General features: G+C 39.4%; 3 protein-coding genes and 3 long non-coding RNA genes across 6 annotated transcripts; all 6 read right to left on the bottom strand.

Annotated features, from left to right (window-relative positions):
* Nucleotides 1-1,035: 1,035 nt before the first annotated feature.
* LOC132829222 (actin-like) lies at nucleotides 1,036-2,271 on the bottom strand. The gene has a single exon (XM_060846589.1). It carries the CDS (start codon nucleotides 2,269-2,271, stop codon nucleotides 1,036-1,038), a length of 1,236 nt encoding a protein of 411 aa, XP_060702572.1.
* A 5,193-nt stretch (nucleotides 2,272-7,464) lies between these two features.
* On the bottom strand, nucleotides 7,465-8,613 carry LOC132829221 (actin-like). The gene has a single exon (XM_060846588.1). The coding sequence runs from the start codon at nucleotides 8,611-8,613 to the stop codon at nucleotides 7,465-7,467; it is 1,149 nt and encodes a 382-aa protein (XP_060702571.1).
* Nucleotides 8,614-63,724: 55,111 nt separating this feature from the next.
* On the bottom strand, nucleotides 63,725-114,552 carry LOC132829220 (mucin-16-like). Its single transcript, XM_060846587.1, has 46 exons — nucleotides 114,545-114,552; nucleotides 113,671-113,840; nucleotides 113,486-113,512; nucleotides 112,718-112,878; nucleotides 112,503-112,570; nucleotides 111,564-111,733; nucleotides 111,380-111,406; nucleotides 110,597-110,757; nucleotides 110,383-110,450; nucleotides 109,470-109,639; nucleotides 109,304-109,330; nucleotides 106,027-106,181; nucleotides 105,845-105,912; nucleotides 104,982-105,151; nucleotides 101,252-101,406; nucleotides 101,094-101,161; nucleotides 99,410-99,579; nucleotides 99,237-99,263; nucleotides 98,204-98,358; nucleotides 98,049-98,116; nucleotides 96,695-96,864; nucleotides 95,852-95,878; nucleotides 94,551-94,699; nucleotides 94,394-94,461; nucleotides 91,629-91,798; nucleotides 91,435-91,461; nucleotides 90,353-90,504; nucleotides 90,193-90,260; nucleotides 87,435-87,604; nucleotides 87,230-87,256; nucleotides 86,459-86,613; nucleotides 86,301-86,368; nucleotides 84,595-84,764; nucleotides 84,389-84,415; nucleotides 83,417-83,571; nucleotides 83,260-83,327; nucleotides 82,681-82,850; nucleotides 82,477-82,503; nucleotides 78,362-78,522; nucleotides 78,191-78,258; nucleotides 76,581-76,750; nucleotides 76,063-76,235; nucleotides 74,569-74,636; nucleotides 73,699-73,859; nucleotides 64,511-64,623; nucleotides 63,725-63,911 (listed from the first exon to the last, which is right to left on the bottom strand). Exons 1-46 carry the CDS (start codon nucleotides 114,550-114,552, stop codon nucleotides 63,819-63,821), a joined length of 4,968 nt encoding a protein of 1,655 aa, XP_060702570.1. The 3' UTR covers nucleotides 63,725-63,818.
* Nucleotides 114,553-114,621: 69 nt separating this feature from the next.
* LOC132828866 (uncharacterized) lies at nucleotides 114,622-115,630 on the bottom strand. Its single transcript, XR_009646171.1, has 3 exons — nucleotides 115,603-115,630; nucleotides 114,835-114,995; nucleotides 114,622-114,687 (listed from the first exon to the last, which is right to left on the bottom strand). It is a non-coding gene; the product is annotated as an uncharacterized LOC132828866 (long non-coding RNA).
* Nucleotides 115,631-120,983: 5,353 nt separating this feature from the next.
* On the bottom strand, nucleotides 120,984-121,992 carry LOC132828920 (uncharacterized). The gene is made up of 3 exons (XR_009646179.1): nucleotides 121,965-121,992; nucleotides 121,197-121,357; nucleotides 120,984-121,049 (listed from the first exon to the last, which is right to left on the bottom strand). It is a non-coding gene; the product is annotated as an uncharacterized LOC132828920 (long non-coding RNA).
* An 11,718-nt stretch (nucleotides 121,993-133,710) lies between these two features.
* On the bottom strand, nucleotides 133,711-134,718 carry LOC132828919 (uncharacterized). The gene is made up of 3 exons (XR_009646178.1): nucleotides 134,691-134,718; nucleotides 133,907-134,067; nucleotides 133,711-133,759 (listed from the first exon to the last, which is right to left on the bottom strand). It is a non-coding gene; the product is annotated as an uncharacterized LOC132828919 (long non-coding RNA).
* Between the last annotated feature and the right edge of the window lie 9,461 nt (nucleotides 134,719-144,179).

Below are 144,179 nucleotides of genomic sequence, written 5' to 3'. Positions count from 1 at the left end.
CTTCCGGTCGTCAAATTCCAGCTGTCCGTTGCAGTGGCCGGTATATTGGGTCCAAGTCGATGTGCTTATTGATTAAATCTGTGGATGAGTGCCATTCCTCTAGGAATTCCCTGGCTGTTCTCTGTTTGGCTTGTCCTATAATAGTAGTGTCCTATAATAGTAAGCCACACACGCAGATGACAAGCAACATGAATTCGACTGGGACAACACTACTATTATAGGACAAGCCAAACAGAGAACAGCTAGAGAATTCCTAGAGGCATGGCACTCATCCACAGATTCAATCAGTAGGCACATTGACCTGGACCCAATATACAGGCCATTGCAACAGACAGCTGGAACTGACAAACAACAGCGGCAGATTCAAACCACTACAAATGCCGGAGGAAAGATCACAGAAACGCTTCACAGGAGGCTCCCAAGCACTGAGGATGTCACCTAGACAGGGGACGAAACGTCTGCAACATAAATTCCCTGAAACCTCTATTCTTCCTACCTCTTTCAGACTTCTTTAAAAAATAAAAATGCCTATTATCTGATGTGTATCTATGTGAGATTGCCTTTGATAATTTCTTCTCAGGGTGAGTAAATAATACTATTCTTCTTTTGTTCACTGAAGAAAATTTTGCAATTGACTCTTTAACTTCGGCTCATACATTTTAAGTGTGTGATTAAAAGAAATAAAAATATTTACTGCAACCGAGACAGCATTAAAAAGAGAAATGACTTCAATTTTCTCAACTGGTTGTAACAAATGCATGTTAGTTTTCTGATGATTACTTATTGAAAATAACCTTGATTTAATATTTGCTTTTTGGCTTTGGTGTATTTGAATACAGACCTTGTTAGTTGGCTTCTAAAGAATTATGCCAATCAGATCGGCATAAAGGCAGAATAACCAAACACACTACGGTTAACTGTTGTAAAACTATTTATTGACTTTACTGACATTTTCTATCTATGCAGTTTCGCATTTTTTCATGAATGAATCAACCATCCCTCTCTCAATTCTCAGTGCACGCCAGCGAACCAATCTCAGAAGCAGCGACGATGCACAATGAATGGGCCTCGTTCTTTATAATCTTCTTGGCGAAGCCACAAGGACTGGAAGGCGTGGAGAGAGGCCAAGATGGAGCCACCGATCCAGACACCGTATTTCCTCTCTGGGACAGCGTGCACATTGGTCTTGGTGTCTTTGGAAACCATTGCAAATATCTCTCGACAAAACCGCGAGTAAAAGCCCTCGAACATGGTGGAGCCTCCGCACAGCAGGATGTTGTCGTACATGATTTGCTGAACCTGGGGTTGAGTTTTCTTCAAACTGTTGATGGTCATCATGTGGATACCTTCTTGGTTTGACCCCATGACCGATGGCTTAAAGAGAGCTTCTGGACACTTCATTCTCTCCTTGCCAATGGTAATGACATGACCATCAGGGAGCTCATAGTCCACAAGGTACTCTTGTTCAGAGACGCTGGTCTGTTTGTCCTGATCCACAGCCACATAGCAGCATTTCTGCTTGATGTCTTCCACAATGTACCTGCCTTTCTCATGAAACGCGTTGCCAGCCTCACTCAGCAGCTTGATCAGGTAAGTGGTGAGGTCGTGCCCCCCCAGGTCGATGCGACTGATGGCATCGGGCATGTTGTAGCCCTCATGGACGGGGACGGAGTGGGTCACGCCGTCCCCAGAATCGACCACCAGCCCGCTGGTTTTACCGTAAGAATAGACGGCCAGCACCGACTGGTAAGAGACGTGCATGGCGGGGACATTGAAGCGCTCGAACAACAGCTCGACGATCTTCTCCCTGTTGGTGGTGGGGCTGAGGGGAGGGTCTGAGATCAGGATGGCGTGTTCCTCCGGAGACACCTTCAGATCCTCATAGAACACGTGGCGGAGGAGATCTTCCGCCGCGGTCCAGTCCACGATGATTCCTTGCCGAGTTGGCCGGATCAGTTTGAGGTCAGGCTCGGTCGAGACCGTTCTGCCCACCGTGATGCTGTTCCGCTTACTCCTCCCTCTCGGGTAGCCCACCACGGACCCAACCAGTGACTGTGGCATTGGGTCGCCGGCGTAGCCCACTTTACAACTGCCCGAGCCAATGTCCACCACCAGTGCTCCCGTCCTTATCACTGAGATCCGGGGCTGGGTCACCGTTTCTGGCTTATCTTTCGGTTTGACATCCTTAATTGTTCCGGATAACGAAGGCGGTCTTGAGATTTTCGCCTTGTCCACTGTGCGAGACGGCGGCCGTTGTATTTTCTGTAACATTTTCGGAGTCTTCGAAGGACAACCAGGCAGGCCGTGCTGTATTTGATAGCCAGGGATATCACTTTGGTAAAAACACTAGGTGTCTAGATGTGACATTTGTTAAATCCACCCTTATAAGGCCGGACATCACAGTCGCAATTTATTTCATCAATTATGACGGTGCTGAGATACAACTTACAGCCTCAGGCCATTCTGGCAACATTTTCCTGTCTTTAATCTTTATATCTGAAAATGTGTTACTTTTTGCTAAAATAAAACGCCGCCTTAATCTGATTAAAATCTACTGTTCCTAACGTGCATCTAATACCTCGAAAATATTTATAAAATCGATTTTTTTTCCCACATACAAAATGCTGAAGACATGAGAGAGGACTGCTTTTTTTAACCACAAAGTTGCTCTGTGATTTTTAACCTTTGGCACATGAAGATAAACCTATCAAATGACTCTGCACACCACAATCTCACAATTCACTACTCTGTATGACCCGATACAATGCCAACACCTCCCCTTGTGATTTTTAACTTTTGGCAAAATATTTCATAATTTACTTTATAAAATAAGTACTCATTTTATTGTACTGGTGAACTTAATTTTAATGTTACTTTTAAGATTGTTATGGCAGTCTAGAGTTCAATCATAATCTAAATAGATGTACATTACGGTGGCTGTATGGGAATGTGTACAATTTGTTAAATTCAAAACTGGCTTCACACCAGTGGCCCGTCCTAGTCTTGATTCAGGCCAGAGGTGAACTGAGTGCAGCTGTAAGTGCAGAAGAATGACGGGATCAGGCAATCTCTGAAGCACGTGTCCTTGCTGAGGGAGCCAGATAGATAATTCATGGTTGAGTCACTCTGCTCCCCTATCAAAACTGCTCCCATCACACAAGGAGGCAATGATGACAACTTGGGCCATGGCATAGATATCTTGGCACAACCAATATCACAGATGATTAGAGCACACATGAAGATAAACCTATCAAATGACCCTGCACACCACAATCTCGCAATTCACCACTCTGTATGACCCGATGCAATGCCAATATCCTCCCCCCTCCTCCCCGCCTTGATTTCAGCAGTATCCTCCACCAGGGTCAGGCTGTAGAGGTTCAACACACTGCATCTAAGATATTTCCTTAAATGTTATTTTCTCAAACAGGATGAGAGAAAATATACAAAAAAGCCATGCTCCCTCACCTCATCCAGAAATGACATCCAAACACAGGTTGTTCCCCTCAGTGATGTTGCCTTCTCAATTTCACCTCCAATGAAAAGGTTGCTGTTGTCTCAGAAATATCACATGATCTGACAAAGTTTAAGAGAACGGTGGGAAGTCAGTCTGCTTAGGTCATATGTATATCCATTTGTGCAGGCTTAGAGACCTATTACTGACATTTCCTGATGTGTCAGATTGTTGAAGCTCTTTCTGTACCAGACCTGTGTCCTTCTCTGGCTGCTGATGTCCGTTGCCAACTCAGCCTCTTTGTTCCTGTGGATACATTTCTTCTGCTAGAGGATAGTGTGATTTCATAAACTTCAGAACTTTAATAATTGTTCATTGATTGAAAGAAGAAACAATAACTCTGTCTGGAATAAAGTATTAAAGGACAGGGACAAACTTATAAAGTAATTGAAAACAATTAGCCATGTCAGGAGAAGAAGTAGTTGAGGCCACATAAACAAAACATTTTGACATCTGCTTAATGAATGACTGCTTTATGCCACAAGGACAACTGATTGCCTTGCAGAAGAATTTAAGGAGTTAACTGCAGGAAAGTTTGTCTTCAAACAGTGAACACCAAATGTAACAAGGAATCCAGGAGTTACTTCTGATAAGGAAGCAAGCAGCAGACTCGGGGATTCCAAAGGAATAATCAATATTTTGGATGAAAGAATCTAAAATCTTCAATATTGTCACACTATAAACCTGAAAAATGAAAATTTGTATAAGAAAGCAACTCCAGAACCCTTCATTAGCAGAACTTCGAAGAACAACACTGCACAAGGACCAAACCCAGGACATCTGAGACAGACACTGTTGGTTAGAATCGTAGCTAAATTCCACCATTAATCAGGTAATAGCCAAGTTGATTTGTGTTGCTTAACCAGCTTACTTGAGAGGTCTTATTTTGGTTGTTACATGCAATAAAGTTTAAATCATTGTTTCAGTACTTAATTGAGAGATTTCTTAGTAAGTAGAATAATTAAAGATAGCTCATGATTATTTACCCACAGCAATAGAAATGAGATATCTTTAATGGGCTGGAACCATCTCAATTAACAGCTCAAGAATGCAATGAGAACTTGGTACTATTTGAGGACCTATGCCCAAACTGACAGTGACCTTTGAGGATCCTGCTGCTCCATCATGACTGCCATTCACTGTTTCAAATGGCCTTTGTTTAACTATGCCTTACCTCCATGTTCCTCCTCATGCTGCTAATTGACAACTTAAATGGTCTCCCCTTTGGACGTAGAAATTGCTAATGCTGACACAGAATAAGGATTTGAAAGTCCAGCAATGAATATTAGAATAAAACAAATCAGAAACTGTTTGCTTTAAACTTATCTTCTGATTCCTAATTCCCAACCAATTACCAATCTGTCTCAAGGTTATGTCCGATTCCTTGTTGTTTCATTTTTGAGAATATGCAAAATCCTATTTAATTACTCATGATATAGAGGCATCCAAGCATACTTTATAATCCATCATGCTAGTGACTGCCATGAAAAATCTTAATTAATCAGAGACAGTTGCAGAGGGTCAGTTAGCTGGATAGCTGATTTGTGATGCTAACAGTGTTGGTTCAATTCTTGCATTGGTTAAGGTTACCATGAAAGACTCTCCTTCTCAGCCCATCTCCTTTCCTGAGGCTATCCCATTAAACTTTCACCCATCAGTTCTCTTTAACAAGAGGACAGGTCTATGGTCTGATAGAACTATAGTGACTTGATTTTATGTGGATTCTCTTTGATCAAGCCGTACCATTTTACACAATGAAGTCAATCTGTATCTGATGACAGAATCCAGTAACTTCCCCATATTTACTTCTGGAATTTACACAATGATTTGCCATTTCTCATTTACAAGTTGCCCCTCGAGAATATCACTCCAAAAAAAAATTGCACGTACATTATGACAACACACAGCCGTCTATCCAGCATCTTTATTGACACCTCTATTGCATTAGATTTTTCAAAATGAAGACATCTAATATTAAACATGTAGAAATATGTTCCAAATTAATATGAGGGAACTGATTCATTTCCAACTTCACATCCTCTCCATTTCAAATACTATTTCCACTCCTTAATGTCAATCTTCTCCACCTTTGCATTGGTCCATCTGCTGTCCGAACACTGTTATCTGTAAACTTGGTCATCCCACGAATCTCCTAACTGGTATCATATATTCCACATTCAATAAACAAGTGCCTTTGTCCTAACTTACACAGTGTCCCATCCATCAGTCAATTTAATGCTTGCTGATGTACATTGATTCCCAGTTCAACAATGATTCTGATTTTAAATTCTTATTTTTGTGTTTAATGCCTTCTGTGTCGCCAGGTTTCCATGTTCTGTGAAATATCTTCAGCTCATTAAACCTTTGTCACCTCTGCATTGTTCCAATTCTGGCCTGTTGCTTAATTGCAGCATTAGCAACTATGACTTTGACTGTCTCGGAACTAAGCTTTGGAATTCCCTCCCTAAACCTCCTTATTGCTTCTTCTCCCTTCTTTAAGAAACTCCTTAAAATCTTTGATCTAGCTTTTGGTCACCTGTCTTATTAGGTTCCTCTGTATGTTGTAAGTCGGATGTTGTTTGATAATGTCTCCATAAAGCATTTTAGAATGTCATGTCACCTTTCTGCTGTTAGACAAATGGCAGTTGTTGCTGCAATTTCAGTATGGTATTTCACCTAATTTGCATAATAACATTTGCATTGATACAGTGAACAGTGTACAATTTAAAGTATGGTTTATGTGTTCTGCCCGAGGACAGGTTTTTGGCCCATTGCCGGCTGATACTTCATCCTGAACTGATTTCTTGTCACCTTTTTGCCAGTGGTGGTATTCCATTATCTTCTCAGAGGCATGGCAAGGAGGCAGTCTTCAAATCTACCTTCACCAGAATGGAAATGAAACCCACACTGTTGACATGGTCCTGAATTTCAACCAACTAAGTTAGCCAACCCAACTAAGGCTTTTGCAGAGCTGACTATGTACTGAGTTTGATTGGCCATTTGGGTAACAAAGTGGCCATGATTTTTCAAATCTGGTACATATAATTTATCACCGGAATTGTACAGCATTGAACAAACTGTTGCAGCTTCTCAGATTAAAAACTAGAGGTCACCAGGAGCTGCTGCCAGTAAAGGTCTGAGCAGTGGAGTGTGGATTGTAACCACAGGGCAATATTTTCATTTTCAAAGAAGTATCATACCAGACTTGAAATGTTAACTTGGGTGTTTCTCACTGCACAGATGTTGCCAGACCTGAACATCTGAAGCACTTTCTGGTTATATTTCAGGTCTCCAGCATACATGATAGTTTGATTTTTTTTGTGTTCCCTGGAAGTCCACTCTTGCGCCACTGAAATCATCCGAAATATGTCCAGACTTACCCTTACAGCACCACTGTTCTCTCATTAGCAATGGAATTATTTAATTCAGGTGGTATCTGAAATGGCAATCAGAGTCCCATGTACATAACAAGACCTCAACTTCCACATTAAACGTAGAGCACTGCTTGAATCAATGAACACTTTGAATACACTGCAGGAGGTCACTTTTGCTTGAGTTGAAATGTAATGCTAAATTTTATTTGACAGCTATGCTTTCAAACCTCATTTGAGCACTTTGAGTGTCAGATCAGCTTTCTCAAACCTTGGAAAGTCTTACATTCAACAAGAAAATAAGCAAGCTATAGGCACTTTTGTGTGCATTTCTTTGATGATTTAATTCCTTCAATATAATTTCTAACAAAGTATTTTTAAAGAATACATAATATGGAAGCTCACTTGAATATATGAAGAAATATATTTGAGTGTGATATGACTAGTTCTGAATATTTGATGGCTAAAATTAAGAAGAAAGCTGATATACTATCTTTTTTTAAAAAAATAATCCTAACACAAAAATGACAAACTTGAATACTTTTGAAACGATAATAGGTCAAAACAGGTACATGACTCTCAGTAGCATCTCCGGTGCACTATTAACGGGCCATCTACTTCATAATCCTTTTGGCGAATCCATAAAGACTGGAAGGAGTGTAATGAGGCCAGTATAGAGCCACCAATCCAGACAGCATACTTCCTCTCTGGGACAGCGTGGATTTTGGGTTTAATGTCATGGAAGGCCAGAGGAAAAATCTCTTTGCAGAAACGAACATTAAAGCCATCGAATAATGTGGTGCCTCCACTCAGCAGAACATTATCGTACATTACCTTTCTGATCTGGGGCTCGACCCGTTTCAAACTATTGCTGGTCATGATGTGGATACCTTCTTGGTTTGACCCCATGACCGATGGCTTGAAGAGAGCTTCTGGACACTTACATCGTTCCTTGCCAATGGTAATGAGATGCCCGTCTGGGAGCTCATAGTCCACAGGGTGGGTTCCCTCGTTTCTATAATCCACAGCCACATAGCAGCATTTCTGCTTGATGTCTTCCACAATGTACCTGCCTTTCTCATGAAACGCGTTGCCAGCCTCACTCAGCAGCTTGATCAGGTAAGTGGTGAGGTCGTGCCCCCCCAGGTCGATGCGACTGATGGCATCGGGCATGTTGTAGCCCTCATGGACGGGGACGGAGTGGGTCACGCCGTCCCCAGAATCGACCACCAGCCCGCTGGTTTTACCGTAAGAATAGACGGCCAGCACCGACTGGTAAGAGACGTGCATGGCGGGGACATTGAAGCGCTCGAACAACAGCTCGGCGATCTTCTCCCTGTTGGTGGTGGGGCTGAGGGGAGGGTCTGAGATCAGGATGGCGTGTTCCTCCGGAGACACCTTCAGATCCTCATAGAACACGTGGCGGAGGAGATCTTCCGCCGCGGTCCAGTCGACGATGATTCCTTGCCGAGTTGGCCGGATCAGTTTAAGGTCAGGCTCGGTCGAGACCGTTCTGCCCACCGTGATGCTGTTCCGCTTACTCCTCCCTCTCGGGTAGCCCACTATTGATCCGAGAACCGAGTCGGGTCTCGGTTGCCCGGCGTAGCCCACTTTACAAACGCCCGATCCCATGTCAATGACCAGTGCTCCCGTCCTCCGGGTGCAGCAATTCGCATTGACTCTGCTCTCGTCTTTCATCCTAGAGTGTGTGCGCCGCTCCTGGCCCATCGCCAATGATAGAGACTTCCAATAACCTTTAGACATTTCCTTCCATGCAGCGGAGAAAGAATGCAGGAGTAAAACTTTTTATTATCAGAAAGAGGTACATCACAAAGTCAAAAATCGGACCGATTGTGACGTGGGTCGGTGAACATTTTGTTAGTCGTTAATTTTATTTATTTTTGCCCATTCTAGTGATAAAATACATACATGTGCCATGATATGTAAAACCAGCATGATGCCCAGACACTGATGGAATACAAGCACAATTATAACTGAACTGCCCCTTCCCTTCCGAAGGTTGAAGACTTCCGGAGAATTGCGGGAACATGGAACAATACAGCGCAGAACAGGCCCTTCAGTCCTTGATGTTGCGCAACCTGTGAACTAATCTAAACTCATCCCTCAACACTATCCCATCATCATGTGCTTATCCAAGGATTGTTTACACCTCCCTAATGTGGCTGAGTTAACTACATTGGCAGGCAGGGCATTCCAGGCCCTTACTAATCTCTGAGTAAACTACCTGCCTAGAACATCTGTCTTAAATCTATCATCCCTCAGTTTGTAGTTATGCCCCCTCATACACGCTGACACGATCATCCTAGACTTTCACTGTCTACCCTACCTAACATTCTGAACATCTTGAATGTCTCCATCAAATCCCCTCTTAGCCTTCTTCTCTCCAATGAGAACAGACCCAAGTCTCTCAGCTTTCCTCATAAGACCTATCCTCCAGACCAGGCAACATCCTGGTAAATCTCCTCTGCACCTTTTCCAATGCTTCCATATCCTTCCTGGAATGGGGCGACCAGAACTGTACGCAATATTTCAAGTTTTGCCGCACTAGTGTTTTGTATAGTTGCAGCATGACACCATGGCTCCAGAACTCAATCCTTCTACCAATGAAACCTAACACACTGTATGCCTTCTTAACAGCACTATCAACCTGGGTGGCGACTTTCAGGGATCTATGTACATGGACTCTAAGATCCTTCTGCATACCCACACTACCAAGAATTTTTCCATTGACCCAGTATTCTTGCCTTGCTGTTATTCTTCCCAAAGTGCATCACCTCACATTTATCTGCATTGAACTCCATTTGCCACCTCTCAGCCCAATTCTGCAGTTTATCCAAATCCCCCTGCAACCTGCAATATTCTTCCACACTGTCCACTACTCCACCAACTTTAGTGGCACCTTCAAACTTACTAACCCATCCACCTATGCCTGCATCCCAGGTCATCTATAAAAATGACAAACAACAGTGGTCCCAAAATAGATCCTTGTGGCACACCACTAGTAACCGGACTCCAGGCTGAATATTTTCCATCAACCATCACTCACTGCCTTCTTATAGAAAGCCAGTTCCAGTCAAAACTGCTGAATGACACTCAATCCAGTGCCTTTGCATTTTCTCCAACAGCCTACCATGTGGAACTTTATCAAAAGCTTTATTAAAGTCCATGTACACCACGTCAACTGCTCTATCCTCATCCACATGCTTGGTTACTTTCTCAAAAATCTCAGTGAGGTTTGTGAGACATGACCTGCCCTTCACGGAACCATGTTGACTATCTCCTCTCCTGTTTTCTAACCTCAGTCCATACTACCTCAATAGACGAGTCCTCATCAGAAGTTCTTTCAGCCACCATTATAGTATCCTTGACTAACAAGCCACACCTCCCTCTCTTTTATTGCCTTGCCTGTTCTTAATGAAAGATCTAAACCTTGGAACCTGCAACATCCATTCCTGACCCTGCTCTATCCATGTCTCCGAAATGGCCACAACATCGAAATCCCAGGTACCTATCCATGCTGCAAGCTCACCTACCTCATTTCTCAAACATCTGGCATTCAAGTAGACACACTTCAAAACAGCTTGCTGTCTGCCAGCTCCTTCCTGCGACCATGAAATCCTGCCCATGCTCTCCCTACTCTCAACCTCCTGTGCACTGAAACTACACCTCAGATTCCCATCTCCCTGCTGAACTAGTTTAAATCCAATGAATAGCACCAGCAAATTTCCCACGCAGGTTATTAGTACCCGTCTGGTTCAGTGAAAGGCTGTCCTGTTTGTAGAGGTACCACCTTGCCCAGAATGTGCCCCAATTATCCAAGTACCTGAAACCCTCCATCCTATACCATCCCTGCAGCCATGTGTTCAATTGATGTCTCTCCTATTCCTTGCCTCACTATCACATGACATTGGTAGCAAACCAGACAACAACCCTGTTTGTTTTAGCTCTCAGCTTCCACCCTAGTTCCCTGAAATCTACTCTATCCCTCTTTCTACCTATGTTGTTGGTATCTACCTGGACCACGACTTGGGGCTGGTCACCCTCTCCCTTCAGAACCCCAAAGATTTGATCTGAAACATCATGGACATCACGGACTCTAGCACCTGGGAGACAATACACCAACCGTGAGTCTTGTTCATTCCCTGAGAGATGGCAAATGGAGCTTAATGCAGAACTTTTGAGCTTAAATGTGAGGTGATTCATTGGGAATGAGTAACAGGAATGTAGAGTTAATGGTAAGATTCTTGGTAGTGTAGATAAGCAGAGAGATCTCAGTGTTCAGGTTTATAGATCCTTGAAAGTTGCCACCCAGATTGATAGGGTTGTTAAGAAGGCATAAGGTGAGTTAGCTTTTATTGGTAGAGGGGATTGAGTTTCGGAACCATGAGGTCTTGCTACAGTTGTACAAAACTCTGATGTGGCCACATTTGGAGTATTGCATACAGTTCTGGTCACCGCCTTATAGGAAAGATGTGGAAGCTTTGGAAAGGGTTCAGAAGAGATAGGATGATGCCTGGTATGGAGGAAAGGTCTTACGAGGAAACGGTGAGGGACATGAGGTTGTTTTCATTGGGGAGAAGAAGTTTGACAGGTGACTTAATTGACACATATAAGATACTCAGAGGGTTAGATAGGTTGGACATTGAGAGCCTTTTTCCTCGATGGCAATGGTTAGCACAAGGGGACATAGCTTTAAATTGAGGGGTGATAGATGTAGGATAGATGTCAGAGGTAGTTTCTTTACTCAGAGAGTAGTAGGGATGTGTATGGCACTGCCTGCAACAGTAGTAGGCAACTTTAAAAGGCACTTAAATGGTCATTGGATAGATGTATGGATGAAAATGGAATAGTGTAGGGTAGATGGGCTTCAAATTGGTTCGAGGTCCGAACGACCTGTTCTGCACTGTAATATTCTATGTTGTATAACCAGTTGGGACAACTTAAAGGGTCTGGCAGGATCTGTGGTGAGAGAAAAGATCAGCCTGGATTTTCCAATAGCCTGATGGTCCTTATTCCAGCGCAAATGAGTGTTGAGCATTGGGGCCACCATCTCCAACTCCAGAGGAATTGCCTGGGAAGTCCAAGACTCCACTGGTCAAGTTCCTCATGCCTGGAAAAGTGTGGGAGAATCAAGAAAGTTGCAGTGAAATTTAGCAAATAGTTACGTAGAAAAAGTCAGGAGGAGTAAGTCATCTGGCTCTTCAAGCCAGCTCGGCCATTCAACACCATCATCCAACTCAGTGCTCTTTTCCTGCTTTCTCCTCAAATCCTTTGATCCATTAGCACCAAGAAGTTTGCCCAACACCTTGAAAACATTCTAAGTCTTGCTCTCAAAACAGAGAATTTCATCGGTTCGTCACTCTCTGGGTGAAGAAATTTCTCATTGTCTCAGCCTTAAACTCCTGAGTAACTTGTTCAACTACCTCACACTGGGCACCTCAGCACCTCACTCTACCGCAAACCCACGCATGACCTCTCAATGCTACACTTCTCCAGCTTCCACCCAAAACATATTAAAGCAGCCATCCCCATGGACAAGCCCTCCACATACACAGGATCTGTTCGCATGAGGAACTTGACTGACACTTGGTTGTATTCAAGGATGCCCTCATAAGAACAGAATACAATGCTCAACTCATCGACCACCAGTTTTGATGTACCACAGCGAGAAACCGTAATGACCTCCTCAGGAGACAGACATGAGCTGCAACCTTCAGGGTACCCTTCGTTGTCCAGTACTTCCCAGGAGCCGAAAAACTATGCCATGTTCTTCACAGCCTGCAACACATTATCAATGAGGATGTGCACCTTGCCAAGACCTTCCCCATAACTCCACTTCTTGCCTTTAAACAACCACCAAACCTCAAACAGATCATTGCTTGTAGCAAACTGCCTGGCTTTCATGACAACACCATACAACCTTGTCACGGTAAACGCTGCAAGCCGTGTCAGAGTGTCAACACAGATACCACCATTATGCATGGGGACACCTCCCACCACATATGGCACAGGTACTCATGTGACGCAGCCAATGTTGTCTATCTCATACACTGTAGGCAAGGATGCCCTGAGGCATGGTACATTGGTGATACCGAGCGGAGGCTACGGCTACGGATGAGTGGACACTGCACAACAATCGACAGACAGGAATGTTCTCTCCCAGTCGGAGAATACTTCAGCAATCTGGGACATTCGACCTCGGACCTGCAGATCACCATCCTCCAAAGCGGACTTTGGGACAAGTGACAACGAAATGTGGCCAAGCGGAGGCTGATAGCCAAGTTCGGAACCCGTGGGGATGGCCTCAACCGAGACCTTGGGTTCATGTCATACTACAGGTGATCCCACTGCACTATACATACACAAACAGATACAGACACACATACACAGGCACTCCTGCACACATACTCCTACACATTCTCTCTGTCTCACACACACACACACACTCCTACAGACCCATACACTCATGCAGACCCTCTCTCATACACTCACACATATATTCCTACACTCACATATGCACCTTCACACAGACGTATATCCCTTTACACTCACACACACACACTCTCTCACAGACACTCATAACCTGCCCCACCACACACACACACATATACACACACACACACACACACACACACGTTTGTGGGGTGAATTTGAACATGTGGAATTACATTTTATTGTGCTCAAAAACTGCATGAATCCATGTAAGATTCTGTAAATGTGTTTTTTTAGATTGGAATCAATCTGACCATTGTATCACAGACTGTCTTACACAGGGGCAGCTCACACCTTCAATGCATTATCTGGGCCGACATGGCTCCAGTTGTTAATGCTTACTTGAGAATGTATCTTTTAGAAAAGTTCTGCAATATACATATGAAAGAACTGAAACCATCATGTTCATTCTAAAAGATGAGAGACTTAAACAAACAATCCAGGTCTTTTTCAATATATAATTCCAGTTGCATCACACTGTAAACTTTTGCTATAAATTTTGTCTTACAATCTTATACTTCACAACTACCTGAAGGAGCAGTGCTCTGAAAGCTAGTGCTTCCAATTAAACCTGTTGGACTATAACCTGGTGTTGTGTGATTTTTAACTTTATCTGACACACTGCCAATTACACCTCCACTCTCTTCCTCTCTATACCCTGAACCAATCAGAAACTTACTTCTCCTACAGCCGAACCAACCATTCCTTCCACCAACTCCGAACTCAATCCCCCTTCTCAGTGATGATTACATTCCCTCTTTGCTCTGTACCCGATTTCCTTTCGCATCCATTGGATACAATCCTCCCTCCCCAGTAGCCACTCAACGTCTCCCTTCCTTTACTGTCAGATCCAATCCTCCAGAATCTGATACCCACCCTCCCTGACCCTCCTTTCACTGGACCCGATTTCTCTCACTCACCCCAAACTATTCCTAAACACTGCATCACATCGCTGACACTCCTCCCTCCTTCACCCTCAAACCCTCTTCCCAGGTGGCACCCTCCCCCAGCTGGCACCCTACATAGAGTCATAGAGAGGCACAGCACAGAAACAGATCCTTCAGTCCAACTTGTCCATACCGACCAGCTATCCTAACCTAATCTCGTCCCATTTGCTAACACTTGGCCCATATCCCTCTAAACCCTTCTTATTTGTATATCCATCAAGATGCCTTTTAAATGTTGCAATTGTACCAGCCTCCACCACTTAAACAGCAAAGGCAGTAACTGTGCAGATTCACGGCTATGTCAGTTTTCTTTCTCTCTCTCCCTCACTGACCATGTCTATTATCTGTCCTTCTCCCTTTTAAAAGTGCCATTGTTTTGACTTTTTTTCTTCAAAGTTCCAAAACAATGCAACAGCATATAAAATGTTAGTTGTTCCTCCTGGAATTTAAGGAAATTACCTCCAGTACCTAAAATACCTCAAAAAGGAGCAGCTCCTACAGCCACAAATTTTTTCTGTCCTCCATCTTGGATTACCCAGAATCCCTATGTACTCAAAAAATTAAAAGAACTGCTGATGCTGGAAATTGGAAACAAAAACAGAGAAAAAAAAATTTTCATGAAGGATCACTGCCCTAAAATGTTAACTCAGCTTTCTCTCTACAGATGTTGCCAAACCCACTGAGTTATTGTAGCAAATTTGGTTTTTGCTCCCTACCTCTACTCAACTGGCATCCTATCCCATGGCACCATACTCTTAGCAAACTGGTAGCCTAATTACCAGGACATACCTCTCCCTTGACATTGCATTTACATTATGTGCTTATGGTTTGATAGCTACCAAAGTGATTGGACCTTTAAATGCTAGGTTAAAGCAGCTAACTGCTGTGATTGGGAAACGTTCTTCCTCCAACATTTCTGCAATATGAAAGAACTATAAGCATAGACGTACAGCTCTGCATTTCTGAAGCAGCTCTGGTCAGAATTGCCTTTCATAAGAGCATGCCACTCCTTGGAAAATATAGCCTTTCATCTTCCATCAGAACTGGGAAATATTAGTCATGTAATAGGTTTTAAATAAATCAAATGGTGGAGGATGAAAAAAGCACGAAAATGAAGCTTTGCAATAGAGCAAAAGACAAAGATTCTACAGATGTAAAAGGGTAACCAGAGAAAGTGTAGGGATTCTTAAAGATCAAGGAAATCATCTTTGTGTTGAACTCCAGGAGTTGGGAGAGATACTAAATGAATACTACACATCTACACTGTGGAGAAAGAAATGGAGGCAAGAGTAATAAATTTTGATCTTTTGAAAACAATTCACATTTCAGAAGAGGATGTTTGAGAGGTCTTAGAGAATACAAAGGTGGATAAATCTCCAGGACCTGATCTTATGTACCCCAGAACACTGGGGGAAGTCAGGGAGGAAATTGTGAGACTACTTGCAGAAATATTTGCAACACCTATAACTACAGGTTTTGATTAGATTCCCTACAGTGTGGAAACAGGCCCTTCAGCCCAACCAGTCCACAATGACCCTCCAAAGAGTAACCCACCCAGACCCATTTCCCTCTGACTAATGCACCTAATACTATGAGCAATTTAGCGTGGCCAATTCACCTGACCTGCACATCTTTGGATTGTGGGAGGAAACTGGTGCACCCGGCGGAATCCCACACAGACAGGGGGGAGAATGTGCAAACGCCACACAGACAGTCGCCCAAGGCTGCAATCAAACCTGGGACCCTTGTGCTGTGAGGCAGCAGTGCTAACTACTGAGCCACCGTGCCGCCCCCCCCCAGGTCAAGTCCACACCGACCCTCCGAAGAGCAGCCAACTCAGACCCATTCCCCTACATTTACCCCTTCACCTAACACTATGGGCAATTTAACGTGGCCAATTCACCTGACCTGCACATCTTTGGACCATGGGAGGAAACCAGAGCTCCTGGAGGAAACCCAGACAGACACGGGGAGAATGTGTAAACTTCACACAGACAGTGCCTGAGGCGGGAATTGAACTTGGGTCTCTGGCGCTGTGAGGCAGCAGTGCTAACCACAGTGCCACCGTGCCTGATGAGGTGCCTGGTGATAGGAGCGTGGCTGATGTTGTACCTTTGTTTAAGGTTGTAAGGACAAACCAGGGAACTATAGACCCATGAGTCTGACTTCCATTGTGGATAATTTGTTGGAGTGATTTTAAAAGTTAGGATTTATGGATATTTAGAGAGGCAAAAATTGATTAGGGATTGTCAGCATGGTTTTGTGTGAGGTAAATCCCAACACCCAATTTGGGTGTTTCCCAAATTTGATTGTGTTTTTGAGGAAGTTATCAGGAAGCTTGATGAGGGCAGAGCAGTAGACATTGTTTACTTGGACTTGCGTAAAGCTTTCAACAATGTTCTGCATGGTAGACTAATTAGTAAAGTTAGGTCACTTGGGATTCATGGTGATCTTATCAATTGGATATATAACTGCCTTAACGGCAAGAGGCAGAGAATGATGGTGAAAGGTTTCTTTTTGCACTGGAGACGTGTCACGGGGATCGATTCAGGATCCTTCTATGGTTGTCATTCATATAAATGATTTGGATGAGAATATAAAAGGCATGGTTATTAATTTTGCAGATGACACCAAAGTTGGTGGCATAGTAGACAGTGAAGAAGGTTTTCTAAGATTACAAAGTGTTCTTGATCAAATCAGTCAGTGGACTGAAAAATGGCAGATGAAGTTCAATCTGGATAAATGCAAGGTTTTGCATTTTGATACAACAGACAAGGGTAGGATTTATACTATTAATGGTAGGGTATTGGGGAGAGTTGTAGAACAAGGGACCTAGGGGCCCAGATACATACTTATTTGAAGTTTGCATCACATATAGATATGGTGGTTAAGAAGGTGTTCAGCATGCTTCACTTCATTGCTCAGTCCTTTGAGTACAGGAGTTGGGAAATCATGTTGGGGTTGTAAAGGAGACCTTATCTGGCATACTGTGTCCAGTTCTGGTCACCAGTTATAAACTGGAATGGGGGATTTCAAGACTAAGGGGCACATTTTTAAGGTGAGCAGAGAGAGGTGAGGGGCAATTTTTTTTTACACAGAGGGTGGTTCACATGTGAAATGAGCTTCCTGGGATCTTCAAAAAACATGTGGACAGGTACATAAAAAGGAAAGGTTTGGAGGGACATGGGCTAGGAGCAGGCAGGTGGGAATAGTTTAATTTGGGATTATGTTCAGCAAGGACAGGTTGGACTTAAAGGTCTGTTTCTGTTCTGTATGACTGTGACAGATATTAGATGACAAAAATGTGGTGGACAGAGTGAATCTTACTAGTTGTGTTTATTGGTCTGAAGGCTTTGGGTCACATTGGAGTTATTATGTTAAAATTTGACTCGCTTCTGTTGTGCGATTATTACTTTCCTAAGTACGGTTTGTGTGCTCTACTGTGGCTGTACAGCAGAAGCTTGTAGCAAAAGAAATAACTTGGATTCTATTATTCCTCTGATAGTGCTTGGTGCACAGATGTTTTTGGATTATATTCAAAATAGTAATATGTCTGCAGGCTCACATGCACTTAATGCATCTTCTGATACCACTAAATGTCTGTCTCATACATGTCAAGTGATTCTGGGAGACATCATTTTCACTCGGTGATCTCTGTTCAAATGACCATTGTCTTGTGCCTTTGGAAAACCTTCATGATATCAGATTTGAGGTCTCCAAGAAGGCAAAGACTAAACAGAAGAGCAGAGTTGAATACTGAAAAGTCTAAGTTTTGTAATACTTTGTTAATTAAAATTGGTTATGTGGATTATGTCACACCCTAGGTGTGTGTGTGTGTGTGTGTGTGTGTGTGTGTGTGTGTGTGTGTGTGTGTGTGTGTGTGTGTGTGTGTGTGTGTGTGTGTGTGTATTGTTGGGTGGTGGAGGAGGGAGAAGCCCAGCAAAGGCAGATTAAAACAATTGTTATCCTGACCATTTACTGAATGGAAATTTGAAGGAGCAAAAGTTGCGTAGACTACATTGGAACAAATGGCTGATGGGGGAGAAGAGTGGTTCAGTGGAAACAGTAGCATCACGATTTACTGCTGGATAAGTAGTGATTACTATGGTTTAAATCCAGTTTCCTCCCACAGTCCAAAGATGTGCAGGTGAGGTGAATCAGCCATGCTAAATTGCCCATAGTATTCAGGGATGTGTAGCTTAGGTGCATTAGCCATGGGAAATGTCAACAAATAGGGTAGGGGAATGGGTTTGGGTAGGATACTCTTCAGAGGGTCAGTGTGGACTTGTTGGGCCAAATGGTCAGTTACCACACAGTAGGAATTCCATGAAATCCCTCCATGGCGGCTGGGAAATGAAGTTCAATTAATTAAATGAGTCTGAAATGCTTCAAAAGAAAATTAGTTATGGTGACTATGCACCTATCAAATTCTACTTCTGCTCGCAATTTATTCCATATGCAAACCAATCTCTACTTAAAGGCATTGCCCTTTATGTTCCCTTTTATTCTTTCCCCTCTAACCTTAAACTGATTCCCTCTAGTACTCAGTTCCCCAACCCAGGGAAAAAGACTGAGTGCATTCACCCTATCCATGCCTCTCATGATCTTATAAACCTCTATCAGTCTCCTACGGTCTAAAGTAAAAAGTCCTAGCTTGTCCAATAACTCAGGCCATTGAGTCCAGGTAACATCTTTGTAAGTTTTTTTCTGCACTCTTTCCAATTTCGTAACATCATTCAATGGACTGAACTCCCAACAGGGTGACCAAAACTGAGCACAATACCCTAAACTGTAGCTGTACCAACATAACTTCCCAATTTCTATACTCAATGCTCTGAAAGGCTTCTTCACTGATCTGTCTACCTATGACTCCAATTTCAGAGAACTGTGAACATGAACTCCAAGATCTCTCTGTTCCACTACACCCCTTAAAGCCCTACCATTCACCATGAAATTCCAAATTGCAAGACTTCACATTTATCTATATTAAACTCCATTTGCCACTTCTCAGCTCATTTCCCCAGCTGATCAAGGTCCTGCTGCAATTTCTGATAACCTTCCTCACTCTCCACGATACTGCTTGTTTTAGTGTCATCATCAAACTTACTAATCATGCCTTGTACATTCTCATCCAAATCATTGATATAGATAACAAACAGCAATGGGCCAAGTACCGACCCCTGAGGCACACCACTACTCACAGGCCTCTAATCCGACAAGCATCCTTCCATTATTACCCTCTTCTTCCTACCATCAAGCCAATTTTGTATCCAACTTGCCAGCTCGCCCTGGATTCCATGTGATCTAAGCTTCCAGAACCTTCCTAGCATGTGGAACCTTATCAAACGCTTTACTGCAATCCATATCGATTACATCTACTGTCCTTCTCTCATCAACCTTCCTGGTCACTTTGAAGAATTAGAACAAATTTGTGAGACATGATCTCCTACTCACAAAGCCATGCTGACTACTCCAAATCAAACCCTGTCTTTCCAAATGTATGTATATCTTACTCAGAATCTTCTCAAATAACGTACCCACGCAGATATTAAGCTTACTGGTCTATTGTTCCCAGACTTTTCTTTTTGCAGTCCTTCTTGAATAATTGCACAATATTCTCTACCCTCCAGTACAGTGGCTAAAAATGATGCAAAAAGTGGAGGAGACTGATACAATTGCAACATTTAGAATCATAAAGTAATAGAGATGTACAGCATGGAAACAGACCGTTCGGTCCAACCCATCCATGCGGACCAGATATCCCAACCCAATCTAGTCCCACCTGCCAGCACCCGGCCCATTTCCCTCCAAACCTTTCCCATTCATATATCCATCCAAATGCCTCTTAAATGTTGCAATTGTACCAGCCTCCACCACATCCTCTGGCAGCTCATTCCTACTGGATGGGTATATGAATAGCTTCTTAAATGTTGCAATTGTACCAGCCTCCACCACATCCTCTGGCAGCTCATTCCTACTGGATGGGTATATGAATAGCTTCTTAAATGTTGCAATTGTACCAGCCTCCACCACATCCTCTGGCAGCTCATTCCTACTGGATGGGTATATGAATAGGAGGGGTTTAGAGAGTTATAGGCCAAATGCTTAAAATGGGACTAGATTTAGGATATCTGGTTGGCATGGACGAGTTGGACCAAAGGGTATGTTTCTGTGCTGTACATGTCAACGACATTGTGAGAGAGCCAACATAAAGGAAAAACCTGTTTGACATTTTCATCACTGAAACAAATGTATCTATCCATGACAATATTGGAAGGAATGATCCCTGCCATGAGTGAATACCCAGTTCGAGGATATCCAGGATATTATCAGGGAACTTAGGGTGCCTCTTACCTTTATCAATATCATAGCCAGAGACAAAGAAACAAAGGCAGATGATAAATCTTGCTGATAGAATGGAAAGTTGAGATCTGCCTGTGAAAGTTATCCAAGATATAAGTATTTAAACAATCTAAAAGAAAAAAAATTGAAAATATCCTCAATCTAACAATTCTAGAATATTATATCATAGCACTTTACAATGTTAGGTAACATCATTTTCCCCAAATGCAGAAATTTGGTCATGCACGAACATTCACTGCCCTTATGGTAATGAAGAGAAATGGTTAGTTTTTTTTGCATCTTGATAAATCTTATATTAATTTAAAATTGTAAGTAATACTTCCATGAAGTAATAATTTTGCATGTTAGCCAATGTTCGTTCACAGTTTTAAACCTGTTTCACAGCTTTTGAAATGTGAACCTGATGTTATGTGGCAGAAACTGCATACGATTCGTTTGTTAAACTTTTAAATAAACAGTATCTAAATGAGACATTGCACCGGCCTCACTAAAATAGGGAACATCAATGAAATATTTCATGCTGTAGGAATAGTGGGAGTACAGCAGTGGTTTTGTACATTAATCCTGGGAATAACATGACTGTTCTATGAGTTTAAAACAATGAGACATGACCTCATTAAAACTTGCAAAATCCTTAAAGGGCTTGACAGAATGAATCTTTCCTCTGGCTGGGACTCCTAAAACCAGACAACAATGTTGGAATAAGGAGTGCGAATCATTTAGGATGAGATAGAGACAAATGTGTTCACTTGGAATATGTTGAATCTTCTCTGTCCTGGAGGGCTGTGAAATCTCAATCATTGTTATGAGCATGAAAAGGATTGATAGATTTCTAGAGACCAGTGCGATCAAAGGATATGTACATAACATGTGAAAAATGCCTGTGAGATTAATGATCAGCCATGATCTAGAATGGCAGAGGAGACTCAAGGAGCTGAATGGCCTACATCTGCTTTTATCTTTCTAAAGTATGTAATCAGGAGGAGCTGAAAAAGCCTAACATTTTCATATACTTAAGAAATACACCAGGTGGCACCATAGAGACACATATGAAAGATACAGTGGTGATTCTCATACAAATTCTCATGACAACTTATAAATGTTGTGTGGTACATTGCTTCAGTGATACAGGATGTGACATTACTGTTGACTCTTTAATCTAAAAACTTTGTATAACTGAACAGTGTTTTAGATGTGCAAATTATTAATTTATGAGCAAAACTAAAAGTGATTGAAAGATTGTTTGGCTTTAGGAACTGCAGGTTTGATCACAAATTGAATGTATATTTAATTTAGTCCGGCAGTACATTAATAGCTAGTTTTGTGTAATGTTAAATTAAGCTCACTTCATTGCTAATAGTTTGGAAAAAGGTTTGTGGTTTCTTTTAACAAATTTATTCTTAATATTTTTACTCTTTCCTATCTTTGTCGATAGCCTGATACAGTAAATAAGGAGACACAGTTTCCACTGGCATGGCATCAGTAACCAATGGATAGAAATTCAAGGTAATTGGCAAAAGAAAAAGACAGATGAGAATGTCTTTTACAACAAATTGTAATGAGCTGGAATGCACTGCTTGAAAGATTGGTAGATGGTCGAATTGTAAATTTCATAAAGCAATTGGACAAATACTTGAAGGGGACAGTTTTGCAGAGTGACTGGGAAAGAATAGGGAAGCTGCACTAATTGGATGTTTCTTACAAAAATAGTGTGCACAGGCATGACTGACCTCCTTTTTGTTGTATGACTTCATTACATAAGGAAGATTTTGCAGTTTCCTTTGTCATTTTATCCTTGAATGAATCAATTGACTGTTGTTGTGTTTTTGTTCGCTGAGCTAGAATTTGTGTTGCAGATGTTTCATCCCCTGTCTAGGTGACATCTTCAGTGCTTGGGAGCCTCCTGTGAAGCACTTCTGTGATGTTTCCTCCGGCATTTATAGTGGTTTGAATCTGCCACTTCCGGTTATCAGTTCCAGCTGTCTGCTGCAGTGGTCGGTATACTGGGTCCAGGTCGATGTGCTTATTGATTGAATCTGTTGATAAGTGCCATGCCTCTAGGAATTCCCTGGCTGTTCTCTGTTTAGCTTGTCCTATAATAGTAGTGTTGTCCCAGTTGAATTCATGTTGCTTGTCATCTGCGTGTGTGGCTACTAAGGATAGCTGGTCATGTCGTTTCGTGGCTAGTTGGTGTTCATGGATGCGGATTGTTAGCTGCCTTCCTGTTTGTCCTACATAGTGTTTTATGCAGTCCTTGCATGGGATTTTGTACACTACATTGGTTTTGCTCATACTGGGTATCAGGTTCTTCGTTCTGGTGAGTTGTTGTCTGAGAGTGGCGGTTGGTTTGTGTGCTGTTATGAGTTGTAGTGGTCGCAGTAGTCTGGTTATCAGTTCGGAAATACTCTTAATGTATGGTAGTATGGTTAGTCCTTTGGGTTGCGGCATGTCTTTGTTCCGTTGTCGCACACAAACTAACAGCCACTCTCAGATAACAACTCACCAGAACGAAGAACCTGATACCCAGTATGAGCAAAACCAATGTAGTGTACAAAATCCCATGCAAGGACTGCAAAAAACACTACGTAGGACAAACAGGAAGGCAGCTAACAATCCGCATCCATGAACACCAACTAGCCACGAAACGACACGACCAGCTATCCTTAGTAGCCACACACGCAGATGACAAGCAACATGAGTTCGACTGGGACAACACTATTATTATAGGACAAGCCAAACAGAGAACAGCCAGGGAATTCCTAGAGGCATGGCTCTCATCAACAGATTCAATCAACAAGCACATCGACCTGGACCCAATATACCGATCACTGCAGCGGACAGCTGGAACTGACAACCGGAAGCAGCAGATTCAAACCACTACAAATGCCGGAGGAAACATCACAGAAGTGCTTCACAGGAGGCTCCCAAGCACTGAGGATTCACCTAGACAGGGAACAAAACGTCTGCAACACAAATTCCCAGCTCGGCGAACAGAACCACAACACAGAGCACCCGAGCTACAAATCTTCTCACAAATTTTGAATCAATTGACTCTTGTGCAGTTGACTAGATTGCACCTTTTATCAGTGTGTTCCAGACCTTAAAAATGTGCTGTGTAAAATATATGTTCATCTTCCTTTTTTTGCCAATTACTTTGGTAGGGGCATCACCAACCTGTGGTATTAAGGCCCCTGCCAATGGAAACAGTCTTATTTAATTTGTCAAACTATCTAGAAAGGTTGGAAATTATCAAACTAACTAAACAATTTTATTCCCTACTGGTTTGGGTTTGTAACTAGTATGGTCTTTGAATATTTCAGTCTGAGTTCAATATTAATGTAATTTATAATGGTAAGAAGCACATAGAGGCAGCTTACTTTGGGTGGGAAGGTAATTTTGACACTCCCTTTATTCTCCTCATACAAACAAAAAACATTAACACTGTCAGTTATTCCGATTTTCAACACAAAGTATAAATGACAATGTGATGACAGTAATGACAGGTGTGTATTTAAAGGAATGTGTCAGCTTTAGTTCACTATCGTGGAACCCATATGAATATTTACATGTTTCACTTACCAGATTTTATTTTTAGTTATAATCAAAGTCTTTTAGAATCTACTTCCTAGCAATATGCAAGATATGAAAACAATACGATACTGGAAATGCTCATCATGTCCAGTGGTTTTTGTTTTTATTTCAGCTTTTCCAGTAGTCAGTGGGTTTTGCTTTTGTGTTAATATGATAGGCAAGTGTTTTATTTAAAAGGCAAATCATCACCCTAGATTATTAAAACATGCAAGTGTGGAAATTGCAGGTGCTCCAAACGTGATTTTGCTGAGCTCTCTCAAATCACAAATTGTTCCTTTCAACTAGATGGTTCTCAAAGACAGTAAACTATTTAAGACAGATAAATGACAAAATTTCTAGGCTCATTTGTTGTGAGGAAGTTAGTGGAATTTATTACCCAAAGGTGATCTCATCAGTGAATCTCGCACATCTTAACGCCCTGTGCTTAAGGGAGGATGGCAAGTAAAGCCACCACGTGTAAGTTGGTGGCTCCTCAATTCAAATCCTAATCTTATTAGCCTCAAGTTTTTCATTAAAAACACAGGTGGAAAGTTTCAATTTCTTAGCCAATGAATTAAAGCTTAAAATTTTGCTATTTCACTTTCGGTTAGAACACTAAGCTGAAACGCCATAGAGAATTTTGCTGAAAGATCAGCAACTCCTTATTCCCAAAAAAGTGAAAACTGATGATGGCTTCCACTAACATGTTAATAAATAATAGAAGCTATTAGTATCCATACTGATAGCAATAACAAATATCAAGTCCCTCATGTTGGAAGGAAAGCAATCCTAAAAAAATGAGGTGAACTTTATTTTGTCATGATGAAATGCCTGTGTTGGGTGAGAATAGGTAATTGATTTTAATGTGATTCAAACTACATAGTTAGGTAACACCCATAAACAATTTGTTCTTTAAGCACATGCTCTTGTAAAGTTATTTAAAAAGCAGATTCTCAGTGATTTGGGTAGTAAACTTGAGGACTCAGTTACATAGAGCATCATCTTTATATAAATTAGGAGCAGGAAAGAGTAGGCCATGTCTCCTCAAGGTCAGCCCACCATTCTGTAAAATTATCCCTGCCTACCACTGATAACTTTTCAAAGACTCAAATATTCAAAGACTCTGCTTCCTTTTGAGGAAGAGAGTTCAAAACCGTTGGAGAGAAAATTAAGGATTGATAACAAGAAGGCCAGGATTGAAATTAATTTGGAAAATAAGCAAATGCAGTGTGAGAAAAGGAATGTACTTTCTGAATGTGTGGGAATGGCAGTTTCCATTTAGGCATTCAAGATGGCATTTGATGATTCTATGAAGAGAAGGATGTACAGGGTTGTGGGGAAAAAGCAAGAGAATTGCACTAAGTCATAATTCTTATTTGAAAAATGATGAACACAGTGAGCCAAATAGCCTCCTTCTGTTGGGTAACAATTCTGAGCTTCATCTCTGTAATAAATGGACAATTCCATATTTTTAAACTGTGAACTCTCGCATTGGGCTTCCCCACAGAATGAAATATTCTTTTCCCATCCATGATATCATAATTCCTCAGAAACTACATTAAGAACAGAAATATTGGAGAAACCCAGCAGATCTAGCAGCATCTGTAGAGAGAGAAACTAAGTGAATGACTTATGTCCAATATAACTCTTTTTCGGAACTAATCTTACATGTTTCAATCAAGTTCTCTCTTCCAGTTCGAAACTTGAGTATAAAGCAGGCACAAGCCTTGCTTGTCCAAACTTTCCTCACAAGGCAACCTGCCCAATGCACGTATTAGTCCAGCAAACATTCTCTGAACTATTTCCAACACATTTACATCCTCCTTAGGTAAGAAACTATTAACCCAATACTGTACATAGTACTTTAGATTTGGTCTCACAATGCCCTGTATAACTGATTCATAACTTCTAGGAGAAAGTAAGGACTGCAGATGCTGGAGATCAGAGTCAAAAAGCGCCACTTTTCGACTCTGATTCATAAGTTTGCCACTTTTCAATTTAATTCCCTTTACAATAAACAATAGCATTCTGCTAACGTTTATAATTACTTGCTGTAGCTGTCTGCTAACCTTTTGAGATAAATTCACTTGGACAGCCAAATTGTTTTGCATCTCAGAGCTCTGCAATCTGTAACCATTTAAATAGTATACTTCTTCATTCCTCTTGCTAAAATGAACACGTTTACATTTTTCCCACATTGTACTCTCATCTGCCAGATGTTTGCTCACTCAAGTAGCCTGTTTTGTTCAGTGACCTTCAGCATGACATCTGGTCAAATGCTTTCAGGCACCACATTGATATATTCCCCGTTATCCACATTGTTTTTTGCCTGCATAAAATGATAAATTGGTCAAAGACTATTTTCTTTTCATAAAAGGATGTTGACTTTTCCTCATTACAATGAAATAGTCTTCTGTCATAACCTTTTTAATAGTGGTTGAATATTTTCCCGATAACAACTTTTAAGCCAACTGCCCTGTAGCTTACAGTTTTCTATTTCCCTTTTTTTTGCATAAAATGGATTTATTTGTTATTTTCTATACAGCAATTAATTATATTCTGCTATGTTCTCATATTTCCTACAGAGGCTTTATAACCAACATGATGTTGAAGAGGAGAATAATAAAGAAGCCCTGTTAGAAGCAGAATGTATTCGAGTTGAGTTCAGTCATATATTTTGTGAATATGGAATATCTAAGATGAATCACCTAAAGTTACTCAGTTGAGTACTGTGGGGACAAAAGTTCTCAATCCGCTCAGAAGAACACTGTAGTTCACTTTGCCCAGTGAGAATATTAGTGCTGAAATTGTTGCTGAATTGAATAGTTTTGAATATTGTCTTCAGAATGTCAGCTTTCTATTTGGAACATGGAGAAGCTTGGCTGGGAAGCCCTTAATTGTGATAGACTACATTTCATAGTGCTGCATGAAGCCTCTTACCTAACACTGGGAACCTAATGTCTCATGGGTAGAACCAACAATGTGGAATCTCATCTTCCTTTTTTGTACATTGTTTGGGGAAAGTAAGTGCAAGAATTACAATGGATGATTCGTTCGTGCTATTTGTTTCTGAAGCATGCAGTGTATGAACTTCTTCTATCTAAGATTGCATTGGCTGGACCCGTAAGTGCAAAACAACCTGCATTTTATAAAGGGGATATATATATATTTGGCTGGAGCAGGTGTTGGAATTCCTTGCACATTTTAGTATGTTATGGGGAGCACATAGGAATGGTACAACATAGCAGAGAATGGGATGTATGCTTCTGTGTCATTGCAATGTCACTCTTTGATTAGGAGGTTGAGAGGAGGAGAGGTTCCCTATTCATAGGCAGCCCCCCAAACAAACACTGACAAGGCAATAAGAACAAATAACTGTTCAGGTCAGTCTCAGCAGTTTATCTGCATGGGCCTGGGTGCAGTGCCAAATGAAGGCCAATATTAGAGAACACATTTCCACATGACAAATGCTACCAATTGCATCACTGGTTCATTTATGATCTAACAGCAATTCTCATCGACCACATCTTATACTTAACATTCAAAGCTTCATTTCACCCTGCAAGCTTCACATCCAGTTTCATAGCTTGCTTGCAGTGCTAGCTGTTCAATCATGACACACTAGCCAAACGCGTAGTACCACATTCAGAGTTACACTTTCCTGTGTCATGCAGGACAGGATGGTGGACAACTAAAGGCAGCAGCAGCAGCTACTTGGAGGGAGGTGTAGGTGTATGTCTTCAGGCATGGGTGTATATCTTCAAAGTTAAAATGTGGGAGGCTGGAAAAGCACAGTGGTCAGGCAGCATGCAGGAGAGTCAACGTTTCGGACATAAGCCCTTCATCAGGAATGGTGCTCACTGTCATTGCAGCAGCTGTGATTGAGGATGTGGCCAGCAGTGAGGTTGGAATGATCAAAGATAATGCACGGTCACGCTTAATCTTCTTGGTACTTCAGCCTCATCAAGGTTCCACTGATTTTCAAGCTGCTGTTCTTTCTTTCTGTTGTTCCCCTCATCACAGCCTTCTCCTTTGCCTCTCTTTTTAGATGTCTGTAATTGTAACCTGACAGCAAGGCAGTGGGTCAGGAAGACACTGATGATGAAATACTGCCACTGTATCTTATTGGACGATATACTTGCAGGTACACCCACATATACTGGCACTCTGCATACCTTAGAGGGGAGACATGCCTGTGATAGACACACCAGGCATGTGATCTGCAGTTAAGAGAGAAATAAAAGGTCATGCATTTGCCAATTTGCCAGGGGGTGAAATAAGAGAAGAGTTCTGCTAAAGAGATTCAGATGAAAACATTGATGAGATAGGAAAAAGCTAATTGACATGTATAAAGAAAGGCTTAGTGCCTGTTAAATAGCTTGCAGTTATTGGTGCAGTTTTTCTGTGGAGCTCAGAATTCATCTTTTCCAACACCGTGGGCAGCACGGTGGCACAGTGGTTAGCACTGCTGCCTCACAGCACCAGAGACCTGGGTTCAATTCCCACCTCAGGCGACTGATTGTGTGGAGTTTGCGCATTCTCCCCGTGCCTGCATGGGTTTCCACCGGGTGCTCCGGTTTCCTCCCACAATCCAAAAATGTGCAGGTCAGGTGCATTGGCCATGCTAAATTGACCGCAGTGTTAGGTGAAGGGGTAAATGTAGGGGAATGGGTCTGGGTGGGTTGCGCTTCGGTGGGTCGGTGTGCACTTGTTGGGCTGAAGGGCCTGTTTCCACACTGTAAGTAATCTAATTTCATACATAAGAATGGAGACCTGGAAGCAGGGAGGTCAATGCCACAGAAATTTACAGACTAATGATGTTCAAAGTCTCAGTTTCAATTGCAGCACAGAACATCAGTCATCTCAGCTGTGTACTAGAAATTCAGACAAACGTCTCAGACGTTCAGCTTGTGATCATGCCAGTGCAGCAAACTGCCACGATATTTGAGAGTGCCCTTTGCTCTTTGAGTTCATTGTGCAAGGCCTCCTGCAGGTTTTTCCACTTAAAGTCAGCAATGTTCCACCAGGCATGCTGAAACTTGTGGTGTATGTACCATGAGGCCATGCAAAGGCAGAAGAAGACAGGCTCTAAGAGAATGGAGGAGGCAGATTAGTTGAGTTGGCACTGCATTTTACAAGGGTTTGTGGGATCTAGGGGAAGGTGGGGGTGCTTTTCAATCCTCTCCTCAGTAGGAGAATCAACTGGAATCCAACTTGCTTCTGACAAGCACACCCCATAGGCATACCACTCTGTGGGAGGGATAATTGATTGACAGTGGGATTTCCACCTCTCATTTGGTAGTCCTGCCCTCAGGGGCTTCCGGCACCATCAGAGCTGGGAATGGAGGAGTGTCCCAGAGATGATCTAGGATTTTAGGGCAGTATGGTTATCCCAGAGTCTACAGACAGGGAAGAGGGAGACTGTTTTCTGGCAGGTAGCTGACTGGAGTTAAGGGGATATGACATATTTGTGGGGAGAGGGGAGGGTGTGCCTTGCTGCACACAGATAGCCCCTCCCCTCCCAAACAGAAATATCCCATTACCTGCCATTTCTTTATACAGACCATTAAAAAGAACCTGCCCATTCCTGTCCAAATGCCCATGCCAGCAGTGTCTTAATAAGTGCAGTGTATTGCTCACATCAGTAAGTGACTCTTCAATATAGCAGATGGACAGCCAATTTCAGCACTCATCTGCCTTGAGTACTAAGGAGCTAAGATCAAGTTTGGGCCTGATATTGAACTTAATACCTAATCAATTTTAAGTGCCCACCCTTCCACTAATGCATCCAGAGGGTATTTGTTGGTAAAATTATGGGATGGTTTGTTAGATAAAAGGATATCTGTTTAATTGGTGATAGTTTTTCATAGAATTCCCACAGTGTGGAATAAGACCCTTCAACCCAACAAGTCCATACTGACTCCAAAGAGTAACCCACCCAGACCCATTCTCCTACTTTTACCCCAAACTAATAAACCTAACCTATACATCCCTAAACACAATGGGCAACTTAGTATGGCCAACTCACCTAACCTGCACATCTTTAGATTGCGGGAGGAAACCCACACAGACACAGGTAGAATGCGCAAACTCCACACAGACAGTTGCCTGAGGCTGGAATCAAACCTGGGTCTCTGGCGCTGTGAGGCAGCAGTGCTAACCATTGAGCCACCGTGCCGCTGTAGAATTCATTTCAGAATTGTGGTTACAAGCAAAGTGGGAAAGTGAGAGCAGAGAGTGTGGAAATTGATTACTGAATGGGGTTGTGTTCACAGGTACCATAGTGGGTTGAACTGATCTTTGGCAGCAAAAAATCGCAAAATACCACACACTTGCCTCTATGTGCTAAGCAGGGTCACATTTAAACACATTTAGGGAGTGAAATCTCTTGTAATACATATTAGATGCAACGCCCACAAAGCAATTTTTAATCTCAGATGAAGAACATTTTGTGAATAACTCATTTAACCATATTATTCTTGATTAGCATTATTTTCTTATTTTTAGGGTGAATTTGTGCAGCATTGCTCATTTCTAAGTGTTGACAATCTATGAACGTTTCCAAAATCTTTTGATAGATTTTAATTGAAACTAAAGTGAGGAATTACAAACATTAAATAGTTTCAGAATGTAATTCTGAAGGTTGACCATCGTTAAGTTGTCTGTCTTTAAAACGGATTGATTGCTTAACATTTAGCTGTTAAAAATGACAGAATGTCATTCCACCCAAGGGAGTAGTTCGGGCGTAGATTTTTTTATGTTTGTGAGTAAATGTATTCTGGAATTATTTCTTGTGTTTTAATGACTGAATTTTGTAACTCTGCACTGTTAAGTGTTATTTTAATTGAGAATATGGAAAAAGATGGAAATAAATATCAATCAATGTGCACCTTTACACTGCTGTATTTAACTTTTTATGTGTTTCCATTTCTAAAATTGAAAATCTAAAAGAATGCAGGATTCAAGATGTGTACTGTTATGCAATATATTTAGTAGCACAGTAAAGGTGATAGATGGCAGTCCTGTTCTTTAGTAACAATGGGATAGGGACCTACAAGCAGTGCTACTAGGTAATGGTCCTAAACTTTGGTAGCTGACAAGTTGATGGAACTGACATAATCGTTACAATGTCTGAAAATAGCTGGAAGCCGTCTGAAGTTTGGCAATGTGAAGGGCTGCAGTGATCCTTTGATGCAGCATCAATATTGAGGGGAACTCTTTGGTTTTCACAAGGAAAACTGATAGTAGGGATTAATTAATGATGGACAGCTGGTATGTGTTAGCAGTGAGGGAAGGTGGAGGTTTTTACCTGATAGCAGTTGCACACCATGCCTGGTGTCACTGTCTTCTGATGTTTCATGATTCTCCATGAGCAACAACATTGTGTTTTCTGATTGGTTGCAGGACATTTCTACTTTGCATTTTTGCTCCGACTCTTTGGGGTCAATTTCAACACAGATCCATGAATGAATGCCAAATTAGTATCTACTCTGCTCCACTCTCAACCTAATTGAAGGCTGAGCTCATTGGAACAAACACAGAGAATGAACGAGAAGCTCACTAGGCCTGGCAGCATTTTGAGAGAGTTAACAGTTTGAATCCAGTACTACTGTTATTCAGAACTGAGCTAGTTGGAGGCACGGGCCTCATTAGTCTTTCATTTGTAAGCTGTAGATGTCTAATGTGCTCACCATTACAATTCATCTGTTAAAGAAGATAAAAATAGTCTTTATGCCAATCAGAGCTGATTGGCAGCTTGGACTAAGATTGATTTGGAGATGCAGGTGTTGGACTGGGGTGTACAAAGTTAAAAATCACACAACACCAGGTTATAGTCCAACAGGTTTAATTGGAAGCACACTAGCTTTCGGAGCGATGCTCCTTCATCAGGTGATCACCTGATGAAGGAGCGTTGCTCCGAAATATAGTGTGCTTCCAATTAAACCTGTTGGGCTTTAACCTGGTGTTGTGTGATTTTTAACTTTGGACTAAGATTAGTAGAGTTTGGAAGAAATGTTACAGATTGTAATAGAGTTGTCTGCTCCTGCCCCACTAAAAGAAATGTTTCTCAACTACTTTCTGAGTGGCTTCTGGATCTGTAAAGGGTGTTGATTAAGATTCAAACATGTGTCAACGCATTACCTGTTTGTATTTGAAACCTGTATTTAGAATACACTGAAAGGTGTAGGAATCGCTCAATCATTTACAAGCCCATTGCAAAGGTGTAAAAGACCAGCCTTAGAAATGAAAGCTGTCTGTTAGAAGATAGCATAGATAATGAGATCATTTAAAATTCAGGGTTTTTTTTAAAGCAAAGCAAAATTAACTTAAGAAAGAAGTTTACAAATGCATTTCTGTATGTCTGTCAGTTTTCAATCTAATGACACTTTTCAATTTAATGGACATTGAATAGTGTGTAAACAGTAGATAGCCAGTCATTTTCTTCACTTTGTGTATAAATGCATCTTCATTGTTTCAGCTTCATAGATAAGTGCTTCAGTATGAGATCCTGGTGTCCTTGTCAGAATATATCTGATTGCACCCTACACTTGTAACTCTACAAAAGAATGCTATGCCCTAACCAATGCTACACAGATATCTATCACCTTTGTGTCAGATTTTAAAAGTTCTAAATGTTATTGGCCTTGTTCATGGTTTTGGCTGTATACACTTGTGCTTTCAAAGGACGGCACGGTGGCACAGTGGTTAGCACTGCTGCCTCACAGCACCAGAGACCCGGGTTCAATTCCCAACTCAGGCGACTGTCTGTGTGGAGTTTGCACATTCTCCCTGTGTCTGCGTGGGTTTCCTCCCACAGTCCAAAGATGTGCAGGTCAGGTGAATTGGCCATGCTAAGTTGCCTGTAGTGTTAGATAAAAGGGGTAAATGTAGGGGAATGGGTGGGTTTCACTTCAGTGGGTCAGTGTGGACTTGTTGGGCCGAAGGGCCTGTTTCCACACTGTAAGTAATCTAATAATGTATTTGAGCCACAAAGTCTCTCACTTAGTTGATACATTTCGATATCTTTTGGTTGAACTTAAAATCCTGAGTGAAAAAAATATTCTCGTTCTTCCAAAAATGTAGCACCTCAACTTACCTTTCCAGTAAATTACTCCAATCAAATGTCTGTCAATTCCATTAACCTGCTTATAATGTTTTAAAATATTTTACCATCCTCTACCTTTTATCAAAAGTATTGTATGTCAACTGTAAGTTGCAATTCTTTATTCCAGTTCCAAAGCATCTAACAAATAGAAAATGTAGGTTGACCTACTAGCCTTGACCTTTCTAGTCGTCTGATTCCAACAAATTTAATGCCACCAATGGTGCCTAAAAAGGTAATCACATTTCAATATTAGGTGTATGAAGGCCAATGGACATCTGCAGTTATTTGTAATCTAGTTCTGGTGTAACCAGTGAGCAGTGACCTCAAGTCTGCCTCTGTATCCTTCAGTGATGAGATTTGAGGGCAGGGCATGTGATACACCAGGCAAAGTCTCCTTCACTTTAGTTGAGTTTCATTTGCTAAACTATTTTTCAACTATTAACAAATTGGGTGTCACATCCCATATTTTCTCATGTTACCATTTAGTTCCCTTTTCGTTGTCAGGATATGCTATTGAATTGAAATTTCTATGAAGCTCTTGCTATGGCTCAAAAGTTGAGTTCTGCAACTTGTCTTCCATTGTTCACATTCCTTAACAATTTAATTGCATGCAATTTTCTTAGCTGCAAATGTGTTGCTGGTCAAAGCACAGCAGGTTAGGCAGCATCTCAGGAATAGAGAATTCGACGTTTCGAGCATAAGCCCTTCATCAGGAATAAGAGAGAGAGAGCCAAGCCGGCTGAGATAAAAGGTAGGGAGGAGGGACTAGGGGGAGGGGCGATGGAGGTGGGATAGGTGGAAGGAGGTCAAGGTGAGGGTGATAGGCCGGAGTGGGGTGGGGGCGGAGAGGTCAGGAAGAGGATTGCAGGTTAGGAGGGCGGTGCTGAGTTGAGGGAACCGACTGAGACAAGGTGGGGGGAGGGGAAATGAGGAAGCTGGAGAAATCTGAATTCATACCTTGTGGTTGGAGGGTTCCCAGGCGGAAGATGAGGCGCTCCTCCTCCAGCCGTCGTGTAGTTGTGTTCTGCCGGTGGAGGAGTCCAAGGACCTGCATGTCCTCGGTGGAGTGGGAGGGGGAGTTAAAGTGTTGAGCCACGGGGTGATTGGGTTGGTTGGTTCGGGCGGCCCAGAGGTGTTCTCTGAAGCGTTCCGCAAGTAAGCGGCCTGTAAGGCTACTTTCCTGCACTGTTCAGATATGCACTTCGACCTGTGAGTCAATATGCAGAATTGCCTAATACCAGAAAAGTACTTCATTTTAGCAGGTTACTAATCTGGTGATATTTATTCCAGTTCTTAATTACATAGACACAACTAACACTCATTTAAGAAAATTAAGTCTTTTGTCTCTGTCTTTAATGTAAAACATTCTCGAGGCAAGTCTGCAATAGAGAATTCTAAGAAGGGAAATTAATGTGAACTAATTTTTCATATGTCAGTCTCACAAGCAATATATTTTGAATAGACCTGCAAAACCTGCAGATCAGTTGGCAGAGCATAATGTGATTAGCAACTTACTTGTTAAGACATGTACTTGTCATAACACTTTCCTTGTTCCCACGCCTATGGCTGACTTTTGAATTGAACCAGCATGTTTTACTCCACTGGGAATTAAAAAAATGTAGAATGTTGCAACCTCATTTAATCTCTGTGTAGAACATTGAATCATACAGCATAGAAACAGGCCCTTCAGCCCACCATGTCTATGCTGACCAATAAGTACAAAACTACACTAAACTAATTTACTTACACTTGGTCCATAGGCAAAGATGTCCTGGCTCATCCAGATGTTGCAAGAATAGTGCCTCCAGCACCCTCTCAGGCAGCACTTGCCATATTTCTACCACCCTTTAGGTGCATTTTTTTCAGGTCTCCTTTAAACCATTTACTCCACAAACTTATGACCTCTGGCCTTAGATCTTATCTGCCAAAGGGAAGATCTATTCTACCTGTCCCTCTCATAATTCTGTAATTCATAATGCCTCAACCAGATCGCCTCCTCAATCTCCTCTGTTCCAAGGCAAGCAAACCCAGTCTATCCAATCTCTTCTCATAACTAAGACTTTCATCACTTACAACATCCTGATGAACTTTCTCTGCATCTTCTCCAGTACAATCATATCTTCTGATATTGTGGTAACCAGAGCTGCACACGGTATTCCATTTGGTCAAAGTAATGTTTTATAAAGTTGTAACAAAACTTCCTTATTCCTATATTCTAAGCCCTGGCTCATGATGGCAAACATTCCTTCTTCATTACCTTGTTCATCTGTGCTCTTATCTACAGGAATCTATGGTCTTGTACACCAAAGTTCCTTTGTTCCTCCAGACTCCCTGATGACTTACCATTCATTGTGCAGATCCTGCCCTTAAAATACCTCTCAAAATGCATCACCTTGCATTTATTGAGATTAAATTCTGTCTGCCATTGCTCTACACAATTTACCAGTTGATCAATAACAGACTGTAGCCTAAGACCATCCACCCCAATACCAACAACACATGTGTTTGTGTCATCTGCAAACTTACTAATTGAACTTCTACATTGACTCACATTATGAGACTTTTGCATATCCTGACCTCAAATGCGACCTTTCTTACCTTGTTAAATCCCTCCTGCCCTCTCTCCTGCTGTGACTGTGAAAACTCCCTCTGTACCTTGACTTTTACAAATTGGACTCACATGTGGACAATATGATGGGCCTGTGCTGATACATGAGGAATTTTTTGATTTGGTAAAGTTGACCATTGTTGGCTGTTTAAGAAGTTATAGCAACAATGTTCATTATTTCCAACTGGGAAAAGCTCCTGGAATCAATTATTTCTGATGGGTGTTACATGCCAATTACCATAATACTTCAACTATTCCAGTTCAATTATTTTTTTCTTACAGGATTGTTTCACTTTGAAAGAAATGCATATGGATAGTTCCTGGAGAGAAAAGCTTCCGTCTAAACCTTCTGAAGTACTAGTAGAAAGTCTCATCCTGCCAGTTATTATTGAGTAAAGAACAGAAAGTCTTTAAGTTATGATACTGGATTAGCAACCTCAAGGTTGTGGGTTCAAATCAAACACTGAACGTAGGTTTGGGAGGTGGTGATAGTGACAGCAAAATCAGTATTGAATCTCTTGGATTGAGGGAGTAGCTGGATGTGGCACGGTTTTGCTATACAAAGAGGCTTTAATGTAGATTGGCAAGGGATGAGACCTGTTATCAATGTTTGCACAGTGACTGTGCAGAGCAGCAGCTGTTGCATCAACACGAACATAATATTACAGGAAACCTATTGTTAACTGCAAGACACCTTTACGACAAACTGTTGATCTCTAGCTCTCCCTGACATGAGTTAAATGCCCTGCCTATACTCTCTCCCTGTCCATCATTGGTATGTTCCCACCTCTCTATTGTGTGCAACCCAGCTCTCATTTATTCTTCTTCACCCATTCATTCATCTAAAACACACTTCCCACGCAACACAGCATGAATCAAACAATGTTTTTTTCTGTCCCTCCTTTATGATTCATGTGTTTTCAGATTATTGACAATGTGGTTTTCCTCAGTTGTTCTTAATTGTATTCAGGTTCCTATAGTTACTATATACAGGCTAGGTTACATATGACGTGTAAGGTGAGTAAATACAACGCTGAATTTCTCAAACTGATTGAGCCTTTGTATTGGGGCAAATAGCTTGGTCCAACAGGTTTATTTGGAAGCAATACCTGTTGGACTATAACTTGATGTGTGATTTTTAACTTTGTACACCCCAGTCCAACACCAGCATCTCCAGATCATGTAATGGGGCAGCTGAGTCCTTGAGTAGACCATCTCCCAGGGACTGACCAGGGTGATTGCATGCGTTGCTATCCAGAGTGACAGGCAACATCAGGCCATCAGCTTCCAGGCATGACAAGCCATTAGCTATAATTGATTTGCAGGATGGTCAAATTACTGTTGACTGTCAAACCCTGCAAGGCACAAGGTCAAGTTGTCTTCAGCCATATTCCAAAAGCTTTGAGACCAATGAAATTGTCGTTTTCAGGCTTACTTGCATGGACTGAGTGACAGCAACCCGCATATCCCTTGAGGTTATTTTGGTCTCCGAAACCTTTGTGAGTATGTCTGAAGCTGCTGGATACTCCAGGCTGTGAGCTGCAGGGCAGTACCACCTTACTTCATGACTCCACTTATACTAGCAATAGCCTACTCCATTGTTGTTGCTCCCTGCTGCATATAGACATAAAGAAAATGTCATGAGAAATGGAATCACACTAATCTCACTATACAGCTCTAAATAGAATTATGATTCACCAGAGTCTTTGTGCACTTAATAATTCTTCTTTATAGCCTTCAAGGGCATAATTGATACAATTACATCACATACAGCAGGTCATAGAGTCGTAGAGATGTACAGTATGAAAACAGACCATATGGTCCAACCTGTCCATGCCGACCAGATATCCTACCCAATCTAGTCCCACCTGCCAGCACCCAGCTCTTATCCCTCCAAACCTTTCCTGTTCATATACCCATCCAAATGCCTCTTAAATGTTGCAGTTGTACGAGCCACCACCACATCCTCAGGCAGCTCATTCCAAACACATACCACCCTCTGCGTGAAAAAGTTGCCCCTTAAATCTCTTTTACATCTTTCCCCTCTCACCCTAAACCTATGCCCTCTAGTTCTGACTCCCCCACTCCGGGGAAAAGACTTCATCTATTTATCCTATCCATGCCCCTAATGATTTTGTAAACCTTTATAAGGTCACCCTCAGCCTCCGAGGCTCCAGGGAAAACAGCCCCAGCCTGTTCAGCCTCTCCCAATGGCTCAAATCTTCCAACCCTTTTAAGTTTCGCAACATCTTTCCGATAGGAACGAGACCAGGATTGCATCTACTGCATCAGCATATCAAAAGCTGAATGTTTTTGTCAAAAGCTGTGTATTTTTGTTTATCACTAAATTGGTGATCCAAATTGTTATGATTGTTAAAACAATTGCATACAGTCAATATTAGGGTGAATGTAATTATAATATGATGGCAACATGGCACAAATGATTGGCTGCCTATAGCCTGTACTGACTAATGTGAATCTATATTTGGCTGAATAATGCAGACTGCACCCAGCATAGAAACAATCCAATCTGCCCAAATCAGTAGATGCTGGTGTTTCTCCACGCAAGCCTCCTCCCATTTTTCTCCATTGAACCTATCTTTTTTTTTATTATATGGTTGTCTAGCTTCCCAGGAGATGAAAAATTATCTATGTGATTACTTTATCAAAACCTTTCATAAGTTTAAGCACTCTATTCAGTCAGCCTTTCTTTTCAAGAGAAAAGAGAGCCAGCCTGTTAACGTTTTCTGTTGTCATCTTTGCAAATCCTCCCTCACAAATGCCTGTATATCCACTTTCTAATATGGCAACCAGAACTGCACACAATATTTTAAAGTGTGTCTAACCTGGATTCAATACAGATTTAACATACTTTTCAATTCTATCACTCTAGAAATGACACCTTGAGCTTGGTTTCCTTTTTATGGCCTTGCCACGGGTCACACAACTTCTGTGATTGATGTACTCTGGAGATATCTTTGCTCTTTCAGATGACCTAAACTTGCAGTTTCACAGTAATAATTATATCTCCAGATGGCTGCCACCTCAGATGCTGATTATTAAGATATTTGTACCAATCATAAGTTGTTGACTGACAAATTGTATATTGAGTGGGTCAACCTGACTGCGTTGATGTCAGACTGAAAAGGTATATTGTAATGTAAGGAAAGTACACTCATCCTTTGTCTATCTATGCAATAGATGAGCAACATTCACAATTTTGTGGTGCTTTGTACAAATTACAATTCTATATTCAGTAGCACCCAGCTTTAGCTATGTATTCACTTTTAGCATTGGCCAAGTGCTCTTCGAGGTGTTGAAATGCTGCAGATGACCAAACCTCTTCTTCTGGTCTACTGTATTCATTTTCCTGTCCACAACATAAATGTAATAACACTCTTGCCCTTACTGGTTAAAAGAAAAGTGTTTTCTGGAAACCTGTCACTGCCTTGATGAACTATCAAGGGAGTAGCAGCAGTTGCCCCTCCCTTTGTGAAGCAATTCGAAGAGTTTAACATGTTGCTCAAACTGTCTCATGCAACATTAGAATGGCACAATATATTGCATAATCTTTTGATTGCCGTTGATTAAATATTTTGTGTCTGGACCAAAAAGATTGATTTTTTTTTCTTTTGCATTGAGCATAATCTCATAATCTCATATTGAGTTTTTCAGAGGCTTTTTTTCACTATGACACCCCAGTGAGTTCTCTCACTGTATCTTACCAAACTCAACTAATGAATTATCTACCCTACCTCTATTGCATCCATCATGTCCAATTCCAATGGTATCTTACAATGTACCATTCCCAGGGTAACTCAGCACTCAATAGATATTTGCCAAATGACTGGCATCCCTCATGGCTGTGCCAATTTTAAAAGGCCACTGAGTACCTGAACATGTGGCAGCATTCGAAAACTGCACTGCTCACTCAATGATGTTCGTGAAAGATTTCAGAAAAGGGGATGTAGGACCACAGTTCTCTGATAGAAGTCTGGATGTCTTGGTTGACGGGGTGGTGCAAATGAGGACAGAAGAGGAAGCCATGCCACCAGACCTTAGCCATCTGTTCGGAGGTTGCCACTCAGGTCTGTGGCACACCTTTGGCCAGGAGGAATGACCAACAGTGCCAGAAGAAGGTCAATGATCTTCTCCATTGCTCCAGGGTAGGTACCACACTGCTCTTTCTGCTATCACTCAATCTGTGCTTCTGCATCACCTCCTACACTTGGCTCCACCACTCTCACTGTCGCCTGCAATAACTTTCTCATCCACTCTTTCACACCCCAACCTCCCAGACTCCCATATCCTGCATGGCCTGTGTGCAACCTCCTCACTCTCTTGTAACACTTCACCAACTTTCAATCACCTGCATAAGGACTAATAGGCTTGCCACCGACTTTCAGCTCACTCAACTCTCAATTCTCCCTTCCTCTCCTGAAGGGACAACCCGTAACAGAGCAGGGTGAGCCCATACAAGTGGAGGGGTGCCCTACATTTGGCTCCTTAACCTCTATGAGGGTAGAATCCTGAACCTGAAAACCCCTGATGAAGCTTTTGCCTGAAACATCAATTTTACTGCACCTCGGATGCTGCCTGAACTGCTGTGCTTTTCCAGCATCATACTCCCGACCCTCACAGGGAAAGATTGGGACTACTGCTATCGGGTTGCAGAGACACCCTGTCAAAAGTAAGTATGACTCTGCCTTCCACTGTAACTCTCACATAAACCCCACTGTCAGTCTCATTCGTTGCACATCACTGCTAAAGCCCTCTCTGTCTTTTATCTTGGATACCCACCAGCATCTTCCCCACCTTTATGGTGAAACGCTCAACTCCCCCAGAAGACATCTGCTGGAGCTCTGAGGATGAGACAATGAGATCACTGGGCTGAGAAAGTGTAAGGCTACAATCTGGTGAGTTCCTCACTACAACAGCCCCTTAGCTGGGTGATGAAGAAATGCCCATGGTCAATGGCATGTGACGGACTGCAGGAATCAAGCATCTACTCAGCCACATGCATGAGAGGATCCTGTGGTGTCAGCAATCAGTGACTTGGTCCACGTGCACAGGGAGGAGGATTGCAAGTGCCAGACTGGAATGTGGGATGCAAATCACATAACTGTCTGTCTGCCATGGAGAACCAGGCCCATCTCGCTCAGAGTCTACCAGAGAGGCACAGATACTTCGACTCCATTAGCCCAGCTCTCTCAGACACTCCGTCATTATCTTGCCTGCCAGCCCCCCAACCTTGGAACCTCACGCTGAGGATAAAAGCAAAATAATAAGGGGATTTAACCCTTCAACAAGAGACTTAACAATAAATAATATCCCTTAATTCACAACTCACCTCGACCCAGTGGTGTGAAAAGCATAAAAGATTGAGTGAGATGCTTCCAATTTTGAGATGGACTTTGTTGGACTTCTCTCTAATTTTATCATATATCTCACTGTAACACATGTTGCTCCAATCCATGCCCATGGAGCTCTTTCTCAGATTAATATTTTACATTAAATTGTGAGAGTTTATGCATTGCGCTAATAACTTCGATGATTTACTTTCAGGAAATTATGTAGTGTACTTACATAAAGTGCTGTGGGCCAGGCAGCTAGACATTGCTGACATCACAAATGGAGGGGCGAAGGACCTAGTAAAGGAGCTGCACACTAGGAAATTTTCAGATTGAATCATCATTAATTTCTCTTCAGTTAAAGTGCTGAATTTGCCTTACTGCCCAGCTCAGCAGAAAGCCAGCCAAGAATCCTGCAGCCTATCCTGAGAATACTTTGGGAGAGCAAGATTATAGTTGTTTATGGCATGTCCTTTTATCAGTTAACCAGCTGACATTTACAAAAATATTGCTATGGATTTTCATAAATTAAGTTTTAAACATGTTTTGAAATTTCAGAAATCACATATTAGATTTGATTCGATTCCTTATAGTGTGAAAACAGGTCCTTCAGCCCAACAAGTCCACAATGACCCTCCAACGAGTTACCCACCCAGACCCATTTCCCTCTGATTAATGCTCCTAACACTACAGGCAAGTTAGCATGGCCAATTCACCTGATCTGCACATCTTTGGACTGTGGGAGGAAACTGGAACACCCGGAGGAAACCCACGCAGGCTCAGGGAGAATGTGCAAATTCCACACAGACAGTCGCCCAAGGCTGGAGTCACTGAGCTAACCAATGAGCCACTGTGCTGCCCCTAAAGGAGAACTATATGAGATCATAAGAACATAAGAAGATCATAAGAGGAAGAGGAGTCGGCAATTCAGTTCCCTTGTCTATTGTGAAATTGGATAATGTCACTGTGATCTTATCTCAGCTTCAACTCCACTTCCTGCTTGCTCCCCATAACCCTTTAACCTGTTACTAATTAAAAATCGGTCTATTTCCTCCATAGATTTATTCAGTATCCCAGCATCCACTACACTCTGGGAGTGCATAGATTCCTGGTCCTTTGATAGATTTGCTTCCTCCATGTCTCTGTTTTAAATCTTCCATTCCTACGATTCAAACTCAAGTCTCTCATTCTGGATTGCCATCTAAGGAGAAACATCCACCCTAAGTCTACTTTATCAATCTCCTTTAGCATTTTAAATGTCTCAATTAAATCTCCTCTTTTTTAAAAACTCGAGTGACAATAGGTCTAATCTGCTCAATTTCTCCTCTGAATACAACCCTTTCACCTCTGGACTCAACCTCATAAATCTTCTCTAAGCTATTCCTAATGCAATTACATCCTTCCACAACTAAGGGGACCAAAAGTATTGTCTGCAGTTCTCTAGGTGCAGTCTCACCAAAGCCTTGTACTGTTGCAACAACACTTCCTGACTTTTATACTCTATTCCTTTAGCAGTAAAAATCCATTTGTCTTCCTTTTCACCTACTGTACCCCACCTTACTGGCTTTCTGCACTTCATACAAAAGGATGCCCAGATCCCTCTGCATGGAAGCAATTTGAAGATTCTATCCATTTAGATAACAAGTTACCTATTTGTTCTTTCAACCAAGATGAATAAACTCACACTTAACCAACTTTAAACTCATCGACTAAAGTTTGGGCACATCAACCTAATCTATACATGTCCATTTGTAAATTTTTGATTTCTCATTTCAACTTACCTTCCCACCTATTTTTATATTATCTGCAAATTTGGCCATGGTACTTTCTATCCTTGCAGCTAAGACATTAATGCAGATTATAAAGAATTCAACCTGAGGGCCAAACCCGGTGATATCCTGCAAGTTACAGCTTGCCCACCAGAACAAAGAATCATTTATTCTGACTTTCTGCTTTCCGTTGGTTAGTCAAACCTTGATCCAAACTAACATATAACCTTGAAATTTGTGTGAATGTAGCTTGTGAATTAACCTTTTGTGTAGCATCTTATCAAATGACTTCCAGTAGTCCACATAGTCACATTATTTACTTTGCCTGTTACATATTGAAAACTCCAGCAAATTAGTCAAACATGATTTACCCTTCATAAAACAATAAAGACTCAAATGGATTGTGTTTTTTCTTTTCAAATGTCCTGTTACTTTTTCCTTATTAATGAGTTCCAACAATTTCCCAATGACAGATGTTAAACTAGCTGATCTGCAGTTTCCTATTTTCTGCCTTTCTCCCTTTTTGAATAAAAATATTCGCATTTTTCCAATGCAATGGAATCAGGGTAACTTTTGGAATATTATAACCAATGCATTCACTTGTCAAAGCCTGAGTTTGAGGCTAAGGGGCAGAATATCATAACCAATGCATCCAATGCTGCCACTTCCTTTAAGATTCTAGGATATAAACCATCAGGCCTTGGGGAGTTTGGCAAATGTTTTGACAAACAGAAAAGGTTTAGGGTTAAACATAAGGTTTAGGATTAATGCACATTGCTCTGATTGAAGAAAGGTTAGAAGTGAATCATGCTGCAGATTGTTCTATTTTGTTTTTAATGCCTGTCGGAAATTTGAGGATGTCAAAACAGAAACTGGTAGTGACATTTTCTAGAGATGAATGATTACAGCAGTACAATTCTGACATACTTATACCTGTCGTAGATCTGTTCCTCTGACATCCTTAAAGGTGAAGTCTGCAGGGGTAAAACCTCAGTAATGTTTGGGTGTATCTGCAGCAACTCCTTGCCAAAATGAAGGATCCTGAAAACTCTAAAGAGTAGCAGGCTGAAGGAAAGTACCGACTTCCTCAAAAGAGGAATCCTGTTATAAAAGTGCCCTATTTAATGCCTCCTCAAATATTTATGTTCTGCTCACATTCAAGAATCCAGACCTGGACCTGGGTTTTACCCCATCGAGAGATCCATGTGTACCACAATAAAACCTGATTAAAGAAACTTCCAGCCTTAATCAAATATCAATGGCTTTTACAGGTTATCACAGGTCCATCCCCACAAGATGATCCTGAATATTTGCATGATGAAAGCAAGGCTATCCTGATATAGAAAGGGAATAAACTGTATTAGCTGCGCAATGTCTGTTTTTGTATCAGTGGCACTGAATTGATCTTAAATATGAGAAAAACTAATAACAATTTTAATCCACAATGCCCACAAACAAGTTGTATTAGATCTAGTGACAAGCCCAGGGAAGGGTTTGTACACAATGTGCACAATGACTTTGTTTAAATATAGGCTGTGACCTTTGGGTAACCATCTCTGGTATTCTGAACTATGCTGGAGGGAGGACATCAAATACAGGAGCAGAGATTCACCTTTGGTCTTACTTGGCAAACAATTTTTCCAGCTATGCTTGAAAATGCATTGTTTTATTAAAGTAAAGGGATAATTGAAATTAATTTTCATAATCACAAGTACAAAATCTTTCATGAACCCATGAAATTGGTCAATACAACAAAATGTATCTATTTATTGGTGTACCTTAGAGTGATTATTTGGTGCAGTTTTATAAATATTGCTGAAATGGGTGTATTATAAAATAAAAGCGTTCTCATTCTCCAACTGTAAATAATCTGATTTTAAAGTACTGTTGAACTACCCTCACAAATATCGAATCTAATGTTAATCTCGCTTTTTTACACCTCCTGTACAGTTGAAACTTTGTATGCCTCACTCTGTTCAGTCGCCCTATGTTTTGTATGTCCTTGTACTGTGTGGTATAATCTGCCTGAATTGCATTCAAAACAAAACTTTTCATTGTACTTAAGTACATGTGACAGCAATAAATCAAATCAAATTTCTGAAAAAGCCTGAAACAAACATACCAAACTATTTGTTCATTTCATTGTTGCATGCTAGCCATTTTTTTATTACAGTAAATTCAATAGTTTTTACTTTGTTACACTTCTAAGACAAGCCTACTATTGCCTGTGCATCTAAGAAAAGAATTAGCTCAATTTAATGAACTTTCCCAAAAGATTTGAAATGGGCACAATTGGTGGAGGTTCTCTATTATTCTGACTTGGGGAGTGACCCGTTTTGCAGAGGCATGACAAATGGAAAAAGCTCAATGTGCAATATTTTTAATATAAGGATTAACAATTATGGAAACTCAGTTTACTGATGACAGAATCTGCATTTAAAATCCTGATATTTGTTGTACTGGTGTGCCCAATTTCAATTGCTTTGCACTGCTATAACCAATGCAACTGGTGGAAACTCTCACATTGTCCAAATGTTTATTGCATTTGCAAATTATATAATTTTCTCAATCACGACTGCAAATACCTAGATGGTGTGTTTCAGATCTCTCTAACTACTTAGTGGAGCTTGAGGAATTTATCAGACTGGCCGCCTTGAATTTCATAGATTTTGAAAAGCCATAATTCTGGCAGCTGAATAATGAGGCTCGAACAGTTAGTGGTAATCAATTCATTCTGAAATTATTCTGAAGAATGAAGATCAAAGCAAACTCTATTATATATAATGAGGAGCGTTAGACTTTGAAACTAGATGGGGACTCATAAACAGGGGGTGGAAGGCTGTCCATTTACTTTATTTTATGCGTCCCCTTCATCACCTTCAAGTACACAGGCAGGAAGCAGTGGATTTATAATTCCTTCAAAGGTGATTTTTAACCTGATCTGTTGAGGTTGCTGATTTCATTTTTCAAACATCTGGCTCAAAGGCAGACCACCTACTTAGTTCATGAGGGGGCAACTAAATTTGCTTCCCTACTTACCTGCTCTGGAGATGGAGTAGATCAAGTTATGACACTGCCAAAAGCCTGTGGTGTTCTTTTTAACATTTACATATCAGTGACCAATGATGCTGAGCAAGAAATAGCAATGAATTTACTGCTAGATCAAGCCAGCATGGCAGAACTGCATCTCCCGATGGCAAAACTCCACAAAATGTTGTATCAAGAAAAACATTTATTCCCAGTATTTATCTATTTACTTCAAGTGTATGAGGGAATTTTTTTTGGTGAATAATGTAGCAAAGCAAACCTAACAGATGGATGCAATATCCATTGCATTTCTATCAGAATATCTTGTGCTACAGTTGTGTCAGTTCCTTCACCTAATGCAATGATGTGGCAAGGTAAATCAGTGCTTTAATTGGTAACAGCAGTCCTTAAGTTAATGTTGACTGTCTTAAAACTCTAATACAAAAAGGAGGTGTAATTGATGCAAGAATAATAGAATGACCGAGGACATGGTTCCAGTTCGAAAAGGGGAACAATGACCATAATATGCTAGGGTTTAACATTTGGTTTGTATGGATTGAGCTGCAGAGGAAGTGTGGAGGCTGATATTATAACAACATTTAAAAGATGTCTGGCTAGGTATATGAATCGGAATGGTTTAGATGGATGTGCTGGCAAATGGGATTAGATTAATTTAGGATATCTGGTTAGCATGGATGAGTTGGACAGAATGATCTGTTTCTGTGCTGTACAACTCTATGACTCTGTGGTTTGAAAGTGAGAAACTTGTGTCAAAAACAACTGTGCTAAACCTAAAAACGGCCATCAACCAAAAACGGGACGATGTTTTCTTTAGTTGGATTGTACTGGGAAAAGAGTTTCACTAAAAAGATGGCTGAGGAGCAATGGAAGCATCTAAGAAACTAGTTAAGACTCACAGTAAAGATAAATCCCAAACAGAAAGAAAGATTCTAGGAAGTGAATAAATGGGCCATGGTTAACCAAGTAGTTAAGGATAATATCAAATTGAAAGAAAAAAGCTTGCAATGGGATGAAGGTCAATGGTAAACTAGAAAATTGGGAAGTTATTAAAAGCCACAGAAAATGATCCAAAATAATAAAATGGGAGAAAAATTAACTATGAAGCATACTAGCAAGTCACATAAAACAGACAGTAAATGCTTATTTTAAATATATAAAAAGGAAAAGAGAAGCCGAAGTGAACATTGGCCCCTTAGAAAACAAAGAACAATACAGCATAGGAAAAGGCCTTTTGACGCACCAAGTCTGCATTATGTCTTATTTAGACATATTACTTATTGCTCATGCATGGTTTCTATCCCCCTGTTCACCTTCTGTTCATGATATCAAGGCACAAGTAAGGAGTGCCTTGTAGATGGTTTATCAAGGTATGCCAAATTGCTAATTTGCCTGCTTCTACCACCTCTACTGGCAATGTGTTCCAGGTACCTACTACCCTGTGTGTAAAAACTCTTCCCTGCACCTCTTCCCTAAATTTTCCTCCTCTCACCTTGAACCTGTGCCCTCTTGAACTTGAAGTTTGGGAAAAAGACTCTGACTATTTACCCTATCTATGCCTTTCATAATTTTGTAGACCTCTATCAGATCACTCCTTAGCCTTTGTCTTTCCAGTGAAAACCATCTGACTTTATCCAACCTCTCCTCAAACCTTAAACCCTCTAGGCCAGGCAACTCCTGGTAAACCTTCCCTGCACCCTCTCCAAAGCATCCACATCCCTCTGGTAGTTTGGCAACTGGAACTGAAAACAATATTCCAAATGTGGCCTGACTTAAAGTTTTATGCAACCGTAACACAACTTGCCAACCATTGTATTTGATGCCCTGGTTGATGAGTGCAAGCACAAGGCTGGAGAAATAATAATTGGGGACAGGATTTGGAAGAGGATTTGAAGAACCGCCAAGGGCTTATGCCTGAAACGTCGAATCTCCTGTTCCTTGGATGCTGCCTAACCTGCTGTGCTTTTCCAGCAACACATTTTCAACAAAGATAGCTGTAAAGAACATAAAATGCTAAATAATCAGTAACCTAAGAGGAGGAGGAATTAAACACAATAACAATCACAAGAGAAAAAACATTAGAAAATTTATGGGACTAAAGGCCAATCCTCTGATTCTGATGGCTTACATCATAGGATTTTAAAATCTAAATAGTGAATGCTAATGAATGGTAGTAATATTTGCCAAATTCTTAGATTGAGGTAAAGTTCGAGAGGATTGGAACACTGCAAATGTAACACCTTTCTTCAAAGAATGAGGAAGACAAAAAGGACAGGACAGTTAGCTTAGTATGTGTCATTTGGAAAATGCTGGAGTCCGTTATAAATGATGTCGTCGAGCATCTAGAAATGCATCATGAAATCAAGCAATGTGAGCATGGCTTCATGAATGGGGAAATCATGCCAGTTCGTTGAGGAAGAATGAAGCAAGAGAGATAAAGGGGAACCAGCAGCTGTAATATTTTTGGAATTCCAAAAGGCGTTGAATAAGTTTCTAGTTATGAAGAAGGGTCACTGGATCCATCACATTTCTCTCCCAGAAGCTGCCAAGCCAGCTGAGCTTCTCCAGTAATTTATGTTTCTGTTGAAGAGCCCATGGTATATTTTTTATTTATTCATTTTTTCATGAAGATATGGGCATTACTGGCTAGGCAGCATTTATTGCCTTCCTATAGTTGCCCTTGAGAAGGTGGTGGTGAGCTGCCTTCTTGAACAGTTGCAGTCCACCTCCTGTGGTTTGACATTCGGAGATTTTGGCATTAGGGAGCATTCCAGGATTTTGACCGAGTGACAGTGAAGGAGCGGTGATGTATTTCCAAGCCAGGATGATGAGTGGCTTGGAGGAGATCTTGCAGGTGGTGGTGTTCACATGTATCTGCTGCACTTGTCCTTCTAGATGGAAGTGGTTGTGGGTTTGGAAGGTGCTGTCTGAGGATCCTTCATGAATTTCTGCCATGCATCCTATAGATAGTCCACACTGCTGCTAATGAGCATTAGTGGTGGAGGGAGTGGATATTTGTGAATGTGGTGCCAATCAAGCAGGCTGCTTTGTACTGAATGCTGGCTTGAGTATTGTTGGGGCTGCACTCATCCAGGCTAGTGGGGTGCATTCCAACATACTCCTGATTGTTCCTTGTAGATAGTAGCTAGGCCTTCAGCGGTCAGGTGATATGTTACTCTCCGCAGTATTCTTGGTCTCTGACCTGCTGTTGTAGCCATTTATGTGGTGAGTCCAGTTAAACTTCTGACCAATGATAACTCCCAGGATATTGACTGTGGGAATTCAGTGATGGCAACACCTTTGATTGTCAAGGGGTGGTGTTCAGATTTTCTATTATTGGTGATTAGAGATATTCTATTAGAACGGACAGAGTTATAGAGTCATAGAGATGTACAGCATGGAAACAGACCCTTTGGTCCAACCCATCCATGCCAACCAGATATCCCAACCCAATCTAGTCCCACCTGCCAGCACCCGGCACATATCCCTCCAAACCCTTTCTATTCATATACCCATCCAAATGCCTCTTAAATGTTGCAATTGTACCAGCCTCCACCACATCCTCTGGCAGCTCATTCCAAACACATACCACCCTCTGCGTGAAAAAATTGCCCCTTATGACTCTTTTATATTTTTCCCCTCTCACCCTAAACCTATGCCCTGTAGTTCTGGACTCCCAGATCAAGGGAAAAGACTTTGTCTATTTATCTTATCCATGCCCCTCATAATTTTGTAAACCTCTATAAGGGCACCCCTCAGCCTCTGACGCTTCAGGGAAAACAACCCCAGCATGTTCAGGCTCTCCCTATAGCTCAGATCCTCCAACCTTGGCAACATCCTTGTAAATCTTTTCTGAACCCTTTCAAGTTTCACAACATCTTTCCAACAGGAAGGAGACCAGAATTGCACGCAATATTCCAACAGTGGCCTAACCAATGTCCTGTACAGCCACAACATGACCTCCCAACTCCTGTACTCAATACTCTGACCAATAAAGGAAAGCATACCAAATGCCTTTTTCACTACCCTATCTACCTGCAACTCCAATTTCAAGGAGCTATGAACCTGCACTCCAACGTCTCTTTGTTCAGCAACACTCCCAAGGACCTTACCATTAAGTGTATAAGTCCTGCTAAGATTTGCTTTCCCAAAATGCAGCACCTCGCATTTATCTGAATTAAACTCCATCTGCCACTTCTCAGCCCATTGGCCCATCTGGTTCAGATCCTATTGTAATTTGAGGTAACCCTCTTCACTGTCCACCACACCTCCAATTTTGGTGTCATCTGCAAAGTTACTAACTCTACCTCTTATGCTCGCATCCAAATCATTTATGTAAATGACAAAATGGATAGGGCCCAGCACCGATCCTTGTGGCAGTCCACAGGTCACAGGCCTCCAGTCTGAAAAACAACCCTCCACCACCACCCTCTGTCTCTTACCTTTGATTCAGTTCTGTATCCAAATGGCTAGTTCTCCCTGCATTCCATGAGATCTAACCTTGCTAATCAGTCTCCCATGGGGAACCTTGTCGAATGCCTTACTGAAGTCCATATAGATCACATCTACTGCTCTGCCCTCATCAATCTTCTTTGTTACTTCTTCAAAAAACCTCAATCAAGTTCGTGAGACATGATTTCCCATGCACAAAGCCATGTTGACTATCCCGAATCAGTCCTTGCCTTTCAAGATACATGTAAATCCTGTCCCTCAAGATTCCCTCCAAGAATGGGTGGCACGGTGGCACAGTGGTTAGCACTGCTGCCTCACAGCGCCTGAGACCCGGGTTCATTTCCCGCTTCAGGCGACAGATTGTGTGGAGTTTGTATGTTCTCCCCGTGTCTGCGTGGGTTTGCTCCGGTTTCCTCCCACAGTCCAAAGATGTGCAGGTCAGATGAATTGGCCATGCTAAATTGCCTATAGTGTTAAGTAAGGGGTAAATGTAGGGATATGGGTGGGTTGCGCTTCGGCAGGTCGGTGTGGACTTGTTGGGCAAAAGGGCCTGTTTCCACATTGTAAGTAATCTAAACTTGCCCACCACTGAGGTCAGGCTCACTGGTCTATAGCTCCCTGGCCTGTCTTTATTGCCCTTCTTAAACAGTGGCACCACATTTGTCTGGCTAGCTAATAGAAAACAGAGTTGGGATGCAGGGGAATTTTCGGCAGCCTGTACCTAGTGGAGTCCCACAAAAATCAATGCTGAGCCCTCTGTTATTTACAATACATGTTGATGACTAGCTGACAGAAAAGAATATACTATTGACAAGTTTGTGGAAGACTCAAAACAAATAGAAAGACAAACTGAGAAGCACATGAGTCTACAGGGGGAATATAGAAGGGTTAAGTGAATGATCAAAAACTGATTAGATGGAATATACTGGGGAAAATGGGATGTTTACTTTGGCAGGAAGAATAGAAGAGCTTAATATTATTTAACTGAGGACATACTAAAGAAGCCTGCATCACAGAGGGATTGAAGTAACCTCCTGAATGAACTTCACAAAGCTGCCATGCAAGTTCAATGAGTAATAGAGAAGACAAATAAACTGTTGACCTTTTATTTAAAGGGATAAATAAAAAACAGGAAGCTGATGCTAAACCTAAAGCAGTAGTCAGACCACACCTCACCTGGAATGCGTGCACAGTTTTGTCCTGTTATTTAAGGAAAGATATTTTTGGCATTGGAGGCTGTGCAGAGGATGTTCACTAGGTTGATTCCGAGTACGGAGGCTTTATTTTGAGATGAGGTTGAGTTGGTTGGGCTTATATTCATTAGAGTTCAGAAGAATAAGAGATTTTATTGAAACATATAAAATTATATGCCTGTTGACCTTTCAATAAGACCTTGATGAAAGTGCAGAGTGGATGATTCATCTCATGCTCCTCCAGCAATCCCTACCATTAGTATTAATATTTAGCTGAATCAATTCACTTTACATCAGGGAGGAGAAAGTGAGGACTGCAGATGCTGGAGACTAGAGTTGAAAAGTGTGGTGCTGGAAAAACACAGCAGGCCAGGCAGCATCCGAGGAGCAGGAGAATCAACGTTTCGGGCATAAGCCCTTCTTCAGGAATCCACATTCTATCAAGAAATAGCTGACGGCACTGGATATAGCAAAGGCTATTGGGTTTGACAATATTCCAGCAATAGTAGTGAAGATTTATACTCCAGAACCAGTTGTGTCCCTAATCAAATTGCTCCAGTACAGCTAGAAACTAACATCTACATCTCTATCATGTTTGCCATCAAGTTTAATCAAGATGGTTATTATCAAAGTAAAAGCTGAAACTGCAATAGGTGCAGTCATATTTTTTCACAAATGAGCTCCTATCAGAAACTGGGCTTCTCATTTTGTTTTTACATCTTCTTGGCATTAATCAGCATTAAACAGTCTCCATATCTTTTACATGTTCCATCTATCCACAACGTTTTCCAACTTCTATTTGAAAATTCACATTTTGTCAAAAGAAATGACATATTATTAAAATAAGATTTCTCCATATAATTCCTGTTTGGGAATATACAATCAGGAGTGGGCCATTGACCTCACGATAGAGAAAGTGAGGACTGCAGATGCTGGAGATCAGAATCAAGAGTATGGTGCTGGAAACGCACAGTAGGTCAGGCAGCATCCAAGGGGCAGGAGAATTGATGTTTTGGGCATAAGCTCTTCATCAGGACTGAGGCTTGTGGGTAGGGGCTGAGAGATAAATGGGAGGGGGTGGGGTTGGGGGAGGTAGCTGGGAAAGCGATAGGTGGATGAAGGTGAGGGAGAAGGAAATAGGTCAAAGGGGCAGTGATGGACAGATCTGGAGGGCGGTGTTGAGTTGGAGGCTTGGGACTGGGATAATGTGGCACAAGGGAAAATGAGGAAGCTGTTGAAATCCATATTTATTCTATGTGGTTGCAGGGTCCCAAGGCAGAATATGAGGCGTTCCTCCTCCAGGCATCGGGTGGCAACAGTCCGGTGGTAGAGGAGGCCCAGGATCTGCATGTCCTTGATGGAGTGGGAGGGGAAGTTGAAGCGTTCAGCCAAGGGGCGTTGGGGTTGGTGGGTGTGGGTGTCCCAGAGATGTTCTCTGAAATGACCCACAAGAAGGCATCCTGTCTTTGCCCATTTTGTCATTCAATGAGATCATGATGAATCTGTTAATTTAATACCCTTGGTTTTGCAGTATTTTGTTTAATGCTTTTAGATGATAAAATCTATCTGTCTCAGATTTCGTGTTTACAATTGATCCAGCATCAATTTCTGTATTGTTGAAGAGAATTTTAAACTTCCTCCATCCTATGTGCACACAAGTATTTCCTGACTTCACTCCTGATAGATCTGACTTTAATTTTCAGACAATGGCACCTAATGCTTGACAGCAGACATAGTTTGTTGCTACCTATCCTGTCTGTTCACTTTAACAGTATGAAGACTTCATTCACATGTCCCCTCAATGCTTTAGATTCCAGGGAATATGATCCCAGTTTGTGTAATGTGATCAGGAATTTAAACCTTGGATTGCAGGTGTTATTCTTTCATCCTTTTCCTGGGCTCCCTCCATAAGACCATAAGTCATAAAAGTGGAAGTAAGGCCATTCGACCCATTGAGTCCACTCCGCCATTCAATCATGGCTGATGGGCATTTCGACTCCACTTACCCGCATTCTCCCCGTACCCCTTAATTCCTTGTGACATCATGATCTAGCCCTCCACAATGTGTGCCGGAACTGCACATCGTATTTTTGGATTAAGGGGACACGTGAATGAAGTCTTCATACTGTTAAAGCGAACTGATAGGATAGGTAGTATTTTAGGTGTAGTCTATCCACAGCTATCTATATTTGTAGCATGATCTCTACCTACTGGTATGCTAGACCTTTTAGGTATAAAGGCCAGCATTCCATTTTGCTCCCTGAACATTTTCTTGTACTTTTTCATAACATTGTAATGAGCAACATGCCTGAAATCCTATATTTCTTTGGACATTCAGTGTTTCTCGCTTTTCACCATCAGAAAATGCAACTTTTCTATCTATTTTAAGTGTAATTTGTCGGACTACATTTCCCTACATTGTCACAGTTCCTCGCATTCACATAGTTTGTCAATATCTCTCTGTAATTACACATCTCCAACTCCATTGCTTTTTATGATATCTGCCTTTGGGCCGCCAGCATATTTAGATTTGTGGCTTTCTGATTCATCATCTTGTCATTAGTAAATGAAGTGAATTTGTATCCTTGGTATCAAGAGTACATCCTGCCATTTAGAATATCTGACTTTTACACATATTCCCTGTCTTTTCACATATAGTCAATTTTTTTTTAAAAAAGCAAATAATTGCTTTCACTTATTTCAGCATTAGCTAATAATCTCTTGAGGGATTTTGTCATATGCCTTCTCAAAGTCCATACATTTAACAACCATACCTGTACCTGTTACTTTAATCCAATTATATTTGTCAGACACATGACTCTATAAATTATTTACAATTTTATGCTCGCTCTTTCTGAGCAACTGAACATTTTCAAGATGTTTGGCCATGCCATCTTTAATTTAAGAATTTCACATAACAAATGGGAGACTTACAGACCTACAATCCCCTGGTTTTCCTGTCTCACTTTTCTTAGATGGTGAAATGACATGTATGCTATACGAATCTAAAGAAACGGCTCTTGTATTGAGAAAACTTTGCAAGGTAATAGATAGTGCATCAGTGATGTTCTGCTTTTCTTCGTTACTATTATTTTCCTTCTGTTAATTTTAGGAGTCCCTGTCTCTAATGATTTCTGCCATGCTCACCCCTCCTTCTACTGATTGTCAAGGCATAATGATTATTCAAAATGTACATGTTTTCCTTATTTTGAATACCAGTATCATTTTTATAAGTTTTTAAACAGGCCCTCCTAGCCACTCTCTATTCCCGAACATAATTAAAAAAAAACTTTTTCTTTGAATTCCTTGTAATTTTATTTTGAAATCAAATTGCCCACTGTTTGTTGTTCATTGTATCTTTCTCATTTAACTGGGTGAGTGCATTTTACTTTGCTCTTTACTAAGCTTTTTGACTGTTGTAAGCCACCTCTTAACTCAGTCATCCATGCTGCTTTTTTTGGCAAGTAAAACGTTTGCCCCAGGATAAATTGGTTCTGTATCATATTACCTTTTGGTTACCTGTCATTTTATCCATGAAAAGATCTGGACAGATTAACGTGAGCAGTATGTATCATTATTTTTAAACCAACCATGTCTAAATCTAGATTCAGATTATAAAAACAGAAAAAAAACAGAGCCTTTGCACAACTGCGTGCAGTAGAAACATAAAACTGAATGAATTACTATTGCAAATTCAACTTGGAGGCTATAACATAGCCTCTTTCCAAGCCTCCCACTTCCTCCAAACTAAAGGAGTTGCCATGGGCACCCGCATAGGCCCCAGCTATGCCTGTCTCTTTGTAGGATATGTGGAACAGTCCATCTTCCACAACTACACTGGTACCACCCCCCACCTTTTCCTCCGCTACATAGATGACTGTATAGGTGCTGCCTCGTGCTCCCACGAGGAAGTTGAACAGTTCATCAACTTTACCAACACCTTCCATCCCGACCTCAAATTCACCTGGACTGTCTCAGACTCCTCCCTCCCCTTCCTAGACCTTTCCATTTCTATCTCGGGCGACCGACTCAACACAGACATCTACTATAAACCGACTGACTCCCACAGCTACCTGGACTACACCTCCTCCCACCCTGCCCCCTGTAAAAATGCCATCCCATGTTCCCAATTCCTTCGTCTCCGCCGCATCTGCTCCCAGGAGGACCAGTTCCAATACCGTACAGCCCAGATGGCCTCCTTCTTCAAGGACTGCAGATTCCCCCCCAGACGTGATCGACGATGCCCTCCACCGCATCTCCTCCACTTCCCGCTCCTCCGCCCTTGAGCCCCGCCCCTCCAATCGCCACCAAGACAGAACCCCACTGGTTCTCACCTACCACCCCACCAACCTCCGTATACAGCATATCATCCGCCGTCATTTCCGCCACCTCCAACGGACCCCACCACCAGTGATATATTTCCCTCCCCTCCCCTATCAGCGTTCCGCAAAGACCACTCCCTTCATGACTCCCTCGTCAGGTCCACACCCCCCACCAACCCAACCTCCACTCCCGGCACCTTCCCTTGCAATCGCAGGAAATGTAAAACTTGCGCCCACACCTCCACACTCACTTCTCTCCAAGGCCCCAAGGGATCCTTCCATATCCGCCACAAATTCACCTGCACCTCCACACACATCATCTCTTGCGTCCGCTGCACCTGATGTGGCCTCCTCTATATTGGGGAGACGGGCCGCCTACTTGCGGAACGCTTCAGGGAACACCTCTGGGACGCCCGGACCAATCAACCCAACCACCCCGTGGCTCAACACTTTAACTCTCCCTCCCACTCCACCGAGGACATGCAGGTCCTTGGACTCCTCCATCCGCAGAACATAACAACACGACGGTTGGAGGAAGAGCGCCTCATCTTCCGCCTGGGAACGCTCCAACCACAAGGGATGAACTCAGATTTCTCCAGTTTCCTCATTTCCCCTCCCCCCACCTTGTCTCAGTCGATTCCCTCGAACTCAGCACCGCCCTCCCAACCTGCAATCTTCTTCCTGACCTCTCCGCCCCCACCCCACTTCAGCCTATCACCCTCACCTTGACCTCCTTCCACCTATCACATCTCCATCGCCCCTCCCCCAAGTCCCTCCTCCCTACCTTTTATCTTAGCCTGCCTGGCACACTCTCCTCATTCCTGATGAAGGGCTCTGGCCGAAACGTCGAATTTCCTGTTCCTTGGATGCTGCCTGACCTGCTATGCTTTAACCAGCAACACATTTTCAGCTATAACATAGCACTACTAAGACATAGTTTGAAGATAATCAGAACTGGGAATTAATTATATCAAGGTTTTAACATCAACTGGAAACAAGAGAGATTCAATAGCGGGGAGGAGTAGTTTTGGTTAATAATGATGAAATCTTTTCAGTGCTACAAGTGCATCTAATAAGAGGCTAGCAGGTAGTGGAGACTTCACAGGTAAACCTAAGAAATAAAAAAAATTACAACATTAAGGGCAGTTGTGTATAGATCACTAACAGCAGCTGTGAAATATTAAATTGCATAATTCCAATGATTAGACACACATATAACAAACGTAATGTGGCAGACCAGCATGATAAAAGTGACTGAATTTCTTGACCATCCAGGATCATTTTGATTGGCAAAAGGTACAAAAAGTGGGCAAAGTGTGACATTCTCAACTTGGCAGTGTTCAAGGATCAAATATTAGACTGCAGCTATTCACAATCTACTTCACTTAGACAAAGAGACACAGAATAATGCACCAAAGTCTGCTGACAATACAAAGCTATGAGGGAAGGTAAATTGTGGGAAGGACCAAGGCCGACTGCAAATAATTTAGGCAGGTTGAAAGAGTGGGCAACAAGTTGCCAGAGTATAATGTGGAGAAGTGTGAGATTATCCACTTTTGGAATATAGGAATATTTTTTAAAAGGTATGAAACTTGTAAATGTTGATGTTTAAAAAGACATAGATGTGTTTGTACAAGCAACTCAAAATATTATCATGCAATTACAGCGAGCAATTGAGGAAATGCCATATTGGCTTTTATTGTATGGGGATTAGAGTAAAAGAATAAAGAAGTCTTGATATAATTATCCAGAATGTTGCTGAGACCACACATAGAGAGTTGTGTGTAGTTTTGGTTTCCATATTTAAGGAAGAATATATTTGCTTTGAAAAGTGAAGGTTCATTAGATATGCCCTGAAAGAAGGGGGCTGTCCTTTGAGGAGAGATTGGCTAAATTAAACTTGTATTCTCGTAAAGTTTAGAAGATTCAAAGTAATCTCATTGAAACATACAAGGTTCTGAAGGGGCTTAAGGGGATAAACATGGAGAAATTGTTTCCCTGTGCTGAAAAATCAAAGACAAGTTTAGATAAGGATAATAGTTCAGTCATCTAGGACTTAAGGTGATGAAATGTTTCTTCACTCAAAGGGAAGCTTTGGAACTCTCGACACTAGAGGATTGTACTTCTTTGTTGACTATATTTAAAGCTGAGATAGATATATAATTGGTCTCTGAGGGAACCACAGGATAGGAAAAGCAATTGGGAACATGGAGTCAAAGTGACCCTTCCCTCAACAACTTCTACTTTGTACTGTGTTTGCTCAATGATGTCCATTCTCATGCTTTTGTAGATTTTGCTGACTTTTGGACACTTCTTTGAGCCTCACCCAAGTTACAACTATTGACTCAGTAGCTTTCTCATTAATTGACACCAACTGAGGCAAGAAATTCAGCTTGTTGACAATTGACTATCACCAGGTTAACCCTGGTGAACTTTTCTGCAGTTTGTAAAATTTTATTTTAAATTCAGATTTAAGCTTAAATTTAAATTAAAACTAAAAAGTTGAGCTAAATTTCAGTTAAGCAGCACTCACTTACTTGCACTTCATTTCTGACTGGTGCACTGGTGCTCTATGCTCACCAAGTTGATCACCGTCAACCTCATAAGACCTGCTGTTACATAAATAATATTGAAATTGGCCAGGATTTTCCATATTTTTTCAGCCAAATGTGGGGCAGGTATTTTTAGAGGTGAGTTATAGCCCCCCCACCAATCCCTACCAGTGAGAAAGCTCGCTGGAGCAAGTCTCAATCAGGGATCTAGGTACTGATTGGCAGTTTTCTCAACCAATAAGCGGGAGGCAGGCAGCCCTCAGTAGCAAGACATCCTGGGCACAGACTACTGGCAAAGAAGCAGCCATTGAGACTGGGACTAGTCAAAAGGTAAGCGATTTTTGTGGAGGATTCATAGGGTAGAAGTTGTGGGGTGAGAGGTCTCAGCATAGGGGTTGGGGACGTGGACTTTTCCCATTAAGGTTGTCTTTTTAAAATTTCTTTTGTGTAAACATTGTTTCTTGTTCTAGCTATGTGTGACTATTTCATTCTTGAGTCTTCTAATCTTCAAAGTGTTATCCTTATTATCTGTTCACAAGATAATGAAATATGAAGCCCTTTGGAATACTTCAGGATACTTCCTGATGACTTCATATAGTATCCATTTTATAAATCTATTGCCAACCCATGTGGATTTTTTAATAGCCCTTCCCTTTCCAAAAGTTGGGACCTGGCCCTTGCACCACCAGGAAGGGGAGGCAGACTATTGCTAATACTTAACTGGGGTTACAGTAATAATACATAAGGGCTCCCCAGTGCATGTGGCCCATCGAGCCTTGCTGGCTTAAAGACATGATACCCATCAGAGTTTCCTAAAGGTTTTCTCTGAATAGATACAGCGGTACATGTGTTGAACCCCACGGGGTGGCCATTTACCTGGAGTTTTATCTTAATTGCGGTCACTTTTGAAGCAGTGATGTAATTTAGGGAGTTTTATCTTAATTGTGGTCACTTTTGAAGCAGTGATGTAATTGAGATATATCAACTCCTCATCCTTCAGCTGATTTATTTGCATAGCTCTATCTTGAGATTGCTTCACCCTTTGGCATGGACAGTACACTTTCACCTGGTTTGGTAGCTTTGTCTGGGGCAGATCCCATGACTACAAATGCGACATGGGTGTGCTTGCTCTTCAGTTTGTGGAGAAACTTCCGGACGCGTTCTGGAATCTTGTAGCCTCCAAGTCTACTTGTCCTTCCACAGCAAACAATGGGAGCCATGAGTCTTATCTACTGGGGAGTTGGCTCTACAGTATGTGAGAAACACAAGGCTGAGGATGATTTGGAGATGCCGGTGTTGGGACTGAGGTGTACAAAGTTAAAAATCACACAACACCAGGTTATAGTCCAACAGGTTTAATTGGAAGCACACTAGCTTTCGGAGCGACGCTCCTTCATCAGATGATTGTGGAGGGCTCAATCCTAAACACAGAATTTATAGCAAAAATTTAGTGTGATGTCACTGAAATTATACGTTGAAAAATTGATTGTCTGTTAAGCCTTTCATCTGTTAGAATACCGTGATAGTTTCACTTCTTTCATGTGTAAATCACAAAATCTTTTTTTAAAAAGTTGCATTCTTGGGTTAGCTGTTAACAATGGTGATAGCTAGACAATGTGTTGAAGGTGTTGACCCCCTGTGTTCTCTGTCCATGGCATGATGTTTAGATTGATTCTAATCTAATAAGTGAGATAAAGGAGTTTTACATAAATTCATGCAGTTTTTGAGCGAAGTACAATGTAACCCTGCAAGTACAAATTCACCCCACAAAATATATGTGTGCATATGTGTCTTAATCTGTCTGTGTGTGTGTGTCTGTCAGGGTTGGGGATTGTGAGTGTGAGAGAGTGTATGCGTGTGTGTATAGTGAGTGCAGAGTATCTTAAGTCCATGAGGGGGTGCATGTATGAGTGTGGGAGTGTGTGTGTCTGGAAGGGTGGGTGTGGGTGTCTGTGTGCGTGTCTGTGTATTTGTGTCCATGTGTATGTGTGTATAGGAGTGTGTGTGTGTGTGTGTGTGTGTAGGAGTATCTGTGTGTGTGTATAGTGCAATGATGGTCACCTGTAAGGTGACATGAACCCAAGGTCCTGGTTGAAGTACCAATAGGGAGGGCCTCAACCGGGACCTTGGCTTCATGTCACATTACAGGTGACCACCATTACATTATACAAACACACAGATACTCCTACACACAGACTAAGGCACTCCTATACACACATACACACGGACACACATACACTCAGACGCGCACACAGACACCCGCGCACACAGACACCCACACACACCCTCACAGACACATACACTCCCACACTCACACATGCACCCCCTCACAGACTTAAGACATTCTGCACTCACTACACACACATACACTTTCTCACACTCACGACCCCCAACCCAGACAGACAGACACACACACACACACACACACACACACAAAGACGCACGTGCACACATATATTTTGTGGGGTGAATTTGTACTTGCAGGGTTACATTGTACTTTGCTGAAAAACTGCATGCATTCACGTAGAACTTTGAGCTCATAAACTGCATGAATTCATGTAAAACTCCGTTATCTCACTTTTTAGATTAGAATCAATCTAAACATCATGGTATAGACAGAGAACAAAGGGGACCAGCACCTTCAACATATTGTCCAGCTATCACCATTGTTAACAGCTAACCCGAGAATGCAACTTTTTCAAAAAAGGTTTTGTGATTTACACATGAAAGAAGTGAAACTATCACTGTATTCTAACAGATGGAAGGCTTAAAAGACAATCAATTTTTCAATGTATAATTTCAGTTACATCACACTGTAAATTTTTGCTATAAATTCTGTGTGTTAGGATTGAGCCCTGCACTACCACCTGATGAAGGAGCGTCGCTCCGAAAGCTAGTGTGCTTCCAATTAAACCTGTTGGACTATAACCTGGTGTTGTGTGATTTTTAAGGCTGACGATGGTATCATCTCTGGACCCCTGAAATTCCCGAGTCCCTTTTTCTGTGTTTTTGCAGGAAAGGGCTAGTTCTGTGATTTGGGGTCATTACTGATCTGCAACCTGATCTATCAGTCAGAAGATTTTGAAGCTGGGTGCTGAAAGTCAGGGCCCCACAAGTGGTCTGGAGAATGACTTTTAGAATGTGGTCCCCTTCTATCCCATTTGCTTGCAAGAAGTATCTCATTCTTTTGGCGTACTGGGGCCAACCCTCCACAACCACATCATTAGGTTGCAGTTTCTCAAACAATGGTATTCTAATATTTTCCTGTCATAGTTTCACAGAGTTTGTTGAAGGGCAAAACAATCTGAAACTTTTCTTTATTCTTGTCACTGATTTAATAACCCAGAAAACCAGACTGGAAAGGAACATAATTTATGATTAAACATCAAAATAGCATGAATACTCATGATATTTGCAGGCTAATCTTTGCCCAGGAAAGAAATTTGCACAGACCCACCTTTATAAAGGGTTCAGGTGGTGGTTCTAGCTGGGCAGACCATTGTCTGTTTCCAAGGGAACTCGTACTCAACAAGCTCCACACAAGATTAATTAGTGATTTCTCCACTGGCCTTGTAGGCATTATCACATACACAAATGCCAGACAATGGCCCCTTCCAATAAGAAATTTACCCACAGCCTCTTGACTTGTAATGGTGTTCGCACGATATCCCCCACTATCAAAATTCTGGGGTTTAAATGACCATAAATTGAATTAGCCATACAAATAGAGTGGCTACAAGAGCCAGTTAAAGGCTAGAAATCCTGTGAATAACTCTTCTTCTGACACTCCAAATCTTGTCCACCATCTACAAGGCACAAGTCAGGAGTCTGATTACTGTCTGCTAGACTGCAGCTCCAGAAACACTCTAGAAACTTGACACCATCCAGGCCAAAGCAGTAAGTTTAATTGGCACCACATCCACATCCTTCACCATCGATGCTCAGTAGCAGCAGCACTTACCCTACAAGATGCACTGCAGAAATTCACGAAAGCTCCTTAAACAGTACCTTCAAAACCCACAACTCTTTCCATCTCAAATAATGAGGGCAGCAAATATCTGTACATGCTAGATCCACTTCAAATCACTCCACAACCTGACTTGGAAATATATCGCCGTTCCTTCAGTGTTGTTGGGTCAACATTCTGGAATGTCTTCTCTAACAGCATTGTGGATCTACTTAAGGCAAGGGGACTACAACAATTCAAGAAGGTGACTCTCTGCCATCTTTTCGAAGGGTAACTAAGAATAGGCAACACATGTTGGCCCAACCATCAATACCCACATCCCATGAATGAATAAAAAGGTCCTTGCCCTTTTATCAGTGCTTCATGCCTCTTGGAGTTGGATTCCTGCTTCCCAAACTTCAGCAAAAGCCCTTATCTGAGGTGAGACTGCACTGTGTATTACCCTGGAGAGAAAAGCTGAGTTGCCATCTTTGTTCTATATACCATCAATTTTGATTGAGAATATGTAGTTTTCATGTAGGTTGCAACATTCAGCATGTAATGCTGTTAAAAATGAAATACAAAATGAAAACTTGTTATGAGTAGTTTATTTTAGGCTTTCGTTATTTTGACATGATTTACAAAAATAGACAGCTTTGTAAATGTTCATCACCCAAGAAAAAATAATTTTATAAATACATTAACCTATTTATTCTGTCATTCGAATATTTAAATAGTTTCCAATAATCATTTAATAGAGTTATTAGATCACCACAGTACTATTTATTATTAAAGTTCATATCATTGAGATTCATGTAGATAATAGAGATAAATATAACATTTAACACAATGCAGATGTCTGACTGATGACAATAATTTATTGCAACTGATGCACAAACCAAACATTCAAGACACAGAAGCATGACAAGCATTTGTTATTTTGATTTTATTTTAGCTTTAATACCTGAACATTTTGTCATCAATATAATATTCTTTGACAACATTTTTCTTCTTTAGTGCTTTTTCTTCAAGTAAAGTCCTAAAAGTTTCTTAGAGGACTATCCAGAGTTGCAACAAATAATTAATTTGGATTGGTTCTGTTTAGCTACATAATTGTAATACGTTATTTCTACTTTAATCACTAATTTGCATGTTTGCTGTTTATCACTAATTTTTTTTATTGTTAATGTTTTCTGTCAGTAGAATTTTTGATGTGGAAAGTAAAAGCCTGCAGGGTTTTGCATCATGTTGTAGAATCCTTGGTGCTTCTTTTTCAAGCACAGTGCAATCTGAAAGATTAAAATACTGGTTACTAAACATTTGAGAAGTACCATAACCTATTAAGTAAAATATGATTCCCCCTCTATTACCACTCTGACCACTGAACCTTTGGCTCCTGATCTGTTCCACCCAATTTTCACTTGGGTATTGAGAGGTGAATCTCTGATCTGAATATTGACCAATGTGACTTCAGAATTTATCTATAATCTTAAATCTTTTTTTCAGGTGATGTTAGTGATCTGATGTGGTTTGGAGAAGCCTTTCCCCCCCTTATTTGCTCATGTTTCTTTCTTTCTGAAGAAAGGCTCTATCTTGAACAATGGCCAGATATTTTTCTCCCCAAATATGGATTTGATCCAGCTCTTCTTTTTCATGCTAAGTGCATTTTTGCTTGAGGAGATCTTTAGAGGAAGCATTAGAATTTGTTCTGCATTACAACAACAATGATGTACTGTTGAATCTTGGAGACAAGTGATTCTTATAATTGATTTGGCTCATGATGCTATATAGCATGCCTTTATTCTGACCTTCTGCAATTTTCCAACGTATACTCTATATTTCTAGAGTTCAGCACTATGCACAATATTGAATAATCTGTTGTACATACCAGTAAAGCTCCAAGGATGAACAGGAATAGAATGAGGAGTATGCCTAGAACGATGAGTATGATTCCCCAGTATGGAATTTCTACTTTGCTGTCAGAAATTGGTGCTTTAGCTTCTACATAAATAAAACACAGGTTGCAAAACAATTAAAGGTGAAATATATGTGAATTAAATCTTGCAGTGCATGTGATGTACAATAACTTATAGTGTGCACTGTTCAGTCAAGTTATCAGTACGTTGGAAGCTATATGGGGTCATTCTACATTTTTTTTATTTTGGATGAGGACAACTATTGTTAAAAGCAATTGGGCTCAGAGAGAGAGAGCTACACCATAGTTCTGCTTCTCTGAGCAAAACTTCCATTGGAAGTAAGGAACTGTCCCTTATATGGGCTTATTTGAATGAATTCAACCATGCAACTCATAACAGACTATTTTGAAAAGACTGTTCACTATATATTGTGCGAAGTGTTAATTTCAACTTCAGATGAATCCAAAATATGTCATATAGCTTTGGTAAATAGCCTCAGTAGCATTAGTCCAACTATGATAGACTGGACAAAGCATTCAAATGTACCAGTGATGGTGTCAGACAGTGGCTGTGTTGCCAATACTCCCTCTGACAGCACTGTTATTGTACCTACACTGAAGGAACTAGAAAGGCTGCAAAGGCAGCTTACTGCCACTTTCTCAAATATAATGAGAGTTGGGCATTAACACTGGTCTTGCTAGTGATATCCAAATCCCAAGAACAAATTAAAACAATCTAGCTGATGCATTGTACAGAAGTACTTGTTTCACTCAGCCAGAGATAAAGATATGCATACGGAAAGGTGTCAAAACAATCTGCATCACAACAAATCTGCAGTTTGGCATGACATTCATAAAGCAATTTTTTAAATGGACAAATATTAAATTATGTGAGATACTATTAATCAATCTGTTCTGAAATGTTATGGTACACTTAAGGAATAGGTGGGATTTGAATCTGGGTATTCTAGTCCAGAGGTGGGGACACTACCACAGTGCCACAAGAGGCCTAAGAAATCTCAATTGTCATCGAAAAGGTTAGAACAGACCAAACATGACTTGGAATTTAAATTATAAATTGACCAGAGACTGAGCAGGAACAGCTGCTCGGTCAGCATTTAATATGCCAGGTAAGAATTTAGGATTGTTTGCATCCATTGGGCAATATATTGAGTGAAACATGTAGATTGGTGCCTAGTATATTGGCAGCAGTGATGATGATCTGTTATGTCTCACAATCAGTATGTGGGTACACCTTTAAGAGATACAGAGTGTCAGTTTACCATTAAGTGACATAGAGTTATAGAGATGTACAGCATGGAAACAGACCTTTTGGTTCAACTTGTCCATGTTGACCAGGTAACCTAAATTAATCTAGTCACATTTGCCAGCACTTGACACATATCCCTTTAAACCCTTCCTACTCATATACCCATCCAGGTGCAGTTTAAATGTTGGAATTATTGCTGTAAGAGCCTTTGACATTTCTTCTGGCAGCTCATGCCATATACATACCACTCTTTGCGTGAAAAAGTTTCCCTATGGGGCCCCTTTTTAAATCTTTCCCCTCTCAACGTAAACCTAAACTCTCTAGTTCTAGACTCCTCCACCCCAGGGAAAAGACCTTGTCTATTTACTCGATCTGTGCCCCTCACGATTTTCTAAACCTCCATAAGGTCATCCCTCAGTCTCTGACACTCCAGGGAAAACAGCCTTTCCCCATAACACAAACCTTCCAATCCTGGCAATATCCTTGTAAATCTTTTCTGAACATTTTCATGTTACACAACATCCTTTCTACAGGAAGGAGACCAGAATTGCATATAATATTCCAAAAGTGGCCTAACCAAAGTCCTGTACAACCACAACATGACCTCCCAATTTCGATCTTCCATGTCCTTCTCCACAGTAAACACTGATGCAAAATATTCATTTAGTATCTCCCTCCCCCATTTCCTGTGGTTCCACACATAGGCTGCCATACTGATCTTTGAGGAGCCCTATTCTCTCCCTAGTTACCCTTCTGTCTTTATTGTATTTATAAAATTCCTTCAATTCTCCTTAACCGTACTTACCAAGTCTATCTCATGTCCCTTTTTACCTTTCTGATTTCCCTCTTATGTACACTCCTACTGCCTTTATACTCTTCTAAGGAGACTTTTTATCTATCCTGTCTATACCTGACATATGGTTCCTCTCTTTGTTTACCATAACCTTAATTTCTCCAGCATTCCCTACACCTACCAGCCTTGCAATTCACCTTAACAGGAATATGTTATCTCTGGACTCTCGTTATCTCATTTTTGAAGGCTTCCCTTTACCAGCAATCGTATGCGCCCAATCAACATTTGAAGGTTCTTGCCTAATATTCTCAAAATTGGCCTTTCTCCAATTTAGAACTTAAACTTTTAGGTCTGGTCTATCCTTTTCCATCACTATTTTAAAACAAATGGAATTATGGTCGCTGGCCCCAAAGTGCTCCCCACTGACACCTCAGTCACCGGCTCTGCCTTATTTCCCAAGAGTAGGTCAAGTTTTGCATCTTCTCTAGTAGGTATATCCAGATATTGAATCAGAAAATGTTCTTGTACACACTTAACCTTGAACACTATGGCAGTCTATGTTTGGAAAATTAAAATCCCCTACCATTACCAAACTATTATTCTTACAGATAACTGAGATCACCTTACAAATTTGATTCTCAATTTCGCTCTGACTATTAGGGGGTCCATAATACACTCCCAATAAGGTGATCATCCCTTTCTTATTTCTCAGTTCTACCCAAATAACTTCCTAGGATGTATTTCTGGGAATATCCTCCCTTAGTACAGCTGTAATGCTATCCCTTATCAAAAACACCACTCCCCCTCCTCACTTGCTTCCCTTTCTATCTTTCCTGTGGCATTTATATCCTGGAACATTAAGCTGCCTGTCCTATCCATCCCTGAGCCATGTTTCTGTAATTGTGATGATATCTCAGTCCCATGTTCCTAACCATGCCCTGAGTTCCTCTGCCTTCCCTGTTAGGCCTGTTGCATTGAAATAAATGCAGTTTAATTTATATCGTTCTTTGTTTTGTTCCTGCCTCCTTACTAGTTTAAATCCTCCGAAGCAGCTCTAGCAAATCTCCCTTCCAATTCAGGTGCAATCCGTCCTCCTTATGCAGGTCACTTCTACCCCAGGAGAGATTCCAATGATTCAAAAATGTGAATCCTTCTCCCTTGCACAAGCTCCTCAACCATATCCACCTACTCTGTCCACCTATTGCTACCCTCACTAGCTCGTAGCACTGGGAGTAATCCAGATATTACTACCCTTGAGGACCTCCTTTTCAAATTCTTGACTAACATTCTATATTATCTCTTCAGAACCTCATCCTTTTTCCTTCCTATGTCATTAGTTCTAATGTGTACAAGGACCTTGTGCTGGTCCCACTCACCTTTGAGAATATTCTGCACTCTCTCCATGATATACTTGATGCTGGCACCAGGGAGGCACCACACCAATCTGATTTCTTGCTGTTGGATGCAAAAACTTCTGTTGTGCCACTGACTAGATGGCTTGGAACCTGATGTACCCCTATCACAATTGATTGCTTGGAACCTGACGTACCCCTCATGACATTAGAGCCAGTCTTGGCACCAGAAACTTCACTGTTGGTGCTACATTCCCCTGAGAATCTGTCACACCCTTCGTTTTCCAAAACAGCATATGACTGTCTACACCTGACATATGGTTCCTCTCTTTGTTTACCATAACCTCCATTTCCCGACTCAGGCGACTGACTGTGTGGAGTTTGCACATTCTCCCCGTGTCTGCGTGGGTTTCCTCCGGGTGCTCCGGTTTCCTCCCACAGTCCAAAGATGTGCGGGTCAGGAGAATTGGCCATGCTAAATTGCCCGTAGTGTTAGGTAAGGGGTAAATGTAGGGGTATGGGTGGGTTGCGCTTCGGTGGGTCGGTGTGGACTTGTTGGGCCGAAGGGCTTGTTTCCACACTGTAAGTTATCTAATCTTAAAAAAAAGCATATTTGTTTTGAGAATGGGATAACCACAGGAGGCTCCTGCTCTATCTGCCTCCCTCTCCTATCTTTCCTGGCAGTAACCCATCTGCAGTTTTTCTTCCTTCCCATAATTTCATACTTCCTATCCATCACATCCCCATCTCCTGCAAATTCCTCATTGCCTCTAATGACCGCTCCAACCAATCCATACGATCTGAAAGGATTCACAACCGAACATACTGCAGACATAATCATCAGTACCATGGAAATTCTCCCTAATCTCCCACATCCAACATGGAGAGCACAACACTCTACTATAGGCCATCTTTGCACCTTAACAATCTACAGAAAATAGCACAGTCTTACTCCTCTAAACAACACTGCTGCAGGCTAAGGTAGTACCTATGTTTTATATCTAATCAAGAGACAGATCTCAATAAAACATATAACCAGAAAGAACCCACTCTACTCACTATTAAAAAAATACAGCAATGTTACACTTAAAAACTAGGCATTCAAAATTAATCAGTCCTGAAAAGAAATATTAGGTATTCTTTTGACCCAGTCAGATGAATAGGCCCCAAGATGGTGCCATCACCTTCCCAAAGACAACCAAAATGCCTAAAGAGTGGGGGTCAACATCATTGACCAAATTAAGTTGTACAAGATATGGGTAAAAACACAGAACTACGAGTGATGTGAATGACCAGCAGGAATGAATGAATGATTTTTATTGTCACATGTATTTGGGGAAATACAGTGAAAAGTGTTTGTCGCCACAATCTGGCACCATTTTAGACAGTATGCACACATTGCCTCATTCCCCCTCCCCATCCCCTGCTGTGAGCATGCTCATATTGCCTCTTCTCCCCTTCCTGGGAGTGTAAGGTACTTCATTGGCTCAAAAACAAAGGAAATGTCCTGCAAAAGGAAATTTTCCAGAGAAATGAAAACCAGGTTCAGGTAAGGTTTAGGAAAGTAAAAATATAAAGACAACATTTCAAGTCTGCAAGTTCAGTCAGTGAAATTAAAAAAAATGTCCAGGAAGTGCAGATCTTCAGGTTAGTGGGCAAACTATCACAAAATGTGATTATAAAAGATGAGGTGTTGATGTGTGACTCCATATACTAAAGAATCATATTTCATTGTTAAGCAGCAATGCATATATTTGTCGAAGTCTCTTGGAGAGAGTGGATGCAATTTTTCAGAATTAAGAAAGGACAGAATCCCAGCCAGAATTTGCAAAATTATTCAAAGGCTGAAGCAAATTGAAGCATAATTATCATGTAACTCTGCAAGAAGGTTTAAGCCCACCTAGTTGTATGCTGTCAGGAAAATTCCTCATCCTTTGATGAGGAAGGTAAAATTACACTTAGGCTACATGAATGCAAGTGGAGACACATCACTAGACATAATGATGCCCAGGGCTAGTGACTATCCCCAAGACAAATGGAGAACTAAGATTATGCATGGATCTCACTATTGAATAAACGAGTTAAATGTCCACCTTATTTTGTCTGTTGATGTTAGTTTGGCCAAATTGACAACAAACATGCCTTTCTCAAAATTGGAAGAAACCAGTACATTTCAGCACATGTCCTTACACCATGAGTCAAGATTATTGACTATGTTTACTACACTGTTTCAGCAGTATTGTTACAGCAGTGTCTACCGGCTACAAGATGAACTACAGAAATTCGCTAAGGTTCTTGAGACAGCATTTTCTAAATCCATGGCTACCAGTATCTAGAAAGACAGGGCAGCAGATACATGGAAACATCACCATCTGCAAATTCCCTCCAACCCACACACCATCCAAACTTGGAAATTTATCGCTGTTCTTTCTGTGTTGCTGGTGAAAGTCCTGGAGCTCCCTTCCTAAAAGGTATTGTGTGTACACATACACCAAATGGACTGAATTATTTCAAGAACATAGCTCACCACCATCTTCTCAGAGGAAATATGATGGACAATAAATGATGCCCACATCCCATTTGTGAATAAAGAAAACTCACAAATTTGATTGAGTTTTTTGATGAAGTAACAAAGAGGATTGATGAGGGCAGAGCAGTAGATGTGATCTATATGGACTTCATTAAGGCGTTCCACAAGGTTCCCCATGGGAGATTGGTTAGCAAGGTTAGATCTCATGGAATTCAGGGAGAACTAGCCATTTGGATGCAGAACTGGCTCAAAGGTAGAAGACAGAGGGTGGTGGTGGAGGGTTGTTTTTCAGACTGGAGGCCTGTAACCAGTGAAGTACCACAAGGATCGGTGCTGGGCCCTATACTTTTTGTCATTTACATAAATGATTTGGATGCGAGCATAAGAGCTACAGTTAGTAAGTTTGCAGATGACACCAAAACTGGAGGTGTAGTGGACAGCAAAGAGGGTTACCTCAGATTACAACAGGATCTTGACCAGATGGACCAATGGGCTGAGAAGTGGCAACTGAAGTTTAATTCAGATACATGCGAGGTGCTGCATTTTGGGAAAGTAAATCTTAGCAGGACTTATACACTTAATGGTAAGGTCCTTGGGAGTGTTGCTGAACAAAGATACCTTGGAATGCAGGTTCATAGCTCTTTGAAAGTGGAGTCGCAGGTAGATAGGATAGTGAAGAAGGCGTTTGGTATGCTTTCCTTTATTGAGTATTGAGTACAGGAGTTGGGAGGTCATGTTGCGGCTGTACAGGACATTGGTTAGGCCACTGTTGGAACACTGCGTGCAATTCTGGTCTCCTTCCTATCAGAAAGATGTTGAAACTTGAAAGGGTTCAGAAAAGATTTACAAGGATGTTGCCAGGGTTGGAGGATCTGAGCTACAGGGAAAGGCTGAACAGACTGGGGCTATTTTCCCTGGAGCGTCGGAGGCTGAGGGGTGACTTTATCGAGGTTTATAAAATTATGAGGGACATGGATAGGATAAATAGGCAAAGTCTTTTCCCTGGGGTTGGGGAGACCAGAACTAGAGGACATAGGCTTAGGGTGAGAGGAAAAAGATATAAAAGAGACCTAAGGGGCAACTCTTTCATACAGGAGGTGATACGTGTATGGAATGAGCTGCCAGAGGATGTGGTGAAGGCTGGTACAATTGCAACATTTAAGAGGCATTTGGATGGGTATATGAATAGGAAGGGTTTGGAGGGATATGGGCTGGGTGCTGGCAGGTGGGTCTAGATTGGGGTGGGATATCTGGTTGGCATGGATGGGTTAGACCAAAGGGTCTATTTCCATGCTATACATCTCTATGACTCTATTTGCCATTTAGGATCTCCAGTGTAGTAGCGATTCCCAAAAGAGCAATGTCTGGAATTATAGAAGGGAAGCTGTGGGCAATTTGCCATTTGGATGATATCCTCATCCATCGTAAAACAAAGAAGGACATGACCAAAAAGACATGTACATGTTAGGACAATACAAAATGCAGGCCATACAACTTATGAGATATGCCAGTTCTCCAGAATGATGATTACATTCTAAGGATACTAATCCAAAAATCAAGGCATCAGAGAGAATCCAAGGAAGACCAGTAATGAATTTAAAGCACTGAAGTGTATTAATGATGTAAATTGCTTCTTTGGCATGGTGAATAAAGTGGGAATCTTTATGCCTAATTTATCAATTTTATCCAACCCATTAGAGAGCTTTCAATGAAAGGCCAGCATTGGTATTGGAGTCAGGATTTTAAGAAGATGAAAACAAGCATTTTCCTACTGATAAACTTGCACAATGCAATCCAAGCTTATTCACTATTGTAGCCACAAATGTGGGACTTGGCGTAGTCCTTACCTAAGTGGAAACTGATGGAAGAAGAAAACTTTTATACATTTTAGATAAAGAGTTTTGATATAAACGGGACTGAGGTAGACAACCACAGGGAAAGAACCATTAGCAGGGATGCAAAAGTTTTATAGCCTTTCTTGTGGGACTTTTATTCCTGCTAATATTATTGGGATTGAAAGAATCTGAAAAATGCATTTCCATAGACAAAGATTCAGAATTAGACTAATGAGATATGAATATGTCACAGGCTACATTGCAGGCAACACGCTTATAACAGGAGATAGCAGCAGTAGAACAAACAGAAAAGGAAGATCTATTCTTGTAGAAGAAATGCAGTTGTATTCTAAAGCAATTACTAACACTCTCCTGGCAACTGAAAGAAAACTCAGAGCAATTTCTGCAGATCAAACATTTGACAAGGAGAGCACAAAAGTTGGACAAAGCTATCTGCAAGGGTGGTTAAAACTTAGCCCAGCAGACCAAGTGCTGAAATGTATTGAAAAACAGTAATAGAGTCGAGAGTGAGATTAGATTAGATTACATTACTTGCAGTGTGGAAACAGGCCCTTCGGCCCAACAAGTCCACACTGACCCGCCGAAGCGAAACCCACCCATACCCCTACATTTGTCCCTTTCCTTACACTAGGGGCAATTTAGCATGGCCAATTCACCTGACCTGCACATCTTTGGATTGTGGGAGGAAACCAGAGCACCCGGAGGAACCCCACGCAGACGTGGGGAGAACGTGCAAACTCCACACAGTCAGTTGCCTGAGGCGGGAATTGAACCCGGGTCTCTGGCGCTGTGAGGCAGCAGTGCTAACCAGTGTGCCACCGTTCTGCCCATCTGAGGAGCTGGAGAATCAACATTTCGGGCATAAGCCCTTCATCAGGAATCAGGCTTATGCCTGAAACATCAATTCTCCTGCTCCTCGGATGCTGCCTGACCTGCTGTGCTTTTCCAGCACCACATTCTCGACTCTGACCTCCAGTATCTGCAGTCCTCGCTTTTTCCTATAAAACCGCTACTAGTCAACAATAGAAGCTTTATTTGTATTTGACTGTTTGATAAAGGTCAATGAGATGATAGATTTTACAAGAAACTCCATGGGGAACATTTAGACATAACTAAATGCATGGCAGGAGTTAAACATGTCAGTTAGCGTGTCAGCCAGGCAATTTAAAACAAGAATATATTTCTTCATGTCATACATACGTCAAAAAAAGTTAAGAGCCATTGATTTTCTCAAGATTTCGAGATAGGCCATGGACAGATGCATCCATTTTTTGTACGACAGTGATCCAGCCTTGATTCATATTATTTGGTACTTCAAATGAAATATTTAGGAATAATCCAATTAGAGTTGATACTTTACCCACTGTCAAACTGTTAGGTTTTAGCTGATAGACATTTCCAAGTAAGTTTGTTGCATTTGTTCCAGTAGCAAATTCTTTTCTGACTTTTTCTGCTGTTACTAGTTCATTTGCATCGTCAGGGTTGAAGTAGCTCAAGCAGGTGCATTTAACTGATCCACGTCTGATGAGAAAATTCAAAATAAAAGAAAATTTGAATCTTTTTCTCTCCATAAATGTGCACAACCCAAATGGATGAGTAACTTGACAATATGCACATGACATTCTGATTTAATACTAAAGATGTAGTGATTCAGTTCCTGCATATCAAGTTTGAATCAAACTATCTTATCTTTTCAAAATACCTTTGCAAGACCAACATTGTAGTAATAGGACTGTACTTTTTGCTGCGCCATGATGTTCTCTAGAGATGTTCAGGATTTTGTAATGCATAGGACACATTCTGTGACCAGGTTTCATCTCAGTTGTTCCCCATAGGGCAGAATTCACAGAGCAAAATGTATCAGGAAACTGTTTTGAACAATATAGCTATGTTTACATCTCTTTACATTAAATATTTATTTCTTGTGTCGCTGGAGGTTGACCCAGAATACCTTGAACAAAGCATACAGATGCTGCTCAATAGCTGGCTAGATGAACTGTCTGTACAGATGATTAGACCAATAACTACAGACAGGAGGGTGGCAGGAGGTGTCAGAATAATCACCAGCAATATGAGTGGACAGCATTCTGGGCCATGGTCAGACTGGCGAAGTAATTGGGTGGGAGGAATCAAAGACCAGGCTTGTAAGTGTGGCTGGGATAGGCAAGGTTTTCCTTATGATTAAAGATCATCACTTTGTTTCATCTCAATGGTACAACAAACCTCTTACCTCAACCCTATAACTTTAGAGGTACGGTAACTCTTCTTTAAAGAGCTCTTCTTAAACAATCCTGAAAGCTGAAAAACATATACCACAGTAAGCACAGATTGCATATTTCATAAGAAATCTGAATTAAATATTGCTGAAAATGTCAAAGATCCATTGAATTGATCTTACTAAAAAGAACACAGATTAAGAATTGAATAACACTCCACCAATAAAATGAATTTGGAAGTGTGAAAAAGGTGCATAATTAATACTATTAGTTATGAATTTTGGATTGTTCAAATTGAATCAGATGGGTTTTAGTTTCAATTCTGTGAAGGTCCTGATTTCTTAAAGTTGTCAAAAAGTGACATATATGCATTATTTCCAAGAAAGAATGTGATTCAATTCAGTGTGGAGCTGATAAGAGTGGTGTTAATTAGAACAAAGAACAAAGACAATTTACAGCCTTCGGCACTCCAAGCCTGAGCTGATCCAAGTCCACTGTCTAAACCTATCGCCCAATTCCTAAGCATCTGTATCCCTCTGCTCCCCACCTACTCATGCATCTGTCCTGATGCATTGTAAATGAATCTACCGTGCCTGCCTCTACTACCAGGCACTACCACCCTCTGTGTCAAGTACTTTTGTGTGTATCCCCCTTAAACTTTTCAGCTCTCACCTTGAACGAATGACCTCTCGCTATTGAATCCCTCACCCTGGGAAAAAGTGTATCTCTATCTACCCTGTCTATACACTTCATGATTTTGTAGACCTCAATCAGCTCCCCCCTCAATCTTTTTTTTTCTAATGCACCTTCTATACCAGGCAATATCCTTGTAAACCTTTTCTGCACCCTCTCCAAAGCGTCCCCATCCTTTTGGTAATGTGGCGGCCAGAATTAATAAAATGTTTACACTGTTATATTTCCGTTCAGCAAAATCAGGAAATCAGTTCATGAGAACAGTTCCCCCTAGCAAAAGAGTTCCAGTTTGTGAAGTTTCAAATCTGTGAGAGTTTGCAGAGAAGTTTTCAATTTTTCAGAACTGAAAAGAGCCATCACAACTGTAAGCCAGAATAAGTAGAAAGCAGCTATAAAACTGTCATAGCAGCCCAAGAAGATGGAACTGCACACAGTCAGTTAGGTAAGAAAGAATGAGTTGAGAAAGGAATGATATTTCTCTGGGACTTAATAGCTGCAAAGGATATTGGTGGGAAACAGGTAGAAACTTCATTTTGCTGCTTCTATTAAGATCTTTATGACATATCTCATATGTCCTATTTTTTTTTTCTTTTCTGTAATTAACCTGTATCCTTGTGTTAAAGAATATAGCAATTCAGTGACTAACCACCAATTGTAAAATTGAAATTTATAATCTATCAAGCTACATTTCACTCTGAGATTTGACTCATCCAGCATTGCCATCAGGTGGGATTATAACAAAAGGCAAGTGATGTATTTGATCTTCTGGACAAGAAGTTTACATTTAAAACACAGACTAAAAAAATAATCCTTACCATCCTGGTAATATTGGCTGTAATGCTTTGGTATTCAGGGGAATTTGTGTCATTAAGTGCTTCAGTAAAATTTCTGTTTATTATTGTGAAGTTAAGCTCAAATGGCAAGTCTCCTTCCCGGATTGCAGGTAACGTTATAGTTGGTGTTACAGTTGGTTTCAATTCTTGATAACCTAAAATTAAGATATGAAATGTAAATATGTTGCCCAAGGCTTCAACAAGAAATTCAATTATAATTGAGAATCTGAAATGTACTAGTTCCAAGGAAAGCATTCAAGATTAGTTTTGCTTTTGATCATCAATTCATTTTTTGGGAGTAATCCATATTGAATGATTTTCTTTAGCACTCATCATTTACATCCTGATTATTCATTAAAATTGATAAAAATTGGGGAGAAGCAGGAGACAGCACAGCATAACACCATTCAAATTCAACCAATTGTTAATATAAGTTCTGAAAAAATATGGTGTATGGCATTGTGTTGCTGTTTAAGCTTTATTATTGAGTCAGTACATACCATCTACATATAGGCTGTCTTCGATCAGTGCATATATTCCCAATGCAGTGATTTTCTCAGTGTTGTCTCTGAACTCATTATAAACAGTGACTCTATCAACTTCATTCACATTGGGATTATTTTTAAAAGAACAGATTGCTTCAACCGTAGTGTTGCCTTCATTTCCAGGCCTGTGTAAAGGAATTGTACAATTTGTAAACAAAAATCACCACCAAATACATCAATGATTCATTAAAATATTAACAATTCTCAATATTTTGCATTAACAATATATAGGGATCTTTAAGATCATTGAAGTGTTTTACAGAGTACTTTTGAATTATAGCATTGATTGTTTCTGTAGAAAAAAAGTATATCAGATATATTAAAAGTTAATGTGACTACGTGGCCATTTAACTAAACAAAAACATAATATTAAAGTTTTAAACAAATAATTAGTTATGTATTGAAGGTTGAACTAGCAAAAGGCATATTGCTTGTCTTTTCTTGACACTGGCTTATATATTCTTTGATATCTTCCTGAAAATGTATTCATTACGGTGGCCTCCTGCCCAAGACATTATACTTTCATCACAAGACCATTGAAGTAGGGTGTACGTCTAGGACAGGGACTGCCTGTTTTGAGAGTTTCTGGTTTCATACCATATCTGTGATCTGCTGTAGTATCAGCACTATATACTGCCTCATCCAAACAAATCCAAGCAATTGTTCAAGCCAGTTCCTGTACATGGATCCACCAGGGCGAAAATCAGCTATTTTTCTGGGGGAGTCAGCAACCATTCCTTGCTTGGTGAGCTCCTGTTGTGCATTTTTCATAGGTTATTAAGGCCTAGCTCATGACCCCCAACAATGTTAAGTTGATAGATTCCAGTGATGGATGTAATCTAATTTCCAAAACAGTTATATCTCAGTATGATTTGCACTGTGCACATTGCAAATGGAAGTCGATGGTTGGATCTGGTCATAGCCTTTATTTCCAATAGGAAATCTGAAATCTCAATGAACTGAAATAAGGACATCTTTTAATGACAGGTCATCACTTGGCTGAATATTTCCAATCTGTGGAGTATATGTCTCGTAGTATACCCCATGCCATTTCAGTTAGTTCTTCTGCTTCATTGAGTTCTCTACTATTGATCTTTTCACTGTTCCAATGAAGTTAATTCATATTCAAGGAAAAACATGCTTTCTTTCCTTTGGGCATTTTACTACTCTCCAGTCTTAATATTGTCTTCAACAACAGACTGCAGATATACTTTCACGTTGTTCCTGCATGTTGCCAATCTCTGATTAAAATATTTTCCTTTTGGCCTCTTACAGTTCCATGTTAATATTGTTTCCGTTGCTTAGCTAATTACTGCTTTCCATTTTCTGTCTATGTGGGTACATGTGTGCATTATTGTGTGCATGTACTTTTTGAAACTAACATTCATCTAAACTATGTTTGACTTTTGACAAAAAACTTTTAATTGAACTGTTGAGAATTTCCGGCATTCCCTGCTTCACATTTAAATCATTTTAAATTTTGTTTGAAGGCATTACTGTACTCTCAACAGACATCTATTGAGATACTTTGCAAACAATGAGCAGTTAATAAATACTAGTCTTACCTGAAACTTGCAAGTTTACAATGTAAGAATTCTTTATTTATCTCGCTGTTTCTGTAGAGACTCCTGAGCTATTTAAAAACATTCAGAGTAAATGTTTTAGAGATAGAAGCACACTGTCAATATATTCTGACTGATATCAATCAACAATGTATAGTTCCAATCTTGGCTTACCGAATTAATAACATGGCTTGATGTAGCTTTATACGGAGACGAATTCAGGTTTTGTAAATCTGGAATGAATGTCAGATTACTAATCGTGAAAGTGACATTAAAATCAATGGATCTTGTCCCTTTATTTGGAGATTGCGTCACTATCACAACCGGCTTTTCAGCTATAAGGAATAAATAAATAGAGGGAATACAGCAGATATCAGAATTATGTACTAAAACATTTCCGAACCTCATACGTTATGTTGGAACTAATTTTTAACTATCTAAAATATGATTTTTCTTCATTTAATATTTAAAACATCTTGGCTTAGAAATCAGTGAGAACTGTCTGAAATTTGGGGCACACAGTTTAGGTTTTCATTTATGTCACACACACCATTCTGGTAATGGGGCTTGGGAGTTTAGGAGTGCAGGAGAACACATATCCAGTATTTGTGATAGCACTGATATACAGTAAGAATGTCTGAAAGGGAATATATTTGCTGAGGAAAATTCTCAGAGAAAGTGAGGACTGCAGATGCTGGGGAACAGAGTTGAAAAGTGTGGGACTAAAAAGGTACGGCCGGTCAGGCAGCTTCTGAGGAGCAGGAGAGTCGATGTTTCGAGCATGAGGGCAGTGGGGCCGTTCAGTGCATATGTCCCAGAGATGTTCTCTGAAACGTTCTGCAAGTTGGCGTCCTGTATCCCCAGTGCATAAGAGGCCACACTGAGAGCAAATGGACACAGTAAATCATGTGTGTGAAAGTACAGGTAAATCTCTGTTGGATGTGGAAGGATTCTTTGGGGCCTTGGATGGAAGTGAAGGGGGAGGTGTGGGGTTGGTGTGGAGCTGGTGTGGGGCATGGACCTAACAAGGGATTCACGGAGGGAATGGTCTCAAAACTGGAGAGGTGGAAAAGTGATTTTTTTTAACTGGGAAAAAAGATGGGAATGAACAAGGGAACAGAAAGGAAGGTAAGGGGAAGGTTACAGGGCAAGAGAGATTGTTTTGTGCTGTGACATTTGTGATTTTCAAAGTGGAACACCACCTTTCTGTGAACACGCATACCATTTTAACACACCGTCCTGCTCTCGTGCTCACATTTCTGTAATATGACTGTTGCAATGTTCCTTTGAAGCCCAACAGAAGTTGAAACAACATAACCTCTGGACTCAAAGTTGAATTCAACTTTCGTTTTGTTGTGTATCTTTCTCTTGCTCTCCCTTTTTCTCCCCCGCCCAGTATCTGGTTTTCCTTGTTTTACTTTCAGAACAACTGATCTAAGCTCCACTATTAAACACATTAAAATGTAGTCCAGACCTATCCCTTTTCTACATGTATTACCACTCCCTTTTTCCTTTTGTTCTGTGCCACCTGTGATGTCTAAACCACCTAATCCATAAACTTTGTCTGACCTTCCATTTACTCCTCCTAATCTTTTCTATTGTACAAAACACATCACATTTTCACCTCTCCCTTCAGTTCCAAAAAAGAGTCATATCGGACATTAATTCTGTTTCTCTCTTCACAGATGCTGCCAGACCTGCTGATTTTATCAAGCACTCATGCTTCTATCTATCTCTCTCTCTTTCTATCCTGGCAAGCTCTTTAGAACTTATGTTGCATGAATATCACCCTTCATTCTTCTGAACTCCAGACAGAATGTGATGGTGGTGCATTGACAATTCACTCATGGAGTCTGAGTGGAAATATGCACTTTTACGTGCATGTTGTAGTGTGGAGGTAGCCATTTTATAACATGGTTGACCAGGATGTTCTCCCACTCTTCCATCTGCCATTGGCATGTTTTAGAAGGATTTGCAAGTTGATACCCAAAATATCTGGCCACATGAAATATGTGCCTTCCTTGGCCATCAAGTCTTAAAGTGGGACTTGAACCCAGAACTTATGCTCGATAACAGAGACACTTCTCATTGCATCACATGACCTCCTCTAGAGAACATAACTCCAATTTATTCAGCCTTTCAATCCAGAACTAATGTTGTGAATTTTTTTCCATCAATACAGGGTATATCCTTTCTCAAATTACCACTATTTCAACGCTAATTTACCCAGATCTTATGTACGAAGCATTAGCTGGTCTACCATAATTGACAATGTTTTTCAAGTAGAGTCAAAAGGTTTGGCGTTGGAAAAGCACAACAGGTCAGGCAGCATCTGAGGAGCAGGAGAGTCGATGCTTTGGACATAAGCTCTTCGTCAGGAATTTTTCTAGCACCTCACAAGACCAATTAATACACCTCTTTAATTTTGGCAGGATTAGAATGCACACAACTTAAGACAGCAAGCTGAAACTGGAGGACGAAAGTCAGACAGTACACCCACTCATCATTCGAAGAAAGTATTCCAGTTACTAGTATGGACAGTGTCAAGGCCATGGTGACTGATAAAACTCAAGAAGATTTCTTGTCGGACTTAGTTGTTTATGCTCTTTCTAGCATCTATTTCACTCCCACAAATTTTGCATGAGAAGCTGCATATACACTGCCAACTTCGCTCTTTCTATTCTTCCACAAGCAAACTTTTCTTCCTCTTGTTTATTGCTGGTGTGTATGACTAGGCTTTTGCAGGAGGAACAGGAGATGAGCCTTTCTGAACATACACCTTCACAAGATCCAGTTGAGGTAATGGTACCGGATGTATTGTATGTCTCATAGAGGATTTGTCTATACTTGATGGTATTTTGGATCAGAGTGGTTAGGATCTAGGGCAAGAGAATATGATACTGCAATGTCAACGCCCAAGAATAAATATTTGCACGTTAATTACACTATCGAGGACTGGAGTACAAGTGGCATCCTTATGTTTATTCATCAAATATCAATGGGCTGAAGGTAATTTTAAAGGTAGGCAGGAGGGATTTGAGAAAGAGAGCTTTAAAACTGAAATATTGCCAGATCACAATGGTCAACAAGTGGGAGGATGGTAGACAAACAGGTTAACCTGAGTTAGGAAGCAAGCAGCAAGTTAAAGAGGGTGTGAGGTGCCAAGCCAGGTAGCAGATCATCAGAATAGACAAGACTAAAGGTAAAGAGCCATAGCTGAGGGCCTCAACAATAGATGAACTGAGGTAATGGACAGTGATGTATATCATAGAAATGCAAGTAGAGAGCTTTGATGATGGAGAAACCATAAAGTTCAAATTTCATCCCGGGATTAGATCCAAGACTAAGATGTTGAAGGATCCGTTTCTGCCATAGACAATTGCCAGGAAGACTGATAGTGTTGGAGACTAGGGCATGAAGCATTTGACCAAATCAAGACCAGAATCAATTACTTTGCTCACCCTAATATTTAACTGGCGAAGATTTCTGCTAATCTAATACTAGATGTTGGACAAGCGATGTGACAAGTCAAATTCAGTGGAGGAATCGACACAGTTGGTGGTGAGGCAGTTTGGACATAATTATCAACATGTAGAACTTGATATTTTTCACATCAGCTGTTAATGACAATTTTGCTTCTCGCAGCTACAACTTCTCTGGACCTTTTTTTTTGTTTCTTTACTTATTTCATTACTATTTATGTTTTATTTGCAGTATCACTTCTTTCTGCCAATTACACTCCCCTGCTTTCCAATTTATCACAGACCTTGTCTTTTATCATTTTCTCCTCTTGACTTTCAATGTCTTTGCATTTGCTTAACCATAATTACATTTCTGCCTGATGCTCTGCCTGCAATTGCCATTTCACCTGCAGAGCATTTTTAGAAGTTTCTGTTTTCATTTCAGATTTACAACATTTGCTAAATTGGAATCTTGAGCTCCTTTTAAATTTGGCCACGAGGTTTAATTCAAGTGTAAAACTCTGCTCCTACTCGAGTTGCTCACAGCTTTACTATCAGTTTATTAATATGGCTCACATAAATACAAAGAATGAAAGAGTACGAAAAAGTTTTCTGGTTGAATTTTCAAATAATTCAGAATACTAAGAGTATACCTAAATCGTTTTACTGAAATAGGAAAAATGAAACCAATTTTTGACCTTAATAGTAAACACTGTCTCCCAAATATTTTAGAACAGAATATAAACTGACTTTAACTGTGAATTTCCTTTGTCTTACCCATTGCATTAAAATAAATATTAAAGGAACAGAAATAGAAACCATACTCACTAGAGGAAGGAACAGATTCGTGGTAGTCTGAAAAATAAAAATTTTGTATTTTTTGTCAAATACATCTAATGGAATGATATCCTTAAAGAGTGAAATGAAGTTCATGAATTTGGATGAAACATGCTCAATTTTTTTCAGATTAACATGATCAAGCTGAAAGAATAAAATAGAAAACAATGAATGTCTCCTTTAAATGCTAAATACCATTGACATAGAGGCTGGTGTGGTCCAGTGAATATGCTCCTAAGGTGGAGATGCTCTTTGTGTTATCTCTCAACGTATGGTACACAGTGACTTTATTAACTTCCAGAGGATTAGAGTCATTTCTGAAAGAACAGACTGCATCTACACTGGTGTCCTCAATATTTGCCAGGCTGTAAAATAAATACATAGACAACAAAGTAAGTCAGAAAAAAAAACCTGAAGTGCAAGTAAGGTCTGTAAATTTTCATACTAGTGTGCAGAAATTCCTCAATGTTATTTATCTAAAATGTATGTCTATGTGTTACGGTGAATAGGTTGAAGATAAATGGAAATTAATTGATGCTGATGAATGATCAAGCACATTGAGACTCCATTTGTACAGGGATATTACTACTTCTTTAAAATAGTGATTAATTTCCCATTCTGTTCTACAACAGCCCCTAATGTATATGTTCATGACTTCAGAACTCTGTAGAATAATTAATACTATATCATTGTCACACATATGTAAAATGAAAGAACTTACCAAATGTTAAAGCAATCTTGAAATAAATACTGCTGAGGTTTAACATTCATTACCTGAAAGAACGAACTCTACAGCTGGAGAATGTTCTGTCAATCTTGCTGTTTGTAAACAGGTTATTTAGCTGAAGGGAAGTAATAATCAGAGTTTTAGAGACAAATCTAACACAATTACTTAAAATAAATATTTTTAGTAATTAATTTGTGAACTGACCTGATAAGCAATAATACTTGCTGCAGATTTGTATAGTGGAGAGGTAGAAGATTGGAGATTTGCAGTCAGGACCAGGTTAGTAATAATGAAGGTCACATTGAAATCGAAAGACTTTGTTTGCAGGTTTGGTGTTGTGCTTACAGTTGGTGATATTGCTGTCAGGAAGCAACAGAAAAGCATTGAATTGGAAAGAAAAACATCTCAGTGACTATAATTTTTCCTAAAGAGTGAAACAAAGCAAACTAAAAATATGGAGTTAAAAATCACACAATACCAGGTTATAGTCCAACAGGTTTAATTGGAAGCACACTAGCTTTCGGAGCAATGCTCCTTCATCAGGTGATTGTGGAAGGTTCGATCGTAACACAGAATTTATAGCAAATTTTTAGTGTTGTGTGATTTTTAACTGTGTACACCCCAGTCCAACACCGGCATCTCCAAATCATAAAAATATGGAAACCACCACAGAATATTTCAAGTGGGAGAGAGGACTTCTAGATATTTGATGATAACATTCACCCTAACAATATTTGCTATCATATGAGCATTTGGATGAAAATTACTGAACTAGTGTTCCTGCAATTGCATGTTTGTCTGCAGAAAATTGTCTGGGTGTTGTTGAGTCTCTTTTCTTCTTGTTATCTTAAATTTGTTTTCCATTTTGATTACAGGTTGATTTTGAAGCATTTCTGATCCTGTTCTCATTGCTGACAGCTTTGGTATAAATACATTAGTATTGTTCATGTATGTAGACAGGATGATATTGCACAAGCAGGATCCCTAGTTGAATCTTACTGAATTCTCAATTCCAAGATTCATCACTTTTTTTAGAAGTGATTACTTATTGACATTAAACAGTAAATATTCCATGCCTAATGTTTACAACAATAAATAAATTGGGCTGAATTGAAAATGTCCTCTGTTACCCATTATGATGAAAAGCAATATTAAAGAAATATAAACCATACTCACTGGAGGAAGGAATAGATTCGTGGTAATCTGAAAAGAATCAAAATCATGTATTTGCTATTATATATGTCTAATGGAGAAATATCTTTAAAGAGTGAAAAAATGTTCTGTAAATGGATTAATCATCCTTGATTTTATCTGATTCACACATTCAAGTTGAAAGAATGGAATATTAAAAAGATAGAAAATGTCATTTAAATGCTAAATACCGTTGACATAGAGGCTGGTGTGGTCCAGTGAATATGCTCCTAAGGTAGAAATACCCTTTGTCTTGTCTCTGAATGTGTGGTATATAGTGACTTTATTAACTTCCAGTGGATCAGAGTCATTCCTGAAACTGCAGACTATATCTACACTGGTGTCCTTAATATTTGCCCGGCTATAAAATAAACACATATACAACAAAGTGAGGTAGAAAATATATCTGAAATTGAAATATGACTGTAAACTTTCATAGGTGTCTGAGCAAAATACTGGAGCAGAAATTTCTCAATGTTATTTATATAAAATGTACGTCTGTGTATGACAGTGAATAGGTTTAAAGTAAATGGAATTTAATTCATGCTGATTAATGATCAGGTACATTTAGGTTCCATTTGTGTAGGGATATTACTATTTCTTTAAAATAGTGATTAATTTCCCATTCTATTCACAAGGAAACAGCACATATTTGCTTATGTTGCCAGAACTCAATTTGGAGCTGATAACTGGGTATTGATGTGTATTTCTGTAGGCAGCATCCTCGATTTTTCAAGGACCATCATGACTTGTATCTTGGTTTTACAAAGTGAAGATGTTAGCTCCAAATCCACTTCAACCAGAATGGAGATCAAATTATTGGCCTTATTAAAAAACACATGCTATTTACCTAACCAACTGAGTTAACTGAGCAAAAGACAATCGGCAGAATTTTGTTGAGGTGATACGGGTGTCAGCTGTTTACTTCAGAATTGACAAAGGACCATTTGCCAACCATTCAGCACTCTCCTCTCATACAGTAGAAATGTTGTTTTCCCTTTGCTATTATATTTCTTTGAATTGTCTGCATGAGTGAGATGAAAAACTTTAACAATATATATTCTCTTTTCAGCAATATTCATGTTCCGTACTCCAAAACGACTGTTTGCTTTAATATGGTTATTCAAACAGTTGTAGCATCTGAATATTCTGAACAAGAAGTAATGCAAGCTGCTCTAGTGGCAACTAATGCTGTTTGACCACTGTCAAAAATTTCACTGTCTTAGCTTAAACCTCACAACTCAAATTATTTAGTGTAGAATAGAAAAATCATTGCTTATTGAATCTGTAGGTATCTACCAGGAACAAATAAATAATACTAATAATCTGATAATAAAAGCAATAAATCTTATGAGAAAAGCTTAGACCACTATCAGTTGGAGTTTACAAACAATTGAGGTGATCTTATTGAAACATATAACAATCTGGATAAATATGATACGCTGGATGCTGAAAGGATGTTTTGACTTCTGAGTAAAACTACAAATAAGGGACACAATGTAAAAATATGAGCAAATCAATGAATTTTTTTTCTTTTTGAGAGTGTCATTTTTCTGTAGAATTCTGTTACCCACAGAGCAATGAATCATTGGATGTTACTGAAGTTGAGTTAGATAGATTCCTGATTGTGTCTACATTGTCAAGTAAGTCAAATGGTATACATGGGGTAAGAGGAAAGTAGAATGAGGCCACTATCAGTTCAGCAATGATCATATCAAAGAGACACAGTCTTGCAGGGATGAATGGCTGAGTACTGCTATTAATTTTATGTTCATATCTTCAGAATTCTGTAGAATAACTGGAATATTATATCAATATAACATGTATAAAATGAAATAACTTATTAAATGTTAAAGCAATCTTGAAATAAATACTGCTGAGGTTTAACATTCATTACCTGAAAGAACGAACTCTACAGCTGGAGAATGTTCTGTTTATCTTGCTGTTTGTAAACAGGTTATTTAGCTGAAGGAAAGTAATAATCAGAGTTTTAGAGACAAATCTAATGCAATAACTTAAAAATAGATGTTTTTAACAATTAAGTTATGAACTGACCTGGTAAGCAATAATATTTGCTGCAGAATTGTACAGTGCAGAAGTGGAAGATTGTAGATTTGCAGTCAGGGCCAGGTTAGTAATAATGAAGGTCACATTGAAATCGAAAGGCTTTGTTTGCAGGTTTGGAGTTGCACTCATTGTTGGAGATACAGCTATCAGGAAACAACAGAAAAGCACTGAATTGAAAATAAAACATCTCTGCGAGTACATCATTTGTCCTGAAGAGTGAAACAAAGCAAGCCAAAAATATGGAAACCACCACAGAATATTTCAAGTTGGAGTTAGGATTGCTAGATCTTTGATGATAACATTCAACCTAGCAATGTTTGCTATCAAATGACCAACGGGAGAAAAATCACTGAACAAGTGATTCTGCAGTTGTTTGTTTATCTGTAGAAAATTGTCCAAATGTTGTGTCTCCTCTAACCTTCTTATTATCTTTAGTTTGTTTTAAATTTGGATAACAGCTCTATTTTGAAGTATTGCTGGTCCTGTTCTTATTGCTCACGGCTTTAGTATGGTTCTTGGATGTAGACAGGATGATATAGCATAAACAGGTTCCCTGGTTAAAAACGTCATAAATTCTCAATTGCAAGGTTCATGACTTCTTTTTACAAGTAGAATTACCAATTGACTTTAATCAGTAAATATGGTATGTGTAATGTTTGTAACAATAAATAAGCTGGGCTTAAATAAAAATGTCCTCTGTGTTCCCCATTGTAATGAAAAGAAATGTCTAAGAAACAGGGAAATATAAACTATACTCACTGGAGGAAGGAACAGATTCATGGTAATCTGAAAAATCAAAATCATATATTTTTTGTAATGTAGGGTTGATATTCAGTTGCTTTTAAAGAGTGATGTAAATTTCATGAAAATGGATTAATCATCCTCAATTTGAACATATTCACACATTCAAGATGAAAAAAAACAGAATATATAAAAACACAGAATATCTCTAAATGATAAATACCATTGACATAGAGGCTGGTGTGGTCCAGTGAATATGCTCCTAAGGTGGAAATGTCCTTTGTGTTGTCTCTGAATGTATGGTACACAGTAACTTTATTAACTTGCTGAGGATTGGAGTCATTTCTGAAAGAACAGACAGCATCTACACTGGTGTCCTCAATATTTGCCAGGCTGTAAAATAAATATACAGATAACAAAATTAATCAGAAAACATAACCTGAAGTGCAAGTAGGGGCCCATTATTTTTCATGGGTTCCTGATCAAAATCCTGAGGCAGAAATTCCTCACGTGGTATATCTAATATGTATTTCTCTTGTGTGTTAAAATGAAGTGGTACAAATTAAATGAGATCTAATCATGCTGACTGAGTGTTATGTACACTGAAATTCATTTGTAGAGAGATATGATTACTTATTTAAAATAATGCATCGATGATATTCACAAGGCAACACATTCTATGTTCGCAGAATCAAATATCATAAAACGTCAGAACTGATAACTGGTCTCTGTTGCATTTGTCATCTTCTTCTTCAGACAGCATCCTGATTATTTGAAGGCTAGCTAAATCTACAGGTCTGGCACTCCAGGATGTCTAAGGTGTCCTCCTACTTCACAGACTGTAATTTCCCCACCCCCATGATCAACGATGCCGTCAAGTGCATCTCTCCCATCTCCCATAACTCTGCCATCAAACCACTCCCCTCCCCCCCCCCCTCCACCCCACCCCAACAAGGATAGAGTCCCCTGGTTCTCACATTCCACCCCATTAATCGCTAAATTCAATGCATCCTCCTCCTCCATTTTTGCCACCTGCAGTCTGACCCCACCGCCAAAAACATATTTCCTTCCCCACCCCTATCTGTTTTCCATCAGGACCATTTTCTCCGTGGCTCCCCTGTTAGGTTTACACTCCCAACCAACCTCGCCTTCACACCTGGCACCTTTCCCTGCGGCAGCAGGAGGTGCAACACCTGCCCCATCACTCCCCCCACCCCCACCCCCCCCCCCACATCCATCCAAGGCCCCAAAGATTCATGCCAAATCTAGCAGAATGCACATGCATTTTCTCCAACCTGATTTACTGCATTTGTTGCTCCCAATGGTCTCCTCTACATCTGAGAGACCAACTGCAAACTCAAGAACCAGTTCAGGAACATCTCTGGTCCACATACTCCAATCAACCCCACTACCTGGTTGCCAGCCATTTCATCACTCCCCCTCCCAATCCCCCAATGACGTGTCCATCTTGGGCCTCCTCCACTGTCAAAGTAAGGCCACATGCAAACTGGAGAAAGGACATTGCATCTTCTGCCTCAGGAGTTTAAAACCTTTTGGCCTCAACATAGGTTTCACCAGCTTCCAAATCTCCCCACCCTCCACCTGTCCATTTTCCTTCCCACCTATCTGCTCTTCCCTTCCCACTGACTACTCTCATTCACACCCTACCTGCATCCACCTATCACCATCCCACCTACCTTTCCTCCAGTCCCATTCCCCTCCAGTTATTTCTCAGCTCCCTTCCCCCTCCCCAGTCCTGACGAAGGGTCCTGCCTGAAACCTCGACTCTCCTGAAAAGATCTCCTGGAAAATATCCTGCTCCTCTGGTGCTATGCTTTATCCAGCTCCATATTTTATCAACTTGGACTTTCCAGCATCTGCAGCCCCCACTATCTCCAAGTGTTGAAGTCTATCTCAGCTGGAACAAAATCAAACTTCGTGCTGTTGATCTTGTTGTGCGGCACACACTAGCTATCTAAACAACAGAAATTGTATGGCCAGGAAGGTTCATATCAATTACAGGGTGACTGTTGGAAGACACAACTCCAGGACGGTGAACAACAATGGCCTCTCCATTCCTTGTGAATGGTGTATTTTTTCAAAGAAATAATGTGATTTGTGTCCTCATCAGTAAAAATCTATAGCTTCGGAGGAATATCAAGATTCAATGCAATTATCTGCTCTAATACTGTAATTCAAGCACTTCCAATGTCTGAATGCTTGCAACAAGAGACAAGCAAGTTTCTTGAAGGCAACTTAGCTTATAGAAACCGTAGAGAGCAAAGGTGTATATTCCAGAGAGTGTTTATGAAAATATGGCAGAAAGTGGAACTTCTCTTTCATGTCTTGTTAGAATTTGTGACCTGTTAATGCTTTGGGTCCTAGATCAAGAAGACCTCTCCTTTTAGATTAGATTAGATTACTTAGATTACTTACAGTGTGGAAACAGGCCCTTCGGCCCAACAAGTCCACACCGACCCGCCGAAGCACAACCCACCCATACCCCTACATTTACCCCTTACCTAACACTACAGGCAATTTAGGATGGCCAATTCACCTGACCTGCACATCTTTGGACTGTGGGAGGAAACTGGAGCACCCGGAGGAAACCCACGCAGACACGGGGAGAACATGCAAACTCCACACAGTCAGTCGCCTGAGTCGGGAATTGAACCCGGGTCTCAGGCGCTGTGAGGCAGCAGTGCTAACCACTGTGCCACCGTGCCGAAACTTTTCAACACCAAGAGTTTCAGGAAATATGGAAATACCTATATGACCTTAAAACACCCAAAGCTATCTAACAGAAACAAATTAAAATTAAGTACTGTTACTGCACTCATCACAGAATCCAAAATCAGAATTCTGTAAAATAACTAGAAAAAAGTTACCATTGTAATATTTTTGTAGTATAAAATAATTTACTAAATGTTAGTGGAATCTTTAAATAACTACTATGAAGCTTTACTGTCAACATTTTTCACCTGAAAGAGTGAACTTCACAGCTTAAAAATGTTCTGTTGATCTTGCTGTTGGTAAATAGCTTGGTCATCTGAAAGAAGGTAATAATCATTGTTTTAGAGGTAATTGTAATTCAATTAATTAGAATACATACTTTTTGAAATAATTATGTTGTGGACTGACCTGATAAGTAATAATATTTGCTGCAGATTTGTAAAGTGCAGAACTGGATGATTGTAGAGTTGCAGTCAGGGCCAGGTTAATAACAATGAAGGTCACATTGAAATCGAAAGGTTTTGTTTGCATGTCTGGTGTTGTGCTTGCAGTTGGTGATACTGCAGTCAGGAATCAACAGAAATGCAGTGAATTGAAAATAGAAGATTTGTAGCTCAGGTTGAGGTTCTGGATGTAGGTTTGCTCGCTGAGCTGGAAGGTTCATTTCCAGATGTTTTGCCACCCCACTAGGTAATATCCTCAGTGGGCCTCAGGCAAAGCACTGCTGAAAATTCCTGCTTTCTATTTGTATGTTTGGGTTTCTTAGGGTTGGTGATATGATTTCCAGGAAATAACATCATCACAGGAAATGGCATCATCAACCCAAAGAAACCCAAACATACAAATAGAAAGCAGGAATTTTCAGCAGTGCTCTGCCTGAGGCCAATTGAAGACATTATCTAGTGGGGTGACAAAACATCTAAAAATGAACCTTCCAGCTTAGCAACAAACCTATGTCCATAAAATATCTCTATGTAGCAATCATCTGATTTAAAATAAATAGGCCCAAACAAGCCTAACATTTAAACCACCATAAACGATTTAATGTTGAAGTTAGGGTTTTTCGATGTTTGGTAATACCGTGCACTCTAAAGCCTTTCAACAACATTTGCTATTCTCTGTGCAACTGAACAACATTTCATGAACTGGTGATTTTTCAGCTGTACATTATTAAAATTAGTTGTCATGTTCTGTTGAATCTTTTTGGAGCTTTGAATTCTTTTTTAATTTATTCCTAGATATCAGATTCTGAGTACTGCTCATTATATTCTAATTGGACATGCACGACATCTGGCTAAAATTTCAAGAATTTTCAATTCCATGAAGGAATGGTTTAAAGAATTAAAAATACCTAATAGCTTTAATCAGTAAGTATTGTGCACTTAATGCTTTCAACAACTTAAGCCAGGTTTAACTAATCAATTCCTCTGTGCTATCTACTATATTAAAAGGAAACTTTAAAGAAATGAAGGAACATGAGCCATACTCACTGGAAGATGGAACAGATTCATGGTAATCTGAAAAATCAAAAACATATTTTGTGAAATACATTTAATGTTATCATTAAAAAGTGAAATAAAGTTCATGCATTTAGATTAACCATCCTGAATTTTATCAAATTTACACATTCAAATTCATAGAATACAATGTAATAGTCAGAATATTTCCTTTAAATGTAAAGTACCATTTATGTAGAGACTGTTAGCATCCAGTGAATATGCTCCTAAGGTGGAGATGCTCTTTGTGTTGTCTCTGAATGTACGGTATACAGTGACTTTATTAACTTTCTGAGGATCAGATTTATTTCCGAAAATACAGACTGCATCTACACTGGTATCCTCAATATTTGCGAGGCTGTAAAATAAGCATATAAACAACAAAGTGAGTTAGACAACATAATCAGAAATGCAAGTATATTTTTCATTGAAGTCTAAGTAAATTGGGGTGCAAATGTCCTTCCTGACGTACATTGAAACTATATGTCAATTATGTGCTGAAGTGAATTGGTTTAAATTAAATTGGATTTTATCATGCTGATTAACTACTGTTTTCACTGAAGTAGCTTTTTACAGGGATCTATTTTTAAAAGAAATATATTATATTTCAAATAGTTATTTGGTATTTGCAAGGCACAAATATATTTTTGTTTCTCTTTGCAGAATCAAATCTATTCATCTCACAGAGCTGATAACTAGTTTCTTGTGTATTCTTGTGCTTACAGTAGCTTCCTTGATTATTTGAGGGTTACTGAACCATTGCAAAATCAAAGATTTACTGCAGGGCAAGAAGTCTGCCTCCAAAACTTCCTCAGTCAGAATGACGATCAAAATGCTGTTGGTGTAATTGTAAACCACACACTGGCCATCTACACAACTGAGTTAACTGGCCAGGAAGTGCACATCCAAACAGAAGCTACCTACTGGAAACCACAAACCCAGGATACAGAGCAGCACTGAATTCTCTCAGTTTAATGTGACTGATGAATTTTTCAGAGGAATAACAAGTGAAGCGTGACTACTTCTTCACAAGACAGCAGCTTATGTGATTGGTGGTATTATAGAACAGAGAACACGACAGACCCTTCAGCCCTCGATGTTGTGCCAACCTTTTGTCCTACTCTAAGATCAAACTAATGTACATACCTTTTATTGTACTATCTTCCATGTGCCTATCCAAGAGTCACTTAAGTGTACCTAATGTATCTGACTCTGCTATCACTGCTGACAGTACATTCCATGCACCCACCACACTCTATGTAAAGAATCTACCTTTGACATCTCCCTCAACCTTCCTCCAATCATCTTAAAATTACACTCCCCCATGATAGCAATTTTGGCCCTGGGAAAAAGCCTCTGGCTATCCACTCTATCTATGCCTTCTCATTATCTTGTATGCCTCTATCAAATCATCTCTCATCTTTCTTTGCACCAATGAGATTTGCCCTACCTCCCTCGACCTTTCTTCATAAGACATGCGCTCCCAGTCCAGGCAGCATCCTGGTAAATCTCCTCTGCACCCTCTCTAAAGCTTCCATAGCTTTACTATAATGAAATGACTCAAACTGAACACAATATTCCAAGTGTGGTCTAACCAGGGCTCCATAGAGCTACAGCATAATCTCGTGGTTCTTAAACTCAATCCCTCTGCTAATGACATCCAACAAACCATATGCCTTCTTAACAACTCTATCAACCTGGATGGCAACTTTGAGGAATCTATGGATATTGAACTCAAGATCACTCTGTTCTTCCACGCTGCCAAGAATCCTGCCTTTAACCCTGTATTCAAATTCTACCTTACAAAGTGAATTACTTCACACTTTTCCAGGTTGAAGTCCATCTGCCACTTATCAGCCCAGTTCTGCCCCCTGTCAATGTCTCATTGCAACCTACGACAGCCCTCTACACTATCCACCACTACATCAACCTTCATGTCATTGGCAAACTTACTAACCCATCCTTCCACTTCCTCATCCAAGTCATTTATAAAAATCACAAAGAACAGAGGTCCCAGAACAGATCCCTGCAGAACACTATTGGTCACTGAGCTCCAGGTTGAATACATTCCATCTACTACCAATCTCTGTCTTCTGTTGGCCAGCCAATTCTGTATCCAGATGGCCAGATTTCCCTGTATCCCATGTGTCCTTATGTTTTGAATGAGCCTACCATAGGAACTTTATCAAACACCTTGCTAAAATCCATGTACACTACATCCACTGCTTTACCTTCATCAATGTATTTTGACACATCCTTAAACAGTTCAATAAGGTTTGTGTGGTCGGACCTATCCCTCACAAAGCGATGTTGACTATCTCTAATCAAGTAGTCATAAATTCTGTCTCTCAAAATCCTCACCAATAATTTGCCCACCACAGACATAAGACTAACTGGGCTGTTGTTCCCAGGATTATCATTACCATTATCTGCTCTAATATTGTTACTCAAACACTTGTAACCTTTGAGTGCTTTCAACATGAGTGAGCTATTTGAAGGACGTGCAAATGTTGCATAATCACTGTCAAAAACTATCAAGTGTTTTGTTATCCTACCTTGCAAAAATAGTAGAGAGCAAAGGTATGCATTTTCGAGCCAGCTTACAAAAAATATGGGAGAATTTATGATATCTCTTTTATGTTTGATTACATGCCAGAATCTCTGGCCTATTGATGCTTTTGGATCTTGCTAGGAAATTCTACTAGTCAGGCATTTAAATCTCACATCTCATAGTTTCATGAAATATATGTAAACCTTGGCACTTAAAGCAACTGTATATGCTTGATAGTTATAAACTAAACATTAAAATATATTAATGTTTTGATCAGAATCATTAAGCAGAACACCAGAGAATAAGAAAAAATTCTATCATTGCAAGCTTTATGAAATAAATTTACTGAATGTTAAAGTAATCTTGAAATAAATACTAAAGTTTATTGTCAATATTCCTTACCTGAAAGAGCGAACTTTGCAGCTTAAGAATGTTCTGTTGATCTTGCTGTTACTAAAGAGGTTGTTCATCTGAAAGAAAGTAACAAACACAATTTTAGGGACAAATGTAATACAATTAATTAAAATATATATTTGTAATAATTAAGTTGCCAACTAACCTGAAAAGCAATAATATTTGCTGCAGATTTGTACAGTGCAGAACTGGATGATTGTAGAGTTGCAGTCAGGGCCAAATTAGTAACAATGAAGGTCACATTGAAATCAAAAGGCTGAAGGTTTGGAGTTGTGCTCACAATTGGCAATACCGCTGTCAGGGAACATGTAAAAAGCATTGAATTTGAAAACATAATATCCTTGTGACTGCAGCATTGTATTAAAGACAGTATGATAAATTATTCAAGGTAGAAGCTACTGCAAATTGTTTCAAACTGGTGAACTTAATGCCTGCTTATATATTTTCCTTTAAAGGGCCATTTGATAATATTTGTAATTAGAAACCTAACTGGACAAAAACTACCTTCCTTGATTATCTTGCATTAATTTTCCTCTCTGTAGAAAATTGTCCTGATTTTGTTGAAGCTATTGCTATCTTGGTTTAAGTTTGGGCTATAGGTTTAATTCTGTTTTTAAAAATGCTGTTTCTCTTCTTGTTGCTCAGAGTATTTGCATCAGTCTATGAATATGACACACACAAATGGACAGGATGACATACTACACAGAGAGTCTATAGCTGAAACTCAAAACTTCTTAATTCCAGGATATAAGTAAATGGGTTTTTAAAAAAAAAACTGGGACTATCTATTTACAGGGGAGATGGTTTAATAGTGGTACTATCACTGGACTAGGGATGTAGATTCATGTCCTAATACCATAGCTAGTGGCGTTTAAATTGAATCCAATAAATCTAGAAAATAAAACTAATTTCAGTAATGTCACAAAAACCCAACTGTTTAACTAATGTCCTTCAGGAAGTAAATGTGTCTATCAGGGGTCAATTGAGGTCTATTGGCTGGATGGTTGGTTTGTGAAGCAGTGTCATGTCAATAATGTGGGTTCAATTCCCATCACCAGCTGAGGTTACAATGAAAGACCCTTCTTCTCAACCTCTCTCCTTGCCTGGGGTATGGTAGCCCTCAGGTTAAATCACTACCAGTTGTCTCTCTCTAATGAGACAGCAGCCATTGGGTCTGGTAAAAACAATGGCAACAACAAATCTATCAAACCGAATTATCAGCCTACATGCGACTCCAGGCAAACAGCAATGTGGTTCGCTCTTAACTGTCCTCAATTCATTGGCAACAAATATTGGCCATGACATCAATGGCCACAGACGGTGACATTCTTTTTTTAAAACAATAATATTGCATCACAATTGATATTTGGCAGTGCAGGCGTTTGAATTTCCTCTGTGTTATCCACCACAATGCTAAAGAAATACAGAAATATAAACTATACTCACTGGACGAAGGAACAGATTCATGATAATCTGAAAAAAAAAAGTCAAATGCTACTATGATAGAAATTGGGTGAAAAATTATCACTAAATAATGAAATAAATTTGTGGTTGGTTTAGTCTTCCTCAATTTATCAGATTAATATTCAAATTAATAGGATGGGATGCAATAGACAGAATATCTCCTTTAAATCTCCGTGGGTGGCACGGTGGCACAGTGATTAGCACTGCTGCCTCACAGCACCAGAGACCCGGGTTCAATTCCCACCTCAGGCGACTGACTGTGTGGAGTTTGCACATTCCCCCTGTGTCTGCGTGGGTTTCCTCCGGGTGCTCCGGTTTCCTCCCACAGTCCAAAGATGTGCAGGTCAGGTGAATTGACCATGCTAAATTGTCCGCAGTGTTGGTTGAAGGGGTAAATGTAGGGGTATGGGTGGGTTGCGCATTGGCGGGTCGGTGTGGACTTGTTGGGCCGAAGGGCTTGTTTCAACACTGTAAGTAATTTAGATTAGATTACTTAGATTACTTACAGTGTGGAAACAGGCCCTTCGGCCCAACAAGTCCACACCGACCCGCCGAAGCGCAACCCACCCATACCCCTACATATACCCCTTACCTAACACTATGGGCAATTTAGCACGGCCAATTCACCTGACCTGCACATCTTTGGACTGTGGGACGAAACCGGAGCACCCGGAGGAAACCCACGCAGACACGGGGAGAATGTGCAAACTCCACACAGTCAGTCGCCTGAGGCGGGAATTGAACCCAGGTCCCTGGCGCTGTGAGGCAGCAGTGCTAACCACTGTGCCACCCTAAATCTAAAATAAAAATCTAAATACTAAATACCATTTACGTAGAGACTGTTACTGTCCAGTAAATATGCTCCTAAGGTGGAGATGCTCTTCGTGTTGTCTCTGAATGTATGGTACACAGTGACTTTATTAACTTCCTGAGGATTAGAGTCATTTCTGAAAGTACAGACTGCATCCACACTGGTGTCCTCAATATTTGCCAGACTGTAAAATAAACACATATACACAAAGTGAATTAGAAAACATAATCGGTAATGCAAATTCGGGGCACTTCATGGTGCTTATGTACATTTTTATAATACTGGGGCAGAAATTCCTCAATAAGGCATATCTTAAAATATATCAGTCTCAGCGGTGTGTTAAAGTGAATAGGTTAAAAGTAAATAGGATTTTATCATGTGGATTGACTATTGTGTCATGGAATTTTCTCTGTACAAGGATATTATTTGTGTAAAGTGGTGCATTAATGTCCAGTAGTATTCATAAAGTGGCAGTACATTTTTGTTTATGATTCCAGAACCAATTCTGATCCATTCAAGGAGATGAAAACTGGTTCTTTCTTCTTCAAGCAGCAAACCTGATTAATCAAGGGCCACCATGTCATGGCTTATATCAAAGTTTTACAAAGGTGCAGGGGTAGAAGGCAGACCCCCAAGTCTACCTCAGACAGATTGAATATGGTGGTGTAGTTGTGAACGACAAATGAGCCATCTTGCTGAATGAGTTAACCAGCCTGACAAGGATGTAGAGCAACATCTGAGGATGTAGAGCAACACTGACCTCACTGAAGGTCAATATGAATGATTTTTTTGTCTCCAACACATTACAAGGGAACTGTGCCTTCACCATGAAGAAAATGGCAGCTCAGATGAAGCATCAATCTTCTGTGCTATCAACTGTGTAAATAGTCATTCAAGCACATGCAATGTCAGAATGCTTTCACAAACAGAAAAGCTACTGAAGGAGCATGCAGATGTTGCATGGTCAATGTAAAAACTTTCATTATCTTGGCTTTGTGAAACAGTTGAGATTGCATCGATGAGAATGTTTTCAAAGTATGGTAGAAGGTTTATCTTTTCCTTTATGCCTGGCTGTGCAAGAATGTGACTTATCGATGGCTTGTAGTCTTGTGAGGAAATCTATTCTTTTATGAGGCATTTAATCCCAAAACCTAAAGTTTTTGATTAAAAAGACCTTGAAACTCTATTGCCATCTAAATGAAACAATTAATAATATGAACTATCTGGTCACAAAAACGACTGTCAAAATCCCGTAGAGTAACCAGAAAAGGTTGCTGTTGTAATTTTTCTGTCACAGGAAATAGTTTACTAAATGTTTAAGTAATCTTTAAACCTCAGGACCATTTAATTCACATCAACATTCCTTACCTGAAAGAGCGAACTCTACAGCTTGAGAATGTTCTATTGATCTTGCTGTTAGTAAACAGGTTGTTCATCTGAAAGAAGGTAATAATCAATAATTTAGAGGGAAATGCAATTCAATCAATTAGAATATATTTTTAATAATTAAGTTGCAGACTCACCTGATAAGCAATAATATTTGCTGCAGATTTATACAATGCGGAACTGGGAGACTGTAGAGTTGCAGTCAGGGCCAGGTTAGTAATAACGAAAGTCACATTGAAATCAAAAGGCTCTGTTTGCAGGTTTGGAATGGTACTCATAATTGGTGACATGGCTATGAGAAAAACATTGAATCATAAGTAAAACATTCCTGTATCTGTATCATTTGTTTTAAAGTCAATAAGACAAAATGCATCAAAATCTGTGTTACAGCAGATTTTTTGAACTTGGAGTTAGAGTTTTTTGATATTTGGGAGATACCATTCATTCCAAGTGCCATCCAGCATATATTTGCAATCACCTACACAGCTAGATAAAAAAAAACTTGATGATGCTGAAGCAGCTTACTTATCTGTAATCTGAAAATTCTCCTAGTTTTGTTGAGTATCTTCTGATTTGGAGTCCAGTGCTTATTATAAAATTGAGCTGCATGTCTAATTTAATGCACAAAATGCAGTTTCTGTTCTATTTTAGTATCAGCACATCAATATAACTCACATAAAAGTTCAGAATGAACATAGCATACGTACACTCTCTGGCTGAAACTTCAAAAATTTCGCAATTCGAGGTGTTTGTTTTGTTTTTTTAAATAAGATCATCTATTAACAATAGACATGGTGAAATGGTAGTAATATCACGGGACTAATATTCCGGAGGCTCAGGCAAATGCTCGAGGGACATGGTTTCAAATCTCATCATGGAATCTGGTAGCATTTAATTTAATCCAATAAATTATGAATATAAAACTAATCAAAGTAGCTGAACCACAGTTAATTGACACTTAACTTCCCTTAGGGGCAATCAGGGATGAACAAGAAATGTTGGCCTTGCCATGAATGGCACAGCCCTGTGAAATAAGTGAAAGAGTAGTCTCAACAGTAACTATTGCCTCTCAGATAATTTTTGACAATTCAAGCATTTTCATTTCCTCAATGTTATCCATTGCATTAAAATGCAGAGTTAAAGAAATACAGAAATATAAACCATACTCACTGGAAGAAGGAACAAATTCGTGGTAACCTGAAAAACCAAAATCAAGTGTTGCAATGAAAAATGCCTGGTGGAAAATTATTATCAAAGAATGTTTATCATCAATTTTATCAGATTAACCCGTTCAAGTTGACAGAATGTATCAAACAAGAGTATCTCCTTGAAATACTAGATACCATTCACGTAGAGACTGTTACTGTCCAGCAAATATGCTCCTAGGGTGGAGATGCTCTTTGTGTTGTCTCTGAACGTATGATATACAGTGACTTTATTAACTTTCTGAGGATTAGAGTCATTTCTGAAAGTGCAGACTGCATCCACACTGGTGTCCTCAATATTTGCCAGGCTGTAAAATAAACACATATATCATAAAGTGAGTCAAAAAAAAACATAGCCTGAAATGCAAGACAGGAGCACTAAACATTCATGAGTGCCTCAGGACATATTAAAATACTGGGGCAGAAATTCCTCAATGTTGTGTATCTTAGATGTATATCAGCTGAGTACTAAAGTGAATTGATTCAAAGTAAATGGCATTTGATCATTCTTATTGACTAACATGTACATTGAAATTCTCTGTAAAGGGATATTGTTCATTTAAAATGATGTATTAATTTCCCATAATATTTATGAGATGACAGCATATTTATGCTTATGTTCTCAAAATTAAACCTGATTTGCTCCTTGATAACTACTTTTTGACACATCTTCTTCTTCAGGTAGCAACCTTGATTAAGGAGGGCAACCATGCCATGGCTTATATCATGATTTACTGAGGCACAGGGTGAGAAGGCAGGCCGTAAGTCTACCTCAGCTGGAATGGAAATCAAACCTGCATACTGTTGCTGTTGTTGTGAACTGAAAATGTGCCATCTTGCTGAATGAATTAACCAATGAGAGAAGCACACAGCCAAAGAAAGCTAACAGTTAGAATCCCAGGATGCAGAGGAGCAGTGATCTCACTAAGGGTCAATGTGAATGATCTTTTATGAATAACGACACCATAAGTGAATTATGTCTTCACTACGATAAAAATTACAGCAAAGGAAAAGATATCAGTCTTCTGTACGATTAACTGCATATGTAATGTCAGAATATTTTCAGAAACAGAAGGGTTAACTGCTCAAGGAAGGTACAGAAGTTACATAATCAGTGTAAAACTTTCATTATCTTAGCTTTGAGATACAATGGAGAGGTACATCCATGAGAATGTTCACAAAAGTACGTTAGAAATGTTAACTCCCCCTTTATTTCTGGCTATGCAAGAATGTGTGACCTATCGTTTTTAAGGAAATTAATCAGCCAGTTAAATCCCATGACGCAAACCATTTGATTAGAAAAGGAAAGGTCTACTGACATCTCAATGAAACAATTAATATTGCTAATCATCTGACCATAAAAACAACAATTGGAATTTTGTACAATAATTGGAACATTTTTCCACTGTAACATTTCTGTGGCATGAAGTAATTTACTAAATTATAGAATGCCTAAGTGTAGAAGTCCACACCAACCCTCCAAAGAAAATCCCACCCAGATCCACCCCCTACCATATCCCTATAAACCTGCATTTCCCATGGCTAATCCAATTAAGGTACACATCCTTCAACATTCTAGGAAATTGAGCATTGTCAATGCACTTAGCCTGAACATCTTTGAACTGTGGGAGGGAACTGGACCACTGGGGAAAACCCAAGCAGACACAGGGAGAATGTGTAAACTCCACATAGACAGTTGCCTGAGGGTGGGTTCAAACTCAGGTCCCTGGTGCTGTGAGGCAGCAGTACTAATCACTGCACCACCCAATGTTGAACTAATCTTAAACCTCAGGAGCATTTAATTCATGTCAACATTCCTTACCTGAAAGAACGAACTCTACAGCTTGAGAATGTTCTGTTGATCTTGCTGTTACTAAAGAGGTTGTTCATCTAAAGGAAAGTAGCAATCACAGTTTTAAGGACCGGGTATCATAATTAATTTGAATTTACATATTTGCAATAATTAAGTTGTGGACTGACCTGATGAGTAATTATGTTTGCAGCAGATTTGTACAGCGCAGAGTTGGGAGATTGTAGAGTTTCAGTCAGGATTAGGTTAGTAATAATGAAGGTCACATTGAAATCAAAAGGTTCTGTTTGCAGGTTTGGAGTTGTGCTCACAACTGGTGATACCGCTGTCAAGAAACATGAAAAGCATTAAATCGAAAATAAAATATCTCTGTGACTGCATCACTTGTATTTAAGACAGTGATGGCAAAATCTTCAACAATATAGAAAATTGCAGTAGAATATTTCAAATCAGAGCTAGAGCTCTGAGAAATTTAGAGACCACTCAATCAAAAGACTGCACAATAACTTGTTTTCATCATGTACAGAAGTAAATAGAAAATGCTGCACATGAAGCTGTTTGTCTATTTGTCTGAGAAATGTTCCTGATTCTCTGAGTGTTTCATTGAATTGGAGTTTTCTGCCATTTTTAATTTTGGGCTGCAAGTCTAATTCAGAACATTAACTCCTGTCCTATTCCATTTATTTACAGCTGAAGTATCAATCTATTAGTCCATCTTTTGAGAAGGTACTCAAACAATAAATGATGGCATATCCAGAAGGATATTATAAGATTTCACACAAGAACCTGATAACAGATATTGGCTTTAACCAGTTGACTTTGATAAGAAATTGGTTAAGACATAGGAGAGAAGTTTTGAATAATAGATTTGTGTTCATTTTGACAAGATGTGTCCCACTCGCACTGATTGATGCCTTAGCCTTTTCAGTGACTTTATGGTATAGATGAATGCTTAAGAATCATGAATCCACATGTATTGATCTCACTAAGTTAGATAGCATTGTAAATGAAGTTGAATATTGATGAAATGAAGCAAGTTGTAAAGATTTTGCCTTGTACTCAGGGATGCCAAGTTCCAAATGATCACAACTGTTTAAGTTACAGGAGAAAAGCAGTCTTGATTCATTGGCACATTAACTCTGATTGGCTGGAATGTTGCCATGGACAAAGCAATGGCCTTTCCATTTGAGCAAGTAATTCAAAGGGTTCAAGCTTGAACGTATCCCTTTTGTGTGCAGAGAACAGTTTCTTATAATTTGAAAATGTGTCTCTAATAACAAGCATGAATTGAGAATTCCAGAGATAATCTTAAATTGGTTGTTAGTGTAGTTAACGTGTAGGCACCATCATGATTTCAGATAGGTAATTTCCAACAATTGACTGATAGAGTCAATCAACTTTTCCTCTGGCAGTTCATAATAGGTAAAGATGTTTCACAGATGTGAGGATCACTGACTAGATCAGCATTTATTGTCTACTCCTAAGAGCCTTTGAAAAGGCTACCTCAGAATACAACAGGATATTGATTAGATTGGTCAATTGGCCGAGGAGTGGCAGTTGAGAATTTAATTTAGACAAATATGAAGTACTGCATTTTGGAATGGCAAATCAGGGCAGGACTTATCCACTTAATGGTAAGATTCTGGATATTGTTGCTGAACTAAGAGACCTTGGAGTGCAGGTTCATAGTTCCTTGAAAGTGGAGTCCCAGCTAGACAGGATAGTGAAGAAAATGTTTAGTATGCTTACCTATATTGGGCAGTACATTGAATACAGTAGTTGGGAGGTCATGTTGTGCCTGTGCAGGACATTGGTTAGGCAACGTTTGGAACACTGCATGTAATTCTGGTCTCCCTGCTACAGGAAGGATGTTGTGAAAATTGAAAGGGTTCAGAAAAGATTTGCAAGGATGTTGCCAGGGTCAGAGAGTTTGAGCATAGGGAGAGGTTGAATAGGCCAGGGCTGTTTTCCCTGGAGCATGGAGGTTTATAAAATCATAAGGGGCATGTTTGGATAAATAGTTGAAATCTTTTCTCCCCCAGTGGTGGGGTGGGGGTGGGGGGGTGGGGAGGGAGTCCAAAATTAGAGGGCATGGGATTAAGGTGAGAGGAGAAAGATTTAAAAGGAACCTAAGGAGTAACTTTTTCATGCAGATGGTGATGTGTATATGGAATGAGCTGCCAGAGGAAGTAATGGAAGCTGGTACAGTTACAGCATTTAAAAGGCATCTAGCTGGGTATATGAATAGAAAGGTTTTAGAGGGATATAGGTTAAATGCTGACAAATGGAACTAGATTTATTAAGGATATCTGGCTGGCATGGACAAGTTGACCACACGGTTTGTTTCTGTGCTGTACGTTTCTATGACTGTGAGATGGTAGTGTGAGCCACCCTCTTAAACCTCTGCATTCTACGTGGTGTAGGTGTATGCAGAGTGTTGTTCGGAAAGAACTTCCAGGATTTTGATCTAGTGTTAGAAAAAGAACAGTGATATTGTTCCAAAGCAGGATTGTGTGTGGCTTAGAGAGGATCTTGCAGGTGGTGGCATTCCCATACATCTGCTTCTAGGGGATAGAATTCACATGTCTTGAAGATGGTGGTAAAATAAGTTGGTGATTGCACCAGTGTGTCTTTGATACAGTACAGGAGAAAATTACTGCGGATGCTGGAATCTGTACTGAAAACAACAAATACTAGAGATCATAGTGGGCCTGAGAGCATCCATGGATGCTGTCACACCCATGTGCAGAGAGTGCACATTTAAGCTGCTGCATGTCATGCCAAAAAGCAGGCTGCTATGTCCTAGATGGTGTTGAGCTTCATGAGGGTCATTGAAACTGCCTCATCCAGGCAGATTGCATTATATTTCTAACTTTGCCTTGTAGATGATGTACAGACTTTGAGCGATCAAGAGTACAGGCCATACTCAACAAGACAATATATGAAAAATCAATTGATCAATGTTTACAGTTCAATGTGAACCTATAATTGGACAGCATGGACTAAACAATCCCGAACATGTTAACAACGGCTCCGACAAGTAACTGAGGGAGTGCTTCAAAAAGAAGCTGCCCTCTCAGATTCTTTGTTAAAAACATTATTATGAATAGATAGAGAAAAAAAAGACTCCACTGTGTGTTCATGGGTTTGGACACTGTGGAAAATGAGGGTAGCTTCAAAGCATCATCTTGCTCCACCCTCATCTAGGCAGGCTATATTCAATAGACTTGCCTGGTGTACTGAGTGACCATCTTTTAAGCAGTAAAACTGACCCTTGACATAATGGGAAATTGGAAATCAACTGTAAAATTCCAGATAGCCTCCTTAATCTCAAGTTAATTGGACTCTTAATGGACCCAAGTGCCTTGACGTCTTGTAGGAGTGGGCAATCTTGTCAACATCCCAACCTATGTTAGTTAAACTGGCTGATGCTGTTGGGACAGGGCTCAGGGCCTATCTCATAATTTTCAGGACCCATTCATTCTGTTTCTGACAATGCAAAGCTGGGACATTCAGCTGAGAATCTTTGATAAATCCTTCAAAATATTTTTCAACAGAAATTAAGAAATGCTGTATCAGTTTAAAGTGAGAAACATTATAATGCTAGTAAGGTATAGCTCTTTTTGTATCGAATTTGCCTTGTTATCCACAATAATAAATGACATTGTGAGAAGAAACAGAAACAGAAACAATACTCACTTGAAGAAGGAGTTGATTCATGGTAACCTGAAAAATCAATATTTTGAAGTATTAGTATTTTTATGAGATGATCCAGTGAAAAGTCATTGCTAAATATTGAAATATGGGGCTTTCATTTTCAATTTGAATGCATTTCAATTTAATTTAAATAAACAAAATAAAACTTAAGAGCTCAAAATATTAAAATTAAATGCAAAATACCATTTACATAGAGGCTGTTATTGTCCAGTAAATAGCTTCCTAAGGTTGAAATGCTGTCTGTGTTGTCTCTGAACTCGTGATACACAGTAACTTTATTAACCTCTTGAGCAGCGGAATTATTTCTAAATGTGCAGATTGCATACACACCGATGTCATCGATATTTGCTAGACTGCAAAACAAATGATAAATAAGTGAGAAAACATAATTTGGAATTTTGGTTACAATCTTTATTGGAAGTGTGTGGGAGGGTGAGATCAAAGTGGGAGGCAGTATTAGAATGGTCAGGAACCTAAATTGCAAGGATACATCTGTTGGGTACACAGAAGGGCTGCTGACAGCAATTACACAATTGGTGTTCAGTCTCCCCCCTTGTATGTAAGAGTATATTGTAAAAAATGAACATAGTACACAAAATTCAAAGTTTAAGTTATTGCAGGTTTATTGCAAACAAATGGCTTAGGCATGGGCATGAGACAAATCGAGAATCAAAAGATAAGTTGAGAAAACAGGTAAACTTTTAGTTTAAGGGGAAACTTTAATGGACAAGTGACCTAGGAAAGAACATTTTCTTGAATTTTTGTTTACGAAAACTTCCCCATCAGTCTGTGCAATAATTTAAATCAAACACCCTTAACAAGTCGATTGAAACTAATGTTGCTGACAGCAGTAGGAGTTTTAACAGTCAAATAGAACAAACAAACAACATTTTAATAATATTAATGATTTAAGCATAAAAACAACTTGTCTGAACAGCAATTGGAAATTTTAAGTAGTTTAGCAATTTTCAATATTACCTATTTTTTCATACATTTAAATGATCTTGAGAGGAATTGCATTGAGGTTTAATACTGAAATTTCTCACCTCAAAGATATAACTCTGCAGCTTGAGAATGTTGTGTTGATGTTGCTGTTATTAAATAATGAATCCAGCTAAGGGAAAAGATCAAGCATGGGTTTTAGACAGAAACATATTGAAAGTTGATAGATAAATGAAGTATTAAAGATCACTTGATTTTGGTTTCATAATTATAATCAACCTCTAACCTGGAAAGCAATTATATTTGCTGCAGATTTATACAGTGCAGTCGTGGAGTCTTGGAGAGTTGTTGTCGGGGCCAAGTTTGTTATAATGAAGGTCACATTAAAATCAAGGGTCTTCGTTTCTGGGTTTGGAGTGGTACTCATGATTGGCGATATTGCTATTAAGAAGAATTAGCGAAGTATTAAATCAAAAAGAGCATACTTCACTGATTGCATAATTTGTGTTAGAAATATTGAACACAACACTGATTAAGAATACCAAAATAATATCTTGCCAATTTGAGAATTCTTTGAGCAGGGCTGAAAGCTCACAGTCAACAGATGTTTCCTTTTCAGGTATTTTCTGATAAACCTATGCAGGGATGTTCTGGAGCTGGTGGGACTTTAACCTGGACCTTCTGACTCAGAAGCAGGGACAACTTTCCTTTCTATTAAATGTGCAATTACACTGAAATTGTCTTAGTAACTGAGCATGCAGTAGATTTATTGTTACGAGTGAGGTCTGACAATATTCAGAAAGTTAGTTACTGATGCAGTTAATATTAAAAGTCATGCCATTGGTACAAATCCAATGGTTCTGTTCCAGATGGTCACTTTCTTTTCATTCATTTGTGGCATGTGGGTGTCATTGGCTGGCCGGCATTTATTGCCTGTCCCTAGTTGTCCTGGAAAAGGTAGTGGTGAGCTGCCTTCTTGAACTGATGCAGTCTACCTGGTATAGGTTGACCACAATGCCATTAGGGAGGGAATTTCAGGATTTTGACCCAGTGACAGTGAAGGAACAGCGATATATTTCCAAGTCAGGTTGGTGAGTGGCTTGGAGAGGAACTTGAAGGTGGTGGTGTTCTTGTGTATCTAATGCCCTTGTCCTTCGAGATGGAAGTGGTCATGAGTTTTGAAGGTGCTGCCTGAGGATCTTGGGTGAATGTCTGCAGTCCATATTGCAAATGGTACACACTGCTGCTACTGAGCATAGGTGGCAGAGGGAGTCGATGCTTGTGGATGTCATACCAATTCAGTGGGCTGCTTTTTCTGGATCATCTCAAGTTTCTACAGTGTTGTTGGAACTGCACCCATCCAGGCAAGTGGGGTGTATTTCATCATACATCTAACTTGTGCCTTGTAGATGACAGACAGGATTTGGGAGTCAGGTGTTGAGTGAGCCGTCGCAGTATTCATTGCTTCTGACCTGCTCTTGTAGCCACTGTGTTTAAGTGGTGAGTTCAGTTGAGTTTTTGGTCAATGGTAACCCCTCGGATATTGATAATGGAGGTTTCAGTGAGGGGAACACCACTGAATGTCAAGGGACAGTGGTTACATTATCTCTTATTGGTGAAGGTCTTAGACTGGCATTTATGTGATGTGAATATTACTTGCCACTTGTCAGCCCACGTCTGGACATTGTCCAGACCTTGTTCAATCTGAACATGGACTGCTTCAGAATCTGAGGTGTCACGAATGGTGCTGAACATTGTGCAGTCATCAGCAAACATCCCCACTTCTGACCTTATGATGGAGGGAAGGTCATTGATCAGACAGCTAAAGATGTTTAGGGCGAGGACATTATCCTGAGGAACTCCTTCAGAGATGTCCAACAGCTGAGATGACTGACCCCCAACAATCATGATCATTATCCTATGTATCAAGTATGACTCCAACCAGCAGAAAGTTTGCCCCCAACAGCCACTGATTCCAATTTGGCGAAGGTTCTTTGATAACACACTCGGTCGAGTGCAGCCTTGATGTCAAGTGCTGTTACATTCGCCTCATCTCTGGAACTTAGTTCGTTTGTCCATGTTTGAACCAAAGCTGTGATAACGTCAGGAACTAAAAGACCTTGGTGGAATCCCAACTTGGGTCTCACTGAGCAGGTCATTGCTCAACAGATGCTGCATGATAGCACTATTGATGTTACATTCCATACTTGCCAAATGATAAAGGGTAGACTGGTGGGGTGATAATTGGCTGGGTTGGATTTGTCCTGCATTTTACATAGAGGACATACCTGGGCAATTTTGCACATTGCCTGGTAGATGCCAGTGTTACAACTGTACTGGCAGGTTCTGGAGCACAAGGCTTAGAGCTCTGTTGCCAGAATGCTGTCAGGGCCCATAGCCTTTGTAGTATCCAGTGCCAACAACTGTTTCTTGATATCACATGGCTTGAGTCAAATTGGCTGAAGAGGGTTGTCTGTACTGCTGGAATCACTGGAGGAGAGTGAGATGGATCATCCATATAGCACTTCATGCTGAGATCACTGTGAAAGCAACAGCCTTGTTTTTTGCACTGCTGTGCGGGGTTTTTCCATCATTGAGGACGGGGAGATGTGTGGCCTCCACCTCCTGTGAGTTGTTTAATTATCCACCACCGTTCAGAACTAATTGTGGCAAGACTGCAGAGCTTAGATCCGATCTGCTGAGCCATTTAGCATAGTGATAGTAGCACACTACATTATGGAGGATATTCTCAATGTTAGGGCACAACTTTGTCTCACAAGGACTGTGCAGTGATTGTTCTTACAGATACTGTCATGGACAAATGCACCTACAGCTGGCAGATTGGTAAAGATGAAGTCAAGTAAGTTTTCCCTCTTGTTGGTTCCCTCACCACCTGCTGCAGACTCAGTCTAGTAGCTGTGTCATTTAAGATCCACCAAGCTCAATCAGTAGTGTTGCTGTTGAGCAACTCTTGGTGCTGGTCATTTAAATTCCCCAACCAGAGTTCATTTTGTGGCTTAACCATCCTCAGTGCTTCCTCCAAATGTCGTTCAATACAGAGATATGTTGATTCACCAACTGAGGGAGGCGATACATGGTAATGAATAGGAGGTTTCCTAGACTATGTTTAACCTGAAGCCATGAGACTTCATAGGGTCTGCATTCAATATTGAGGACTCCCAGGGCAACTCCCTCCAGTCTGTATACCACTGTGCTATCACCTCTACAGATCAGGAAGTAAGAAAGGGGGAGGGCAGGCATATACCCTGGGGTCACATTAGTTTAACACAATGAACAGTATTGTGGTCTATTTCTTGGGAAAAGCCAGGTACAAGGACAGAAGTTCTGGTGAAACTTCCACAACATTCTTCATTTTGAAGATTTACCAGGACATTCAACATACAAGGAACGAAACCCCAAGTAGAAATGAAAAACATTGTAATTCAAAACCAGGCTGTTTGATAACATATCAAGTAGAATTGGGTTGGTTTTGGGTGTTATTTGTTAGCACCCAGTTTAATCAAAGGAAAGGGTCATAAACAAAGAACAGAAAGAATACTTACTGGATGAAAAGATTAATTCGTGATAATCTGCAAAATTAAATGCATAAATTTACAGCATCTCAGGCATTTGAAAAATCACGATTAGTGTAAAATTAAATTGAAACATTGGCTTTACAGGTAATAAATTCAATTTAGATAAGAAATGAAAAAAATGACTAAAATTTACCATTTACATAGAGGCTGTTATTGTCCAACATATATTGTCCTAATGTAGATATATTCTCAGTGTTGTCTCGGAATGTTCGGTACACGGTAACTCTGTTCACCTGCTGAGGATCAGAATCATTTCTGAATGTACAGATTGCGTACACACGAGTATTAGCATCATCTGCTGGGCTGTTCAAAGAAAACAGAATAAAAGTGTTTGTCGAAATGCCATCGATAATTCTGAACAGATTATTGAACATTGTGATTAGGAATCTAACACTCTCCCATTTCAATCAATGATGTGCGTTACACAGTATCCCTACACTGTGAAAACAGGATGTTCGACCCAACAAGTCTACACCGGCTCTCCGAAGAGTATCCTACCCAAACCCATTCCCCTTTACTCTACATTTATCCATGAATAATGCACCAAAACTACACGTCCCTGAACAATATGGGCAAATTAGCATCGCCAATTGACCTATGCAGCACATGTTTGGATTGTGGGAGGAGACCAAAGCACCTTGAGTAAACCCAAAAATATGGGGACAATGTGCAAACGCCACACGGACAATCGCCAGTGTCTGGAATTGAATTCAACATCCCTGGTGCTGTGAGTCAGCTGTGATAACCACTGAGCCACCATGCAACCATCAGTAATTGACACAAATACATCAGTAATTTATACAAATATTAAAAATTCACTTGATTTAAAAAAAACACACAATTTGGAAGACCATGCCTTGACCTCCAACACTGTGTTCCAAGGTAAACTGAACCTCAATGCAAATGAACATGACATGCATAGAAATCAGATCTACGGCACAATTTAAATGTTTTCACACAGTTCAAATTACCTTTCCAGGATGCAAAATCTTCATTATAAGTAATGTTGACATATGTTTTCATCATACAGAAACAAAATATCTCACCTGAAGGAAACAACTTTACAGTCTGAAAATCTTGCATTAATGTTGCTCTTGTTGTACAGGGCAGTGAGCTGCAAAAAGTGGATTGATATTTGAGGGTGAAGCTCTCATTTACACTTGAACTAATTGCATCATGTATTACTTCCATGATGTGTAACGATACAATTGTGTCTGGAAAGTGACATAATTTCACAGGCTTTTGTAACATATTGATTACCTGATAGGAAATATTATTTGACACAGAATTGTACAGCGAAGAACTGGAATTTTGTAGGTCCTCTGTAAGCTCCAAGTTAGTGATAACAAAGGTCACGTTGAATTCAATGGGCTTCCCTTCGACACTTGGAGGTTGTGTTGTGGTCACAGTTGGTAATGTCGCTATTCGCAAACAAAAGGTAAATATTAGACAAAGAATTAAGCAAGGTGTAGGAACATCATTTGTATGAGAGCTAATTCCAGATAATTATCTTTGTGCTCCTACAAACAGTCAATTCTTCTTGTAATACAGACATACATGCTTGCCCATTACAGATGCCAAGGTTGTTTTTTAAACAACAGACGAATAGGTGCAGATTATGCACCCATCTCTGCTTTGGAATTATATTTCATCGATATGGAGGAATTAAAATGGTTTTCATTCTGTGTGTCCATCAGTGATGTGGAAATATATATTAGGGAGGAAATTCTGGCTTCAGTACAGTCAGCTTGATGCAACGATATGCACCGTTATTGTCTTATTATCCCTCAAGTCAAAGAGAGAGATTATTAAGACCTCACAGAAAATTATGAGTTGAACCTTCATAGATCAGCAATTTCAGGATACTAAACAGTGATTAATAGGGAAGACTAGGATGCAGGTGATGCAAATGTAAACACTCTTTCAGGAATAACATGAAGCTCATTGATAATGTTTAAGAGATAATGGGAAGGAACATCTTCTATCGTGTCGTGTTCATCGAAATAAATACAAATAGAACAAAGGTTCATGAATACTACTTACTCGGTAAAGGAGTTGTTTCATGGTAACCTGTAAGATTAAAATCATGTGTTAGATTGTTATCTGTGAGGTGGAAAGCCATGAACAAAGAATTCAATACATTTGCAGTTTTAAAAATCATAACTAAATTCAATCAAAATTACACAGTGAAAAAGTATGAACATCATATCGCTTTAAATGGAAATACCATTTACGTAGAGGCTGTTATTGTCCAATGTATGTTGTCCTAATGTAGATATATTCTCGGTGTTGTCTCTGAATGTTCGGTACACGGTAACTCTGTTCACCTCCTGAGGATCAGAATCATTTCTGAATGTACAGATTGCGTACACACGAGTATTAGCATCATCTGCTGGGCTGTTCAAAGAAAACAGAATAAAAGTGTTTATCCAAATGCCATCGATAATTCTGAACAGATTACTGAACTTTGTGATTAGGAATCGAACATGCTCCCATTTCAATCACTGATGTGCGTTACACAGTATCCCTACACTGTGGAAACAGGATGTTCGACCCAACAATTCTACACCGGCTCGCCAAAGAGTATCCTACCCAAACCCACTCCCCTTTACTCTACGTTTACCACTGACTAATGCACCAAAACTACATGTCCCTGAACAATATGGACAAATTAGCATCGTTAATTGACCTTACAGCACATGTTTAGATTGTGGGAGGAGTCCAAAGCACCTTGAGTAAACTCAAAAATATGGGGACAATATCCTAACGCCACACAATCACCTGGAATTGAATTCAACATCCCTGGTGCTGTGAGTCAGCAGTGCTTATTACGGAGCCACCATGCCACCATCAGTAATTGACACAAATACATCAGTAATTCTTACAAATATTAAAAATTCACTTGATTTAAAAAAAACACAATTTGGAAGACCGGGCCTTGTCCTCTAGCACTGTGCTCCAAGGTAAACTGAACCTCAATGCAAATGAACATGACATGCATAGAAATCAGATCTACGGTACATGGGAGCATATCCCTCTGAATTTATACATCAATTCGCAAATTGAAATATTTTCACACAGTTCAAATTACCTTTCCATGATGCAAAATCTTAATTATAAGTAATGTTGACATATGTTTTCATCATACAGAAATGAAATATCTCACCTGAAGGAAACAACTTTACAGTCTGAAAATCTTGCATTAATGTTGCTCTTGTTGTACAGGGCAGTGAGCTGCAAAAAAGTGGATTGATATTTGAGGGTGAAGCTCTCATTTACAATTGAACTAATTGCATCATGTATTACTTCCATGATGTGTAACGATACAATTGTGTCTGGAAAGTGAAATAATTTCACAGGCTTTTGTAACATATTGATTACCTGATAGGAAATATTATTTGACACAGAATTGTACAGCGAAGAACTGGAATTTTGTAGGTCCTCTGTAAGCTCCAAGTTAGTGATAACAAAGGTCACGTTGAATTCAATGGTCTTCCCTTCGACACTTGGAGGTTGTGTTGTGGTCACAGTTGGTAATGTCGCTATTAGCAAACATAAGGTAAATATTAGACAGAGAATTAAACAAAATGTAAGAGAGCTAATTCCCGATAATTATCTTTGTTCTCCTGCAAACAGTCAAATTTTCTTGCAATACAAACATACATGGTTGCTCATTACAGATGCCAAAGTTGTTTTTTAAACAACAGATGAATAGGTGCAGATAATGCACCCATCTCTGCTTTTGAATTATATTTCATCGATATGGAGGAATTAAAATGGTTTTCATTCTGTGTGTCCATCAGTGATGTGGAAATATATATTAGGGAGGAAATTCTGGCTTCAGTACAGTCAGCTTGATGCAATGATATGCACCGTTATTGTCTTATTACCCCTCAAGTCAAAGAGAGAGATTATTAAGACCTCACAGAAAATTATGAGTTGAACCTTCATAGATCAGCAATTTCAGGATACTAAACAGTAATTAATAGGGAAGACTAGGATGCAGGTGATGCAAATGTTAACACTCTTTCAGAAGTAACATGAAGCTCATTGATAATATTTAAGAGATAATAGGAAGGAAATTCTTCTATCTTGCCGTGTTCATCGAAATAAATACAAATAGAACAAAGGTTCATGAATACTACTTACTCGGTAAAGGGGTTGTTTCATGGTAACCTGTAAGATTAAAATCATGTGTTTAGATTGTTATCTGTGAGGTGGAAAGTCACCAACACAGAATTCAATACATTTGCAGTTTTAAAAATCATAGCAAAATTCAATCAAAATTACACAGTAAAAAAGTATGAACATCATATCTCTTTAAATGGAAATACCATTTACGTAGAGGCTGTTATTGTCCAATGTATGTTGTCCTAATGTAGATATATTCTCGGTGTTGTCTCTGAATGTTCGGTACACGGTAACTCTGTTCACCTCCTGAGGATCAGAATCATTTCTGAATGCACAGATTGCGTACACACGTCTATCAGCATCATCTGCTGGGCTGTTCAAAGAAAACAGAATAAAAGTGTTTATCCAAATGCCATCGATAATTCTGAACAGATTACTGAACTTTGTGATTAGGAATCGAACATGCTCCCATTTCAATCACTGATGTGCGTTACACAGAATCCTTCCAGTGTGGAAACAGGATGTTCGATGCAACAAGTCTACACCGGCTCTCCAAAGAATATCCTACCCAAACCCATTCCCCTTTACTCTACATTTACCATTGACTAATGCACCAAAATTACACGTCCCTGAACAATATGGGCAAATTAGCATCGCCAATTGACCAATGAAGCACATGTTTGGATTATGGGAGGAATCCAAAGCACCTTGAGTAAACCCACAAACATGGGGACAATGTCCAAACGCCACACAGACAATTGCCTGTGTCAAGAATTGAATTCAACATCCCTGGTGCTGTGAGTTAGCACTGCTAACCACTGAGCCAACATGCCACCATCAGTAATTGACACAAATACATCGGTAATTCTTACAAATATTAAAAATTCACTTGATTAAAAAAAACACAATTTGGAAGACCGTTCCTTGACCTCTAACACTGTGCTCCAAGGTAAACTGAACCTCAATGCAAATGAACATGACATGCATAGAAATCAGATCTACGGTACATGGGAACATATCCCTCTGAATTTATACATCAATTCGCAAATTGGAATGTTTTCACACAGTTCAAATTACCTTTCCATGATGCAAAATCTTAATTATAAGTAATGTTGACTTATGTTTTCATCATACAGAAACGAAATATCTGACCTGAAGGAAACAACTTTACAGTCTGAAAATCTTGCATTAATGTTGCTCTTGTTGTACAGGGCAGTGAGCTGCAAAAAAGTGGATTGATATTTGAGGGTGAAGTTCGCATTTACACTTGAACTAATTGCATCATGTATTACTTCCATGATGTGTAACGATACAATTGTGGCTGGAAAGTGACATAATTTCACAGACTTTTGTAACATATTGATTACCTGATAGGAAATATTATTTGACACAGAATTGTACAGCGAAGAACTGGAATTTTGTAGGTCCTCTGTAAGCTCCAAGTTAGTGATAACAAAGGTCACGTTGAATTCAATGGGCTTCCCTTCGACACTTGGAGGTTGTGTTGTGGTCACAGTTGGTAATGTCGCTATTAGCAAACATAAGGTAAATATTAGACAGAGAATTAAACAAAATGTAAGAGAGCTAATTCCCGATAATTATCTTTGTTCTCCTGCAAACAGTCAAATCTTCTTGCAATACAGACATAGATGGTTGCTCATTACAGATGCCAAAGTTGTTTTTTAAACAACAGATGAATAGGTGCAGATAATGCACCCATCTCTGCTTTTGAATTATATTTCATCGATATGGAGGAATTAAAATGGTTTTCATTCTGTGTGTCCATCAGTGATGTGGAAATATATATTAGGGAGGAAATTCTGGCTTCAGTACAGTCAGCTTGATGCAACGATATGCACCGTTATTGTCTTATTATCCCTCAAGTCAAAGAGAGAGATTATTAAGACCTCACAGAAAATTATGAGTTGAACCTTCATAGATCAGCAATTTCAGGATACTAAACAGTAATTAATAGGGAAGACTAGGATGCAGGTGATGCAAATGTAAACACTCTTTCAGAAATAACATGAAGCTCATTGATAATATTTAAGAGATAATGGGAAGGAACATCTTCTATCTTGGCGTGTTCATCGAAATAAATACAAATAGAACAAAGGTTCATGATTACTACTTACTCGGTAAAGGAGTTGTTTCATGGTAACCTGTAAGATGAAAGTCATGTGTTTAGATTGTTATCTGTGAGGTGGAAAGCCATCAACATAGAAATCAATACATTTGCAGTTTTAAAAATCATAGCAAAATTCAATCAAAATTACACAGTAAAAAAGTATGAACATCATATCTCTTTAAATGGAAATACCATTTACGTAGAGGCTGTTATTGTCCAATGTATGTTGTCCTAATGTAGATATATTCTTGGTGTTGTCTCTGAATATTCGGTACACGGTAACTCTGTTCACCTCCTGAGGATCAGAATCATTTCTGAATGCACAGATTGCGTACACACGTGTATTAGCATCATCTGCTGGGCTGTTCAAAGAAAACAGAATAAAAGTGTTTATCCAAATGCCATCGATAATTCTGAACAGATTACTGAACTTCGTGATTAGGAATCGAACATGCTCCCATTTCAATCAATGATGTGCGTTACACAGAATCCTTCCAGTGTGGAAACAGGATGTTCGACCCAACAATTCTACACTGGCTCTCCAAAGAGTATCCTACCCAAACCCATTCCCCTTTACTCTACGTTTACCACTGACTAATGCACCAAAACTACATGTCCCTGAACAATATGGACAAATTAGCATCGTTAATTGACCTTGCAGCACATGTTTAGATTGTGGGAGGAGTCCAAAGCACCTTGAGTAAACCCAAAAATATGGGGACAATATCCTAACGCCACACAGACAATCACCTGGAATTGAATTCAACATCCCTGGTGCTGTGAGTCAGCAGTGCTAATTACTAAGCCACCATGCCACCATCAGTAATTGACACAAATACATCAGTAATTCTTACAAATATTAAAAATTCACTTGATTTAAAAAAAACACAATTTGGAAGACCGGGCCTTGTCCTCTAGCACTGTGCTCCAAGGTAAACTGAACCTCAATGCAAATGAACATGACATGCATAGAAATCAGATCTACGGCACATGGGAGCATATCCCTCTGAATTTATACATCAATTCGCAAATTGAAATATTTTCACACAGTTCAAATTACCTTTCCATGATGCAAAATCTTAATTATAAGTAATGTTGACATATGTTTTCATCATACAGAAATGAAATATCTCACCTGAAGGAAACAACTTTACAGTCTGAAAATCTTGCATTAATGTTGCTCTTGTTGTACAGGGCAGTGAGCTGCAAAAAAGTGGATTGATATTTGAGGGTGAAGCTCTCATTTACAATTGAACTAATTGCATCATGTATTACTTCCATGATGTGTAACGATACAATTGTGTCTGGAAAGTGACATAATTTCACAGGCTTTTGTAACATATTGATTACCTGATAGGAAATATTATTTGACACAGAATTGTACAGCGAAGAACTGGAATTTTGTAGGTCCTCTGTAAGCTCCAAGTTAGTGATAACAAAGGTCACGTTGAATTCAATGGTCTTCCCTTCGACACTTGGAGGTTGTGTTGTGGTCACAGTTGGTAATGTCGCTATTAGCAAACATAAGGTAAATATTAGACAGAGAATTAAACAAAATGTAAGAGAGCTAATTCCCGATAATTATCTTTGTTCTCCTGCAAACAGTCAAATTTTCTTGCAATACAAACATACATGGTTGCTCATTACAGATGCCAAAGTTGTTTTTTAAACAACAGATGAATAGGTGCAGATAATGCACCCATCTCTGCTTTTGAATTATATTTCATCGATATGGAGGAATTAAAATGGTTTTCATTCTGTGTGTCCATCAGTGATGTGGAAATATATATTAGGGAGGAAATTCTGGCTTCAGTACAGTCAGCTTGATGCAATGATATGCACCGTTATTGTCTTATTACCCCTCAAGTCAAAGAGAGAGATTATTAAGACCTCACAGAAAATTATGAGTTGAACCTTCATAGATCAGCAATTTCAGGATACTAAACAGTAATTAATAGGGAAGACTAGGATGCAGGTGATGCAAATGTAAACACTCTTTCAGAAATAACATGAAACTCATTGATAATATTTAAGAGATAATGGGAAGGAACATCTTCTATCTTGCCGTGTTCATCGAAATAAATACAAATAGAACAAAGGTTCATGAATACTACTTACTCGGTAAAGGAGTTGTTTCATGGTATCCTGTAAGATTAAAGTCATGTGTTTAGATTGTTATCTGTGAGGTGGAAAGCCATCAACATAGAAATCAATACATTTGTAGTTTTAAAAATCATAGTAAAATTCAATCAAAATTACACAGTAAAAAAGTATGAACATCATATCTCTTTAAATGGAAATACCATTTACGTAGAGGCTGTTATTGTCCAATGTATGTTGTCCTAATGTAGATATATTCTCGGTGTTGTCTCTGAATGTTCGGTACACGGTAACTCTGTTCACCTCCTGATGATCAGAATCATTTCTGAATGTACAGATTGCATACACACGTGTATTAGCATCATCTGCTGGGCTGTTCAAAGAAAACAGAATAAAAGTGTTTATCCAAATGCCATCGATAATTCTGAACAGATTACTGAACTTTGTGATTAGGAATCGAACATGCTCCCATTTCAATCAATGATGTGCGTGACACAGAATCCTTCCAGTGTGGAAACAGGATGTTCGATGCAACAAGTCTAAACCGGCTCTCCAAAGAGTATCCTACCCAAACCCACTCCCCTTTACTCTACATTTACCACTGACTAATGCACCAAAATTACACGTCCCTGAACAATATGGGCAAATTAGCATCGCCAATTGACCGATGCAGCACATGTTTGGATTATGGGAGGAATCCAAAGCACCTTGAGTAAACCCACAAACATGGGGACAATGTCCAAACCCCACACAGACAATCGCCTGTGTCAAGAATTGAATTCAACATCCCTGGTGCTGTGAGTCAGCACTGCTAACCTCTGAGCCAACATGCCACCATCAGTAATTGACACAAATACATCAGTAATTCTGACAAATATTAGAAATTCACTTGATTTAAAAAATAACTCAATTTGGAAGACTGTGCCTTGACCTCCAACACTGTGCTCCAAGGTAAACTGAACCTCAATGCAAATGAACATGATATGCATAGAAATCAGATCTACGGTACATGGGAGCATATCCCTCTGAATTTATACATCAATTCGCAAATTGAAATGTTTTCACACAGTTCAAGTTACCTTTCCATGATGCAAAATCTTCATTATAAGTAATGTTGACATATGTTTTCATCATACAGCAATGAAATATCTCACCTGAAGGAAACAACTTTACAGTCTGAAAATCTTAAATTAATGTTGCTCTTGTTGTACAGGGCAGTGAGCTGCAAAAAAATGGATTGATATTGGAGGGTGAAGCTCTCATTTACACTTGAACTAATTGCATCATGTATTACTTCCATGATGTGTAACGATACAATTGTGTCTGGAAAGTGACATAATTTCACAGGCTTTTGTAACATATTGATTACCTGATAGGAAATATTATTTGACACAGAATTGTACAGCGAAGAACTGGAATTTTGTAGGTCCTCTGTAAGCTCCAAGTTAGTGATAACAAAGGTCACGTTGAATTCAATGGGCTTCCCTTCGACACTTGGAGGTTGAGTTGTGGTCACAGTTGGTAATGTCGCTATTAGCAAACATAAGGTAAATATTAGACAGAGAATTAAACAAGGTGTAAGAACATCATTTGCGTGAGATCTAATTCCAGATAATAATCTTTGTTCTCCTACAAACAGTCAAATCTTCTTGTAGTACAGACATACATGCTTGCTCATTACAGATGCCAATGTTGTTTTTTAAACAACAGATGGATAGGTGCAGATAATGCACCCATCTCTGCTTTTGAATTATATTTCATCGATATGGAGGAATTAAAATGGTTTTCATTCTGTGTATCTATCAGTGATGTGGAAATGTGTACTTGGGAGGAAATTCTGGCTTCAGTACAGTCAGCTTGATGCAACGATATGCACTGTTATTGTCTTATTATTCCTCAAGTCAAAGAGAGAAATTATTAAGACCTCACAGAAAATTATGAGTTGAACCTTCATAGATCAGCAATTTCAGAATACTAAACAGTGATTAATAGGGAAGACTAGGATGCAGTTGATGCAAATGTTAACACTCTTTCAGAAGTAACATGAAGCTCATTGATAATATTTAAGAGATAATAGGAAGGAAATTCTTCTATCTTGCCGTGTTCATCGAAATAAATACAAATAGAACAAAGGTTCATGAATACTACTTACTCGGTAAAGGGGTTGTTTCATGGTAACCTGTAAGATTAAAATCATGTGTTTAGATTGTTATCTGTGAGGTGGAAAGTCACCAACACAGAATTCAATACATTTGCAGTTTTAAAAATCATAGCAAAATTCAATCCAAATTACACAGTAAAAAAGTATGAACATCATATCTCTTTAAATGGAAATACCATTTACGTAGAGGCTGTTATTGTCCAATGTATGTTGTCCTAATGTAGATATATTCTCGGTGTTGTCTCTGAATGTTCGGTACACGGTAACTCTGTTCACCTCCTGAGGATCAGAATCATTTCTGAATGCACAGATTGCGTACACACGTGTATCAGCATCATCTGCTGGGCTGTTCAAAGAAAACAGAATAAAAGTGTTTATCCAAATGCCATCGATAATTCTGAACAGATTACTGAACTTTGTGATTAGGAATCGAACATGCTCCCATTTCAATCACTGATGTGCGTTACACAGAATCCTTCCAGTGTGGAAACAGGATGTTCGATGCAACAAGTCTACACCGGCTCTCCAAAGAATATCCTACCCAAACCCATTCCCCTTTACTCTACATTTACCATTGACTAATGCACCAAAATTACACGTCCCTGAACAATATGGGCAAATTAGCATCGCCAATTGACCAATGAAGCACATGTTTGGATTATGGGAGGAATCCAAAGCACCTTGAGTAAACCCACAAACATGGGGACAATGTCCAAACGCCACACAGACAATTGCCTGTGTCAAGAATTGAATTCAACATCCCTGGTGCTGTGAGTTAGCACTGCTAACCACTGAGCCAACATGCCACCATCAGTAATTGACACAAATACATCGGTAATTCTTACAAATATTAAAAATTCACTTGATTAAAAAAAACACAATTTGGAAGACCGTTCCTTGACCTCTAACACTGTGCTCCAAGGTAAACTGAACCTCAATGCAAATGAACATGACATGCATAGAAATCAGATCTACGGTACATGGGAACATATCCCTCTGAATTTATACATCAATTCGCAAATTGGAATGTTTTCACACAGTTCAAATTACCTTTCCATGATGCAAAATCTTAATTATAAGTAATGTTGACTTATGTTTTCATCATACAGAAACGAAATATCTGACCTGAAGGAAACAACTTTACAGTCTGAAAATCTTGCATTAATGTTGCTCTTGTTGTACAGGGCAGTGAGCTGCAAAAAAGTGGATTGATATTTGAGGGTGAAGTTCGCATTTACACTTGAACTAATTGCATCATGTATTACTTCCATGATGTGTAACGATACAATTGTGGCTGGAAAGTGACATAATTTCACAGACTTTTGTAACATATTGATTACCTGATAGGAAATATTATTTGACACAGAATTGTACAGCGAAGAACTGGAATTTTGTAGGTCCTCTGTAAGCTCCAAGTTAGTGATAACAAAGGTCACGTTGAATTCAATGGGCTTCCCTTCGACACTTGGAGGTTGTGTTGTGGTCACAGTTGGTAATGTCGCTATTAGCAAACATAAGGTAAATATTAGACAGAGAATTAAACAAAATGTAAGAGAGCTAATTCCCGATAATTATCTTTGTTCTCCTGCAAACAGTCAAATCTTCTTGCAATACAGACATAGATGGTTGCTCATTACAGATGCCAAAGTTGTTTTTTAAACAACAGATGAATAGGTGCAGATAATGCACCCATCTCTGCTTTTGAATTATATTTCATCGATATGGAGGAATTAAAATGGTTTTCATTCTGTGTGTCCATCAGTGATGTGGAAATATATATTAGGGAGGAAATTCTGGCTTCAGTACAGTCAGCTTGATGCAACGATATGCACCGTTATTGTCTTATTATCCCTCAAGTCAAAGAGAGAGATTATTAAGACCTCACAGAAAATTATGAGTTGAACCTTCATAGATCAGCAATTTCAGGATACTAAACAGTAATTAATAGGGAAGACTAGGATGCAGGTGATGCAAATGTAAACACTCTTTCAGAAATAACATGAAGCTCATTGATAATATTTAAGAGATAATGGGAAGGAACATCTTCTATCTTGGCGTGTTCATCGAAATAAATACAAATAGAACAAAGGTTCATGATTACTACTTACTCGGTAAAGGAGTTGTTTCATGGTAACCTGTAAGATGAAAGTCATGTGTTTAGATTGTTATCTGTGAGGTGGAAAGCCATCAACATAGAAATCAATACATTTGCAGTTTTAAAAATCATAGCAAAATTCAATCAAAATTACACAGTAAAAAAGTATGAACATCATATCTCTTTAAATGGAAATACCATTTACGTAGAGGCTGTTATTGTCCAATGTATGTTGTCCTAATGTAGATATATTCTTGGTGTTGTCTCTGAATATTCGGTACACGGTAACTCTGTTCACCTCCTGAGGATCAGAATCATTTCTGAATGTACAGATTGCGTACACACGTGTATTAGCATCATCTGCTGGGCTGTTCAAAGAAAACAGAATAAAAGTGTTTATCCAAATGCCATCGATAATTCTGAACAGATTACTGAACTTCGTGATTAGGAATCGAACATGCTCCCATTTCAATCAATGATGTGCGTTACACAGAATCCTTCCAGTGTGGAAACAGGATGTTCGACCCAACAATTCTACACTGGCTCTCCAAAGAGTATCCTACCCAAACCCATTCCCCTTTACTCTACGTTTACCACTGACTAATGCACCAAAACTACATGTCCCTGAACAATATGGACAAATTAGCATCGTTAATTGACCTTGCAGCACATGTTTAGATTGTGGGAGGAGTCCAAAGCACCTTGAGTAAACCCAAAAATATGGGGACAATATCCTAACGCCACACAGACAATCACCTGGAATTGAATTCAACATCCCTGGTGCTGTGAGTCAGCAGTGCTAATTACTAAGCCACCATGCCACCATCAGTAATTGACACAAATACATCAGTAATTCTTACAAATATTAAAAATTCACTTGATTTAAAAAAAACACAATTTGGAAGACTGTGCCTTGACCTCTAGCACTGTGCTCCAAGGTAAACTGAACCTCAATGCAAATGAACATGACATGCATCAAAATCAGATCTACGGCACATGGGAGCATATCCCTCTGAATTTATACATCAATTCGCAAATTGAAATATTTTCACACAGTTCAAATTACCTTTCCATGATGCAAAATCTTAATTATAAGTAATGTTGACTTATGTTTTCATCATACAGAAACAAAATATCTGACCTGAAGGAAACAACTTTACAGTCTGAAAATCTTGCATTAATGTTGCTCTTGTTGTACAGGGCAGTGAGCTGCAAAAAAGTGGATTGATATTTGAGGGTGAAGCTCTCATTTACACTTGAACTAATTGCATCATGTATTACTTCCATGATGTGTAACGATACAATTGTGTCTGGAAAGTGACATAATTTCACAGGCTTTTGTAACATATTGATTACCTGATAGGAAATATTATTTGAAACAGAATTGTACAGCGAAGAACTGGAATTTTGTAGGTCCTCTGTAAGCTCCAAGTTAGTGATAACAAAGGTCACGTTGAATTCAATGGGCTTCCCTTCGACACTTGGAGGTTGAGTTGTGGTCACAGTTGGTAATGTCGCTATTCGCAAACAAAAGGTAAATATTTGACAGAGAATTGAACAAGGTGTAAGAACATCATTTGCGTGAGATCTAATTCCAGATAATTATCTTTGTTCTACAAACAGTCAAATCTTCTTGTAGTACAGACATACATGCTTGCTCATTACAGATGCCAATGTTGTTTTTTAAACAACAGATGAATAGGTGCAGATAATGCACCCATCTCTGCTTTTGAATTATATATCATCGATATGGAGGAATTAAAATGGTTTTCATTCTGTGTATCTATCAGTGATGTGGAAATGTGTACTTGGGAGGAAATTCTGGCTTCAGTACAGTCAGCTTGATGCAACGATATGCACCGTTATTGTCTTATTATTCCTCAAGTCAAAGAGAGAGATTATTAAGACCTCACAGAAAATTATGAGTTGAACCTTCATAGATCAGCAATTTCAGAATACTAAACAGTGATTAATAGGGAAGACTAGGATGCAGGTGATGCAAATGTAAACACTCTTTCAGAAGTAACATGAAGCTCATTGATAATATTTAAGAGATAATAGGAAGGAAATTCTTCTATCTTGCCGTGTTCATCGAAATAAATACAAATAGAACAAAGGTTCATGAATACTACTTACTCGGTAAAGGGGTTGTTTCATGGTAACCTGTAAGATTAAAATCATGTGTTTAGATTGTTATCTGTGAGGTGGAAAGTCACCAACACAGAATTCAATACATTTGCAGTTTTAAAAATCATAGCAAAATTCAATCCAAATTACACAGTAAAAAAGTATGAACATCATATCTCTTTAAATGGAAATACCATTTACGTAGAGGCTGTTATTGTCCAATGTATGTTGTCCTAATGTAGATATATTCTCGGTGTTGTCTCTGAATGTTCGGTACACGGTAACTCTGTTCACCTCCTGAGGATCAGAATCATTTCTGAATGCACAGATTGCGTACACACGTGTATCAGCATCATCTGCTGGGCTGTTCAAAGAAAACAGAATAAAAGTGTTTATCCAAATGCCATCGATAATTCTGAACAGATTACTGAACTTTGTGATTAGGAATCGAACATGCTCCCATTTCAATCACTGATGTGCGTTACACAGAATCCTTCCAGTGTGGAAACAGGATGTTCGATGCAACAAGTCTACACCGGCTCTCCAAAGAATATCCTACCCAAACCCATTCCCCTTTACTATACATTTACCATTGACTAATGCACCAAAATTACACGTCCCTGAACAATATGGGCAAATTAGCATCGCCAATTGACCAATGAAGCACATGTTTGGATTATGGGAGGAATCCAAAGCACCTTGAGTAAACCCACAAACATGGGGACAATGTCCAAACGCCACACAGACAATTGCCTGTGTCAAGAATTGAATTCAACATCCCTGGTGCTGTGAGTTAGCACTGCTAACCACTGAGCCAACATGCCACCATCAGTAATTGACACAAATACATCGGTAATTCTTACAAATATTAAAAATTCACTTGATTTTAAAAAAAAACACAATTTGGAAGACCGTGCCTTGACCTCCAACACTGTGCTCTATGGTAAACTGAACCTCAATGCAAATGAACATGACATGCATAGAAATCAGATCTACGGTACATGGGAACATATCCCTCTGAATTTATACATCAATTCGCAAATTGGAATGTTTTCACACAGTTCAAATTACCTTTCCATGATGCAAAATCTTCATTATAAGTAATGTTGACTTATGTTTTCATCATTACAGAAACGAAATATCTCACCTCAAGGAAACAACTTTACAGTCTGAAAATCTTGCATTAATGTTGCTCTTGTTGTACAGGGCAGTGAGCTGCAAAAAAGTGGATTGATATTTGAGGGTGAAGCTCTCATTTACACTTGAACTAATTGCATCATGTATTACTTCCATGATGTGTAACGATACAATTGTGGCTGGAAAGTGACATAATTTCACAGACTTTTGTAACATATTGATTACCTGATAGGAAATATTATTTGACACAGAATTGTACAGCGAAGAACTTGAATTTTGTAGGTCCTCTGTAAGCTCCAAGTTAGTGATAACAAAGGTCACGTTGAATTCAATGGGCTTCCCTTCGACACTTGGAGGTTGTGTTGTGGTCACAGTTGGTAATGTCGCTATTAGCAAACATAAGGTAAATATTAGACAGAGAATTAAACAAAATGTAAGAGAGCTAATTCCCGATAATTATCTTTGTTCTCCTGCAAACAGTCAAATCTTCGTGTAATACAGACATACATGGTTGCTCATTACCGATGCCAAAGTTGTTTTTTAAACAACAGATGAATAGGTGCAGATAATGCACCCATCTCTGCTTTTGAATTATATTTCATCGATATGGAGGAATTAAAATGGTTTTCATTCTGTGTGTCCATCAGTGATGTGGAAATATATATTAGGGAGGAAATTCTGGCTTCAGTACAGTCAGCTTGATGCAACGATATGCACCGTTATTGTCTTATTACCCCTCAAGTCAAAGAGAGAGATTATTAAGACCTCACAGAAAATTATGAGTTGAACCTTCATAGATCAGCAATTTCAGGATACTAAACAGTAATTAATAGGGAAGACTAGGATGCAGGTGATGCAAATGTAAACACTCTTTCAGAAATAACATGAAGCTCATTGATAATATTTAAGAGATAATGGGAAGGAACATCTTCTATCTTGGCGTGTTCATCGAAATAAATACAAATAGAACAAAGGTTCATGATTACTACTTACTCGGTAAAGGAGTTGTTTCATGGTAACCTGTAAGATGAAAGTCATGTGTTTAGATTGTTATCTGTGAGGTGGAAAGCCATCAACATAGAAATCAATACATTTGCAGTTTTAAAAATCATAGCAAAATTCAATCAAAATTACATAGTAAAAAAGTATGAACATCATATCTCTTTAAATGGAAATACCATTTACGTAGAGGCTGTTATTGTCCAATGTATGTTGTCCTAATGTAGATATATTCTCGGTGTTGTCTCTGAATATTCGGTACACGGTAACTCTGTTCACCTCCTGAGGATCAGAATCATTTCTGAATGTACAGATTGCGTGCACACGTGTATTAGCATAATCTGCTGGGCTGTTCAAAGAAAACAGAATAAAAGTGTTTATCCAAATGCCATCGATAATTCTGAACAGATTACTGAACTTTGTGATTAGGAATCGAACATGCTCCCATTTCAATCAATGATGTGCGTTACACAGTATCCCTACACTGAGGAAACAGGATTTTCGACCCAACAAGTCTACACCGGCTCTCCGAAGAGTTTCCTACCCAAACCCATTCCCCTTTACTCTACATTTACCACTGACTAATGCACCAAAGCTACACGTCCCTGAACAATATGGGCACATTAGCATCGCCAATTGACGTATGCAGCACAAGTTTGGATTGTGGGAGGAATCCAAAGCATCTTGAGTAAACCCAAAAATATGGGGACAATGTGCAAACGCCACACAGATGATCGATTGTGTCTGGAATTGAATTCAACATCCCTGGTGCTGTGAGTCAGCAGTGCTAATTACTGAGCCACCATGCCACCATCAGTAATTGACACAAATACATCAGTAATTCTTACAAATATTAAAAATTCACTTGATTAAAAAAAACACAATTTGGAAGACCGTTCCTTGACCTCTAACACTGTGCTCCAAGGTAAACTGAACCTCAATGCAAATGAACATGACATGCATAGAAATTAGATCTACAGCACATGGGAGCATATCCCTCTGAATTTATACATCAATTCACAAATTGAAATGTTTTCACACAGTTCAAATTACCTTTCCATGATGCAAAATCTTCATTATAAGTAATGTTGACATATGTTTTCATCATACAGAAATGAAATATCTCACCTGAAGGAAGCAACTTTACAGTCTGAAAATCTTGCATTAATGTTGCTCTTGTTGTACAGGGCAGTGAGCTGCAAAAAAGTGGATTGATATTTGAGGGTGAAGCTCTCATTTACAATTGAACTAATTGCATCATGTATTACTTCCATGATGTGTAACGATACAATTGTGTCTGGAAAGTGACATAATTTCACAGGCTTTTGTAACATATTGATTACCTGATAGGAAATATTATTTGACACAGAATTGTACAGCGAAGAACTGGAATTTTGTAGGTCCTCTGTAAGCTCCAAGTTAGTGATAACAAAGGTCACGTTGAATTCAATGGGCTTCCCTTCGACACTTGGAGGTTGTGTTGTGGTCACAGTTGGTAATGTCGCTATTAGCAAACATAAGGTAAATATTAGACAGAGAATTAAACAAAATGTAAGAGAGCTAATTCCAGATAATTATCTTTGTTCTCCTGCAAACAGTCAAATCTTCGTGTAATACAGACATACATGGTTGCTCATTACAGATGCCAAAGTTGTTTTTTAAACAACAGATGAATAGATGCAGATAATGCACCCATCTCTGCTTTTGAATTATATTTCATCGATATGGAGGAATTAAAATGGTTTTCATTCTGTGTGTCCATCAGTGATGTGGAAATATATATTAGGGAGGAAATTCTGGCTTCAGTACAGTCAGCTTGATGCAACGATATGCACCGTTATTGTCTTATTACCCCTCAAGTCAAAGAGAGAGATTATTAAGACCTCACAGAAAATTATGAGTTGAACCTTCATAGATCAGCAATTTCAGGATACTAAACAGTAATTAATAGGGAAGACTAGGATGCAGGTGATGCAAATGTAAACACTCTTTCAGAAATAACATGAAGCTCATTGATAATATTTAAGAGATAATGGGAAGGAACATCTTCTATCTTGGCGTGTTCATCGAAATAAATACAAATAGAACAAAGGTTCATGATTACTACTTACTCGGTAAAGGAGTTGTTTCGTGGTAACCTGTAAGATGAAAGTCATGTGTTTAGATTGTTATCTGTGAGGTGGAAAGCCATCAACATAGAAATCAATACATTTGCAGTTTTAAAAATCATAACAAAATTCAATCAAAATTACATAGTAAAAAAGTATGAACATCATATCTCTTTAAATGGAAATACCATTTACGTAGAGGCTGTTATTGTCCAATGTATGTTGTCCTAATGTAGATATATTCTCGGTGTTGTCTCTGAATGTTCGGTACACGGTAACTCTGTTCACCTCCTGAGGATCAGAATCATTTCTGAATGTACAGATTGCGTACACATGTGTATTAGCATCATCTGCTGGGCTGTTCAAAGAAAACAGAATAAAAGTGTTTATCCAAATGCCATCGATAATTCTGAACAGATTACTGAACTTCGTGATTAGGAATCGAACATGCTCCCATTTCAATCAATGATGTGCGTTACACAGAATCCTTCCAGTGTGGAAACAGGATGTTCGACCCAACAATTCTACACCGGCTCTCCAAAGAGTATCCTACCCAAACCCATTCCCCTTTACTCTACGTTTACCACTGACTAATGCACCAAAACTACATGTCCCTGAACAATATGGACAAATTAGCATCGTTAATTGACCTTGCAGCACATGTTTAGATTGTGGGAGGAGTCCAAAGCACCTTGAGTAAACCCAAAAATATGGGGACAATATCCAAACGCCACACAGACAATCACCTGGAATTGAATTCAACATCCCTGGTGCTGTGAGTCAGCAGTGCTAATTACTAAGCCACCATGCCACCATCAGTAATTGACACAAATACATCAGTAATTCTTACAAATATTAAAAATTCATTTGATTTAAAAAAAACACAATTTGGAAGACTGTGCCTTGACCTCTAGCACTGTGCTCCAAGGTAAACTGAACCTCAATGCAAATGAACATGACATGCATCAAAATCAGATCTACGGCACATGGGAGCATATCCCTCTGAATTTATACATCAATTCACAAATTGAAATATTTTCACACAGTTCAAATTACCTTTCCATGATGCAAAATCTTAATTATAAGTAATGTTGACATATGTTTTCATTATACAGAAACAAAATATCTCACCTGAAGGAAACAACTTTACAGTCTGAAAATCCTGCATTAATGTTGCTCTTGTTGTACAGGGCAGTGAGCTGCAAAAAAGTGGATTGATATTTGAGGGTGAAGCTCTCGTTTACACTTGAACTAATTGCATCATGTATTACTTCCATGATGTGTAACGATACAATTGTGTCTGGAAAGTGACATAATTTCACAGGCTTTTGTAACATATTGATTACCTGATAGGAAATATTATTTGAAACAGAATTGTACAGCGAAGAACTGGAATTTTGTAGGTCCTCTGTAAGCTCCAAGTTAGTGATAACAAAGGTCACGTTGAATTCAATGGGCTTCCCTTCGACACTTGGAGGTTGTGTTGTGGTCACAGTTGGTAATGTCGCTATTAGCAAACAAGGTAAATATTAGACAGAGAATTAAACAAAATGTAAGAACATCATTTGTATGAGAGCTAATTCCCGATAATTATCTTTGTTCTCCTACAAACAGTCAAATCTTCTTGCAATAACGACATACATGGTTGCTCATTACAGATGCCAAAGTTGTTTTTTAAACAACAGATGCATAGGTGCAGATAATGCACCCATCTCTGCTTTTGAATTATATTTCATCGATATGGAGGAATTAAAATGGTTTTCATTCTGTGTGTCCATCAGTGATGTGGAAATATATATTTGGGAGGAAATTCTGGCTTCAGTACAGTCAGCTTAATGCAACGATATGCACCGTTATTGTCTTATTATCCCTCAAGTCAAAGAGAGAGATTATTAAGACCTCACAGAAAATTATGAATTGAACCTTCATAGATAAGCAATTTCAGGATACTAAACAGTAATTAATAGGGAAGACTAGGATGCAGGTGATGCAAATGTAAACACTCTTTCAGAAATAACATGAAGCTCATTGATAATATTTAAGAGATAATGGGAAGGAACAGCTTCTATCTTGTCGTGTTCATCAAACTAAATACAAATAGAACAAAGGTTCATGATTACTACTTACTCGGTAAAGGAGTTGTTTCATGGTAACCTGTAAGATGAAAGTCATGTGTTTAGATTGTTATCTGTGAGGTGGAAAGCCATCAACATAGAAATCAATACATTTGCAGTTTTAAAAATCATAGCAAAATTCAATCCAAATTACACAGTATAAAATTATGAACATCATATCTCTTTAAATGGAAATACCATTTACGTAGAGGCTGTTATTGTCCAATGTATGTTGTCCTAATGTAGATATATTCTCGGTGTTGTCTCTGAATGTTCGGTACACGGTAACTCTGTTCACCTCCTGAGGATCAGAATTATTTCTGAATGTACAGATTGCGTACACACGAGTATTAGCATCATCTGCTGGGCTGTTCAAAGAAAACAGAATAAAAGTGTTTATCCAAATGCCATCGATAATTCTGAACAGATTACTGAACTTTGTGATTAGGAATCGAACATGCTCCCATTTCAATCACTGATGTGCGTTACACAGTATCCCTACACTGTGGAAACAGGATGTTCGACCCACCAATTCTACACCAGCTCTCCAAAGTGTATCCTACCCAAACCCATTCCCCTTTACTCTACATTTACCACTGACTAATGCACCAAAACTACGCGTCCCTGAACAATATGGACAAATTAGCATCGCCAATTGACCGATGCAGCACATGTTTGGTTTGTGGGAGGAATCCAAAGCACCTTGAGTAAACCCACAAACATGGGGACAATGTCCAAACACCTGCGTCTGGAATTGAATTCAACATCCCTGGTGCTGTGAGTCAGCACTGCTAACCTCTGAGCCAACATGCCACCATCAGTAATTGACACAAATACATCAGTAATTTATACAAGTATTAAATAATTACATGATTTAAAAAAAAACACAATTTGGAAGACCGTGCCTTGACCTCCAACACTGTGCTCCAAGGTAAACTGAACCTCAATGCAAATGAACATGACATGCATAGAAATCAGATCTACGGCACATGGGAGCAAATCACTCTGAATTCATACATCAATTCGCAAATTGAAATGTTTTCACACAGTTCAAATTACCTTTCCATGATGCAAAATCTTCATTATAAGTAATGTTGACATATGTTTTCATCATACAGAAACGAAATATCTCACCTGAAGGAAACAACTTTACAGTCTGAAAATCTTGCATTAATGTTGCTCTTGTTGTACAGGGCAGTGAGCTGCAAAAAAGTGGATTGATATTTGAGGGTGAAGCTCTCATTTACACTTGAACTAATTGCATCATGTATTACTTCCATGATGTGTAACGATACAATTGTGGCTGGAAAGTGACATAATTTCACAGGCTTTTGTAACATATTGATTACCTGATAGGAAATATTATTTGACACAGAATTGTACAGCGAAGAACTGGAATTTTGTAGGTCCTCTGTAAGCTCCAAGTTAGTGATAACAAAGGTCACATTGAATTCAATGGGCTTCCCTTCGACACTTGGAGGTTGTGTTGTGGCCACAGTTGGTAATGTCGCTATTAGCAAACATAAGGTAAATATTAGACAGAGAATTAAACAAAATGTAAGAACATCATTTGTATGAGAGCTAATTCCCGATAATTATCTTTGTTCTCCTACAAACAGTCAAATCTTCTTGCAATACAGACATACATACTTGCTCATTACAGATGCCAATGTTATTTTTTAAACAACAGATAAGTAGATGCAGATAATGCACCCATCTCTGCTTTGGAATTATATTTCATCGATATGGAGGAATTAAAATGGTTTTCATTCTGTGTGTCCATCAGTGATGTGGAAATATATATTTGGGAGGAAATTCTGGCTTCAGTACAGTCAGCTTGGTGCAACGATTTGCACCGTTATCGTCTTTTTATCCCTCAAGTCAAAGAGAGAGATTATTAAGACCTCACAGAAAATTATGAGTTGAACCTTCATAGATCAGTAATTTGAGAATACTAAACAGTAATTAATAGGGAAGACTAGAATGCAGGTGATGCAAATGTAAACACTCTTGCAGAAATAACATGAAGCTCATTGATAATATTTAAGAGATAATGGGAAGGAACATCTTCTATCTTGTCGTGTTCATCGAAATAAATACAAATAGAACATAAGTTCATGAATACTACTTACTCGGTAAAGAAGTTGTTTCATGGTAACCTGTAAGATGAAAGTCATGTGTTTAGATTGTTATCTGTGAGGTGGAAAGCCATCAACATAGAATTCAATACATTTGCAGTTTTAAAAATCATAGCAAAATTATACAGTAAAAAAATATGAACATCATATCTCTTTAAATGGAAATACCATTTACGTAGAGGCTGTTATTGTCCAATGTATGTTGTCCTAATGTAGATATATTCTCGGTGTTGTCTCTGAATGTTCGGTACACGGTAACTCTGTTCACCTCCTGAGGATCAGAATCATTTCTGAATGTACAGGTTGCGTACACACGAATATGAGCATCATCTGCTGGGCTGTTCAAAGAAAACAGAATAAAAGTGTTTATCCAAATGCCATCGATAATTCTGAACAGATTACTGAACTTTGTGATTAGGAATCGAACATGCTCCCATTTCAATCACTGATGTGCGTTACACAGTATCCCTACACTGAGGAAACAGGATTTTCGACCCAACAAGTCTACACCGGCTCTCCGAAGAGTATCCTACCCAAACCCATTCCCCTTTACTCTACATTTACCACTGACTAATGCACCAAAGCTACACGTCCCTGAACAATATGGGCACATTAGCATCGCCAATTGACGTATGCAGCACAAGTTTGGATTGTGGGAGGAATCCAAAGCATCTTGAGTAAACCCAAAAATATGGGGACAATGTGCAAACGCCACACAGATGATCGACTGTGTCTGGAATTGAATTCAACATCCCTGGTGCTGTGAGTCAGCAGTGCTAATTACTGAGCCACCATGCCACCATCAGTAATTGACACAAATACATCAGTAATTCTTACAAATATTAAAAATTCACTTGATTAAAAAAAACACAATTTGGAAGACCGTTCCTTGACCTCTAACACTGTGCTCCAAGGTAAACTGAACCTCAATGCAAATGAACATGACATGCATAGAAATCAGATCTACAGCACATGGGAGCATATCCCTCTGAATTTATACATCAATTCACAAATTGAAATGTTTTCACACAGTTCAAATTACCTTTCCATGATGCAAAATCTTATTTATAAGTAATGTTGACATATGTTTTCATCATACAGCAATGAAATATCTCACCTGAAGGAAGCAACTTTACAGTCTGAAAATCTTGCATTAATGTTGCTCTTGTTGTACAGGGCAGTGAGCTGCAAAAAAGTGGATTGATATTTGAGGGTGAAGCTCTCATTTACAATTGAACTAATTGCATCATGTATTACTTCCATGATGTGTAACGATACAATTGTGGCTGGAAAGTGACATAATTTCACAGGCTTTTGTAACATATTGATTACCTGATAGGAAATATTATTTGACACAGAATTGTACAGCGAAGAACTGGAATTTTGTAGGTCCTCTGTAAGCTCCAAGTTAGTGATAACAAAGGTCACGTTGAATTCAATGGGCTTCCCTTCGACACTTGGAGGTTGTGTTGTGGTCACAGTTGGTAATGTCGCTATTAGCAGACATAAGGTAAATATTAGACAGAGAATTGAACAAGGTGTAAGAACATCATTTGTATGAGAGCTAATTCCAGATAATTATCTTTGTTCTCCTACAAACAGTCAAATCTTCGTGTAATACAGACATACATGCTTGCTCATTACAGATGCCAAAGTTGTTTTTTAAACAACAGATGAATAGGTGCAGATAATGCACCCATCTCTGCTTTTGAATTATATTTCATCGATATGGAGGAATTAAAATGGTTTTCATTCTGTGTGTCCATCAGTGATGTGGAAATTTATGCTTGGGAGGAAATTCTGGCTTCAATACAGTCAGCTTGGTGCAACATTATGCACTGTTATTGTCTTATTATCCCTCAAGTCAAAGAGAGAGATTATTAAGACCTCACAGAAAATTATGAGTTGAACCTTCATAGATCAGCAATTTCAGGATACTAAACAGTGATTAATAGGGAAGACTAAGATACAGGTGATACAAATGTAAACTCTCTTTCAGATATAACATGAAGCTCATTGATAATATTTAAAGAGATAATATGAAGGAAATTCTTCTATCTTGTCGTGTTCATCGAAATAAATACAAATAGAACAAAGGTTCATGAATATTACTTACTCGGTAAAGGAGTTGTTTCATGGTAACCTGTAAGATTAAAGTCATGTGTTTAGATTGTTATCTGTGAGGTGGAAAGCCATCAACATAGAATTCAATACATTTGCAGTTTTAAAAATCATAACTAAATTCAATCCAAATTACACAGTGAAAAAGTATGAACATCATATCTCTTTAAATGGATATACCATTTACGTAGAGGCTGTTATTGTCCAATGTATGTTGTCCTAATGTAGATATATTCTCGGTGTTGTCTCTGAATGTTCGGTACACGGTAACTCTGTTCACCTCCTGAGGATCAGAATCATTTCTGAACGTACAAATTGCGTACACACGAGTATTAGCATCATCTGCTGGGCTGTTCAAAGAAAACAGAATAAAAGTGTTTATCCAAATGCCATCGATAATTCTGAACAGATTACAGAACTTTGTGATTAGGAATCGAACATGCTCCCATTTCAATCAATGATGTGCGTTACACAGACTCCTTCCAGTGTGGAAACAGGATGTTCGATGCAACAAGTCTACACCGGCTCTCCAAAGAGTATCCTACCCAAACCCACTTCCCTTTACTCTACATTTACCACTGACTAATGCACCAAAACTACACGTCCCTGAACAATATGGGCAAATTAGCATCGCCAATTGACTGATGCAGCACATGTGTGGATTGTGGGAGGAATCCAAAGCACCTTGAGTAAACCCCAAAACATGGGGACAATGTCCAAACGCCACACAGACAATCGCCTCTGTCAAGAATTGAATTCAACATCCCTGGTGCTGTGAGTCAGCACTGCTAACCTCTGAGCCAACATGCCACCATCAGTAATTGACACAAATACATCAGTAATTTATACAAATATTAAAAATTCACTTGATTTAAAAAAGCACAATTTGGAAGACCGTTCCTTGACCTCCAACACTGAACCTCAATGCAAATGAACATGACATGCATCGAAATCAGATATACGGCACATGAGAGCATATCCCTCTGAATTTATACATCAATTCGCAAATTGAAATGTTTTCACACAGTTCAAATTACCTTTCCATGATGCAAAATCTTCATTATAAGTAATGTTGACATATGTTTTCATCATACAGAAACGAAATATCTCACCTGAAGGAAACAACTTTACAGTCTGAAAATCTTGCATTAATGTTGCTCTTGTTGTACAGGGCAGTGAGCTGCAAAAACGTGGATTGATATTTGAGGGTGAAGCTCTCATTTACACTTGAACTAATTGCATCATGTATTACTTCCATGATGTGTAACGATACAGTTGTGTCTTGAATGTGACATAATTTCACAGGCTTTTGTAACATATTGATTACCTGATAGGAAATATTATTTGACACAGAATTGTACAGCGAAGAACTGGAATTTTGTAGGTCCTCTGTAAGCTCCAAGTTAGTGATAACAAAGGTCACATTGAATTCAATGGGCTTTCTTTCAATTCTTGGAGTTTCTGTTGTGGTCACAGTTGGTAATTTCGCTGTTAGCAAACATAGGAGAAATGTTCAATAAAGAATAGAATAAAGTGTAAGGATGTTATGAGACCCAACTGCAGATAATTTACCTTTATGCATCCTACAACAAATCAAATGTTCTTGAAATGTTGACATACATATTTGCTTATTAAAAATCCTACAGTTTTCCTGAACATGAAGTGAGTAGGTTAGATCATGCAGTCGTCTCTGCTCTTGAATTGTAATGCTATCGGCAAAATGCTGACAAATGGGATTTGATTAATCTAGGATATCTGGTCAGCATGGACATGTTGGACTGAAGGATCTGTTTCCATGCTGTACATCTGTATGACTCTATATGGAGTAACAAGAGCCTGCTTGTTTTGTGTGTCCATTTGTGATGTGGAATTTTATATTTGGGTGCGAATTCTGATTCAAATGCAGTTTATCTTGTTGGTTCATATATTTTCAGTGTTCTGGCCTAATATTTTTCAAATCGAAGAGAGATGAGTACACTCTCATTCAGAACTGTGATCTAAACGTTCTTAGAGCTGCAATTTCAGAATTTCAAACAGTGATTAGTGGGAATTACAGGGTGTAAGAGATGCAAGTGAAAATCATCATTTGGAAATAACCTGATCTTTTTTGACAAGAAATGAGGGACATTAGTAAGGATGTTGTTTCCTTCTATTTTTGTTAATCGAAATATGTACAAACAGAACAAAGGTTCTTGAATATCACTTACTCGGTAAAGGAGTCGTTTCATGGTAACCTGTAAGATTAAAGTCTTACATTTAGAGTGATATGTATTGGGTGAAAAACCATCAACATAGAATAGATAATTTTATCATTTAAAAACTCATAGCTAAATTCAATCCAAATAACATATTGAAATAAATTATCAATATATCTTTTTTAATGGATATACCATTAACGTAGAGGCTGTTGTTGTCCAATGTATATATTCCTAAAGTGGAGATATTCTTGGTGTTGTCTCGGAATGTTTGGTACACAGTAATTCTGTTCACCTCCAGAGGATCAGAGTCATTTCTAAATGTACAGATTGCGTACACAAGGGTATTACCAACATCTGCTGGGCTGTTAAATCAAAATGGAAAAAAGTGTTCAACTAAATGGCACGAATTGTTCTGATCTGATTATTAATCTTTGTGATTAGAAACTTTAAACCCTCCCATTTCAATTATTGAAGTTGCACACATCCTTTATATATCAGTAGTTTTAAACACAATTGTTCGCTCTCCAACACTGTGCCTGTAGGGAAACTGAATGTCAACGCAAATGAACATGAAATTCACATCGTAACATAAACTGTAAATGTATGCAGCTATGAGTAATTTAAAAGGTTTTCACATCTTTCAAGTTACCCTTCCATGATACAGGTTCACATTTATAATTAGTATTGATACATATTTTTGGTGTCGAATATTGAAATACTTTACCTGAAGGAAACAGCTTTACAATCTGAAAATCGTTTATTGATTTTGCTCTTGTTGTACAGGTCAGTGAGCTGCAAAAAACAGGATCAATGTTTGAGGAAGAAGCTCTCATTGATGGCTGATATAATTATATCAGGTATTACTTTCAGTCTGCGTCACAACACAAATGTGTCTGGAAAGTGATGTATTTTCACAGGCTAGTCTAATGTATTGATTACCTGATAGGAAATATTACTTGACACCGAGTTGTACAGCAAAGAACTGGAATTTTTTAGACTCTCTGTAAACTCTAAGTTGGTGATGACAAAGGTCACATTGAATTCAACAGGCTTCCCTTCGACACTAGGAAGTTGTGTTGTGGTCACAGTTGGCAATGTCGCTATTAGCAAACATAAGGGAAATGTTAGAGAATAAAACAATCTGTAAGAACATTATTTGCAGTGACAGCAATATGCAGATGAAATGACTTGTTTCTCTGACAACCATGAGATTTTCATGAAATTCAGACATGCATGCTAGTCCATTAGACATTATGATGTTTTCTACAACTACAGATGACCCCAAACAATCGGGAAATATTAGGCAGAGAATAGAACAAGTTGTAAGAACATCATTTTCCAATAGTTTAATTACACAACAAGTAACTTAATTTGCTAAATAAATTGCTGTCTTGAAGTCCAGAAACAGATGCATGTCAATTCGAAATCGCAATGTTTTTTGCAATGTCATTTGAGTCAATGCCGAACAAAGAGCTTTTTTTTTTAACTCTGGCAATGCCTTGCCTTTATATCAAGGCTCTAAGTCTTGCTTATTTCGGTGAGTCAGTTAGCAATTTGGAATCCTGAATTTGGTTGAAAGGTTTGGTTTCAGATACACTATTCCATTCAAGTGCTGTTTACAGATTCCCCTCACTTCAAAGATACAGGACAGAGAAGATCCGATATAACTGCTTGTTGCACCTTCATTGATAAGCATTTCAGAATTTCAACAAATGATTATGCAGGGCAATTATGAATTCTGTAGCTCCACATCAGTACATTACTTTTACAATGATGTGATGTAAACTGGCCATATATGATGTGGTATCAGTCATGAATTTGTTTTGATTGTTATCATTTTAATGAAATCAAAGAATTGAGTATTGGAACAATGAGCAGGATAATCCACTCAGCCTCACAAGCCTGCTGCATCATACAATATGTTTATAACTGATCTGATTGTTGCTTCAAATGCACATTCCTGATAACTTTTGATAACTTTTCACCTCTGCCTTAAAACCATTCAGATATTCTGCTGTCATCTTCTTTTCAGGAAAACAGTCTCCAAGATTCACAAACCGCTCTAAGAAATCTTTCTAACTCAACTATATTTTAGTATGTAACCTTTACTTTTCTTCTCTGAACCTTTGTTCTATATTTTCCCTTCTCAGGAAATATTCTTTCCACGTTTACCCTGAAGAGTTCCCTCACGATCTTTTATGTTTCATCAAAGTTGCCTCTTACTATTCAAAACCCAGTGGTTACAAACATTGTTTATCCAACATTGCTTCATTAGACAGCCCAGCCCTTCCAGGTATGAGTATTGTGATCCTTTGCTGAACTGCTTTCAATGTCTTTCCAGTCTTCCCTATATAAGGTGACCACTACTTTATCCTGTACATCTTACGTGTTCTCATTCATTGCCACAGAACAAAAGCCTAACATCCTCACTTTTGTATTCAATTCTCTTTCGCGCAAATGAGAACAATCGATTAGCCATCTGAATTACTGTCGATGTCAGCATACTAATCTTCTGCAATTTATGCACTAGGAAATCCAGATCTGTCTGCATCTCAGAGCTCTGCAACTTCTAATCATTTAGAAAATGTGCTTCTTTTTCATTCTTTATGCAAAAAATATAAACTTTTCCACATTATAATCCATTCATTAGATTTTTGCCAATTCTCAACCTAATGATAGTTTTGTACCATAGTACATAGAACATTACAGCGCAGTACAGGCCCTTCAGTCCTTGATGTTGTGCAGACCTGTGAATCCAATCTGAAACCCACCTAACCTACAATATTAAATTCTCGTCCATATGCTGATCCAATCACCATTTAAATGTCCTTAAAGTTGGCGAGTCTACTTCTGTTGCAGGCCGTGCGTTCCAAGCCCCTACTACTCTCTGAGTAAAGAAACTACCTCTGATATTTGTCCTATATCTATCACCCCTCAATTTAAAGCTACGTCCCCTTGCGCTAGCCATTGCCATCCGAGGAAAAAGGCTCTCACTGTCCACCATATCTTCCCCTCTGATTTTCTTATAAATCTCAATTAAGTCACCTTTCAACCTTCTCCTATATAATGAAAACAGCCTCAAGTCACTCAGCCTTTCCTCATAAGACTTGCCCTCCATACCAGGCAACATCTTAGTAAATTTCCTTTGAACCCTTTCTAAAGCTTCCACATCCTTCTAAAATCGGTGACCAAACCTGTATACAATACTGCAAGTGTGGCTGCACCAGAGTTTTGTACAGCTGCAGCATGACCTCATGCTTCTGAAACTCAATCCCTCTACCAATAAAAGCTAACACACCGTATGCCTTTTTAACAACCCTATCAACCTGGGTGGCAACTTTCAAGGATCTACGTACCTGGACAATGAGATTTGTATGCTTGTCTACATTACCAAAAATCTTACCATTAGCGCACTACTCTTTATTCCTGTTACTCTTTCCAAAGTGAATTACCTCACACTTTTCCACATTAAACTCCATTTGCCACCTCTCAGCCTAACTCTGCAGCTAATCTGTGTCCCGCTGCAACCTACAATATGCTTTGTCACTATCCACAACTCTTTACTAAATTTACTAACCCATCCTTCTATGCCCTCATTCAGGACATTTGTAAAAATGACAAACAGCATTGGATCCAAAACAGATCATTGCGGTACACCACTAGTGACTGAACTCCAGGATGAACACTTCCCATCAACCACCACCCTCTGTCTTCTTTCAGCTAGCCAATTTCTGATCCAAACTGCTAAATCACCCTCAATCCCATGCCTCCATTTTTTGTGCAATAGCCTACTGTGGGGAACCTTATCAAACACCTTACTGATATCCATATACACCACATCAACCGCTTTACCCTCATCCACCTGTTTGGTCACCTTCTCAAAGAACTCAAGAAGGTTTGTGAGGCACGACCTACCCTTCAGAAAACTATGTTGACTATCCCTAATCAACTTATTCCTTTCTAGATAATTATAAATCGTAATCTTACTCTCGTTATTCTTTTATTCCTAATATACCCATAGAAAGCCTTAGGGTTTTCTTGATCCTATTTGCCAATGGCTTTTCATGTTCCCTCCTGGCCATTCTTAACTCTCTCTTTAGGTCTTTCCTGAATAACTTGTAATTCTCAAGTGCCCAACTGAGCCATCACAACTCATCCTATCATAAGCCTTCTTCCTCTTGACAAGACATCCAACTTCCTCAGTAAACTATGGCTCCTGTGCTCAACAATTTCCTCCCTGCCTGACAGGTACATACTTATCAAGGATTCGCAGTTGCTGTTCCTTGAATAAGCTCCACATTTCAATTGTGCCCATCCCCTGCAGTTTACTTTCCCCTTCTATGCATCCTAAATCTTGCCTAAACACATCGTAATTGCCTTTCCCCTAGCTATAACTCTTGCCCTGCAGTATCCATAACTAAAGTAAACATAACCAAATTATGGTCACTATCTCCAAAATGGTCACCTACCTCCAAATCTAACACCTGTCTGAGTTCATTACCCAGTACCAAATCTAATGTGGCCATGCCCCTCGTTGGCCTGTCTACGTACTGTGTCAGGAAACCCTCCTGCACACTTTGGACAAAAACTGACTCATCTAAAGTACTTGAACTATAGTATTCCCAGTCAATATATGGAAAGTTAAAGACCCCATAACAACTACCCTGTCACTCTCACTCCTATCGAGGATTGTCTCTGCTATCCAATCCTTTACATCTCTGGAACTATTCAAAGGCCAAAAGAAGACCCCCCAACAGGGTGACCTCTCCTTTCCTGTTTCTATCCTCAGCCCATGCTATCTCAGTAGATGCGTCCTCAGAAGTCATTTCTGCAACAATAATACTGCTTCGAGTAACAATGCTGCACTCCCCTCCCTCTTTTACCATTTTCTCTGTTCTTACTAAAACATTGAAATCCCAGAACCTGCCATAACCATTCCTGTCCCTGCTCTCTCCATGTCTCAGAAATAGCCACAACATCGAAATTCCAGGTACCAACACATGCTGCAAGTTCACCCATCTTATTCCAGATGCTCCTGATGTTGAAGTAGACACACTTCAAACCAGCTTCTTGCTTGCTGGTGCCTTCTTATGACTTTGCAACCTTATCTCTGACCTCACTACTCTCATCCTCCTGTCTACTCAATCTACAATTTAGGTTCCCATCTTAATGTTCTCTTCACAATTTAATCATTTATATGTTTTTGTATCACCGAAAATTTGGCAGCCATACTCCGTGCCCCTTCATTCAAATCATTCATATTATTTGTAAACTGTTGGCATCACAGTACTGATTCCCTTGGTATATCACTCATTACGTTTTGCCAGCCAGAAAATTTCTATTCTCTACTTTCTGTTCACCTGCCAATCTTCTATTTATGCCAATATGCTACCCTTGCTGTCTTAAAATTTTATTTTCCACAAATACCTTTGCTGTGGAATTTTCTGAAAAGCCTTCTGAAAATCTAAATACTTAGTACTAACCAGTTCTCCTCTACCCACAGCAGTTGTTACTTTCTTGAATAACTCCAACAGGTTGGTTAAACATGATTTTACCTCCACAAAACCACTTTGACTCTGTGTTCTGAAGAAGGATCACTGAACCTTTAAATTTAACTCTGATTTCTCTCCACAGATCCTGCGAGCAGTGCTGAGTATTTCCAGGAACTTTGTTTTGCACATTGATCATTCAGACTTATTTAAATACCCTGACATAATATTTTTAATAATAGCTTTCAACATGTTCCCTTTGATGCATGTAAAGCTAACTGGCCTATTGCTTCCTGCTTTCTGTCTCCCTCCTTTTCAAACATTAAACAAACATAGGAACTGAAAGAAACCTTGCTGTGTGAATTTATTCGTGAAGTCTACACATTTGATATTTGAGCCCATAGCCTAATTTTGAATGTGCTTTATGTCTTTATCCTGTGGATTGGGATACAAGTGTCTCACTACTTCAACCAGGAACTTCAATAAATTTGTACCTCGGGAAATTAACTCAATTCACATCATATTATTCTCAATGAAACCTGAATTGGTGTTTGCTTGGCCATACCTTGTAATATAATTATTAATTATTGTCTAGCACAGACCATCAAATTAAATGAACAAGGCAGCAAGACAATCTCCTAATTTATGACATGCTGTTCATCTGAGGTAATGAGGTGCAACTGGAAGATCATGTAATTATCAAGTCTTAGATGTGAAACAACTTCTGTGGAATATTTGTAGAGATACTGAGCAACAATAATAGGAAAGATTGTTATCATACTTACTGGTTAAAGCAGTTGATTCATGGTAACCTGGAAAAAAATGTTTGGAAAGGATTGCTTAAGTTGTTTCTAAAACTGTTTTATGAAATTGCAATTAATTACATTACTCTGAAGAACTGAATGGTCTGAAATCTGTTCACAGCAAAGCAAAAACATGAGCTGATGACTTCAAAGAAAGCTTTGCTGAGAGAGATGTTGATATAAAGTAAACCAGAATCAGCCTGTGACTGCTTGGATAAGATGTTCAGCATTCTGTAAGAAATTGATCATGTGAAAATAGAATGAATAATAATGTTTTGTTTTGTTTTTTCTTCATTTATAGAAGTGAATAATCAAGAGCGAACAAAACAACAAGATGGAAACAAGAGCTTGGAGTGTGTGAAAGAGAGGCCACACAACAAGGGGGAAGAATCAGGGATATCAAGGGTATCAGAATGCAAATAGACCATTGTTGAAGTTGAATCAAGTAATTTGTAAATTGTTTGCGAGTGAGAGGGTAGCAGTTTGACAGGTGACCTGGAGAGAGAATACATTTGAAAAAACAAATAACTACAGCAGTGTTCTGAAAAATAAATATGCACTTAAAATGTGATATTTAATCAAAGTGAGTATTTACCATCTATGTAGAGGCTACTGCTGTCCAGTGTATAATTTCCTAAGGTGGTAATGCCCTTTGTATTGATTTGGAATTCGCGGTACAGTTTAACTTTATCAGTTTGAGAGGTATCGCCAGTCTTTTTGAAGGTGCAAATTGCCTCAACTGTACTGTTGCCATCACTTGCAGGCCTGCCACATAAACAGGTAGTTGTTAATTTATTTTATAATGTGTGCATTACACTGAAGAACTGAATGGACGGAAATCTGTTCACACCAAAGCAAAAACACAAGCTGCTGACTTAAAAGAGAGTTTTGCTGAGAGATATTGCAATCTCTGATTCAAGAACTTAACTTTCTCAATGTGCGGCTCATTGGAACATAATGCAATGGAATTTCTCAGTGTCAGGCTGCATGATGT

Source organism: Hemiscyllium ocellatum, chromosome 28 (assembly GCF_020745735.1).
Source record: "Hemiscyllium ocellatum isolate sHemOce1 chromosome 28, sHemOce1.pat.X.cur, whole genome shotgun sequence".
In the NCBI taxonomy this organism is placed as follows: Eukaryota; Metazoa; Chordata; class Chondrichthyes; order Orectolobiformes; family Hemiscylliidae; genus Hemiscyllium; species Hemiscyllium ocellatum.
The sequence above is the reverse complement of the archived record's forward strand: the minus strand, read 5'-3'. Positions and strand labels throughout refer to the sequence as shown.

Bases quoted from the DNA above. Each gene is read 5' to 3' on its own strand.
- LOC132829220 (XM_060846587.1), bottom strand. The intron at 113,513-113,670 runs GTATTTCCATTT...TTAATCTTACAG, and splicing joins TAACAGCCTCTACGTAAATG to GTTACCATGAAACAACCCCT. The intron at 87,605-90,192 runs GTGAAAAATGTT...TTTATTTTACAG, and splicing joins TGTGAAGTTCACTCTTTCAG to CCTGGCAAATATTGAGGACA.
- LOC132829221 (XM_060846588.1), bottom strand. From the start codon at position 8,613: ATGGGCCAGGAGCGGCGCACACACTCTAGGATGAAAGACGAGAGCAGA.
- LOC132829222 (XM_060846589.1), bottom strand. From the start codon at position 2,271: ATGTTACAGAAAATACAACGGCCGCCGTCTCGCACAGTGGACAAGGCG.